The 118,372-nt window shown below is 33.0% G+C and overlaps 2 protein-coding genes across 3 annotated transcripts; one reads left to right on the top strand and one right to left on the bottom strand.

Moving 5' to 3' along the window:
* Positions 1-3,154: 3,154 nt before the first annotated feature.
* On the bottom strand, positions 3,155-16,673 carry LOC126884769 (ATP synthase lipid-binding protein, mitochondrial). 2 transcript variants are annotated; one of them, XM_050650987.1, is made up of 4 exons: positions 16,492-16,673; positions 15,994-16,073; positions 12,718-12,925; positions 3,155-3,711 (listed from the first exon to the last, which is right to left on the bottom strand). In XM_050650987.1, the coding sequence occupies exons 2-4, from the start codon at positions 16,036-16,038 to the stop codon at positions 3,548-3,550; spliced, it is 417 nt and encodes a 138-aa protein (XP_050506944.1). In that variant the 5' UTR covers positions 16,039-16,073; positions 16,492-16,673; the 3' UTR covers positions 3,155-3,547. The 2 variants fall into 2 exon arrangements, with proteins under 2 accessions (XP_050506944.1, XP_050506946.1); XM_050650989.1 differs by having other exon boundaries at positions 16,435-16,532.
* Positions 16,674-21,641: 4,968 nt separating this feature from the next.
* LOC126884766 (RNA polymerase II elongation factor ELL2) lies at positions 21,642-90,701 on the top strand. Its single transcript, XM_050650984.1, has 9 exons — positions 21,642-21,842; positions 65,915-65,968; positions 73,101-73,348; positions 73,455-73,766; positions 73,982-74,228; positions 74,562-74,779; positions 76,494-77,171; positions 80,413-80,584; positions 90,137-90,701. The coding sequence occupies exons 1-9, from the start codon at positions 21,711-21,713 to the stop codon at positions 90,290-90,292; spliced, it is 2,217 nt and encodes a 738-aa protein (XP_050506941.1). The 5' UTR covers positions 21,642-21,710; the 3' UTR covers positions 90,293-90,701.
* Positions 90,702-118,372: the final 27,671 nt, after the last annotated feature.

The raw sequence follows: 118,372 nt of genomic DNA on the forward strand, positions 1-118,372 counted from the left end.
ATCTCAAAGGCCTTCCATTCTTTCATTAGTGTCTCTGTAAGAGTCCAGCTCTCCACGCCATACAGCAATGTAAAGAATATGTAGTAGCATATTATTCTGATTTTAAGGTTAACGTAATATCTCTATTACTAAGAATTTTCTTTAATTTGTAGAAGGCGGCAAGTGCATCCCTTGAAGACTCGTTATCGCCGGCCCTGGTAATCAATAGTAATCGGCATTTTATGAGTTTCATCTTTCAAAAATAAATGCAAAAGGTTTTACGGTACTTCTAAATAAGTATTCCCGCTGATGGAGGGTTAAACAACGATGGAGCATGTACTCTGACTCAGAGAAAAATATTTCTTCTCGAGAAAAAATACTGTGATCTAAAGATTCTCATCCTTGAAGACAAATTCACCCCATTGGTTATCTTTCCAATTTTAATGTTGGTAGCGACCAAATTCTAGTCGCTCGACGATCTCCTGGGAGTATTAGAGCTTTTTTGGCACATATTTGCAACGTTGTAAAACGATCCTCTACAGCCGTGGTTAAAAGTCTTCTGTCTTGTTCTCTTCTCACACACTCCCCCGTTTGTCTCCAGCGAGCGACTTGGCACTACAATGGATGGTGACTTACAAAATATTTGATTAATTTCCCCATACATATATTAACACGTTGAACGCCGCAATGTGTATAATGTTACGGCTCTCTGGGCCGACTGACTTAGCCGTGGTCCATACTTGCGTCTAGAGAAAACCAAATACTTTGCTTCGGAGCTTCTAGACAATTGACAGTTCTCTGGATTTGGCGGGCAATTTGAAAAGTATATATATTGTACCTATACTACTTATACATCATATACAACTTATACATCATTGAGTTTAAGACAGTAAATGAAAAACCTCACTGCGCTTGGTAGATATATATATATATATATATATATATATATATATATATATATATATATATATATATATATATATATATATAATGTAAATGAAATTCAAAATATACTTATTAACCTAATTATATAGTACATATTAGCAATATTTTAAATAAAAAACTTTGTCATGTAGGTACCTTATAATAATATGTACCTATATGTATAGGATATGTTACTTATAGTTCGGTACCTCTTGGGGACTTATCAATTTTACCAGTATTTTGAATTTCTCTATAAAATAATTAACCATAGGAAAGTTATAAATTACAGTCAAATAATTAACCATATTATAAAAGTTATATTATTGCCACATCAAAAACAGTAGGTACCTACTACCAAAGAAAATCATAAATATTTCACATAATAAAAATATTCTTAAACAAAAATGATTGTTTTCAATTAATAAGAAAAAACATTAAAGGAAAATTTAGGGTTTAAACAAACCATCTATTAGAGAAATTCAAAATACGGGTGTAAAATTTCTAAGTCCCCAATAATTGTAACTGTCAATTGTCTAGAAGCTCCGAAGCCAAAGTATTTGGTTTTCGCTAACCGCAAGTGTGGTCCATACAGTATAGCAGTCACTGCAAAGCAAGTGTGATTCGCGCGGCCCTGTAAGTAAAATAAGCGTGAATCGTATATGATTCGCGCGGCGTTCAACGTAACGTAATGTTAGCCCATAGCTAGGTCCCTAGTAATATCCATCGGTATTAAGTGACCCATTATTAGTTGCTCTTTGTAATAAGAAAATAACTGACGTGGTAGCATCTGATCTGTGTGATCTATTCCTCCCATGTTTTATTGAACTACAGGCAAAAGCTTTTCTACTTAAATTCCTCTTCCATTCTTTGTAATTTTCATTACACTCTCGAATTCGCCATTTACTTATCAAAAACTTTTTCCAATTATATATCTTTGGATTCATCTTTTGTTTGTTTTTATAAATCCAGGTGGATTAAAGATACTGTTCATGTACAGAAAGTATTTATTAATATTCTTAAAATATTAAAAATACTTTTTTATCTCTAACAGCCAGTTCATGCAGTAGAAGGTTAATAGAAGAATGTCACCTCATATTATTTACTTATTTTTTAAATGTCAGTCGTTAGTGACTCTTTTTGAAGGGGTAAGTACTATATTAGTTCGTCCGCTAAACTTTTCCAATGTGTCACGATTAATTTACAAACAAATGAAGTCAAAACATAAAGTGAAAGCTTACTAATGAAGTAAAAACCTCACATGTAGGTAGGTGGTATATAATTTATTAAAAAATTTTTTTCTAAAAATGATCCAAGATGGATAAAATCACAAACGTTTTCGGACCAATCAGTCCATCATCAGGTGGTAGAAACTTCAGATCCAAAGTAGTTGGAACTAGCTACATATTTAGGTCAAAAGACCTTAATGTAATAATAATTATGCCATTTAGGCTACAAAAATGTCGACAATAAGTTGATGTCACAAGAAATTAAATTGCAACGGTATTACATAGTGGTCTTCATCTTGGCCTCAAACTGACAGACTAAAGTCATACTTTAGTCTGTCAGTTTGAGGCCAAGATGAAGACCACTTTGTAATACCGTTGCAATTTAATTTTTTGTGACATCGACTTATTGTCGACATTTTTGTAGCCTAAATGGCATAATTATTATTACATTAAGGTCTTTTGACCTAAATATGTAGCTAGTTCCAACTACTTTGGATCTGAAGTTTCTACCACCTGATGATGGACTGATTGGTCCGAAAACGTTTGTGATTTTATCCATCTTGGATCATTTTTAGAAAAAAATTTTTTAATAAATTATATACCACCTACCTACATGTGAGGTTTTTACTTCATTAGTAAGTTTTTATTATGGTATACAGCCAATGAGAGGAATCTTTTCCTTTATATTTTATAAAGTGAAAGGTACGCCAATGTGCGTAGTATATAGTATACAAAATGTATATACACATCGGCGTATGTTTCACTTTATGTTTTGACTTAATTTGTTTGAAAATGAATCGTGACGCATGGGAAAAGTTATAGTGGATAATAGATGTTTTTATGGACTTCATTGTTTAATAAAATTTCATTTTTAGCAAAATGTTTTTTAGTTCTCTTTCTATCGTACTAACCCCAAAAAAATATATTTTAAGCAAATAGTAAAACTGGTCAAAAATATTAAATTTTAAGTATCTTTCTTTATTGCTATTTTAATTGAATCCAGTATAGTAAAAAGTAGGTATAAATAAAATGAAAACAATTTATTATCCTTAAAAATAATTGATAACAGCTCTGATCGTATATATAACGGAGTTTTATAAAAAAAGAATAATGCTTATAGAGGACTAAGGATTGTATAATAAAATTTCTAACAATGTACAATAGGTTTACTGCTTCCATTTTCCTAGAAAACACACATGACAGACTCTAATAAATACATGCCAATCTTCGTTGAAAGTAAGCCCAAATTCTCTCGATGTTAGTAGAAATGAAAAGAATTGGACACATATTCATCCAGAGCGCGCACATTAAATTAATAAAAGTCCTATTGAATTTTATTTAAGTTAAAAATATGAGTTACATGGTGTTGACGTAACGAACGGTGGAATAAGATGATGTTGCCCGTAAAGGCCGATTATTTAGAAGGCGAACAATAACAAGAACGCCATCATAAGACAGAAGAGACCCATAGCTTCGGACAAGGCGAACCCTAAGATGGCGTATGAGAAGAGTTGTTGTTTTAGGCTAGGGTTTCTGGCGTAACCGATGATGAGTGAACCGAACACTGTTCCAATACCAGCTCCTGAAACAATAAAAAATAATTTAGATATTTTACAACTTTTAATTACAAGAACAATACATTTTACAATAAATAGAAGCTCCATATTATAAAAATAAATATTTAAAAAAATAACATTGAAAATAAAACAATTAAATTGCGATGAGAATGGAATTGAATAAGAATTCATAAAGAATTTACTAACATACTTCAAACATATCTGGTCTCATAAATAACCTCCTTTGCCTATTGAGGCGCTACAATCTAAAAAAAAAACATTGGTTCTAGAAAGTCTAATTTTTTTTTAGACTCAATTGTCCAATTTTAGCGCGATGTGGCCATTACTATATTTTTTACAGCTGCATAATGTTGGATTGTTTGAAAAACTGACATATATAATGGATATCAAGTTTTTTAAAGGATCGAAAACAAAGGGTGCAACTATTTAATTTCCTATCTGAATCATTTGAGGTTTTATCAGGTGTCCCCCAAGTAGGCCACTGTTCACCATTACTATTTAATCTCTTTATAAATGATATTTCTGTTAATCTTGAATCATCAGTTTTACTTTTTGCAGATGACTTAAAGTTATATAGATGTATAAAATTTGTAGCTGACATACATATATTGCAAAAGGATATTGACAGGTTATGGGACTGGAGTATACAGAATAATCTTACATTAAATATCGATAAATGCTATTATATCAGTTTTTTTAGGGGGAATAAACAATATGACTATCTTATGAATAATGTTAACTTAAGATATAAAAATCAAGTTAGAGACCTGGGCATCACTTTTAATGAAAGCAATAATTTCAATGACCATATTTCATAGATTATATTGAAAGGTCTTAAACTTCTTGGATTTACATTAAGAAACTGTAGCGAGTTCCCAATTGATGTAACGAAAGTTGTGTATTGTTCTCTTGTACGCTCTCAGAATATGGCACGCTAGTCTGGTATCATATGTATGACCAGTATATCAATTCCATTGAGAAAGTTCAGAATAAGTTTCTTAGGTATTGCAGTTACAAAATGGGAATTCCAGTTGCAAATACAGACGAAAAAGTAATTTTAGATAGATTACATCTAACAACACTTTTATAACAGACGAATTCAGTTTGATTCTGTATTTATTTATAAATTATTAAATAATTTAATTCAATGTCCGGAACTTTTAAGTAAAATAAGCTTCAATAATCCACAGCATAGACTAAGATCTTTTGAACTTTTTCATATAAACTTCCATGCTACCAATTATGCGCCTGCAATAATCCATTTGATAGGGCCTTAAGATTTTTAAATAGTCACTGTGATATAGATCCTTTTAATTTAAGTTTAAATCAATTTAAAACCATGATTTATAGTAAACTCTAGAATTATTTCTAAGTATTGTATTTTAAAGTGTAGTTGTAAGATAAATTAGATTAAAAATATAATGTTATTATAATGCTGTAATGGGGTGATCCCGTCTATTTAATAAATAAAATAAAAAATAAAATATATGGACAAAAACGATTTTTGATGTGCCATTAACCATTATCTGACATGTAAAACGGCAAATATGAGACTAATGCTCTTTCTCTGTCAAATTTTGGTTCTGTGAATTTTTTAATGACTATATAGTTACATTTGATGAACCACTTACTGGACGGCCCACTGATGAAGATACAGCAAAAAATGTGAGGGAGTCCACGAAGAGGCTCTAGCCGGTCGTAAAGTAAAGGTATGCAAATTGGTAGAAGCCACAAGAATTAGTAAAGAGCGCACTGGTCATATTTTTAACTAAGCTTTGGATATGAAAAAATTATTCTGCCGATAGGTGCCGCTTTTACTGACCGTAAACATAATCGTGTGACCACTTCTCAGCAGTGTTTGGACTTTTATGAAGTGCAATCCTTCAGCCTTTTGGCATTGATTGGTAACTGTTAAAAAAACCTAGATCTACTAGTATGCACCAGAGAACTGAATGAATGCAGGGCAGTGGAATGAAGCTGGCAAATGTACTCTGAAGCAGCCAAGAGTTTATCAATGGGCCAGAAGGGTCATGGACACTGTATTTTGCGATTTCAAAGGCATAATTTTAATAAGCTACCTTGAAAAGGTAACTAACAGTAGTTTATTATTGTACTTTATTGGACAAACTTAAGGAACAAAATAGAGTGTTGTTTCTCAGAGACAATGACACGACAATGTACAGACTCAATGGCAACATTCATGAGTTGGAATTGCCTTCTTATGTGGTTTATTCTCCTGACTTGGCCCTTGGCCCCCTCCGTTTATTATGTGTTACCAAATCTGAAAAGATTGCTTGTAAATAAAAAATTGAAAAAGCTTGAATGAAGAGATAATCGTTTTGATAAAGGCAAGCGACAGAGAAGTGGTGACAGAACATGTTCAGAGGGGTAAAGCATTTCTAGGCTCTATGATCAAAAAGAATTGTGCGAAGGAGTGGAAAGTAAATGACTCCATGTTTGAGCATGTGGTGATTGGTTTGTTTATCACGATAATATTATGCTGGTACATTCACTGATCATTGTGCAACTGTTTTTGGCAAAATGGTAGCTAAAATAGGGATTACTTTATCTTTGAGTCAAATAAGAATAAATATTACTATAAATTAAAATCAGATACTTTTGGGGCCTACCTCATAGATACCTGCAAAGTTTAACCCATTTGCTGCCGATCGAAGAGGATAGAACTCAGCTAGGAGCCATTCTGTTGAACGGTACCTGACTGAAGTAACCATGTCACTTGCTGGCATATGAACGGCCCCGGACTGAAGTAACCATATCACATGCTGGCACGTGATCGGCAGCGAATTGGTTAAATGAAGTGTGTTCATGGTTTCAACTATTTTCTGCATGATTTCTCATAAATAACTTTTCTTTTCATATATTTGTTCTTTGATTGTCACTTCTTCCATGATTTTGGTTTGATATTGATTTTTTTGGTGGTCTTAACCATTCCATTAGCATTCTTATGAGTATGCCTGCTCTCTAACAAATTTTTTTATAGGCTTACAGAATTTTTCTATAGACCCACATTTCGAAGACTTTGATCATCTATTGTTGCTTTTGAGACTCCACGTTTCAGCTGTGTATGTAGCAGTAGGAAAAATAAAGCCATTGATCAACCTGAGCATAGTATTTGTTGTTATCGTTTGGTCGTTCTATAATTTAATTAATTTAGCTGTCACTGTTCGGGCCATTTTTCCAAACATTATTTTTTTTAATTTGTATATATTTATTAGACTTATTTATCATCTATATTAATTAAAAAATTTACTGTAATGTGTACAAACGTACCATTTTTTTTAAACAACTCATAACATTCTAGTAATACTTTATTAATTAAACATCGATTCAATAAAAAAAATAGTAAATTTATTTCTTAAAACTAGTAAATCTAAAGGGCGAACAACATTAAGAAAGCTATCATTAGGCAAAATAAGCCCATGGCTTCGGAAAGGGCAAATCCAAGGATGGCATAGGAAAATAATTGTTGTTTCAGGGAGGGGTTTCTAGCATATCCAATAATTAAACAACCAAACACAGCTCCAATACCAATACCTAAAATCATTCCATTCTTTTAAAACAATGATTATCATCAAAAAATTACAACACCTCTATGAGTAATTAAAAAATATAAGAATGTACGAAATCTCTTAACTTAAGAAGTATTGTTCTGTAAAAAGCAAAAGTAGTCTTTACTAAAGTAAAGTACTAATAAAGTAAAGGAGAAGCATAGACAAGAGGAGAAAGGGAAAAAGAAAAAGTGTAGACAAAAAAATAAAGACGCAAAGGAGAAGTGTGAACAAGAGAAAGGAAAAAATGAAGAAGCATAGGCAAGAAAATAAAGAGACAAAGAAGTGTAGACAAGAAGAGACAGAGACTTAGAAAAGTAGATGTAGAAATCATAAATAGTTTATGTCACATTCATGAAAATTTTAAGTTAGTGCAAGTCAAATTACTAGTAGAACAGAAAAATTAGTTACAGTGGAACCTCGATTATCCGTCAGGGCACCGGACCAAGGATATGACAGATAATCAAAAGGACGGTTAACAGAACATTAAAAAAAAAATAAAAATTTATAGTACAACTCTAAAATTTTATTTGTATGCTTTGTTTGACAATATAAGAGGGGTTTGTGTTTATACAGTCAAATCAATTTGGATAAAATCCAATGGAAATTTTTCAATTGTTGTACTGTTGCTTCACATTTTGCAACGGCTGAATTTCTTAATCGGCGTAAGATCATACAATCTATTTTATTGGCTTCTTTATCTCGAGTAGTCGAGAATGCCACTCGATGAATTGTTGCATGTGTGACGCAGCTTTTCTAGCTTATTTACGCAAATTTGACAATGGCATCGTCGACATCGCCACCATCAAATTCCAAGTCTGTGTCAGCTTCTCAATCTGTTTCATCCACCTCTGTTGCCATTTCATTGATCATCTGTCATAAATCGATAGCTGTTTGCCTCCTCATCAAAAATAAACAATTCGTTTGACTTATGCAATGCTCAAACAAAATGAATTGACTCAATTTTTGCTTATGTAGTCAATACAACTTATGTACGGACCCTGGCGGTTAACAGAGGTGACGGTTAATGGAGAGACAGATAATCGAGGTTCCACTGTATTTAACTCAAAAAGATCATAACTTTGTATTAGAGTAAAGTGGTAAATGACGTATGTTGCATTCATTTGGCATAAACCATGCAAATCAGTAAATTTATTTGTAGATTAATTGCTGATTTCTTCATCGACCTTTTTCATTTTTTATATATATATACAGGGTGTCCCAGACTAATTTACCCACGCTATATCTCTTAAACGAATAGAGATTTTTGAATGGGACAAAAAGTGGTATATTCTACTTGTAATACACTTTAATATGGCATAGAAAAAAATCATCCCCTAAATATTCATCCCTTAGTTACAACCCCTAACTTAAATTTTTTTAATAGCACCCTGTATATATTTTTTATAGTTTTGGATGTGGTCTTCTATCGTCTATTCAACACATTTTTTGAAAATAAAATTGGTTCGTAAATAACCAAGAAAATATCAGTTTAGTTTTGTTAATTATGTGTTCCAGACTAATTTATCCAGGCTATATTTCTTAAATGAATAGAGATTTTCGAATGGGACAAAAACTGATCTATTACATTTGTAATACACTTTAAAATGGCGTAGAAAAAAATTATCAGCTAAATATTCATCCCTTAGTGACAACCCTAACTTTATTTTTTTTAATAGCACCCTGTAAGTTAGGGATGAATATTTAGGGGATGATTTTTTTCTACACCATATGAAAGTGTATTACAAATGTAATAGATCAGTTTTTTCCCATTCGAAAATCTCTATTCGTTTAAGAAATATAGCCTGGATAAATTAGTCTGGGACGCATAATTAACAAAACTAAACTGATATTTTCTTGGTTATTTACAAACCGATTTTATTTTTAAAAAATGTGTTGAATAGACGATAGAAGACCACATCCAAAACTATATAAAAATATACAGGGTGCTATTAAAAAAATTACAAGTTAGGGGTTGTAACTAAGGGATGAATATTTAGGGGATGATTTTTTTCTACGCCATATTAAAGTGTATTACAAGTAGAATATACCACTTTTGGCCCATTCGAAAATCTCTATTCGTTTAAGAGATATAGCGTGGGTGAATTAGTCTAGGACACCCTGTATAATCAAATTCCCTTCTACCATATTGGTGTCGGTATTTCAATAATAACTTAGATATTGTGTATAAATTTACGCCACTGACTTCTATTTTGTGCCAAGACTTTTGCTTCTTTCCAGGATTTGCCTCGCTTTTGTAGAACTTTTCCAATAGTTTGGTCCCATGTTTCTCTTGGTCTTCCTCTCTTCCTCTTGATATTTACTCTCGCTTCCCTAGTCTTTGTAAATGTCCCCACCAGCTGATTTGTCTTTTTTCTATGAATTCTAAGATTGATTCCACCTCCAGATCCTCTCTTATCTGCTCATTTCTTACCCTGTCAAGTCTTGTGACTCCTCTCGCTCTTCTTAGGTACTTCATTTCCGTCGCTTGTATTCTGCTTTTCTGCCTCTCTGTTAATGTCCACGATTCGCAACAGAAGGTGAGTATGGGTCTATATATTGCCTTAAATACTTTCATTTTTGTACTTTGCGCTATTTCCTTTTCTCCTATAAAAGTGGTGTTCATTGCATAATATGAATTTATTGCTTTCTCTAGACGTTTATCGATTTCTAAACCTTGTTGACCTGAATCTTCAATTTTTACACCCAGGTATTCGAAGCATTTAACTTGTTGTATATGTATACCATTGATCTGAATACTCACGTTTTCTTTAGTTTCTGCTACTACCATTACTTTTGTTTTTGTTAGGTTTAGTTTCATGCGATCTTCTAATATTTCATTCCACGTTTGTAAGTTTTCTTGTAGGTCCTTTTCTTTTGCTGCCATTATAACGATGTCATCTGCAAAAGCACATTCTGATATTTCAATTGGTTGCAAATTTTTGTATACAAATAGGTGTTTTGTTTTCTGACTACATTTTTTAATTATTTCGTCCATAAAAAAGTAAACAATGTTGGACTTAGTCCTCCTTCCTGTCTTAGACCATCTTTTGTTATAAAATTTTCTGACTTGAGGTTTCTAGTTATAACACAATTCGTCGTATTTAATTTTTTATAAATTGTTAATTTGTAATTATTAAGGACCTGGCAGGTCCTTATTGAAAATGTGTTCTAGGCTGGACTGTTGCAAGACTAGTCGTGAAATTGGTACATAGGTCCTTTTTGACATAAACCCATAGAAAACCATATTGAGTTTCTGAGTAATAGTGGTTTTTTACCCAATAATTATGGCATTTCTTTTTCTTGAAGGAAAAATCCTAGGTTTTAAAAGTGTGCATATGACTCTTGTGTGATACAACAAAGATTATTCTTGAATTTGAGATCAATAGAGCTTACTCTTGGTAACTATTTTCTCTTGAATAAAAACTTTAAACTTGATGAATTGTTTTGCATTGATCTAAAGATGAACTTGAGTGAATTTGTCACAAAATTTTGTCTCCCATCTTGTTTTTAATGTTTTTAAAGGATCATCATGTCATTTCTGATGGAATGTTTGCTGCTCTTACTTAGAGCTCTCTGATTTGGTTATTGTGGTGAATCACTCCACATTCTTGTACATTGTCAAAGTTTGTTGTATGACTTAGCTTTTGTTATCATTTTCTTCCATTCATTTTGATCTGTGTACAGTTCCCTTCAGTTTCTCACTTCCAGGATTATATTTCTTATGACCTGGTCCTCCCTTCTCTCTCTGCTTCTTACCCTTGGTCTTTTAGTTTCTGGCTTTCATCTATGACCTTCTTTATCAGTAGGTCATTTTTCCTTCTCTCTATGTGTACCAGCAATCTGTCTCTACGCTTTAACTACATCTTCTCCCTTCATCATGTCTTTTGGTTCCTGCTTCATTTTTCTTCTCATTTATCTGTTTTCCATTCTTTTCGGGCCCATAATTCTTCTATTTTAATTTTTTGAATGATAATTACCTGTTATTAAAAATAGAAAGTTAAGTCAATCTCTTTTTTTCTTATTATTTTTGCCCAGGAGAGGTCTCATGAGTTTTGAAACTTAATAAATGGTTTCCTCTTAGCGTATAGAAGAATCCTATTGAATTTAAAGCAGTAGATCTTATGAGTAGGATTCAATTATCACTAGAATCAAAATAAAGCACAAAAAATGCCCAGTATATTCTGAAATTCAGTGAAATTAAATATTTTTGTGAATACAGAAATTTTTACCAGGTCTGTCTAAATAAATTGTAACTTTTATGAACATTTGTCAAAGTGCAACATTAATTTTTATCTCATAATTATCTTTGGCTAGACAATCCTTTGTGGAATCCTGCTCTAGATTAATCACCATTCTGTTCAGTATCTGGCAGGGTTGGTAGTTTTAAACCAACATGCTTAAAACCTTGGTTTAAATCTGGTTTTTTTATTTTTATTGAGCCTCCAAACTGGTGGTTTTATTTAAAGTTTTTACTACAGCTGCCGCAAATCAAGAAAATTAAGATAAATAAATTCTATTTTTTACTTTCGAACTTAGTTATCTTGAATATTATTACGTTTGAAGATGTTTTTTTTGTTATATTAATTTTGTGTGTGTGTAAATAAAAATAAAAGTTGTCTTAATAATTTTTTTCATTGATTACTACTATTATTTTTTAACATAATTTATTCATTTTTAAAGTATTTAGGCTTATTATACTTTGTATCAAATAAACCTGGTTTAAACCAAATAAACCTGGTTTAAACCAAAAAACCTGGTTTTTTTGGTTTTTTCAAAAAACCTTGGTTTTTGTCAACCTTGGTATCTGGAGATCTGTTACCATCTTCTGATTATCTGAACTTATCTCACAACCTAATTCATGATCAGCATCTACTTGTTTTTCTTACAAGTGTTTCTGTAGTCTTTTTTTTCAACTTATTTCTGCAAACTATTGCTTTTTTATTTACATTATTTGTATAATCACAGATGAGAATTTCTGTCTTTCGAAGGTTTCATCTTGCTATGTATATTTTTACTAGAAACTGATTTAATTCACGTATTTTTAAAACTCCTGATATGTATTAATTACAAATATTAACTGTTGCATCATGGGGAATTCCTGAGAGTTGAATTTGACCATATAATTTAATATTTATTATCAAAATTTCTTATTTTTTCTCTTCTATTGTTTGACAATAATTTACTATAAGTTTCAAGCTTTTCAGCAATGACAAATCTTTTTTTTGCACTTTTTGCCATGTTATTATGTCCATATGAGCCAAATCTTTAACATGTCTCTTACAGTCTCCTTGTGAATTTCGTCTACTTTTGAATTCCCATTTTATGAGCCCAACTAGACAAAAACCTTGCATTTTATTGCATATTAATGATATAAAATAATCACAAAGATGACAAACTGACAAAACATTATATTTGGACCCTCTTTTCCCTTTTACATACCTGATCCAGCTACTCCAACTGTGGCAGCACCAGCACCAATGAATTTAGCTGCAGAGTCAATGTCTCTGCTGACTGGTGTAGTTTGGAAACTGCGGATAGCGGGGAGGAGGGTAGGTTGCTTGTGTTGTTGCACATTCTGTACCTGTATTTGACTTTGGTTTACTACACTGCTCAGTGGCCTCAAGTATTGTTTTGTGTTGGCAACGAGCTGAAACAAAAAAAATTAGGTTAGAATATTACTATAATTTGATGCTTTGTACAATGTAGTGATGTAACGAATGTCATTTGTTGAACATTCGCGAATATCTGCTACCGACATTTGCAAATGCGGATGCGAATACTCAGTTTTTTTTTTTAAATTTGTTTCTATTTTTGTAATGTTTCCTAAATTTATAATGAAAAGTTAATTGATATTTAGTGTAGATCAATCTGAATCTTAAGCTTTATTACATATTACACCAAATAATGAAAGAAAGTGAAGGCTGATAATGTGATTTTATTTTATTTTTAAGGTTATTTTTCCACTCTTCTCGGTTTAGTGCTAATGCTGTCGATCTGTTCCCGGCGCATCTTTTAGGTCATTCGACCATCTCCTTGAATCTGTGGTCTGCCCCATCCTCTTTTGTAGTCCCAAGGTCTCCAGTGAGTTATCGTTTCATTCCATCTTCCGTCTCTTTGTCTGCTGTTGTGTCCTGCAATTTCCATTTGAGTAGCTGCATGTTTGAGGTTAAGTTACCATTTCTTAATAAAAAAAGATGAGAAGTGAATAGATTTTGATTTTATTAACCTAATATTATCTTAAAATTATTTTTTTTCTGGTTTTCATATTCGCAAAACATTCGCACAAATTTCGTGAGTGCGAATATGCAAAAACATGCAAATATTCACAAAGGCGAATAAAATATTTGTTACATCACTAGTACAATGATAAAAATAAGATAATCGGAACAAATAAGACATTTACTATGAAAGGAGATTCTTGAAGTAAATAGCTGATGCTCACTGACACTCAAAAATAAAAATCTTAAATAGTCTTTCTCAAAAATAAAAAAAAAACTAATATTTCATATAGACATTAAGCTTTTTACTTATTATGATAAAAACTGTCCATAAAAGTAGTAGAGATGAAACAAGCATAATGATTTAGACATATGTTCGAAATCAGTTATGAATATGATCAAAAGGGTATAGAGACCTAAGAATAGAAAAGAAAAAATATTCTTGATCTATGACGAATGTTGGCAATTATTCTAGTAATCCTTTTATTATCTGGGGCAGCTCATATATGAGACACATCGATTTTTCGCATAGACCAATATGTCACCCTTGAGACAGGGATAGCACAGTACATAATGACAATTTAAATAGCCGGTCTGAGGATGTAACTTAAATACCTCCTCGGTAGCAAATGTATCAGCCAGGATGTGCTTCCTCTTCCTGGGCCTAGCTGTTCAAATATTTTTCCTTGTAGCAGGACATGTCTAGATTCATTTTGCATGTGTCTGAAGTATTCTGAAGTTTCGAAATTTAATGGGGATCAGTACCTCTTGGTTCTTTTTATTCTTCTGAGGACCTCGTTAATTATGACTAGGTCAGTCCATAGGATTTTAGGTATTCTCCGATATAGCTAGATCTCAAATGCTTCCAGTCTTCTAAACATATCTTCGTTCAAGGTCCATGATTCAACACCATACAAAGAACAGAGAAGATGTAGCATTGCAGCATTCCTACTTTCATACCAAGAGAGAGGTTGTGTCTCTTGAAGAAGGCCTGCATCGAGTTGAAACTGAATCTAGCTTTTTGTGATGCACTCTTATCCCTGGGTTTTAATTCATTCTTCATTAGTTATGGTGCTGAGGTAGTTGTAGTGTGTCACTTTCTACAGGAGTGCAGTTGACGTGATGTAGAGTAAAGTCTACATAAAAAATATAAGGAGAAAAATGGTGACAGATATGTTGAAAATAAGTAAGAAAAAGGCGTAAGACAGAATAACAGTGAATACAGTAGAACCCCGCAAATTCGAACCCCGCGAATCCGAACTTTCGGCAAATCCGAACCAACGGAAAGTGAAAAAAATTTTAAAATTCAAGAGAAAAACTTAAAAACTTGTTTATTATACAGAGTAAAGCCAGAAAATTGGACAATGTAGGATTACCTACTAGGACTTTGACATTTAAAATTTGTTAAAAATAAATATTATACTTTAATATATAGGTTTATAAAGTGTTTATAAAGGTTAAACACAAACTTACTTTGGTTCTCTCGTAGTCAACTTGAGTCCAAAAATATTGTCCACACTCTTGCGAGAACGTTTGGCTACTCAAAATCACAATGAAAGCTTTGAACTACTAGTTAAGGCTAACTTTCGGATAATCCGAACTTTTCGAAATCCGAACAGGCTGTCCCCCCAATTAATTCGAATTTGCGGGGTTCTACTGTACTTCGTCCATATGACAATGGTATCAGATATACAAAAATACAAACCATCATCTAGCCAAAGGTCTAGCTAGATCAATGCTAATTACACTGATTTGAAAATCGTTCAAAAAAGGAAAAGGTTTTAAACATTATCATGTTAAAGCTGTATGGAAAGATAAAACAGATACAAGAAGAAATGAAAAGAAACATTAACATTTAAAATTATATAACATCTCATAGATAAAGTGATTATAGTATTGGACATTGAGAACAATAAAAAATGAGCAAAAATTATCAGTTAAGGCTTATCAAGATTTGGTCATTTTTCATTATATAAGGTTACTGTTTTTATCTCTGGAGGTCTGGAGCTGATTATTAAACTACTCTTACATAACCCTAGTTTTTTACAGCCTTTTTTTTGTTAGCACCAAAAACTATAATAAAAGAACTGGAATTGAATACTGTAAGAATGAATTACATTCATTGTAACATTGTCCTTCGACTGGAGTACTTAGGTCATATTATATTCACAAAAAAATTATACAAATGTGAATAAAAAGATAAGAAACAACTTGCTTCAATGAGAACTCAAGGGAATAGGTACTTCATTGTGTAATAAGTTAACTCAAGATCACAGGATTACAGAAAATGTGTAAAACTCAAAACTTTTACAGAAAAACAATGCAAAGATTGTTCCAAAGGCACCCAGGAACAGTTCTAGTTGTAAATTAAGCACCTAATATGAGTAGTACTTAAGAAAATCGACTAAAACTTAATCCAATATCCAGCCTATGGAGTTACATAATAGTTGATGTTTAAAGGTCTTAAGTTTTTATAATTAATATATTTTATACTTACTGCGCTTCTGGTGGCAGGGGCAATCAGTCTAGCACAGGCAAACATTTTTGTATTTTATATCACGTCCGCTATCTACAAGCCTAAAAAGAAGTATAATATAAGAAAATGGCAGCCGAGTACATCTGTCAAAGTCATAGGAGATACGTAAAGTTCAGCATTACGTAACTCAAATTAAGGATTAAGCAGAAAGTGTACTTAAAAACTAAGTGAAATAAACATTAACAGTACATTAATTGGTTATTAAATGCTTTCTAATTGTCTTTAATAACTTATTTGTTATGGAAAAGTAGGTATCCTAAGAACTGGAAATGGCCGGGTTGTACAAAGTCGACTTGGATTTACGTAAGAGGTATATCCAAGAAAATAACGAAATTAGACAAATTACTATAAAAATTTGAACAAGAAGATATAAACATTTCACATATTGTTAAAAATACCTACTTTTTCGGCACCGATGACACTTAAATTAAGGAAAAACTTTGGAATTAGAAAACTTACCAAAGAACAGTGTAGTGAATTACGCGAACTTATCGGAACTGCAATAGCCGCCCAATCGAATGAAAGAGAACGACTATTAAACCCTTGGAGTATGCGCATTAGAGAAAGAGCATGCGCACTTAACATTTGTACAGTGTTGCCAAATAATATAACCTTTTTTCTAAAGTATTTTACGCTAAAGGTGGCTTCAGATGTACTATTTAAGATTTTTAATAGTTTAAAATATTATATGTTTTTGATTATGACATATTTAAATAATAATACAACAAAAAGTTAACATTAGAATTTATTTGTAAAGTGTTATTGTCAGTTAGATTTTAAAAACTGCATTAAAAAACTTAATTTACAGGTAAATGTTTTGACAGGTTGTAACAGTGTTGTTGCCTAGAGAGAGAGGAGGAAAATATAACAATCATAAAAAGTAAAAAAAGATACATATACGAAAATTCCAATCGATTAAATCTGACTTAAACAAACACAATGTCGTCGGGAAAGAGATAGACTTATAGGAAGTTAGTAAGTAAATAGAAGATATTATAGGAATAGTAAAAATTACAATCATTTCGTCTGTTCTCCGTAACCGGGTTTCATTAAATTATTATCCCTTCCCAAGCCGTCTCCGTTTAGCAGAAAGGTGCTTACAGTATGATCGTGTTCAAAAGGATATTGAAATAATAATTTTAATATGATCTTCATTTTAATATATCTCTTTTGGTTTTTCTTTTCGTTTAGCTTATCTGTTTCTTTGACTATATTATACAGGGTGTCCCGAAAAGAATGGTCATAAATTATACCACACATTCTGGGGTCAAAAATAGTTCGATTGAACCTAACTTACCTTAGTACAAATGTGCTCACAAAAAAAGTTACAGCCCTTTGAAGTTACAAAATGAAAATCGATTTTTTTCAATATATCGAAAACTATTAGAGATTTTTTATTGAAAATGGACATGTATAATTCTTATGTCAGGAACATCTTAAAACAAAATTATAGTGAAATTTGTCCACCCCATAAAAAATTTATGGGGATTTTGTTCCCTTAAACCCCCCCAAACTTTTGTGTACGTTCCAATTAATTCATTATTGTGGTACCATTAGTTAAACACAACGTTTTTAAAACTTTTTTTGCCTCTTAGTATTTTTTCGATAAGCCAGTTTTTATTGAGATGCGGCTTCTTTTTCAATATATTTACATAAAAATTTTATGGGGGTTTTGTTCCTTTAAACCCCCCTAATGTTTGTGTACGTTCCAATTAAACTATTATTGTGGTACCATTAGTTAAACACAGTGTTTTTAAAACTTTTGTCTCTTAGTCTTTTGTTCATAAGTCACCTTTTATCGAGATGTAGCTTCTTTTTCAAAATATACCTAAAAATGTAAATTATAAATAAATTTTCAGATTATTAACAGGTCTCTATAACCGTACTTAACCATATACAAATATGTGGTGGATTCGACAAATATTCAAAATATCTCGATAAACACTGGCTTATCGAAAAAGTACTAAGAGGCAAAAAAGTTTTAAAAATAATGTGTTTAACTAATAGTGCCACAATAATAATTTAATTGGAACGTACACAAAAGTTTGGGGGGGTTTAAGGGAACAAAACCCCCATAAAATTTGTATGGGGTGCACAAATTTTACTTAATTTTTTTGAAGTTATACTTCTTTACGGGCGTAATGACGGTGAAATTTTATATGGGAAAACCTAGCGACCGGGCGCATGCGCATTATAACTTTGTTCTGATTGGATGTTCAAATGACATGACAAAAATTATCCAATATGGCAGCTGTGGCACAGCTGTGGGACTGTGCATGGTTTGGTTATAATGTATGCTTGTTGCGTTTTAAAATTTGTAGGAAGAGAAACAACAAACAAAAAGTTAGTTAATGGTTATACTGCCTTTTTAAATAGTTTTCATATTATATTTTTGGACTTATTTACATAGAAGAGATGATTGTTGCATGCCAATGTGAAAGCTCATCAAACTCTGTGCCTAGTATGAGTGCCGCAGATCTCGCTTATTCAAAGCTAAAGAATCTTTCACTGGTATGTGTTTTATAAATAGTTGATCAAATTTTGTTATGATATTTGAACATAGCCACTTTGCACGACGCAAGTGATTGCGAAATTTATTAGTCGTTATACGGGCTCCGATACCTACCTTGAACCTACCAAAATACATAAGTAGTATGTAATACTTTTATTTACATAATTTGATTACCATCAAAATTTCTATCAATATTCACCTAATATATTGTCTTCTTACTCTATGTTTTGTTGTATTTTTTCAATTCTAAATCATTTCAATTCAAAATCAAAATAATTTGATTTACATAAGTTAAAAATGTCAAAAGGTTAATCTGTTTAGTTAGACGATCTTCGCACATAATGACAAGCTGTCTCTGTGGCGAAGTTTTAATGCGGGTGTATCCCAATACAACGCAAATACCAGCCGCGTGGTAAGTTGGTTCGAATCCCAATAGAAACTTTTATTTTTTTATTTTTTTTTATACATTTTATGATTGTAAGTATATTTATTATATAATTTTATTTTCAGAAAATACGTATTTAGTTAAAAAAATTTTCCGACAATTAATGTTCAGAAATCATTTGTGGCATTTTTAATGTGTTTTTTGGCACTGTTTTAATAAAAATGTTTGAGAAGTAGTAAGTATCAATTAATTTAATATTTAAATAAAATATAAATAAAAAGTATATTAATTTCGTTTATAATCATATAATCATATAATAGAAGTATAACTTCTTACGTGCGTACAAAGTACACACATTCTTTTTTTTAAGATATTGCTGTCGTAAAAATGCCACATGTCAATTTTCAATAAAAAACCTCTGAGAGTTTTCGATATATGAAAAAAAATCGATTTTCATTTTGCAGCTTCAAAGGGCTGTAACTTTTTTTGTGTGCACTATTGTATATAGGTAAGTGAGGTTCAATCAACCTATTTTTGACCCCAGAATCTGTGGTATAATTTATGACCAATCTTTTCGGGACACCCTGTATTGTACAGCTGCGATCACTGAATAGTTCACACCTTTATTTTTATACTTTAATACTGTTGAATTTCGAGCGTACTGAAAAATAGAATATAATAAAAAGCTATCAAACGAGTCCAAAAATTGATATTTTTAATCCTAACTTCCTTATTTTTGTTATTAATAACATAATCCATTATATTAAAAAGCTTCTGTCTTTAATTTCGATTTTGTTACATTTTAATTCGTCCGTTTAACTTTAACTTTCCAAAAACAAAAAACACAATAAAAATATAATCGACTAATAAATTTTATTCGACGAATAAACTATTCACTGATTTATTTGTTGTTGGTAAAACCGACCCTTTGTAAAATATATTTATTTTATTTTGATTTTTTAATTTTTATCAACCTGTTCTGGATCCGCCACTGGTAAACGTCCCTTTGACGTAAAAAGTGCGTTTAAACGAGGTAAAAATTCAAAGATCGGTTGTACAGTTGCGGTCACTGAATAGTTTACACCTTCATTTTTATACTGTAAATTCGCAGGGTCCTACGGATTTTACTAAATGTCAAAATTACTTGTCAAAAATCGTATTGAAAAATAAAATACAAAGCTATTAAACTCGTCCAAAATGCTTATAGGCATTTGAATGACGCGCAAAACCAAGAGCAGTTGCCAAATTAAATAATTTTAACTCAATTTAATTCCAAAAAAAACTTTTTCTATAATTTCCATTTTGTTACATTTTCCCTCGTGATTTACTATGGAATCTTTAGCGCGAGAATAGGGCTTTTCATTCACAGTCATTTGTTTCGATCTTCTGTCATAATATGTCGTATAATTCGTGTATATTAATATTATACACAGATTATACAACATATGACAGAAGCTCGAAACAAATGACAATCGATGAAAAGCTCTATTTTACTGTTACCGTTGCATGTGGTGTCTTTTTAAAGACAAATCACATGCTATGATTTTTTCAGGAGCGCAACTCATAAATATTGGCAATATCATTTTAAAGTCTTCTACTTTAAAATGTATAATATATGCCTGAGTTGCCGATATAAATGAGTCAGATTAAATAAATTATTAGAAGAATTTTTTACTAAGCAACAACATTTTTGTTTAATTTGTTAATATTTTTTGTATTTTGACAACGGCATCCGATTTGGACGTCGAAACGTTAATAAAATTATTATTTAGTAAAATTGTGACTTATTTTCCATTTAAAATAGTTAATTACAAAAATACCCCAAGAAAATAACTTCAGAACAACAGATGTATTATTATTTTGATTTTTTAATTTCTATCAACCTATTCTGGTTGATAGAATAGGTTCTGGGTCCGCCACTGATAATTAACGTCACTTTGACATAAAAAGTGCGTTTACACGAGGTAAAAATTCAAAAAATCAACTATTATATAGTAGATTGGGTTGCCTACTATTAAGGAAATTTTATTATTTGGCAAAATAAATACAGATATAAAGATATGGATATAAAACAGAATGATTTCTTATTAAACACTTAAAAGTACTGTTTGAAAGTTTGAATTTAACAACATATTAGATAGTTGATGAATAGAATGTCAAATTAGGATATAATTAAAATTATTTCTCTGACTTGAAAAATATAAACACACAACCATATAGAATGGCGTAGAAAAGAAATTAAAATGATCAGATACAGGAACGAAAATTGTTATAAAGTAGGAAATTGTGGATTAGAATGGTTGAATACTAAAGAGACACTTATAATAAAAGTAAGAAATAGATAAGACATAAAAATATATAACTTATAAAGCTTGATGAATAAAAGCATTGCGAAGAACATGCAATAATCCTTTTTTGCAAATTTTCATAAATGGAAGGCATTAATCAATCAAATTTAAAATTTGGCCGTTATGCTTCGAATGTTCGACATTATCTTAACGCTTGAAACGAATTTAAATATTGAACACATGTAATAAGCAACATGTAATTTTCAAAGATCAGAAAATTAAACTTCAAAACTTTTTACATTATAATAAATATTTAATAATGATTATTATCTTTTATCTTAATGTTTACGTGACACTGGTACATGATCCACTTGCATTTATGGAAATTCAAAACGGTTGCAGAGATCACCCTATACATTTCTAATAACCTTGGGCAGGGGACCGATTGACAACAGCGTTAAGGAGAGAAAGAGATGGAAACCAATGGACAGAAATGGCGGCGCTCTGTCCAGGTGTTCAGTATGGTTTATCTTCACAACAAAATTATGGTGAAAATAGGGACTTGATTTTTGTGAAATTGACTGATTCTGCTTTACGTGCGATAGAGGACTACCTAAAAAATCAGGTAAGTTTTAAAAATTATCTTCCGTTGTTTCGACAAGTAATACAATCTGTTGACTTCACTTTTGATCAGTCGCCATATTCAGTGACTTATTAACCTATTATTTTGTTTCCAAAATAGTGATTGTATTGTCTGATTATTCTGCTGACTCAGACAAATCAGGAAAAATACTATATGCTGATTTTGTAAAATAAATATTTTTTTCTCCTCCGATAATGCCCCAGCCACGTCAACATATTGAAAAATATTTTTCAAAAAAATTATCTAATACAATTTTGCACCTTAAAAAGCCCCTAAATTCGAAATTTCCCAGAAGAAATAATTTCCCTATGTAAATTATACCCAGATAAATTTTTTCCTTCAAATGTCACAAATTTATTTGTAATATTCTCATCATATCTTCAATAATTTTGCCTTTTTAGTCTACCGTTAGATATAAGTCTTATTTTTATCTAAAATTGTTCAATTTTGCACCAATCAGATACCAAGACAACTTGTTTAAAATCTTCAGACATACTGTTGCTCAACATTTCTTTTATGTTTTTTGTGTCTTCAGAAGCAGCCTTTTTGTATAGTGGCCACCAAACTCATTTTTCACGCAATTGGTCCACTTTTTTTTTAAATTTGCTAGATACCATATCAAAATCTCTTATTCCAGTTTTTTCTTTTATTTTTATATATTATACAGTAATTTTTCTATTCTCTTCTGTAGTTCTCTAATCTTAATTATTAATACTTTACATTACTTATTTTCTTCTATATATTTGACCATAAAGTTACCATATTTGGTCATTCAAAATCCCATGATTTTGTTACCAAAATAGTGATAACCCTATCTGATTATTCAGAAAAAATCAGTATTTGTTTTGCAAAAAATGATTTTTTGCTACCCATCAAGTTAAAAAATTGTAGCATTCAAAACAGTTATCTACCACATTTTTTATGACAAGTCCCTACACTTTATATCTATACTAAAATAAATATTTTTCTTCTTATTTAAATCATATCTGATAAAGTTTCCTTAAAGTGTCACAGTTGTATTTGTTGTTTTATTTTATTATCAATTTAATGAGTCATCTGGCAAACTGTAAAAAAATTGTTCACCTTAGAAAAAGATTGAGGGCATATACAGTTTCTTAACAAATGCTCAAAGATTATGACATATTTTGTTAAACATATCTTTTAACAAATTTTGTGATAGTTTTGAAGCCACAGCATAGGTAACATACTAGTAGAACTTCCTGAAAGATATTCTTCGTCTTCATGTACTAATGTCCTTTCAGAACATTGGTTACCATCATAGCTATCTTGTTTTATTTACTGTCACCCTAAATAACATGCTTGTATCAATATTATAGCAATCTTTCAAGTACTTCAACCATGAAGTCTTTCTTCACCCTCAAATAGAATAAAAACATAAAGGAATCACAAAGAAATTTTGGAATTAGATAAATGAATTAGATAAAACCAGGATTCTGCTTTATTGCACAGAATCCTGACGTTTGCAAACTTTTTCTGACTTTGGTTGGAACAAATCTATTAAAATCTTATTTTTGACAATTTGTGGGTTGGATGTTTTTTGCTTAACTACGTCCAATTATGAAAAAGAGGAAGTTTATTTATTTATTTATTTATTTATTTATTTACGGCATCCATTTACAAGTTTTACACACAACAAGACTTTTACAAGTTACATCTCAACAATAATAAATTATTAAAATAATAAACACATCAGAATAATACAAACAAACATATTGTAAGAACAATACAGAACTACAACAAACTTATTGTAAGATACCCCTTAGTTGTTTTTTGAACAAACCAATTTTTGAGTCAAAAATATCCATTTGTCTTGGCAGGCTATTCTCACTCCGAACCAATCGTGTAGTCGGTTCATTTATACCAAAATTAGTGTGGTGAAATGGCACTGAAAAGATTTTGATTGTCTGTTGCTTCTACTAGGAACTTTAAGACTAAAAAGTGATATCAATTGAGGACAATCTATGAAAGCATTAATAACTTTGTGTAGGAAGCATAAATCTAACAATGTCCTCCTTGACTCAAGTGTTGGTAAATTTAGACTATCTCTTACCCACTGATAGTCATATTCCTCTCTCCTGTATCCACTCTTATAAGCTGCTACCCTCAAAAATTTATTTTGGACTCTTTCAATATGTTCAATGTAACAGTTGTATGATGGGGACCATACAACTGATCCAAACTCTAGAATGGGCCTAACGATACCACAATAAAGTTTTCTAAATGTGAACAAAGACAGGTCTGCAGATGTGCGTTGGATAAATCCCAGTACTTTCATCGCCCTGTTTGTTACTTGATTGATGTGGCATGAGAATGACAGTTTAGTGTCTAACCAGATTCCCAAATCTGATACTTCATTTTTAGAGGCTAATGGCAAGTTATTAATATAATAAACGAATGTAATTGGATTTCTTTTCCTTGAGAACATCATTTTATGACATTTGTTTATATTAAGTGACATTCTGTTTAAACTGCACCAATCATAAAAAGATTTAAGATCTTCCTGTAGTATAACAGCATCATCCCAGGATTGAATTTTTCTAAACAGTTTTACATAGTCAGCAAACATAAGAACACTACAATTTTTAATTTTTTCTACTAAATCAACCAGAAACAAGCAAAACAAAACAGGGCCACAATGAGAGCCTTGCGGCACGCCCGATGGAACTGTTATTTCAATCGAAGTAACACTTCCTAAGTTAACTGCCTGCGTACGGCCGCTAATAAATTCTGAAATCCACTGAAGAAGGGGATCTACAATACCCAAAGCTCTTAGTTTTTGTAATAGGACCCCATTGTTAACCCGATCAAATGCTTTAGAAAAGTCAGTATAGATCGAGTTAACCTGGAATCCCTCTTCAAAGCTGTTATATATATGATTGACATACAAAACTAGGCTGGCATCTGTTGACCTCCCTTTCATAAAGCCAAATTGTTCAGGATTAAAAAAGTTGCTGAGCTAAATAAGGAAGCTACAGTGTAATATAATCCAAAGATCTTGTCATGATATAGGAATAAAAAGAGGAAGAAGGTAATTACATACCAGAAAGTTTTAACAGAAATGTTTCAGTCAAAAACTATAGTACAATAAAACCTCGATATATAACAAACTAATTGCGGGGACGGGATGTCCGTTAAAGCCGAAAGTCCGTTGTATAAAAATATGTAGGTTTAAAATCAATCAAAAATTTTTTTGAAATTATGTAGGTACTGTATTTAGATACAGTGTACAAATCTGTAAGTTAAAAAAGGAATAAAGTTTTGTTCTCTACTTTTTTGCTTTTCTACTTCATCTAAAAACTTTCTGCAATATACTCATTTGGTTGACAAAATTATTCACTGATTCATGGGTTGAATAAGCGATGTATTTTTTGACAAAACATACAATTAAAGTTGCCATCTTCTGAATTTAGAATACTTTCAGGGGGATTAGTAGGAGCATTGTCTAAAATCAATATACATTTCACCTCTTTAGGCAGTATTACCAGTTTCTTCTCTTGAAATTTTCTCACTGCAGGTATAAATTTTTTAAAAACGAATTTTTGAAAATATCTCTGGTGAACCATCCCCTATTAGAGCTATAATATGAAACGGGCAGATGATGCCTTTTGATGATTATATTTTTGACAACACTATGGTTTGTTTTTAAACCAAGAGGAGTAAACTAAAAAGAGAGATTCACAACCAAGAAAGTCACTAGAAAAATCACCAAATACATCTTCTTTTTTGGTTGATCATATCAGCCTTCGATGGTATTCCTTAAATATTATATTATACTAATACTTCGCTAAAGAGTTCTAAAAACAACTGATTTTTATAGAAAAGCAGACTAAAATTCTAAAAATTAAAGGAATAACACACAAAACTCAAAAAGTCTGATATAGCTTAATTAACCTATAAAATGCCAATGGTGTCAAAATTTCATCAATGTCATTAGTGTCAAAATTTCATAACAGTGGAGTAAACTTGCCTGAGGTTGGACCAATTACCAACAAGCATTACACCGCAGTAAATTTAAATTACTCCTCCTGGCTTAAAAACAGACCATAGGTTTACGAAACTTACCAACAATTATAGTCAATCCATGCAATCCATCGGCGTTAGCACAAAGCAGTGCCGAGATCCTGTCCTTGTTGTTTTTCCTTGTAGAATTCGATTTTTCATATTTTTTTGCATTAAAATTTTTTTTACATTTCATCTGATTTTTTGTCTGTTATCCGAATTCCGTTAAATAGAGGTCTGTTTTATCGAGGTTTAACTGTATTCTAATAATATTTTACAAACATTTATACTGCTTTAAAAAATATAATTACTGTCTCAATACAGTTACTATTATAGAAAAATTGCTGTCTGTGATGAAAACAATTATTACACAAAGAAGAAATTCAACAGCTTAAAAAAATTACTGATTTTTGTTTAGTGATTGGAACTACTACAGAAAAATTGCAGTTTTACTTATCTTTACGATTCTCCTTATTCTCAAATTGAAAGGACTTCTATCTTCCAATACAAACTTCTATAATATTTCATTTTATAGGAGGTGATATATTTATGATGCAACAAACATCAAGAATGCTTGTCCTTGCTCTCTTCACTATGTTCACTTCAAACTTCACCATATTATGACTTGCTTCTGTTTACATTTGGGCTTCATCAGGTAGTAGCACATTGAAGACAGATTCAGAGAGTAAAAAGCAAAATTATTAACCAAACTTACCACTTCTGGACACAATATGTAATGCCTTTTCTGCAGGATAAGTGCATACTGTTGTATGTCTTAGCAGATGCACAAGTATGTGGCAACGATTTTATCACATTCTACATACAATGGAAAAATTGCAGGTCCATCTCTACAATTATCCCTAATTTTCATTAGCTTTAAACTTGTATTACAACCTAAAAGTTTTCCAAATATGGAAAATTTGATTTCATAAAATAATAAGTATCTTTTTGCCAGAATGGCAAATTTATCTGTATCAAAGCTATCCGTACCTTATTGGTGGCTGATCTACTGAGCTGCAAAAAGGATTTCCCAGCCAGGAAATTCTTTGTCTTCCTATGGATCTTTTACAGTTAATTTTACCTTGCATTATAAGCCTTAATATCTCATATTTCGCACCTCTGGAATGTGGCCTAAATATTTGAGCTTTCTTGTTTTGATGTTCTTTATGACCCTTCTATTCTTTTGTAGACTACATAACACTTCTGCATTTGTAACTCTTTGGATCAATGGTATTTTCAAAGTCCTTCTATAGCACCACATCTCAAATGCTTCTAACTTCTTTATATTACCTACTTTTAGTGTCCAGCCTTCCATTCCATACAACAAAGTGAAGAACATGTAGCATCCTAACCTTTTGCCTGCCAGCAAAGTGCCTATCGCATTTTGACAAACTTTGTTTATGTGTCGGCAACACACCTCTCACATTCTTTATATCGATACATTTTTGGCATTTGGCATAGTAATGTAAGTCACCAAAAACGATTTTGTAAAAAAAGCATGTTTTTTCTTTTCATGCATTTCTTTTGCGGGTATGATTAAAACAATTCTGGACATCTGTTTTTAAAATAGTTTAAAAAATGTTTAAAGGAACTAGGCTTACTACACTTTAGCAGTACCTTCTAAACAATATTAGCGTTAGTTTAATGGAAAAACATGATTTTCGTCAAAAATGTCACTTAGGTTACTTTGCCAAAAATGTATCGATATGATTCATCTTATGGATCTTGGCTGGCATATGGAGAATAACTTCTTATTGTGGGTGGCAGTCAAAAGGTTAAGGCTCTTATCCTCAGCTCCAGAGAAAGGTCTCGATTAACAAACTTTTTTTTCATTTTTATAAAAAATGCTTCTCTTGCAATTTTACAAAGCATGTCCTGATTTCTCTACGATCATTGTTTTCATTTAACTTTTCCCAGATATTTGTAGTTATTCACTCTTTCTCTTGCTTTCCCTCGATATCTAGCCTTCCTACTGTATGTTGCTTAGAAGTAATCATAAACTTGGTTTTCTTAATGTTCATTTGTAGTCCATATTTTATACCAACTTGATGTAATCTATTTACTAATCATTGCAGTGCTTCTATAGGGCTTTTCATTCATGTGTATATACATTCCGTGTATATTCATATTATACACAGATTATACAACATATGACAGAAGCTCGAAACAAATGACAATCGATGAAAAACCCCGTTCTCTGTTTCAAATGTTAGAATCAGTACGGTTGTATATTGAAAGCGGGTTTGCCATTCTGTGAATTATGTATCATAAATAAATCCTTCTTCAGTATTCCACAGCAGTTAACAGCGATAATCCTCTACAAGTACCTGCCTAATACTACCTTTCAAGGTCGATACCATAGAGAGCGGCCACATTGTCAATAACATTCTCATTTAGTTTGTATTGTGTCATCTGCAAATCTTATGTTGTTCAAGATTTTTCCCTTTATTGAAATACCCTGTTCCTCCTCTGATATTGCTTCCTTAAAAATACCTTCACTGTACAGATTGAATAACATTGGGGACAACACGCAACCCTGTCTAACACCTCAAATACTTTACATAAATTTATTTGGCAAAAAATTTATTTATTTATTCGTTCATTCAACCCACGGGTCCAATAGACCCGAATGGTAAGTAATGCACGTATTTTTTTCGGTAGACGAAAGGTTCAAATTTGAAATAACAACTACTTCTAAAACTGAAAAATCATTACATTTTTGTCACAATTACAACCGCGTGAATCATCCTACAACTGTTACCAAAAACCGTCCGAACAAAGCTAAATTTAAATTTTCAAAAGCGATTCAAAAATTTAATGTGTGTACTGAATTTACCTATGAAAAAAATCGCAGGTATTTTGTCACTTTAACAGGTGATTTTCCTTGTAACAGCTCCACAAAAATCGTAATTTCACCCACCTCTACAATTCTCCCTATTTTCGAAATGCGGTATAACTTAACGACTCATGACGTTGCCAAATCTGGTCTAAGCACGGCTAAAATTAGATATCGTAAAGCGATTCAAGAATTCAATGTGGGTGCAAAGAATTTTCAATTTACATACAAAAAACCTGGAAGTAACTTGCAATAAATCGATAATATCGACAAAAAGATGGTCGCGGAATTTATAAATATGCAAAATCTATAAAAGTCCGTGTCGGTTACGTGAGTGAATTTAAAATAGACGAATGCGAAAAATTAATTGTTTATCCAATTTTTGCTCTTATCGCTTATGTCTATGCACGACCCGCACATTAGAAAGGGGATCCGAATCGACTCGGCAACGTGGTGAAATCAGCTGATTGTCAAAAGTGGAATTCCTTAGAACGGTGTTGCCAGTTGGTCTCAAAAGCAGGAATGTTGCCACTTTTTACTTTTATTTTATTGGAAAATTGTTTCTACGGAATAAACCACCAGATACACGTATTTGACTTAATTATAAACATAAATAGATAATATTGTTTTTCAACTTGGAAAACACTTAATTTTATCATTCGAATTTCATGTAAGACCATCTATTAACACTTCCACAACAACAAAAACAATGTAGTGCAACATCTAGCTGTTACTTTTATCTATTAAGGCCCGGTACTTTATGTCTCGATTAACAGCCTTTTAGTTAACGGAGGTTTAATCGGGACCTCTTTAGGGTCTCTTGCGTTGTAATAAATGCAATTATAATTATTATTATACTTATTTATAATTATCATAATACTTGTAATTTGTAATTGCATTTATTACAACGCAAGAGATCCTAAAGAGGTCCCGATTAAACCTCCGTTAACTAACGGGCTGTTAATCGAGACATAAAGTACCGGCCCTAAGACATTTTAATTGAAGACTATAAATTAATTTTGAATTTTATATCTACGTGTTTCAAATTATTCTAAAAAAAATCCAGTGTTCTGGTTCCTCTTCATTTTCTTTTTATTTCTGTTATAGTTACTACTTCAATCTTCTTATGTTCTATTTCTTTCTCGTTAATACTTATTTCATTCCATGTTGCCATTTTTAAAATGTGCTCCTTCTTGTTTGTTCTTTGTGTTGCCTTTTAAATAATAGTTTCTGTCTGTCTGTGTTATCCTTATGTCCTTATTCATTACTTTTCCATTTCCTGTTCTGTCCACGTATTTTCTTCCATTAGTTTTTCTTAACTAGCTAACACTCTTCATTCTTTGTAACTTTTTCTATCATATTTGTTATTGGTTCCATTTCCATCTTGTGTCTTCTATAATTTTGAATCCGTAACCAATATTTGTCCTTTTTTCCATTTACTCTTTCGTTTGCTGCTGTGTTCGAAAGTTTTCTTTGTATTCTTCTATTTCTTTTAGTGTCAGGTCATATTCTATGTTTACTCAGTGCTGTTTATATCTTGGTAATTTACCTTTGACTTTCAATACTTTTAGTTTTCCTCCATTTTTTCAATTGCGCACATATTATTTATTTATTTGCTGTTTATTTCTCTTATTATCCTCAATTTTCTGTTTAAAAAGTCTTCTATTTCGTTTTTAGTTGTTCTTTATCTGATGTACCTATGTATTGTAAGCCTCTCATTATTAAGTTGTTTTTCCTATTTTCTTTCTGGCATACTTATACAGATATTTCTATTGTATCCTTGTTTCGTGATCGCTATTTCCTTTTTCAGGTTTTCATTTTCTTTTATTAACTCGTTTATTTCTAGCTTATATTCACTATTCACGTTTCCTGATATCATTAATTTCCTCTACTGCATATTAGTTCTGTTACATAATACCTTGGACATCCTTATAAAAGTGGTTCTGGTCTGCTATACTATAAAATATTAGTATTACCATTCACCTAAGGTTTTTCGAAAGAATTAAATTTCAATAGTGTCCACTCGTTTATACCTTGTACATTTAGTTCAGAGAAATAAGGAAAAAAAATATCCTGTTGGTGACACGACCCCCTCCAGGCCGAAACCAAATTTTTTGAGTAATATGGACATCTATAATAATCATCATCATCATCATCATCATCATCCAGCCTCAAAAGTCCACTGCTGAACATAGGCCTCCTCCCCTCGTTTACAACCCCATCTATCCTGTGCCGCTTTCATCAAGTTTCTATTTACCTTTCTCAAGTCGTCAGTCCATCTTGTAGGCGGTCGACCGACGCTTCTCTTGTCTTCTCTTGGCCTCCATTCCAATAACCTCTTCGTGCATCGCCCATCGGTCATTCTGTCTATGTGTCCTGCCCATCTCCACTTCAACCTGGATATCCTCTCGATGACGTCAGTCACCTTTGTTCTTCTCCTGATTTCTTCGTTTCTGATTTTGTCTCGCAGAGTTATTCCTAACATTGACCGCTCCATTCTTCTCTGCGTGACTCTTAGTTTGGTAGCCGAGGCTTTAGTTAAGGTAAGTGTTTATGATCCGTACGTCAAGACTGGAAGGACGCACTGATCAAATACCTTTCTCTTTAGGCATGTGGGCAACTCACTTTTAAAAGTTTCTCTCAGTTTTCCAAATGCTGCCCACCCAAGACCTATTCTTCTCTTCAGTTCATGAGTCTGGTTATCCCTGCCAATCATAATTTCATGTTTCAGGTATTTATATCTATCTACGAGTTCTATTTCCTTCCCAACAATACTGATGTTCTGGTTGGGTACCAAATTTGTCATTATTTTTGTTTTCGAGATGTTTATATTTAAACCTACATTTTCTGTAGCCACAACGAGTTCTTGTACCATCTCTCTTGCCATACCTAGATCCTCAGCTACTATGACTATATCATCGGCGAAGCGTAAGTTGTTTAGGTATTCTCCATCTATTTTTATTCCCTTTGTCTATAATAATATTATCTCCATCTATTTTTATTCCCTTTGTCTATAATAATAACCTACCGTCCCTGGCCATATTATTATGAATACCTATGAATTTTTACAACCAACTATTCCACTAGGTACGTTTTGTTTAAAATATGATTTTTAAATTTAATTTTGTTATGAAATGTTAATGTTATGCATTAACTATGATATATTTAATAATAAACAGCAATAAAATATTTGAAAATATTACATATTTATATTTTTTTAATATTTAGTTCAACTTCTGACCTTAATCAGATGGAAAATATTTGGGAGCTTTTAAAACGAGAAATTTCCGATGAAAAGGTCACTAACGAAATTGTTTTGATTAAAGGACTAATATATCGTTGAAACCACAATGACAAATTGAAGCAAAAAATTTTAACTGCATTCAAATTATGCCAAGACGGGTACTAGCGGTAATCAAAGTTAGAGGGGGCTCAGCAAAATATTGAAAAAATAAAAATATGTGATATTTTTAAATGTTTTATTGGTGTTTATTATTAAATATAGTACATTTAATAATAAACAGCAATAAACCATTTGAAAACATTCCATTTTGTATTTTTTTTAACATTTTGCTGAGCCCCCTCTAACTTTGATTATCACTAGTACCCGGCTTGGCATATTTTGAATGCAGTTAATTTTTTTTTGCTTCAATTTGTCATTGTGGTTTCAACGACATATTAGTCCTTTAATCAAAACAATTTCGCTAGTGACCTTTTCATCGAAAATTTCTCGTTTTAAAAGCTCCCAAATATTTTCCATCTGATTAAGGTCATAAGTTGAACAAAATATTAAAAAAATATAAACATGTAATATTTTCAAATATTTTATTGCTGTTTATTATTAAATATATTATAGTTAATGAATAACATTTACATTGCATAACAAAATTAAATTTAAAAATCATATTTTAAACAAAACGTACTTAGTGGAATAGTTGATTTTTGTAAAAATTCATAGGTGGTCATAATAATATTGCCAGGGACTGTATATGTTTCCTGCAACCGATTTTGATGATATACATAGTTATAAACAAATGAAGATCAACAAACGGTAAATTTTCGCTTTTTTCGTCTATTACCAAAAAGTTAAAACATTTTAAACAAATTTGAGAGTAAGAAACTCATAAATCGTATAAAAAACTTCAATATGGCATTCGCTGAATATGTCTATCCTTATTGGTTGTTTAAAAAATTGCAAAATAAATCATAAATTTTGAGTTTTATAAATATCCATAACTTATATAAAGCTTAACTTAGAACCTTCTTATTACAAGGAATGCTGAAACTTCTGGTGCTTAAATCATACCCTAAATTTCAAAGCAATTGGTCAAATAGTTTAAAAGTTATTTAATTTGTTTATCCCAAATTAATTTTTTTTGCAACGCTATAAGTCGGAAAATGATGAAGTTACAGTAATACTTTGGATAGTTTATGAAAGGAGAAGATTTACACTATTAATTTAATTAAAAAAAAAATGACAAAAAATAATTCTAAATGTTGCAAAATTATTTTGCAAGAGCATGTGAATTAAAAAAAGGGGAGATTTACACTATTAATTTAATTAAAAAAAAAATGACAAAAAATAATTCTAAATGTTGCAAAATTATTTTGCAAGAGCATGTGAATTAAAAAAAGGGGGGAGGCTAACTTCGTCCCTAATTGTCCTAGGACAATTGTTTTTCTTTCTAAATGTGTATAAAAATTCAGTCTTTCTAAATATGAAAAAATAATTTTTCTACGGGTAACGATTAAAAAGTTATTCTAATTGTTTATAAATAAGCAAAAAATCGACATGTGTTTGCAAAATAATTTTACACTGTTTAAAATTACTTTTTGTCATTTTTTTTTAAATTAAGTTAATATTATAAATGTTCTTCTTTCATAAACTGTCCGAAGTGTTACTGTAACCTCATAATTTTCTGACTTAGTGTTGCAAAAAAAATTAATTTGGGATAAACAAATTAAATAACTTTTAAACTATTTGACCAATTGCTTTGAAATTTAAAATATAATTTAAGCATAAGAAGTCTCAGCATTCCGTGTAATAAGAAGGTTCTAAAATTTTTACATAAGTTATGAACATTTATAAAATCTCAAAATTTATGACTTATTGTGCAATTTTCTAAGCAACAAAAATAAGGATAGACATATTCAACGAACGCCATATTGAAGCTTGTTATATGATTTATGAGTTTCTTATTCTCAAATTTGTTTAGAATGCTTTACTTTTTAATAATAGACGAAAAAAGCGAAAATTTACTGTTTTTGATCTTCATTTGTTTATAACTATGTATATCATCAAAATCGGTTGCAGGAAACATATAGGTTATTAATATAGATGTCCATACTACTCAAGAAATTTGGTTTTTAGCCTGGAGGGGGATGTGTCACGAGAAAAATCTTATTTCTCTGGACTAATTACATTTTATTCTGATTTCATTATTCCTTATTCAGTCTCTCAGCGTGTTTTCTGTGATTCTTCTCTTTTCTGTTGATTCCACCATTCTATGTTTTAGCTGTGTCGGATCATATTTCTGATGCATATGCCATTATTGGTCTTAGATTTTTGATTTCATCTCACAGTTAATGTCTCGGTTACGCCATATAGAGTTATTAGCATCCTGCTAATCTAATTGCTCTTTGTACTGTACTTGATCTCTTATTTCTTTTGCAACGCCTCCATATCAAGTGGACAGTAATCCCAAGGTACTCTATTTCCATTACTTGTTCAATGATAAGCCCATTATAATTTTTAGTTTACATCTTTTTGGTTCTTTACTGACTACTACTCTTTTGCTCTTGTATTAAAGCTGCCAACTATTCTTTGGATGCTTTCTTCATTTTGGACCATCAATATTGTATCTATCGTCTACTTATACGCCAGTCAATGGGAGCAAGAATGGATATTACCTCCGAATTCTATCCTACTGCATGGATTTTAATGAAATTTTGGAAATAGCCTCTACTTATCTCCTAATTCAAAGTCTACCCAATGCCGATGTGTGCTTTTATCTTGGGGGTGGTTCCCACCCCTTCTCAAGGGTGAAATTTTTTTTGGTTAAAATAACTACGGAATTCGATAGAGAACCTAATTCTAAGCAAAAACTGTTCTATAATTTTTTTTTAATACTTTTTGAGATATTCGTCGTTGAAAATTGGCCCATTTTCATTGAAGCATAACACCTTTTCGAACGGTTTTTCGCAAATACTTTAAAAACTATGCATCTAACTAAAAAACTATATAAAACATTTTTGTAGGTTATAAAAATACAAAGAGATGCTTGCCTTCACAAATCTTCTACTTATAATACAAAAAGAGATATGGTAGGTGAAAAGAGTTTGTTTTTTTGGTACATGCCCAAATTGGTGTATTGAACTTGAAATAACAGAGAAACGGTCGATTTTAGGTGTAAAGTTGATAACTAATGTATTTTAAGAAAAAATGAGAAGTGATTTTAACCCCCATCCACCAGAATGTAAATGCATCGTTTTCCTTCTACAATACCTTTTATTATGGTGTTATTTATATGTTCAAAAAGTTGGACGGGTTTAAAATGAATGGTTTAAAAAAAAATAAGATCAAATTAAAGAGCGCATTTTTAAAATTTCTTAAAAATCTTACTTTTTCTCCATGTAACTTGAAAATGATAAGAGATACAGTAATGAAAAATAAAAAGAAATCTTTATCTAAAAGAACCACACATTTTTGTGTGGTAATTTTTTTTTCGCATCTCTTATCATTTTCGAGTTACATGGAGAAAAAGGATGATTTTCAAGAAAATTTAAAAATGAGCTGTATAATTTGATCTTATTTTTTTTTCAAAAACGGTTCATTTTAAACCAGTCCAAATTTTTGGACATAGAAATAACATTATACTTAATAAAAAGTATTGTAAAAGCAAAACGATGTATTTTAATTCTGATGGATGAGGGATTAAATATACTTCTCATTTCTTCTTAAAATACATTAGTCATCAGTTTTTGTGTAGCATATCTCGCTTAGTTTGAATGTAATCGACATTTAATATTGCTCATTTTAAATGCCTTTTCAAGCACTACAAAAGTTATTAGTATTATTATACACCTAAAATCGACCGTTTCTCTGTTATTTCAAGTTGAATACACCGGTTTGAACATGCACCAAAAAAACAAACTCTTCTCACCTACCATATCTCTTTTTGTATTATAACTAGAAGATTTATGAAGGAACGAATCTCTTTGTTATTTTATAAGGTACAAAAATATTTTGTATAGTTTTTTTGTTAGATGCATAGTTTTTAAGGTATTCGCAAAAATCCGTCCGAAAAGGTGTCATTTTTCAATGAAAATGGCCAATTTTCAACCACGAATAACTCTTAAAAGTATTGAGTTTCCAAAAAATAATTATAGAACAGTTTTTGCTTAGAACACAAGTAAAAAATATCATTTTGGTAATCATCAAGTACATAAATTCAAGTTCAAACCTTTTTCTATCAGGTCTTGATAAAAATTTTAGCCATGTTTTATTCTAAAACATGTTTTTAATTGTTAATGAGGAAGGTTTCTTATGGGGAGACGGGCATTAACAACTAAAAACAATGTTTCAGAATGAAATAAGTGCAAAAGACCTAAAAGAATTGGTAGAATAAGGTCTGAACTTGAATTTAGGTACTTTGTAATTTTAAAAATTATATTTTATACTTATGTTTTTGGCCTTCTTTTTTCGTCATTTTTCTTCATCGTCACCTTTTTTCTTTTTTCAGTTTTAGATTGTTTATAACTAGAAAACGATCAACTTTGGAGAAAAATTACAAAAGACATTTTTTGTTTAGAATGACCTAAAAAATCTGAAATAATATCTGTCCGGGTCGAATTTTTTTTTTAATTTTAAAAAGAATGTCATTTTTTAGACTATAACTTCAGCAATAATCACTTTTGGTTTGTAATCACTCAGATAAGACGTCGTATAATTTAGATACTTTTAAATATGATAGGACGACCGCTTTCAATTTTATTTTTGTTGTCGAGTACTTGTTTTTTTTTGTATCGCGTATTTTTAATCGAAATATTTGCGTACGAATTAGCATTTCGACAGTAAATATTTTTATTATTATTTAATGTTACATATTTACGTATTTTTTTTATTATTTGTATTGTTTTACCGTTAACGCCGGTAAAATATGTGCATACACGGATCATCAATGGAAAAAAAAGAAAAGAGTGATACGGTCTTGAAAGATATTATTTCAGATTTTTTGGATCATTCTAAACAAAAAAGGTCTTTTGTAATTTTTCTCTACAGTTGATCATTTTCGAGTTATAAACAATTTAAAACTGAAAAAAGAACGAAAGATGACAATTTTTAAGGCTCAAAAACACAAGTAAAAAATATCATTTTTGTAATCATCAAGTACATAAATTCAAGTTCAAACCTTTTTCTATCCAGTCCCGATAAAAATTTTAGCCATGTTTTATTCTAAAACATATTTTTTTAATTGTTAATTCGGAAGGTTTCTTATGGGGAGACGGGCATTAACAACTAAAAAACAATGTTTCAGAATGAAATAAGTGCAAAAGACTTATCAATAATTTATAGAATAAGGTCTGAACTTGAATTTAGGTACTTTGTAATTTTAAAAATTATATTTTATACTTATGTTTTTGGCCATCTTTTTTCGTCATCTTTCTTCATCGTCATCTTTTTTCTTTTTTCAGTTTTAAATTGTTTATAACTAGAAAACGATCAACTTTGGAGAAAAATTACAAAAGACATTTTTTGTTTAGAATGACCTAAAAAATCTGAAATAATATCTGTCCGGGTCGAATTTTTTTTTTAATTAAAAAAAATGTCATTTTTTAGACTATAACTTCAGCAATAATCACTTTTGGTTTGTAATCACTCAGATAAGACGTCGTATAATTTAGATACTTTTAAATATGATAGGACGACCGCTTTCAATTTTATTTTTGTTGTCGAGTACTTGTTTTTTTTTGTATCGCTTATTTTTAATCGAAATATTTGAGTACGAATTAGCATTTCGACAGTAAATATTTTTATTATTATTTAATGTTACATATTTACGTATTTTTTTTATTATTTGTATTGTTTTACCGTTAACACCGGTAAAATATGTGCATACACGGATCATCAATGGAAAAAAAAAGAAAAGAGTGATAAGGTCTTGAAAGATATTATTTCAGATTTTTTGGATCATTCTAAACAAAAAAGGTCTTTTGTAATTTTTCTCTACAGTTGATCATTTTCGAGTTATAAACAATTTAAAACTGAAAAAAGAACGAAAGATGACAATTTTTAAGGCTCAAAAATACAAGTAAAAAATATCCTTTTTGAAATTACGAAGTACCTAAATTCAAGTTCAAACCTTTTTCTATCAGGTCTCGATAAGAATTTTAGCCATGTTTTATTCTAAAACATATTTTTTAATTGTTAATGAGGAAGGTATGGGGAGACGGGCATTAACAACTAAAAAACAATGTTTCAGAATTAAATAAGTCTGAACTTGAATTTAGGTACTTTATAATTTCAAAAATCATATTTATTTTATACTTATGTTTTTGAGCCTTGAAAATCGTCATATTTTTTCTTTTTTCAGTTTTAAATTGTTTATAACTAGAAAACGATCAACTTTGGAGAAAAATTACAAAAGACATTTTTTGTTTAGAATACCTAAAAAATCTGAAATAATATCTGTCCCGGTCGAATTTTTTTTTAATTTATAAAAAAATGTCATTTTTAATTATTAATTAATTATAGTTAGAACAAGATTAGATCGGGCAACCCTTGTTGTTTGTAATTGTTAACATGCTAAATTACATATCCAATAATTTTGATCCATTAAACAGATCAGTGCAAATCGACCTTATATCGTATCTTAGACTATAACTTCAGCAATAATCACTTTTGGTTTGTAATCACTCAGATAAGACGTCGTATAATTTAGATACTTTTAAATATGATAGGACGACCGCTTTCAATTTTATTTTTGTTGTCGAGTACTTGTTTTTTTATATCGCGTATTTTTAATCGAAGTATTTGCGTACGAATTAGCATTTCGACAGTAAATATTTTTATTATTATTTAATGTTACATATTTACGTATTTTTTTTATTATTTGTATTGTTTTACCGTTAACACCGGTAAAATATGTGCATACACGGATCATCAATGAAAAAAAAAAGAAAAGAGTGATAAGGTCTTGAAATACTTTGCTATCTTATTGATTGTGATTGTGGAATTGTGGCAAGATTTACGCAGAAGAAAAAATATACTTAAACTACATACATTTTTTTATCAATACAACACTACATTTTATATCAATATAAACGTAAAGAAGATAAAGCTCATGATAATTAGCAATAAAAAGATAACAGAAGGTCAACTATACGTCAACGAAACCCCAGTAGAAAGCGTGACGCACACCTACCTCAGCACCATAATAAATGAAGAATGGATCAACAACCAGGAGATAAAAGCGCGCATTGGAAAAGCTAGATCCACCTTCAACCAAATGGTGGCTTTCTTCAAGAGCCACAACCTCTCTCTTGGTACAAAAAATAAGAATGCAGCGATGTTACGTCTTCTCTGCATTTTTTATGGTATTTAATCGTGGACCTTGAACGAAGATATAATGCAGATCCGCCTACTTCGCTGCTACGTGTTCTAAGGTCTTACTTTATGGTGTCGAGTCTTGGACTGTGAATAAAAGTGATCTAAATCGCCTAGACGCTTTCGAAATGTGGTGCTATAGAAGAATTTTTTAAAGTTTCTTACGTTAAAGAAGATTCGAAACTCCACAATACTAGAACATTTCATCAAGACTACTGAGATTATAAAAAGCATCTAGAAGAGAAAACTGGAGTATTTCGGACATTGCTACAAAATGCAAGGAAAAATAGCAAGCAATCGCAGTCCACGACGAACAAAGACTTAATGGTTGAAGAATTTGCGGAATTAGTATGGTATTGGTGCAAGCATGGTATTTAAGGAGGCAGTGAATAAAATTAAGATAGCTACGGTGGTACCAACGTTCTGAAAGGACATGGTACGTGAGGAAAAAGAATATCCCATAACTAAGCAGCAAATTACGGTGATATACTGAATTCGCTCTATCGAGATTCACTTTGACACTGACGTTAGTAATTTCTTTTTTGGGAAGTTCAGTTGTCAGAAGTGACTGGAAATTACTACACAACCAACGCACCTGCTCGTAGCCAATATTATTAATAGTAAACAGACATAAAAATAACATAAACCTTACGCCAATCAATAATCATTTATTTACACCATTATAATGTATTGATAACAAATGAGAAAATTATTTATTGCACAAAATAAAAATATTTTGTAGCAATAAACTCCACAAAATTTTATGAGATTAGTAGACACACACTATTTCTAATAATTCTTCTTTTTTTAATGAAAGATTAAGTTGATTTTAGCAGTTAATAGTGTGGGGTAGGCATTTTTGTGTTGTCTGTTTCCTATTCCGAATGTGTCAAAGTGAATCTCGGTAGAGCGAATTCAGTATACCAATATTACGGTGGTTTATTCGCCGTGTGCAAGTACTTGTAAGGGATAATCCATAAATCTTGCAACTTTCTTAAATAATTCATTGGCAATTGAAATTGTCAAATTGACGTATATTTCATATCTACTGTCAATGAAGAAGAAAAATTATATGTTGCTCCACAATATTGATATGATATGCAATTATTATATAAAAGTAAATTTAATTAATTGTATTTTGCTTGTAGTAGTGCATTTTAATAATTAATATGTATTTTATTTACTACATACAATTGTTTACCTTTTAATAACATAACCTCAGTCTTACTTTTTCTTCTTATTCTTTTTTTGGACTATGGCCTTGACAATTGTCCAGTAACCAGGCCCAATATGATTGGCCAATATAATTAAAAGTGCGAAAAATGTTGCCGAGCTATGAAACCAGGTGTCGCTTTTCCGAACTTGCACGGTCCTAATAAAAATTACAGCAACATTTAAAACAAGAAAATTTTAAATAATTTTGATATTCTTCGTCACTCGTCTATTACATAACTTTGGAGATTATGAGCAGTGTCATAAAAACGGTGCTATTAATAATTTTCAAACAGTAAAATCAAAAATTTAATAAAAATTGTTCATTTGTTTGAATGAGATATTTATACTTTTCAATTATATCCACCACCTCTCGATTAAATGTCGTTTGTATCGGATTTTTATTGCTAAACTAATTGTTATACATTTAGCTATAAAATCGTTGAAATGGTTCCCATTTTTTATCAATAAAATATTTAAATACAACTAAATATTATAATAGGGAGAGGCATTTTTGAAGTTATACTTCTTTACGATCGAGAGTGAAATTTTATAATTCCCTGGCGCATGCGCAGACAGACAGTATGTAGTTCGATGCTAATATTTCAAATTGTGTATGTATCAGCGCAAAAAGTCATTAAAAGAATATAATAAGTCATTAAAAGAATATATTAAACGTATTATTAATTTAAAGACTGAAATAGTTTTGTACACACTTATGACAACAGGTGAACAGGGAAAGTGTACTTTTGAAGTGTGTAAAACAAATAATTCCTAGCTGAGCGCTTTCGGCTTATAAAGCCATCTTCGGAGCTATGGTCAAAAGGTTCAAAATACCACTATGAAGAGAAGTATATAGAAGTATACTTTAATAGAAGTATTTTTTGTATATCGTACATGGGATCCATCTCTCTCAGTGGTATTTTGAACATTTTGACCATAGCTCCGAAGATGGCTTTATAAGCCGAAAGCGCTCAGCTAGGAATTATTTGTTTTACACACTTCAAAAGTACACTTTCCCTGTTCACCTGTTGCCAAATGTATTATTTATTATAATTTTTGTGCCTTTGGATTTGTCTTCTTCGGGAATAAAATATTTTATAATAATAGTAAGTATATTTACTTTAAATTTTAAAGTATTTTTATACTTCACTGGGTCTATTAAATTTGTCAGTATGTATGAGAAATATTGTAACCTGTCAAAGCGATGGGAGTATAGCTCAGTGGCAGAGCGTTCGTCCGGAGATCGAGAGGTCCCCGGTTCAAATCCTTGTGTTATCTAACTTTTTTTTAATTTTTGGTAGATATTGTTTTAATAAAAATTTTTGGAAAGTAGTAAGTAAAAATATTATTTTAATCTTTAAATAAAATACAAATAACCTGTTGAAAGTATATTTAACTATTTTCAATGGGAAATAAGCCACAATTTTACCAAAAAAATGATTTTATTAACGTTTCGAAGCCCAAATCGAGTTTCGTTGTCAAAATACAAAATACTACTAAAATAAACAAAAATGTTGTTGCTAAGTAAAAAAATTCTTCTAATAATTTATTTAATCTGACTCATTTATATTGGCAATTCAGACGTATATTATACATTTTAAAGTAGAAGACTTTAAAATGATATCGCCAATATTTATGAATTGCGTTCCTGGGACGACTTTACTAAAAGATAGTTCATTCGATTACATGAAATCAATCCCAACTCAAGAATATCCGTCACAAAAAATCATAGCATGTGATCTGTCTTTAAAAAGACAACCAAATGCAACGATGACAGTAAAATTCTCGCGTTAGAGATTCCATAGTAAATCACGAGGGAAACCCAGGAAAGACCTCGTGGTACTATCCTAAATATCGTCGGCTTACTGCCAAAACCAACTAACTCCACTTTTTAAAGTTTTGAGGAATCGACGTTTTAAACTTTAATTTGAAATGAAAAATCGTTTGAATTTAAAAATGATTTAATGACTGAAAAATATTAAAGTAAATAACATTATAAACGAAACATTTTGTTAAAAACTTATTAAAATGAAGTGAAAGTTAAAAAAAAGTACAAAAAACATTTTTTTTCGTCACTTGTCGGGTTTTGGCTGTACAAAGTTAGTCAACTTCTAGGTAACTTTGAACATCACTGTCCTCCATATCAGGCACTTGTCTTGTTTTGGCAGAACTAGAATATTATAAATGATAAAATACTACTTTATTTAAACAGAGATGTGCAGACAACCTCACATATCTGTTTTTGGCTGAACAAAAGTGTCATCATTGGAATTAGTTTTTTTTGAGACCCTTCTGTTTCCCACATTTAAAATCTGCTTTGAAGTGTCTGGTTTCATCAGTACATTCTTTGATAATTATGAAGTACAAAGGCGTACTTAACTCAGAATCGACAAAAAGTGGAGTTAGTTGGTTTTGGCAATAAGCCGACGACTAAATATTTTAGTAGTATTTTGTATTTTGACAACGAAACCCGATTTGGGCTTCGAAACGGTAATAAAATCATTTTTTTTTGCTAAAATTGTGGCTTATTTCCCATTCAAAATAGTTGATTATAAAAATTGCCACAAGGAAATAGCTTCGAAAGTATATTTATTTCGTTGAAATCAATATGGACAACTAATGGCCATTGCCATGGTAGGTACGGTAAATTTTTGCAGTTAGATACCTAAGTAGTATCATGTGTAGCGTGTGTGTTGAGTAAGTGTCTTGTTACTTTGCAAAGTCGACGTCATTGTCTTTGCAAAGAGACGCTAATTGTATCCCAACGTCTGCGGTCCCTGCGGTGAGTACCGATCCCACAAGGACAGAAACCATTTTCATTCATTAATTTATAATAAACAAAAAATCTCTGACCCTGGTGAGATTCGAGCTCACGACCATTCGGATCTTTCGATCCAAAGGTAGGCGCTCTTACCACTGAGCCACAGAGGGGTGAGAGGCATTTTATTGACGGTTCCAAACAATGATTTTATGTTTGAATATTTTGATTACTCGACTTCATAAATACATTAATATATTCATCAGCTCAAACAGGCCCTAGAGGCCCAAGGATTCAGTGGTTTTCTTCCATTTCTTCCTATCGTGTGCTGTGTGCTAAATGTTTCCAGTTTTGTACTCCTAACAATCCCAAGTCTTCTTTTACCGATTCCATCCATTTTCTTCGTGGTCGCCCTCTTCCTTTTTGTGCCAGCTTCGTTATATATTAATTCTTTGGGGACTCTTCCTTCCTGCATTTTAGCGTTGAACTTTGGCAATGTTTGAAATTTTTAGGTGTCCATACATTTGCATTATTTCATTATTTGTCTTCTTCTCCGGATATGCCCATCAGTTATACCTCCATATATTCTTCTGAGTATCTGCCGCTCCCGTCTATCTAGTTTCATTTCTATGGTTTTGCTTAACAAAGCTTCATTTAAAAGTTTCATTTCTATGTCAAACAAAGCTATAAACAAATGGTGTTTCCCGTGCCCAATGAAATATCCTACAAACGGCTTGGCTACTCGTTTGATTTTAAATGAGAAATGCCTTGAAAATATCACTCAAACACTATGTTTATGGCTTTGTTTAACAATAAAAGAATTAATTTTTAGCAATGCAAATAATCAAAACCGATAGAATTTGACTTGAACTTTCAAATGCGGTAAGCAGAATTGCTATTTTATGTTTTAATGAAAAGTTTTTCGGGTTCAAAAATTGCAATTTTTCGATTTTTTGAAAATTCAACCACGTTTATCTCGAAAACTATGCATCCTATGAAAAAACTTGTAAGAACATTTTTTGCTTAGAATGACCCAAAAAATACAAAGAACATGTTTTGTTTTGCGAAAAATCGCTTTTGTTATTCCTCAAGTTCTTTGTTTATAACAATCTTATCTACATCCGGATCAACCGTTACCCAAAAAATTCGTGTTCTACGGGTCAAAATGCATAAAAAAAATTTGGGTAAGTCCATCTGAATAAAGGAGGCCGTCGTACCCCCCCCCCCCTGACAACAGGACTACTATCATAACTTTACGTTTGGTTCCATTCAAAAGGAATTTAGTTAATCCCGAAAAGTCAAAATATTTTAATGCGTAGATCAATTTATGTCAGTTTATTATGCTATATATGCTTGTCGAAAATCAGTTAACAATATGTTTAGTGACATATTGAATTCATATGAGCTATGTAGCCAGGATCTGCTTAATTGTAAAAATTTGGTCTATTACTGATCTGTTTGCTCTAAAACCAGCTTCAGCTTGGTATTCACCCAGGTTATCTTCAATTTTGGCATTAATTCTATTTCTGATCGATATAGCTAGAACTTTATACGTTGTGTCTTGTAATACTATACCGTGTAGTTTTTACATTTCGTAACATTTTCTTTTTTGTGTATTGGACACAGCCGGGGCTTCCTCCACTGCTTTGGAATTTACTCTTTGGTCTATACTTCACGTATCAACTCTGTGATTTCTTCCTGTAGGTTTTACCACTTTCCGTTAGGAACTCTGCAATGATGCCATTTCACTGAGTACTTTGACTTTATTAGATTTTTATTGTTAAACTAATTATCACATTCAACAATAAAATCGTTATATAATGTTTCTTATATTTTATGAATAAATTATTTAAAATCTAATCGTAGGGTGAGGCAGTTTATTGCCGGTTCCAAACAATGATTTTATGTTTGAATATTACTGATTTCTCGACTACAAATTTCAAATTATATATCGTGATTTTTATCATAAGTGGGGTTTTCCCGTGTATTTTGTCGATTCACGTCTAAATATATGGAGAATCCCGTATTTATAAGAAACGAGTATTTTGATAGTATTATTCATATCCTTTGTCTTAGTCTGTTGTGGTTTACAAAATATTCCATTAAAGAAAAGTAATTTCCTATGGAAATTAAATTTTAAATATTACTATTAGTTCGTTAAACTTGTTTTGTATACAGTGCGTCCATAAAGTAACGCATAAATTCATTATTAACTAAATAAACAACATTATTAGAAATTCTCGAAACAGGTTGATTTTTATTTTTAAATTACGATTTTTTGGCATATTTATCATACTAATGACGTCATACATCTGGGAGGAATGACGAAATCGATGATTTTTTTAAAATGAGAATAGGGGTCATGTTATAGTTCATTTGAAAGGTTATTTAATTCTCTTTTCAATAATATGAACATTAATATAATTAATATTTATACAGGGTGTCCAAAAAAATTATTTAAACTAATTGAGACAAAAAGAAGAATGTATGTAATCTATTTAATTTAAAATACGTTTTACTGTTGTCAGAAAACAGGAAAAAAATGTTTATTTGATAAATAAATATTGTTTTCCGCCTAAATTCAATGTTTAAAATCAATGAAAGTTTCGCTGAAAGCGAAAATCAATGTTTATTTTTCAAATAAAATTTGTTTCTATTTTCTGAAAGCAGTACTTAACATGTATTTAGAATTAAATAAATTACATACATTCTTCTTTTGTGTCAATTAGTTTAATTTAAAAAATTTTTTAGACACCCTGTATAAATATTTACGTTAATGCTTATATGTATTACTGAATAGGGAATTGAATAACCTTTCAAATGAGCTATCATATGATCCCTATTCTCATTTAAAAAAAATCATCGATTACGTCATCACGCCCAGGTAGATGACGGCACTAGTATGGTATGATATATATCTTGTTGGACACCAAACAAGTCCAACAGATCTTGTCGTCAGGAAGCGCGGAAGGTAGGCTCACTCTTTGTTAATATACAGTAAGTATATAAGTTTGCATATACAGTAATATATACACCTTACTAGACACATGGGTATTTACCTTATTCCTATGCTTATGGGCTAATCCGGTCCGTTCTCAGATGTGACTTTAGTAGTAGAGATATGGGAATCTGAGATCCAAGATCCAAGATGGCGGCCAGCTTGATGGCTAGGATGGCGTTGAGGCCGTAGCCTCTGGTGCAAGAAGTACACCCTGTCGTTATACACCCTGTCGTTAAGAAGTACACCCTGTCGTCATAGGGGGTGAGACGTGTTGGCGGCCAGCGGCGTTGAGGCCTCTGAAGAAGAACCCTGTCGTTATAAAAGAACCCTAAGAAGTACACCCTGTCGTCATAGGGGGTGAGACGTGTTGGCGGCCAGCGGCGTTGAGGCCTCTGAAGAAGAACCCTGTCGTTATAAAAGAACCCTAAGAAGTACACCCTGTCGCACCCTGTAGGGGGTGAGAAGTAGACGTGTTGGCGGCCAGCGGCGTTGGGGTCTCTGAAGAAGAACCCTATCGTTATAAAAGAACCCTAAGAAGTACACCCTGTCGCACCCTGTAGGGGGGTGAGAATTCGTGTTGGCGGCCAGCGGCGTTGAGGCCTCTGAAGAAGAATCCCATAGGGTGGGGCCTCCGGGGGCGGTAAAAATGGCGTTATGTAACAAAATTAGGCAATGTAGATACGGTGTCGGCAAAAAGCAACGATTTTTTAGTATTATAATTTCATACAAACGAATGCACCCCGCCTGCATTCTACAATGTGCTTTTAGAATTCAAAGAAAAATACGTGAGTACCTCCAAGTAATAAAAATATATTGCAATGTGGACGCTGACGCAACGGCAACTATATATGTCGTTCCCACGAGTGAACCGGATACATCCACATTCCAATGATGTCATACGTTAATGCACGTGTGGCGAAATGAGTGAACCGCGGGAAATACGCTGACAGTAACTATAAATATTATATGTCGTTCCCACGAGTGAACCGGATACATCCACATTCCAATGATGTCATACGTTAATGCACGTGTGGCGAAATGAGTGAACCGCGGGAAATACGCTGACAGTAACTATAAATATTATATGTCGTTCCCACGAGTGAACCGGATACATCCACATTCCAATGATGTCATACGTTAATGCACCAACTATAAATATTATATGTCGTTCCCACGAGTGAACCGGATACATCCACATTCCAATGGTTTTCAAATTACTAGTTAAAGGATGTACAAATTCTATAAATATTATGCACATGTCGTTCCCACGAATTAAGTGCAAATGTTTTTTAATCGTTTGCAAATTACTAGTTAAAAGATGCAATTAAAACGTGAATGTGTTCACGAGGCATTTCCGGAGTAGCTACTATTTAAACTGAAATCGGGGGATAGCCATTTTATAGAGTTTCTGTCAGTCACAAACTACACCAAGTAATCGTTTTGTGAGTGTGATCAATACAACTAAAAAAGTAAGTAAATATTTTTGGTATTTAATTATTTGCTACTTCAGAAGTCTTCTTTTATGTTTTACTGTTGCAATTTTACCTTAAAGACCTGGAGCCTATTTACCTGTAAATGCTTTTTGTTTCAAGTCCTCTTGTGTGTATTCTTATGTAATTTTTGTAAGTTATGAGTGTGGTTTGCGTCCTGGTCCACGTTTATCTTCTATTACGAGCTGTAGAAACTAGTAATGAGTTCCGTGTGCGTCCTGGTCCACGTTTACTTTCTATTACGAGCTGTAGAAACTCATACGTAATGCATCCTATTATATTACTATGATGTTGTAGTTTCTACTGTTTCATCATTTTAATGTTTTTTCATATTTTATGTTTTACTGTTGCGATTTTACCTTAAAGTTCTGAAATCTACATAATAGCGTATTTGTCGATAAATGCTTGTTTGCTTCAAGCCTGTGCATATTCTTAAGTTATGAGTGTGGTTTGCGTCCTGGTCCACGTTTATCTTCTATTACGAGCTGTAGAAACTAGTAATGAGTTCCGTTTGCGTCCTGGTCCACGTTTACCTTCTATTATGAGTTGTAGAAACATCCTATTGTATAACTATGATTTTGTAGTTTCCGCTTTTCTACCGGTAAATGCTGTTTGTGTTTCAAGCCCTCATGTGTGTATATTTAGTTATGAGTTGCGTGTGCCTCCTGGTCCACGTTTATTACGAGTTGTAGAAAGGCGTACGTAATGCATCCTATTATTATAGAATAATGATCTTGTAGTTTCTGCTTTTTCATCATTTTAATGTTTTACTGCTGCGATTTTACCTTAAAGACCTGAAATCTACATAATAGCCGGTAAATCATTTTTTTCAAACCTTCATGTGTGTATATTCTTAAGTTATGAGCGTCGTTTGCATCCTGGTCCACGTTTACCTTCTATTACGAGCTGTAGAAACTCGTACGTAATGCATCCTTAAAATCTTTTTAAAATTTCCCCAGAATCTGGGGAAAATTGATTTTCTATCTTACGCTAATACACAGGCTCTTATGGGAGGCGCTGTTGCCAGATGTTGTGAAAGGCTCAGTTTTGCAGTAGATCTGGGGAAATTTTATTTTTGTGTGCTCGTTCCTGTATAGCCCTTATACTGTGATTATGTAGTTTCTGTATGTTTACCAGTTTAATGTTTTGTAATATTTTATATTTTACTGTTACAATTTTACCTCAGCGTAATGCATCCTATTATATTACTATGATGTTGTAGTTTCTACTGTTTCATCATTTTAATGTTTTTTCATATTTTATGTTTTACTGTTGCGATTTTACCTTAAAGTTCTGAAATCTACATAATAGCGTATTTGTCGATAAATGCTTGTTTGCTTCAAGCCTGTGCATATTCTTAAGTTATGAGGTGTGCGTCCTGGTCCACGTTTATCTTCTATTACGAGCTGTAGAAACTAGTAATGAGTTCCGTTTGCGTCCTGGTCCACGTTTACCTTCTATTATGAGTTGTAGAAACATCCTATTGTTAGGATGTTTCTACATATTTTATATTTTACTGTTACAATTTTACCTCAGTTTTAGTTTTTTATCATTTCAATGTCATCTTTTATGATTTACTGTTGCAATTTTCCTCAGACCTGCAAGAGACAGCGTAGCGTGGTATTCGTGTGTACATTCTTAAGTTATGACTTTCGTGTGTATCCTAGTCCACGTTTACCGGCTATTATGAGTTGTTACAACTCGTATGTAATGTATCCTATTATATAGACATGATTTTGTAGCCGTAGCTTTTTATTACGTCAATGTCTTTTTTCATATTTTCACTGTTGCAATTTTATTATAATTTACTTCAAAATCATGTAATTTTTAATAATAGAATCTGCAATGTAGCAAATGAACTTACATTCGCAATTATTTCAGATGGATCTAAACAAACTAAACAAAGTTTCTGTTGTTAAGAAAGAAGACAAACCGATTACAAAACTACAGCAACTGGAAGTTGACAAACCATATAAAATAATAAACAGTAAAATCGTCAACACTGCATTTGGTCAATCGGTGCTTCTAGAATTAGAGGAAAGTGTGGTGTTCCTACCGAAGCGGGTTACCGAGGACTACGCCCCCTATATAGATCAGTTGAGGACAGAAAAGTACGCTGTCGTATTCAGAGGCCTGGTGAGCACGTCGAGCAAGCTAAATCCTGCAGCGTCATTCGAAATAATTGAAATTTAAAAAACTGTAAGTAGATTTTTCATATCCAAAATTTTGAAAAATGAATTCTGAGGAAATCGCTATTCTTAGTAGTGAGATAATTAAAAAATTTGATAAAACTGAAAAATTACTTTTTTTAAAAAAGCGTTGTTCGGATAGAGAAACAAAAAATTTAATAAAACAAGTTAAAAAACATATATGTTTATGCAATTTAGCTATTAAGGATGGCGATTTAAGTATAGGGACGCTACGAAAACTTCAAACCAATGCAGGGATCCTTAAAAGATTTTTAATTATACTTCAAAATTTAAATTCCGTTGCAGGCGGGGGGTTAAATAATATACGTAGAAGTAAAGCAAAGGTTGTATGGAGAAATATAGCATCAATTTTTCAAAGTAGAGTACAAACAGGAATAATTATTAACAAAGAGCATAAAGATATTTCACAGTTTTTTGCCGATGCTTTTAAAATGTTTCAAAAGAAAATTGAATACAACTTAAAAAGAATGGGCATGTTAAAAGTAAACACTACATTTTGTGGGGAATTTATCAAAAAAGCTGAAGAGGTGGAAATTTTAGAAAGAAAATATTTTAATACTAAAAATGAAGTTATTGATGTGACTACCGATTTAAATTATTGGTTTGAAGTTTACGTTAAAAATATTGTTTTGACCGATTTATCTGAATTCGAGGAATCTCAGAGTGGTTGGGCACTGAATCAAATTATATCTTTAGAAATAAACATTAATAAATTTGAAATGGCTAAAGGAGCCTCATAGTATATTCAATTGCATCCTAAAGTTACCAAAAAACGAGCTTGTATCAATGTTAAGAATAACGACCAGGCTTGTTTTGCTTGGGCCATTGTATCAGCACTATATTCAGTTAACATAAACGCTAACAAAACTACTTCATATCCTCATTACTTCACTGTCCTTAATTTAAAAGGTCTTACATTTCCAGTAACTCTAATAATAAATTACTAAGCGAGTTACAGGTAAATCGACAAACCATAAATGATAATAGGATTCATGATCTTGAGCAATGGCAGAAAAGCATTCGATATGAATCAGATATGAGATCTTTACTAGATAGTAGAGTATCAGAGCTCTCAAAGACTTTGTATGAGTTGGATGAACGTTTATCTTCAGCAGTAAAAGAAATCCAAGATACACTTGCTATATTTAACACATATTTACACCCTTTACTTCAAAGAGTTAAAGCTTTAGAAAGTAGAAATGACGTCGTCCATGGAAAAGGTCCAACTAGTTAACGAGCTACACACAAACCTACTCGAAAAAATTATCCAAGACGATGTACAATAGTCAATAAATTGCTTTATATTGATACTGATGGATTGATTTATGAAACTGAATGTAATGATATATACGAGGAAATGATTAAGCCTGACATTCATAGATTTGATACAAGCGATTATCCCCCAAATAATCCTTGGAATATTCCTTTAGTAAACAAAAAAGTGCCAGGTCTAATGAAAGATGAGAATAACTCGAAAATCATGACTCACTTCGTTGGTCTTCGTTCAAAGCAATATACATATAAAGTGGCTGGGGAGAGAGATGTTAAAAAGTCGAAAGGGGTTAAGATGAATGTTGTAAAGATGAAAATTAACTTTGATGATTATTTGAATTGTTTGAAAAGTTTTCGTGAAACTGCCGAAACAAAATCACTTTTTTATGCAACACAGCGTTGTATACAATCTAAATTACATGAAGTTTACAGTATTGAGCAGACTAAAATAGCCTTAAACCCTTTTGATGACAAACGGCACTTACTCTCCAACACTTTTGATACGTTGCCCTGGGGCCACTACAGTATAACACATAGGTGAATTCATTTTTCAGATGTGGAAGATGGAAAGTCTACAGAATTTATGCATAAGCACTATTATCGAAAACATACATGAAATTTCAAAATTTATTAGTAAATCGCCTTTACCATGGGTATTAACGGAGGAAATAGTTCAAAAATTTAGTAAAATTAAATGGATGTAAATTAAAACTAATCCCGTTCCTTATGAACATTTTAAAGTTTGTGACTTTGAGAATCATGATCTAGAATTGAATATTTCACCTGAACTTCGTCAGGCAATTATAGAGTGTCAGGATTTTGAAACTTTTGCACTTAATGACTACTATTGCTTATGGTTTAGGTATTATCAAATACCAAAATATAATTTGCTACTCTGTCGACCATGTTACAGGGTATTTAAAATAATTTTCTCTGAAAAACAAAAATGTCTAAAAGCTAAATCTGATAATTTTCATGTTAGTTGTTTAGCTTCAGACTTACATTTGATATTTAGAAAAAAATCATCCTGGTGTCAAAATGGTTTTTTGTGAGGTACTCTTTGAACTAAAGGATAGATATGATTGTGAGGAGGACTTACACAGGAATCGTAATAAAAAAGTAAGATTCTCAGATATTTAAGATGCTAATAAAATTTAAACCTTTTGGTAAAGACGATCTGTATATTTGTATCATTTTCGGTAAACATATTTTGTACGTTTATACCTGTAAAATGTAAATAAACTTTCTTGTAAAGTAATTACTTACCTTTTAGTTGTATTGATCACAAAACGTTACTTCGATTAAACGAATACGATTTGCGATTACGATTATCGATTACTAATAACGAATAAAAGACTTTCTTGTAAAATATGCTTTATTTTTATTTACCTTTTCCCCATACAAAATCCCCAGATCCCCAGATCCCATTGATGATGGACCCCCAGACATTAATTATTCATAAAATAAATTTACTTTAGATAATAAGGATTTCAGTTGTTTTATTAATCCATTATCAGGACAAGGGATCCCCAACATATTCCAATTAAAAGTACCTTTTTCAATGACACTTCTTGTAAATTCATTAAACTTGTAATAGACGTTGTGCTTTAAGAAATATATATGTCCATCGATGTAATTAAATGCTGATGTAATATCATTTGGTATTCCTGGAAAAACGTCACTTATGCGTCCTCTTGAGATAATGTCTTTATCATTAAATTCAATAAATGAACCATCAAAACAAACAAATTTTTTTCCTGAATTTGTTTGGAATAAACCGTTAATACTTCTTGCGTTATTGATTTCAGGTACCATGTTATCTGTATGAATTCTTAAGCTAGGAAATGCTGCTGCATATATACGATTTCTGCTTACACCAATCATATCTCCATTGGAACTTTGAAAAACATGTGTCACGTTCGTAATTCCCCTTGGAAAGTATCTTATAAATTGTTCAGCATTGGTGGGTATCTTTTCATTATTTAAGTCATATTTCCATACCAGATCCTTACTTACTATATACATTCGGTATGTTGGAAATGATGGAGCATACGCTAAAAATATTAAATCTGGATATTCCAATTCACATACATTCGTTATTATATTTTGCTTTGATTTATTAGTCCTAGCTGCTGTGGTTGTCCTAGATCTTTCTGTTGTAGTTGGTGAACTACTCCTAGGTTGAGTTGGAATAGATGCAGATTTACTTTTATGTCCATATAACTTTTCTAAGCCTCTTTTATCATCATCAGTTATGTGAGAAGGAAAGGTTTCATAAAAGGGATACATTACAGCCTTCTTATCGCTACTGTGTGCTAAACCTAAAGCGTGACCAACTTCATGGAGAAGGACTGCAAAGAAATTTGTTCGACCTTCTGCTGTAGAATTTAAACTGAAATCCCATGTTAGATTGCTATTCATATGAATTTCTATGCACCCAGATGTAGGTGGAAAATAAGAATGTGCTAATATACCACTTGTAAATTTAAAAGGACATTCGTCGTTACCCTGACAATTGTATCGAAAATAGTGCTGTTTTGGAACTACTGTTATAGTTATATCCGGATTTGGATCTGGGATTCTCAGATAAGTAAACTTAAATTTTGATGCTTCTTCCCATATTTCAAATACTCTTTTAGTGACTGTCAAAGCTTGAGGGGTTGCTTGTGGAAAATACCATTTTATATCAAATTTTTTCCATGCTGATTTTACAGCGTAAGCATTGTCTCCTTGTGTACATCGTGGTTTCTGCATTAACTCCATCGTTTCTTTATTTAATTTCCCATCTACCGGTAAATTATATCTTTCTTGAAACTGTTCTAGTGTTTCAGTAATATCAGTACTGGCAGTTTCACTTGTGGTGATGTAACCATATTGTTCTAGCCATGACACTGCATTTGTCTCAGTAAAATTTCCACCTAAGCAAAAACTTATGCTGGTTGCGATGAGCAGAACAACTTTATTGATATGCATCTCGAATGATACTAGTTCAAATAAGAAAACATCACTGTGATATAAATAAACCCCACCAGCCAATACTCCTCTTGTAATTTATTTTCATGAAATAAAACAACAGAGATATATTTTACAAGCTTTATTAAATTCTTTCAAGATCATTAGCGATCCTATTTTTACAGAAAAATATAAGTTGCCCTAACGCTATATGTTGTAAAGTATTTCCTTCCTGTGTAAATGTATACAATTTTTGAATTGCGTCTGAAAACGTATAATTATGACTACTAAAACTATTTCGAACAATATTAAGCGTATTATAATAATAATGTGGAAATTCAATAGTCTCTAGCATGGACATATACGGTGTTAAAAGTTCACTATTTGCTTCCACAAGGGTGTTCACTTGCACTTCTGAGAGACAAAAGTTAATGCCGTGCTTGATTATTTCGAGGAATTTCATGCTGTTGTAGGTTATTTGTCGAATTATGCAATATTCACCACACTGAATTTCAACAGGATCATCAGAGACGGTCACGTTTTCGTGGAAAAAACTTTGCTCATTGAGTTGGGTAATTAATTGTTCCCATTCATAGGCACTGAAAGATATTTTCTGCCATGGCGATTTCCACATAATTACAGCTGGAGTATATGTTCTGGCTGGACTTAGACCACAACCAAGTTGGTATGATCCATTTAACAACTGTGTGTACAGCAGATAATGGGACTCGTTCTTAGCTGCTTCTTCATACTTCTCTAGAAGAGCATCCAGCTCATAATCGTAGTCTTCACATACAGTTGATGTTTCAGATGATGGTGAAAGGGTGACATCATACTCGCTGCCGCTTGAGTATTCAGTATCTTGGGAATACATTTTTACTAGCTAACTGACTGCAACACACTGAGAACGAAAAACGTGTTTCTGCTAATTTTTCAGAATTCCCCCAACCTTTTTAGATGACAGCATCATTATCGATCCAACTATTATGTTTTACATCAAGGCCAAGCCATTTGACGTACATTTTTTTACCTTTACGACGTAAAACTTTTTCAACTAAGTAAATATCAGGATTGGCTGTTTTCTGTAACTCTTCATCGTAAAAGGCTCCTTTGATCGGTGCACCTTGCATGTCTTCGAGCATGTACGTTGCAGGGTTGGTAATATTGATTTTGGTAACTTTGAATAATTCTGTTGTCCAACTTGGAACATATCCCTTGTCGAATAACATTTTGGTTTTGCTGATGCGTACAATATCGCCGACTTTAAATTTTCGGGGACCTGCGATTTTTAAATGCGTAAATTTGTTTTTTAAAATCTCCTTTTCATTGGTTTTGTTCACTTGTGATGGTTTGTACCCCGTTTTTGAATGCTTTGTATTGTTGTATTCAGCCGTAACTGTGGGCAATATGTCAATCCACTTGTAAGTACCGTGTAAGCTGAAATACTTGTAAAGTTTGGATTTCAACGTTCTAATGACGCGTTCAGCCATGGCTGCTTTCATGGTAGTGAAAACAGAATAGTGATTTATTTTATGTTTTTTCATTAAATTTTGAAACTTGTTATTGTAAAATTCAGTTCCCTGATCCGACTGCAGATTTTTCGGTGTTCGTTTGCTGTGTGCGAGGATATCCGAAAATGCTCGAGTCAGCTCCTCACCCGTCTTTGTCTTTAATGGACGAGTCCACAGATATTTCGAAAAACAATCAATAACAACTAAAATTAATTTAAAATTTCTATTGTTATGAGAATGAGGTCGCATTTCAGCCAAGTCCATCTGCCATAAATCGTCTAAGCCTTTGACTATTGTACGTCGTCTTGGATAATTTTTTCGAGCAGGTTTGTGTAGCTCGTTAACTAGTTGGACCTTTTCCATGGACGACGCCATTTCTACTTTCTAAAGCTTTAACTCTTTGGAGTAAAGGGTGTAAATATGTGTTAAATATAGCAAGTGTATCTTGGATTTCTTTTACTGCTGAAGATAAACGTTCATCCAACTCATACAAAGTCTTTGACAGCTCTGATACTCTACTATCTAGTAAATATCTCATATCTGATTCATATCGAATGCTTTTCTGCCATTGCTCAAGATCATGAATCCTATTATCATTTATGGTTTGTAGATTTACCTGTAACTCGCTTAGTAATTTATTATGTTTTCTGCCTTTCACCTTTTTTTGCATCAGACATCTTCACTCTACCTAAACTGTTTACGTTCTAACGCAATATTCTTTGTACAATAGGTTTTATGCAACTCGTCCATCAATTGACTCTTTAGACAATTTTATTATTTTCGACGTATTCTTCTACTACCTTAAGACGATTTTCTAAATCATGTGAATTAAGATCCGTTGTTTTAATCTTTTTTTCCATTTCCAACGATTTCAACATATTTTGTGCGCTTTGGTGAGCAGCATCTGTAACGTTCTTATTCATTTCACGTTTAAATAAATCTAGGTCATTTCTAAACTCGTGTACTTGTTTCGACAAATCGGATATTTTTGCAGCATTCACTTTGTTCTCATCAAGCAACAAATTAATTTTTTTATTAGAATCACTTTCTACTTTACTTATGGTGTCTGAGATTTTTTGTTCAAGTTGAACATGTTTTGCATTATATTCTTTGCGCAACAAATTAAACTCTTTTCTTACAAAAGACTTGACATGAACAATGCGACTATCTACGAATTTCTTGTTGGAAAGATCTGTATCAGCTACAGGAGGATTCCGTTGCATATCCTTCTTTACTGCATGTATTTGGTTTTGTACATCCAAAATAGATTGTTTTAAGCCTTCACGTAGCTTTTTAACAGCTTGTTCATTAGAACGATAATGATGGCGACCAAACTTGTCAACATTCATATTGGAAATGATGCTACAATAATCTGATCTAACGTTAATATATAATATCTGCTTCACGTAATTCGTTGATAATGGCAACAATTTCGTTATTGAGGGATGCGGTGTTTCCTGCTTTTTGCTCAGCCATCAACAATTTGAGGCGCTCACAAAGTTCGTTTGGGTCATCCCAATACACATATTGCACATGATCATCGCTGTCTTCCCAATGTGTCGGTATTCCTGAGCCAACCTCCTCCCTACCAGATACTGTATTACGACGAAATGATTTATTCAGGTCAGGTTTAAGAAGTGATTTATTAAGATTAGGTTTAATAATTTCATTCCACTTATAGGTTTTGGTTCCCTTTAGTGTACCATTCAGTTTTTTATGAGCATTGGTTAATTCCAGCAATGTAATATATCGTTTCACATCGTCCTCAGTGTAATAATCAGGTTCTTTGTAAAATATTAATTCATATAGCCCGCGAGTTCCAACAACATAGTCTCCTTTCGCCACAATCCAACCATTATGGGCGAAATCAATAACAGTTTTTCCAAGTTTCCATTTAGAGGTTACGGGATCATGAGTAGGACCGTATACTCTATCTATTTTATCTGAATACTGCCAATGGTCTTTCACATAAGGATGAATTAGATGATGGTATTTTTCTAGGTAATCTTGAAATTCTTGTTCGGATACCTTATCTTGCGATTGGTTTGTTTCTATGCTATCTTCGTATTCTTCATCGGATTTATCGCTGTTTTCAAATACCTCTTCATCGCTGATAAATGATGTATTTTTTATGGTGCTAATATCTTCTTTTTTAATTTCTTCTTCTTTTTCCATTGGTTCTTCTTTTTTAATCGACTCCGTTTTAACGTTAGCATTGTATTGCGATGTTTTTAGAACACTGGTTATGGGTTTAAACATTTTTTTCAAAGTTTCATCCTCCTCCGATTTACCTAGTTTTAACGCTAAATACTTTTTGCGAATAGCTCTAGCTAATTCCGCAACTTTGCGCTTGCGTAGAAGCACTTGTTTGTCCAACATGCTTTTATATAATGCAGGTGTCTCAGCCACGTCTAAACTTTTATAAACTTGTCGAAACCTTTACGATAGCGTCCGTTAGAAATATCAAAATCCTTAACAATAACAAATGTACCATACTTGTCCTTCCAACATTCAGAACAAAATTGTTTAAATTGCTCAAATGTCATGTCAGGAGAGACGTGATCGTCAAAGACGTGTTTTAAATTGAGCTCATCCTGTTTAAACAATACAATAAGGTTAGCATTATCACGTAGGAGTTGTTTGCCTGCTCGACTGTAGGATTGACATAGGTATGCACAATCGATATTTTTATGTCTCCCCATACAGTAATATTCACGTATTGTTTGTTGCGGATCCGTTGATACATCATCAAATATGAATACAGAATTTGGTTTGGCTTTACCAGGACTTATTACGGCATCATTATCTTTATATGGGAAATAGCCCACCTCCTTCACAGATGCTAACACTTCCTTCAAAAATTGATACTTGGGTTGAAACAACGATTTTGAATAAACGTAAACATTTTGAAATTTAGCGCCATTCGGGTCAAACAATAATGCCAACATAGCATTAGTCTTTCCACATCCGCTTGGGCCGCATATGATAGCACGAAAAGAATGTGGTAGCAATGCACCATGTTTACTGGTTCTTGTCACGTTATCGACAAAATCTAAGTTTTCCACTGCTAGTGTCTTGTCTTGTTGAACAACCTTCATCTTGTGATCGAGATGAATTTTATGCACTTGGTTATATAAAAAGCAATTTTGTGTGAAACGATTCATTTCAATGTTGGTTGTTCAAGGTGAAGGAGTTTTAAATTCTATAATCAATAGTCTACCATTTGAATTGCACGCTCCTGACTACCACTATCTAGGACCTGGAACTAAATTACAGAAACGTCTAGCACGAGGAGATCCTGGGATAAATCCATTAGATCAGGCTGCGAGAGATCACGATATAGCATACTCTCAAAGTAATTCCTTAAAAGATCGACATAAAGCAGATTGGGTGTTGGAAAATAAAGCGTGGGAACGAGTTAAAGCAAAAGACGCATCTTTGGGTGAAAAAACCACTGCCTGGTTAACTACTACAGCGATGAAAGCCAAACGAAAACTAGGTATGGGTGTGAAACGTGGTAAAGGCGTTAGATCATTTAAGCGACACGTGCTGCAACCAATTATCAGAAGATTGAAACGTACTCCTCCAGCACCAAATCTGCGTAAATCAGCCCTACTTGCACTTGCAGCAGCTAGAACGGCCGTTAAAAACGTAGGTGGGAAAAAAAATGTGCGGGTTCCAAGAATTATTCCATTTGAACCAAAATCAGGTGGTATTTTACCTTTAATCCCTATCTTTGCAGGCTTATCAGCTCTCGGCTCTTTAGCGGGGGGTGCGAGTGCCATTGCCAAGACAGTAATCGACTCAAAGAATGCTCAAAAGAAACTGGAAGAAGATAAACGTCATAATAAAGCAATGGAACATCTAGGCAAAGGTTTATACCTACGAAAAAACGCTAAAGGTGGCTTTGGATTATACTTGAAGAAGTCAAAAAACTCCCGCTGAAGCTACCTAATAGACCTCTAACCAATGTGGACTTGAATAAATTTGCTAAACAATTAAAAATTTCAAATTTTCGTGGAGTTTTTATGCGGGACAATTTACCTCAAGCCCCCCGTAAACACGAATGTGCTATTATTAATCTTGATATTTCCAAGAACCCTGGTACACATTGGGTAGCTTACCGAAAGATAAATAACAACATAGAATACTTTGATTCATATGGTTGCTTGAAGCCACCGCGGGAACTAGCATCATATTTGAGTGGTGGACGAATTTTCTATAATAACGACGCATACCAAACTTATAACCAAATTAACTGTGGACATTTATGCTTAAAGTTTCTCTACAATGGAACCATCTAACGACATCTTGAGGCGTGCCACATGCATTTTTATGGAAAATATAACGAGCGGTGTTTGGTATAAACTACCCCACGATATTCGTCTCGCACTAGGAGATCATTTACCTTGCAAGAAAGATCATAATAAACATGAATGGGGTGATGTTTGCGGCAATATGAAATCTACATGTGTATTGTGCGGTGTCTATGAGAGCGGTATCTATAAGCAAAATGTAAATAAGACAAAACCATGTAACAGTATAATAAGAAAAATAAAGAAATTTTTACCATAATATATTGATATTTAACTTACTACACCCTATATTAAGTATCAGTCATGTCTCGATTGTTAACCTTGACAAGTACTACAAACGAATTTTCGTTTACTCCTCAAGTGCCTCTTGTACTTGATCCACTTCAGCAGTATTATGTAGCAGTGTTGGGATTTCATACATTTAATTCCATCCCAAACATCGATGGTGAAAAATTTTATTTCTATGAGCAAAATGACCGTAAAAAGTTGCGTCATATCGACATTCCATCCGGATGTTATGAAATTACCGATATCGAAGCGTACATTCGAAGTGCATTACACACTAAATACAATTCAGTTCAGCAGTTCACTTTAAGACCGAACAACAATACGCTTAAATGTGAAATTTTCTGTCAAGAGCATACCATTACTTTCGAGAAAAATGATAGTCTTGGTAAATTATTGGGTTTCTCCTCAAATAGAATATTGGCGCCAGGTACACTGCATTCTTCAGATCAACCTGTAAACATTATAAAAGTATCGAGTCTACTTTTTGAATGCAACATTACCGAAGGAGCCTTCTACGAGGACAGACCTGCGCACACTATTCTACATTTTCCACTTAGTGTTGATCCAGGGTTTGCTATTGATGAACGTCCTCATAACCCTATATACATACCAGTAAGCAGCAGCATACGTGAAATTACCAAAATTACCGTTAGTGTAGTCGATCAAGAATTAAGACCAGTCAACTTTAGAGGAGAGAAAAGTACTCTGCATTTGGATTTTAAGGAACGATAGATGGGTTTAGATATAAAACACAACTCTACACATCCATATTCATTAGTCTCACACGGATCCTACATGGGACGTGACGTGTCTGCTGACAATAAAGTTTTTCTTGTTTCCATTGGATTACGGCTGAAGAATGCCAAAACGCCACTATATTCGACGCCAGGTTCATCAGCAGGAACCACATATTTTCGATCTTTACCAAAAACCTCGGTTCGACGATACTATTAGAAAAGAAGAATTTCGTACATATACACCTTACATCAAGTCATTTAATAATAGTGATGTTGTCGAGTTTATCATAAATCAATCAGATGCATTTTTTGCGATACACGACACACTTTTAGAAATTAAAGGAAGTATCAAGAAAGCTGGTAATGGAACTGTTTCTCTTGCGCCGAATGCTGGATCCTTCTTGTTTGATACCTGTACATACATCCAAAGTTCACATGACATGGAAATAGTTCGAGATCCAGGTGTAGTCAGCACTATTCGCAGTTTGTTGTGTTATACACCTGAAGATTCCAAATTTCTCAGTACTGCAGGATGGAACTATCCGAATTATCCACATTTAACAGGGGACGCCTTTAGTTTACTGATTCCAATCAAACATATTTTCAACATTTTCAACGATTACACTAAATTAACCTATGGTCGTCAAGTGTTTCGCTTTGTTCGAGCGCGTAATGATAAAGATTGCATTGTTGTCCAAGAACCTACTGGTTCCACGACGGTAACAACAGTATCATTAACCATCGCCAGCATGGAACTCAAGGTCAAACATGTCTTTCCCAATGATGATGTGAAAATCGAATTAATGACTCCGATTAAGAATAATACACCGATAACCATACCTTTCCGTAAATGGGAGCTCAATGAACTACCTTCACTTACGGCAGGATCTCGACGAGAGATATGGAGTGTAAAGACAACTTCAGCTGTTGAACGTCCACGCTACGTTATTGTAGCTTTTCAAACTTCTAAACGAGATGATATTCACGCTGATCCGACGCTATTCGATCACATTAGAATGTCCAGCGTACGAGTGGTTATTAATGGTGACTATTGGCCTAACGAGAGAATGCAATTGGATTTCACAAAAAATGATTACGCTATAGCTCACTACAATTATACTGAATTCTTTCCCAGTTATGCTCGTTCGCTAACAAAACATCCCATCTTAGATTACTCTGCATTTAAAAGATATGCTTTGTTTGTTTTTGACTGTTCCAAGCAGGATGATACATCGTTTAGATCCGGAACTGTCGATGTTAAGTTGGAAATCGAAGCAGATGAAGGTTTTCCAGCAGGTACTCGAGCTTACTGTTTAATTGTTCACGACAGCCTACTCGAATACTTTCCACTAACTGAAGTTGTCAAAAATATAATTTAAATAGGACAATCTACAACTATGTCTTTCAGTATTGATCGCAACATCATGAGGATCGCATTAGTTGACATACAAGGATTCACCGTAGATGGGTGGTTTGTACCCAAAGAGCTTACCATTGAAATTGGCCATAAACGATGCCATTACATATTTACGTCTCCACAACCGTTTGCTACATTGAGTAATAAAGATAAGAAGACTGTATCTTACTTGGAGAGACACCTGCACGGTCTTCGGTATTCCAATGGGGATGTTGAATATTCAAAAATAAATGAAATACTAGAATCTAAGTTGTTGTATGCAGCTGATTACATCTACGTTCGCGGCGAACAAAAAGTGGAATTTTTACAAAAGAAATGTCATATTTTTGGAGTTTTTCCCACCATTATTGATGTTTGTAAATTTGATGATACACCCCTTGATACTGGAAACTTTATTCAGAATGCCAATCCTTGTCACACAACTGGACTATTTTCCTGCACCGAGAGAAATGTGGATCACCTCCGCCAATGGTTTTGTGAAAAAATATTACCTATGTAAATTAGGTTTTTGAATAAAAGATTAAAAGTATTGTTTTAGTTTTATTTAAAAAAACACTGCCTTCCTTTTTTACATATTTATTTTAATGCAAGATGATTCACATTTGCGACTTACAAAAAATTTTATAATGATATTAACAGCTAGAAATACATTTATTACTAATATTATTGTTAACAGTATAATCGATGAACCATATTGGACGATGTCATCATCATTATTAGTTTTGCTCCATTTTGAATCACTTTCAGTGTTATTTGGGGATATTAACTTGATCTTGTAGAATGCTCCTCCCGACTTTGGTATCGTTTTGAAAAATACTGGAAGCTGGCCATAATTCACCACTTCATGATCCATTAGAGTCCATTCAGTTCGATTACAATCAGTTTTTACATCGTTAAAACATATCGCTATGTTCTTAACATTGTTTGGAACGTTTGTATAAAGGACATTGTTAACAATAGCTGTGAGAATGATAAACGATGCCGTTAATTGAGACATCTTGCTGGTTGAATTCTTTTTAATGGGTATTGTGTTTTTGGTAGTTTTCTTGTAGACAAATGAAACTCTGCAAATCGTTTTTCAATTGCGGTTCTATCTTCGTACCACTGTATATCCGCTTTCAACTTTTGTATTTTTTCGCAAAACTCTACCAATCTACACTGTACGGAAGACATTGATGAAATGAAGCATCTTTTACTTAAACTAATATATAAATATACATATATATTAATTTTATATTTGTTTGAAATTTTCCTTAGTCCTGACCTGTTCCTAATAAAATATTTATGTGTTAAATAGTATGTGCATCTTAATTGGAATTTCCTATTAGCAAGCGTCATTATATTTTCTGCATCTGTTTATTACTAATTATACAATAAACGCAATCGTGGGAACGACATATAATATTTATAGTTGGTGCATTAACGTATGACATCATTGGAATGTGGATGTATCCGGTTCACTCGTGGGAACGACATATAATATTTATAGTTGGTGCATTAACGTATGACATCATTGGAATGTGGATGTATCCGGTTCACTCGTGGGAACGACATATAATATTTATAGTTGGTGCATTAACGTATGACATCATTGGAATGTGGATGTATCCGGTTCACTCGTGGGAACGACATATATAGTTGCCGTTGCGTCAGCGTCCACATTGCAATATATTTTTATTACTTGGAGGTACTCACGTATTTTTCTTTGAATTCTAAAAGCACATTGTAGAATGCAGGCGGGGTGCATTCGTTTGTATGAAATTATAATACTAAAAAATCGTTGCTTTTTGCCGACACCGTATCTACATTGCCTAATTTTGTTACATAACGCCATTTTTACCGCCCCCGGAGGCCCCACCCTATGGGATTCTTCTTCAGAGGTCTCAACGCCGCTGGCCGCCAACACGAATTCTCATCCCCCTACAGGGTGCGACAGGGTGTACTTCTTAGGGTTCTTTTATAACGATAGGGTTCTTCTTCAGAGACCCCAACGCCGCTGGCCGCCAACACGTCTACTTCTCACCCCCTACAGGGTGCGACAGGGTGTACTTCTTAGGGTTCTTTTATAACGACAGGGTTCTTCTTCAGAGGCCTCAACGCCGCTGGCCGCCAACACGTCTACTTCTCACCCCCTACAGGGTGCGACAGGGTGTACTTCTTAGGGTTCTTTTATAACGACAGGGTTCTTCTTCAGAGGCCTCAACGCCGCTGGCCGCCAACACGTCTACTTCTCACCCCCTATGACGACAGGGTGTACTTCTTAACGACAGGGTTCTTTTATAACGACAGGGTGTACTTCTTGCACCAGAGGCTACGGCCTCAACGCCATCCTAGCCATCAAGCTGGCCGCCATCTTGGATCTTGGATCTCAGATTCCCATATCTCTACTACTGACTTTCATCCCTGTCATGTTATTACTGTCAAGAAACTATTCAAAATAATTGTTTTTCGATACAAAATAGTTATTTTCCTAACAAGTGCAGAAAGTCATACTTTTCCGCACGCGACTGCAGTTTGCCGAACGACGCGAAGCGGGAGTTCGGCAAGCAGTCGAGTGCGGAAAGGAGACTTTCTGCAAGAGTTAGGAACAATATTTTTTCTATAAGTCTTTAAAAAATGACAAAATATTAATCAATTAATTTAATTAATATGAAAATACATACACAAATTAATTCTTTGACAAGGTTGTCAAAACCAAACTTTCAATATAATTAGTTAGCATGACGACGATCTTGGTTTCCATGACGATGATTCAAAACGACTGTTATTGTCTACCGATTTGACTTTCGAATATTATGTCAAAATAATTTTATTTCATCGAATTGTCGCGTTAATTTCATTAAAACAGGAACACAAGAAGATACATTTGAAATAAAATAGTAAATAATATCTAAATATTAGTTTATTGTATGTATTATAATTATTTTAAGGCCATATTAAAATATCTACACGCGTGCGGAAAAGTAAAACGCGTGCAGAAAAGTGAAACTTTATAAACTAAAACGCGTGCGCGAAAGTAAACATTTTTGCACGCTCGTAGAAAAAATACATTAGTTAATAGTATTACTACTCTGTTTTAAAATAATTGTATTCAAACACCAAGCATACTATAATACTTTAATTAATGCTTTTACAACTTTAACAAAATGACAACTATAAACGATAAAATTATTACTGTATACCTCTATGATTGCAACCCACCCAAAAAAAAAAAAATAAAAAGGAAAAATTACGTTTTTGGGGATAGAGGAGTGGGTGGTGGACTAAAATTGCACTGGGTCTTATTTTTTAATCACATAGAACATAAAAGATAAAACAATTGAATTCTTTGAGTGAGGACATTTTGCCTATCTATACTGGAGGCACCCTTTGTTGGAGTATTTAGTAAGTACAGTAATTATTAATGTTATTTTTATTTATTTCAGAACAAATTTTACCACCATAAACCGACAATCAAGTTCTTAGGCAATGAAAATGGGGTAAGTGTTAATAACATTTTAATTTTTTTGATGGTGATAAAGCTAAAAACAACTGACATACTTTTTTCCGTAGTCTTTACTTTAGTGCATTGTTGTCTTTTCCGTTTTTGAATTTCCGGTCGTGCCAAACAGGAATTTGTGCCATTAAAAAACAATGATATATTTTTATCATTTCCATTCAAAATCAGTATTTTTCTCGTCAGCTGATAGCGATAAGGTACCTAAGATGATCGACAACAATGAGTGGAATTAACAGATCTTACAAGATAAATATCACAAATGACGCAGGTGTAGGTAAACGTCGTATGCAAACATTGGACACTCATGTTTTGAAGCAGCCACTGTTTTAGTATTCAATGAACAACAAAAAAAACATTTAAAAAGTTTTTTGTATATAAAAATATCACAAGGAAAAAATTCCTGTACTGGCTGTATACCATAAATCACAAAAAATAAAAACCTTATCTTGTAAAAGGTATATTTAAAATCCCTAAAAAGGGCTGTATCACAACAAAACGTTTTCGGAATCAATATTCCATCGTCAGTGTTGTCACCTAAAATAAGTGTAACTCTATAAGTAAATCTCCAAATACTTTGATGTCGGGTCTCTGGATTCTTCGGTCTCCTCGTTACTTCTTTTCTTATTTACATTCACATCTAGTAATACATGTTTCTTCAGCCAAAATAAATATATATCTTCTTTTATCTATTTTGTTGGATCCTTCTATTAATAAATTATACCAAATATTAAGCTTATAACATCAGCTTAACTAACACCTTAGAAAAGTACAACTCTGTATTTACAATCTATAATTTTCAAACTATGTAATGATAATTGCCTACCCTAAAGAAAGTATTAATTCACTTCTGTTTGATTCATAGAGTGAGCCTACATTCCGCGCTTCCTGACGACAAGATCTCTTCGACTGGTTTGCGGTATCTCTTTCTAGCACATTGTATCGAGAATCTATAATGACATTCAGTGTGAGTATAGGCACGGAAGGGGCGGACTCCTATCGCAGCTTTACTATGCGTAAGAGTGAAACAGCACTGATCCAAAGAAAAAAGATGCTGTCGTCACTGCGCTCTGAATGACACTCCGTCTATCATTATTTAAGTCTATGGTTTGATTCTATAATTTTTAACTTTTATGCATCTTACTTGTTCAGGGTAGATTAATTTTAATCCCAACAAATTTTTTCACTACTGTTATTATTTTAAATATTAACATAAAATTTAAATTCTTTTGGCTGAATTAACTACACATATTATTACATTCTGTCAAGGTACGGTATCAGTCTAGTGCTGACATACTTCAGAGGGCCATTCCGGTCAGTTGTCACCTAAACTCTGCCATGTAAGGTTCTACCTATAATTTCCCAACCAATATGGTTGATGTCATGTGATACCAGGGGTTAATCTGGAAATCTTTTTAACATCCTTTAAAATCAGATAATATAATAGTTTTGTTCTAGCAATCAGTCAAACTAGTCAGAAACCGTCAGCAAACAGTTGGTCAGTGAGAGAACATAATACAGTCACCAGTACTATCCCCTCTACTCGCGCTGGTCGACTATTCGCTGATGGTTTCAAACCGTTTGAAACTGATGCTAGAACAAACCTATTGTAACCCCAACTGTTTAATATCAATTTAAGGGTTTTTGCCCGTACATTTTGGTGGCTTAAAGCATGTAAACCTGTAAGTATAACTATCTATTCACTTTTTTACCTTTGTCAAAATTCAACCTCACGTTTGTTTTACTTATAGAGTCATACTTATTTTAGGTGATAACACTGATGATGGAATATTGATTCCGAAAACGTTTTGTTGTGATACAGCCCTTTTTAGGGATTTTAAATATACCTTTTACAAGATAAGGTTTTTATTTTTTTGTATATAGTCAGAAAATATAGTCTTCTTCCTTCTTCTTATGCAATCCACTAATGAATGTTCGCGATCACGTTTGACCATTTTTCTCTATCCCTTGCAGTATGTATTAGGTCTCTTATGTTTTTTAGTCCTGTCCATTGTTTGACATTACGGAGCCATGACATTTTCTTCCTGCCCACTCCCCTTCTTCCTCCCTTCGATTTTTCGTTCAATTAAGGTTTGCAGAAACTGGTATCTTTCATTTCTAATTAGGTGCCCCAGGTATGCCGTTTTTCTCTGTTTAATTGTGCATAGCAGTTGTCGTTCTGTACCAATTCTTCTCAGGATTTCTTCATTTGTTATTCTTGCGGTACAGGGAGCTTTAAGGATTCGTCGATAGATCCACATTTCAAATGCCATCATTCTCTTTGCCTTATCCCTCTGCGGGGTCGGCTTCCCTAATTGCATTTCTCCACACAATTCTATCTTGGGTCATATCAATGTTAATCCCCTTTACCAACATGTCCTGCCTTATCGTCTCCCCCAGGTCTTCTTTGGTCTTCCTCTCCTACTCCTTCCAAGAATCTGCACTTCAGCTATTCTTCGAATTGGGTGATTAACGTCTCGACGTTGAACATGACCAAACCATCTTAACCTATGCTCTCTCATTTTGGCATCAATTGGTGCCACACCTAGACTTCCACTAATGTACTCATTTATAATTTTATCCTTCTTTGTCACTCCACTCATCCATCTAAGCATTCTCATTTCCGCCACATGCATTCGTTGTTCCTCTTTCTTTTTCACTGCACAACATTCAGTTCCGTACATCATAGCCGGTCTTATGGCTATTTTATAGAATTTTCCCTTCAGCTTCATTGGAATTTTTCTGTCACACTACACACCACTCGCTTCCTTCCACTTCATCCATCCAGCCCTAATTCTACTGCATGCATCTCCATCTATTTCTCCATTACTCTGCAATACCGATCCTAGGTACTTAAAACTATTGCTTTTCACAATCATTTCACCATCCAAAGATATCATTTTATTTGTAGTAACTCCATCTTTAAATGAACATTCCAAATATGTACTCTGTTTTTGTCCTACTAAGTTTTAAACCTTTTTTCTCCAGAGCTTGTCTCTACACTGTTCCAGTTTTTGTTCTAAGTCTCTTTCACTATTTCCTATTAACACTACATCATGAGCATACATTAGGCACCATGGAATGCTACCCTGTAGTTTCGCTGTTATCTGGTCCAAAACTAATGAGCATAAATAAGGACTAAGCACCGAGCCTTGGTGCAATCCTACTTTCACCTGAAATTTATCAGTCTCTCCCACACCTGTCCTAACACTAGTCGTTATGAGAATGATGATGATTGTTGTACAGTCCATACAGCTTCGATGAGGACCAAAGTCAGCTTGTTCATTGAGGACATTTTGAAGTATCCTGTGACTAATTCTGATGAGGAGGAGCTTTTCTAATAGTTTAATATACCATGCTGAGTAGGGCTATGGGGCGTTAGTTTTCTGACTTATCATTTGGTTTGCCCTGTTTTCGAATTGCAATGATCTTTGTTCGTGTAAGTGAGGAAGGAATGTTGCCTGTAAAATATTCTCTTTATCTGGCTCTTAAAATGTTATGTTTCATAACCATCTTAATATAAGATATCTGAATAAATATTTTTATAATCAGGCATCAAACCTATCTAATGAGATATAGATTGTTTTTTAAAAGAATACACCTCTTAGTTTTATACATAAGAAGTCAATTGAGGCCCTTAGAGCTACCAGTGGCGGCTGGTCAGAGGAGGTAAGGGAAGCTTAGCCTCCCCATAAATTTTTTACACATGCTACACTGTTTTGTTTATTTTGCTATTTTGCTTTGCGTTAGAGATATCGGAAAAAGTTATTTGAACAAGTTGTTCCAAATAATGTTCTAACCCCACATACCAAATTTCATCATAAAATTCGCACTTTTAGTTTTTTCATTATTTGTAGTCAGGATCCTAAAACTGGAGCGCTGCTGGCCGGAAAATCTCACTTGCTAATGCTCCGCGCAGCCCAGCAGCGTTTACGGAGACCCGGTCTCCTTAGAGCTGCATTATAGTTTAACGCACACACTGCCCGGAGATTGGGCAAGGACGGCTGATCGGCCAGCAACCTCCTCTGCAATTTTAGGATCCTGACTACAAATAATGAAAAAACTAAAAGGGCGAATTTTATGATGAAATTTGGTATGTGGGGTTAGAATAATATTTGGAACAACTTGTTCAAATAACTTTTTCCTATATCTGTAATGCAAAGTAAAATATCGGTAATTTACCGTGTTTTTGGATTCGCAGTAGGCCGCTTTTAGAATTAAAAAAATTCAGTTTATTATCTTAAAAAATGTGAACCTTCAACCTGTATGGACTGCAAAAGTTCAAATCTGTATTTATTTTGATATGCATATCTACTTATAGAGATAGAATTGTTAACAAATAAACGACACAAACTTTCCTAATACACTTTTACAATTTGACTAACTATTTTTAAAATGATATGATATTATGAAATTATGAATTATGATGATATTATAAAATGTAAATAAAAAATGGTCAAAAAAATGGGGCCTTAAATTAGATTTTTTTTGCTAGTGCAAAGGGTACCCCCCGTTAAGATAGGCAAAATGCCCTCACTCCCAGAATTCAATATATTTATTTTTTTTACGTTCTATGCAATTAAAAAATGAGATAACGCGGATTTTTAGGTCGCCACCCCCCTTACCCCTCCCCCCACAGCCAAAAAGGTAGATTTTTAGATTTTATTTTTTTTTAGTTGGGTTGCAATTGATTTAAAAATTTCAAAAAATTCACACATGTATCTGATACTTTTACAAAACATGTCCATTTTTTATGGACCCGTAGGTCGAGTGTACATAACCTCAAAATTTTTTTTAACTTTTTTAAAGCTTATAACTTTTTCTTGGAGGGGGCTGCAGGTCCAATTTTTTTGCATTTTGTGTATTTTATCAAAAGCTATCTCTCTGACTTTTTTTCAGATTTTTCCGTTACCTGCGCCATCTTGAAAAATCCGGAAAACTGTTTTTTTAGGGGGTTTTTGGGATTTTATCCATTTTATAGACTGCAACATAGATCAACTCAAGGTTTTGTTAATAGATTATGTAGAATTTGAAATAACTGAGTATTTTAGGACTATCAAAAATTGGGCAAAACACCCCAAGCCCCCCAAAAACCATGTTTTTTTTAAGTTATATAAGGGTTTTTGTTGGCTTAATGATATTTTTTGAGGTCGATACAGCCTAAAAATTTTGAATTTTTTTCATTTTTTTACTTTATATGTGATTAAAAAATAAGACTCATCGTATTTTTAGCCCACCACCCCCTCCCCCTGCCCCCACAAAAACGACAATTCTTCTATTTTTTTATTTAGTTAAGTTGCAATTAATTTAAACATTTTATGAGGCTTCTAAAAAACAAATCTATTTTTTATAGACCCGTAGGTCAAGTGTACACATAACCTCAAAATTCCTTTTTTATTTTTTTAAAACGTATTTTTGACTTCGATCGATACTTGTTTTATCGATATTTTTTAGAACGTCCAATGAATTGTACATCTCTCTCGCGGACGACCGCCTCAATACGTGCTTAGCGCTCATTTTTAATTATTAAAATTAATAGTTAATAATAAAATAATGACAAAACTTTCTTCAGGCTCTTGTAGGGGGGGCTTTAAACTTTGATTTGGTCACTTTCTGACTTTCCTAATAATAATTTTTAATCGAGTTATTAAGCCTTGAAAATGGCCATTTTCGCGTTTTTCAAATTTTAAATCGCGTGTAACTCGACAACAGTCAATTTTAGAGCAAGATCATAAGAGACCTTTTTTGTTCAGGTTGATCCAGATAATCTAAAACAGATTTGTCCGAAGTGAAAAAATTGATTTTTTGAATTACAGCTTGATAGCTTGCAAAATTGATAGCTTTAGAACAACATTTTCGATTTAATTGCAAGCCAACTTAAAAAAATAAAATCGAAAAATTTACGTTTTTGGCTGTGGGGAGGGGTAATAGGGGAAGTGGGCTAAAATTGCGGTGTCATAATTTTTTAATCACATAGAACGTAAAAAAATAAAAAAATATTCTGGCTGTATCGACCTCAAAAAATATGATTAGACCCGCAAAACCCTTACAAAACTTTAAATAAAAAAATAGAAGAAATGACGTTTTTGTGGGGGCAGGGGGAGGGGTTGGTGGGCTAAAAATGCGATGAGTCTTATTTTTTAATCACATAAAGTAAAAAAATGAAAAAAATTCAAAATTTTTAGGCTGTATCGATCTCAAAAAATATCATTAAGCCAACAAAAACCCTTATATAACTTTAAAAAAAAACAATGTTTTTGGGGGGCTTGGGGTATTTTGCCCAATTTTTGATAGTCGTAAAATACTCAGTTATTTCAAATTCTACATAATCTATTAACAAAACCTTGAGTTGATCTATGTTGCAGTCTATAAAATGGAGAAAATCTCCAAAAACCCCCTAAAAAAACAGTTTTCCGGATTTTTCAAGATGGCGCAGGTAACGGAAAAATCTGAAAAAAATCAGAGAGATAGCTTTTGATAAAATTTACAAAATGCAAAAAAAATTGGACCCCTCCAAGAAAAAGTTATAAGCTTTAAAAAAGTTAAAAAAAATTTTGAGGTTATGTACACTCGACCTACGGGTCCATAAAAATGAACATGTTTTGTAAAAGTATCAGATACATGTGTGAATTTTTTGAAATTTTTAAATCAATTACAACCCAACTAAAAAAAATTAAATCTAAAAATCTACCTTTTTGGCTGTGGGGGGAGGGGTAAGGGGGTGGCGATCTAAAAATCCGCGTTATCTCATTTTTTAATTGCATAGAACGTAAAAAAAATAAATATATTGAATTCTGGGAGTGAGGGCATTTTGCCTATCTTAACGGGGGTATAGCCCTTTGTCTAGATATTTTACAGTTAGGTATAGCCTCCCCTATGGTAAAAATCACGAGCCGCCACTGAGAGCAACAGTGGCCTAAGCAACAAATTGAGCATTTTTATATAAATATATCAAAAAAGCAACATTATTAGATCTTCGGATTAACTGGGGCCTACACAAACTACCTCTATATTTCACTAGATGGCGCTACATAATATCTTATTACCTTAACAAATATTACCATTTCCAGGTCTAGATTTAAATTTTCTTCCATAATTGTTGTATTTCCTTCCAGGAACTATCATTTCCGTCTTTGCACCACAACATGGGCAGCACTTCCTTCAGCTTCTCCATGTCGAGCACGGCCGACATGGAAGGACCTGGAGGAAGCTTCGAGTGCATCAAACAGGTAGGGACTCCGCGAGGCCCCCTGGAAGGCCTCGGATCTATCCCACACAAAATACGTATTCATGCCAATGACGACGTCTACGAAGTTACCCGAAACAGAATGACTGAAGCCGAAGATAAATATAAAAACAAATGGTGAGTTTTTTTTTAAATCTACTTCAATCATTTTAGAAAACTATACTTTCTAAAGTTTCACAAGTCTTGTGAGGTTTTGTTAGTATATTTAATTATGTAATTTCAGCACAAGAGAAATCAAACCGAACCAGACAGATATAGGCCGCAAAGTGAAGGTAAAGCAGAGCAGAATGTCGATACATCCGGTGCGCAGAGAGATGCCATCGATGCGCGACAGCCTTCTGAAGCAGCCGTCGTCACAGCCGTATCAGCCGAAGCCCTCCATTGCGCCCCCTCCGCCTGCCTCTGCAGTCGTCCACTCTTCGACCAATGGTCATCTGTCCAACGGCCTAGGAAGCAACCATGTCAGTAGCTCTAGGCCGCAAATGAACGTCGCTAAAAAGCTCTCTGTCCCGGAGATTCCTAGGCGTCCTCCTAAGTAAGTACTCATACTGTATCTACTCAATAACTACTGTTTTTAGACTAAGCACCGTTTTGAAATAAAAAAAGACCCACGTTGGGCGCCAATGTGTAACCACGTAGCAACCAATGGATAACGGTGAAGCTCTCACCTAGATCATTGGATGCCAATTGTTTCACAATAATTACCTCTAAATTATTAGGTTTTTGATAAATGAATAAATTTTTCAATAGTTCCCCAATCTCCAATCGAAAGCCGCAGACCCTGACTCCTCCCGGTGGCGGTAGCGATGGAGGCAGCTCGGGAAGTGGTCAATCGCCTACTAGTACCCTACCGGGATCGCCGCCCCTCATTTCCACGACGTCAGCAGCCAACAAACGACCAGGGTATCACGAGGGCTCTGATGGCTTTTCCTACAAACGGCAGCGAATCGCCCACAATGCACCCAAACATCACCCCGACCCGTTGTACCACCAGCCGGTAAGATAAGCCTTTTTCACTTTTATCTTTACTCATATTTTGAGTACTAGGAAATTTCTTTCGGACCATTTTTCCTAGACGAATGTAAGCGGAATGTGACTGCATATTGTAGAGTCCTTTTCGCTTTCTTTATTCGTCGTCTCTTGTCCTATAAATTTTAAAAGTCAGAGATTAAAGATGTTACCAGAAAGAAGTTCCAACAAGAAAAGTTTTCAGATTTAAATAATTATTTATTATTTAAATAAATTTTGTATCTGGGACTTTTCTCTTTTCTTTTTTACTTGACTTCGTTCTGTGAATGAGATGTAAGAACTGGCTATTCTGGTTGTTTAGGTGGAAAATAACAGTCAACGGCGACCAGTGACAGACTCCAGAGATGCCAGCAACATGAACCCTAGAAGTAGGGAGTCGCCGTCCAACGGTAATGGTATAGGTGGTGGGGGTAGCTATGGACTCAATGGACATAATGTTAATAGTTTAATGGATGTCAAAGCGAAGCGTGAATGTAGCGATGAGGAAGACGATGTTGGGAAGAGGACGTGTGATAGTCAGTAAGTCTATTAATAATTGAATCCATCCAATAATTAAATACAGTGCACGCGTAAAGTATGGAAACAAAATTAGTTTCCTATACCCCATAAAAAATAATCTAGAGGTGTCAAATCCGGTGATCTTGCTGGCAATTCGATAGCTTCTCTTCCTCCAATCCAATGATTTGGAAATGTATTGTCGAGAAACTCTCGAACGCCTAGAAGATAATGAGGATATACATAACCAACATTTTGTTACTATATCATACAGGGTGTCACAGATATCTTACCTCACAATAAAACACTGAAAAACGTTTGTTTTCTATACTTCCACAAAATTTATTACAACTATGTTATTACTACAGCTGTTTCGGCAAAGTGCCTTTCTCAAGTGATATATTTTACAATGTGTTTGCCTTATTAAGTCTTTAACTGAAGAGGTTGAGGAGTGGGGAGCTGTTTGTCTCGAGTTGGTCATTCAGAATTATATCTGTATTTTTCAATTTATTAATTTCCATTGATTCTAAAAGTGAAAGCTTAAGGCCTTTATTTTGAATATGTAGAATTTGAAACTCTTCATTGAAAGAATGATTATGATCTAGAAGGTGAAGTGCGTATGTAGAAGTGTCTGTTTTTCTATTGTTGAAAGCCCTTTTGTGTTCTGCTATCCGTTTGTCAAAAGTTCTGCCAGTTTGACCGATGTAAGTTTTCGGACAGTCACCACAAGTTAGTTTGTACACACCACTCTGTAGTTGCTTTCTCTTTCGGCTTTTATTGTTTTTAATATGTTTGCTTAAGTTGTTGTTAGTTCTGAAAGCTGGTGTTATTCCTTTCTTTTTTATGTATCTGGATATTTTTGTTGTTATTTTGCCAGTATATGTGAGAGAGCAGAAGGTACTGGGTTCTTTCTGTGGTGGTGGATACACTAATTTCAAGGCTTTCTTATGGAGTTTTTGGTTTAAAATATCCACCACCACAGAAAGAACCCAGTACCTTCTGCTCTCTCACATATACTGGCAAAATAACAACAAAAATAGCCAGATACATAAAAAAGAAAGGAATAACACCAGCTTTCAGAACTAACAATAACTTAAGCAAACATATTAAAAACAATAAAAGCCGAAAGAGAAAGCAACTACAGAGTGGTGTGTACAAACTAACTTGTGGTGACTGTCCGAAAACTTACATCGGTCAAACTGGCAGAACTTTTGACAAACGGATAGCAGAACACAAAAGGGCTTTCAACAATAGAAAAACAGACACTTCTACATACGCACTTCACCTTCTAGATCATAATCATTCTTTCAATGAAGAGTTTCAAATTCTACATATTCAAAATAAAGGCCTTAAGCTATCACTTTTAGAATAAGTGGAAATTAATAAATTAAAAAATACAGATATAATTCTGAATGACCAACTCGAGACAAACAGCTCCCCACTCCTCAACCTCTTCAGTTAAAGACTTAAAAAGGCAAACACATTGTAAAATATATCACTTGAGAAAGGCACTTTGCCGAAACAGCTGTAGTAATAACATAGTTGTAATAAATTTTGTGAAAATATAGAAAACAAACGTTTTTCAGTGTTTATTGTGAGATAAAATGAACTTCCATAAGTAACGGTCGAATCCATCAATCAGATATCTTTATGTTTCCATACTGTATGCGCGCACTGTATATGCCAATTGCGAGTTGATTGTATCTTTTGGTGGTAAATTTACTTATTTTCCTTGCAGTTTTGATGTAATTCAAGAAAAGACATTCGTGGATAGTCGTAGTATATCTCCGGCCGTGAAGATGCTGCAGGCCGACAAGTGGGATCGTGACAAGCCGCCTAGTGATCGACCAAACGGCATCGTAAATCGAATACCGAACGGTGTCAACCGATCGCAACACCAAAATCGGCCACAAGACGTGGCTAACGATAGAATCATTGATAGAGTCAGTGATAGAGTCAACGATAGGATCAATGACAGAGCCAACGATCGAGTCATTGATCGAATCAATGATAGAGTCAATGATAGAGTCAATGATCGACTCAATGATCGAATCAATGATAGAGCCAATGATCGAGTCAATGATAGAGTCAATGATCGAATCAATGATAGAGTTGATAGAGTCAATGATCGAGTCGAGAGAGTCAATGATCGAATCAATGATAGGGTCAATGATAGAGTCAATGAGCGGGTCAATGATCGCATCAATGATAGAGTCCACGATCGCATCAATGATCGAGTGAATGATAGGATCAGTGATAGAGTTGTTAATAACAAATACACGAATGTCACATCTTCGACAGAAAATAGGATAGCTAGAGTGAGTCCCGACAGCCAAACTGAAGGATTGCCCAATAGCGATGTGGATGGAAACTTCAATAACGAAAGCGAAAACGAAGAATTTCCTGATTATAAAAAGTAAGTTCACAAAAAATATAACTCTTCTTCGTATTCTTGACTGGTTTTACAACTCGGGATGGGTCTTCGCCACATCCCCTGTAGCCTATAGCCCTCTATCTTCTACGATTTTGCACATCCATTTCCCATCGTACTACGCCAGTCAATGGGAGCAAGAATAGGATATTATCTCCGAATTCTATCCTACTGCATGGATTTTAATAACATTTTGGAAATAGCCTCTACTTATCTCCTAATTTAAAGTACCCTATGCCTATGTGTGCTTTTATCTTGGGGGTGGTTACCACCCCTTCTCAGGGGTGAAATTTTTTTTTTGTTAAAATAACTACGGAACTCGCTAGAGAACCTAACTCTAAGCAAAAACTGTTCTATAATTTTTTTTTGAAACCTCAATACTTTTTGAGTTATTCGTGATTGAAAATTGACAATTTTCATTGAAACATAACACCTTTTCGAACAGTTTTTCGCAAATACCTTAAAAACTATGCATCTAACTAAAATAACTATATAAAACATTTTTGTAGGTTATAAAAAAACAAAGAGACGCTTGCCTTCACAAATCTTCCACTTATAATACAAAAAGTGATATGGTAGGTGAAAAGAGTTTGTTTTTTTTTTTGGTACATGCCCAAATTGGTGTATTCAACTTGAAATAACAGAGAAACGGTCGATTTTAGGTGCATAATGCTATCAATACCTTTTGTAGTGCTTGAAAAGACCTTTAAAATGAGCAATATTAAAGATCCATTTCATTCAAACTAAGCGAGGTATTATGCTGCAAACAAAATTGATACAGTTGAGTCCGCGAGTCTTTACCCGTGCGTCATCATTTAAAGCATATGCAATTTAAATTTACTAAACGCGACAGCAAGTGACTTATTGTCACTTGCTGTTGCGTTTAGTAAATTTCAATTTACGACTTATCATCGACTTAGTTCGTATGCTTTAAATGATGACGCACGGGTAAAGACTCGCAGACTCAACTGTAACTAATGTATTTTAAGAAAAAATGAGAAGTAATTTTAACCCCCATCCACCAGAATGTAAATGCATCGTTTTCCTTCTGCAATACCTTTTATTATAGTGTTATTTCTATGTTCAAAAAGTTGGACGGGTTTAAAATGAATGATTTAAAAAAAAATAAGATCAAATTATAGAGCGCATTTTTAAATTTTCTTAAAAATCTTCCTTTTTCTCCATGTAACTTGAAAATGATAAGAGATACAGTAATGAAAAATAAAAACGAAATTTTTATCTAAAAGAATCTCACATTTTTGTGTGGTATCTTTTTTCGTATCTCTTATCATTTTCGAGTTACATGGAGAAAAAGGAAGATTTTCAAGAAAATTTAAAAATGCGCTGTATAATTTGATCTTATTTTGTTCAAAAACCGTTCATGGACACTATATTAAAAAGTATAGTAAAACCAAAACGATGTATTATAATTCTGATGGATGAGGGGTTAAACATACTTATCATTTCTTCTTAAAATACATTAGTCATCAATTTTTTTGTAGCATATCTCGCTTAGTTTGAATGTAATCGACATTTAATATTGCTCATTTTAAATGCCTTTTCAAGCACTACAAAAGTTACTGGTATTATTAATTATTATACACCTAAAATCGACCATTTCTCTGTTATTTCAAGTTGAATACACCGATTTGAGCATGCACCAAAAAACAAACTCTTCTCACCTACCATATCTCTTTTTGTATTATAACTAGAAGATTTATGAAGGAACTAATCTCTTTGTTTTTTTTATAAGGTAGAAAAATATTTAGTATAGTTTTTTTGTTAAATGTATAGTTTTTAAGGTATTCATTTCATTTTTCAATGAAAATGGCCAATTTTCAACCACGAATAACTCAAAAAGTATTGAGGTTTCAAAAAAAAATTATAGAACAGTTTTTGCTTAGAATCAGGTTCTCTAGCCTCTTCCGTCTCTATTTTAACCAAAAAAATTTTCAACCTCGAAAAGGGGTGGAAACCACCCCCAAGATAAAAGCGCACATCGTCATAGGGTAAACTTTGTTTCTTAAACTAAACCCTACTTACTGTGAAAATATCAAGTAAATCGATATAGTAGGATGGAATTCGGAGCCAAATACCCTCAATGACTGCCCTATACCTAGAGATGTGTAATACTGTGTTGAATGGCACTCTCGTATTAACACTTTAGAGTGTGTCGATCGTATTCATACAATTGAACTGACACAGTGACACCAATGACAGAGTTCAACACACCAACACAGCGTATTAAAATCTTATATGTATGATTAAAATACTTTGTGGTAGTGTCATATGCAGTGTTGCCTGTCGACTTCAGTAGACACAGTGTCTATTGTCCTATTCTATCTCGTCTCTTTTGTCTGTTGATGCACATGTATTTGGTTTTCTCTTCATTTATCCTTAAACCAGTTTTCTTTGCCTCTACCTGCAATTTATTGAAAGTTTCCTTCACATTGGTGACTGTGCTTCCCACAATGTCAATCTCAGCCGCGTATGCTAGTAGTAATTTTGGTCCATTTACTGTCAGTAATTCTGTTCTAATTTGTGCTGTTCTTACTACTTTCTCCAGGATTATATTAAAAAGGAGAGGTGACAGCGCATCTCCTTGTTTCAGGTCACTGCTTATTTCGAACGATTCTGAGAGTTTGTTACCTATCCGTACTCTGGATCTACAGCCGTTTACGCATATCTTAACAAGCTGGATAAGTTTTTTTGGAAATGAAAGTTCTGCCATTGCATTCCACATCTGATCCCTTTTAATGCTATCGTACGCTTGTCGGAAATCTATGAAGAGATTATGGATAGTTCTATTGAATTCCCATCCTTTTTCAAGCAGCTGTCTTAGAGTAAAAATCTGGTCTATGGTCGATCTATTTTTTCTGAAGCCGGCTTGGTATTCCCCAATGAAATCTTCAACAAACGGTGTTAGCCTACTTAATAGGATGTTCGATAAGATTTTATACGCCATATTAAGTAAGGAGATGCCTCTATAATTGGAGCACTTGGTTTTGTCTCCTTTTTTATGGATGGGGATTATTACACTTTCGTGCCATTTTGTTGGTATTTTCTCTTCTTTCCATATAAGTGTTATTAGTTTGTGTATTTGTATATGTAAAGTTTCTCCTCCGTACTTAATGAGCGACTGCATTATCAATGATATGATGAGTCTTTAACATAGATATATTAATAGATTATTTCTTTTTTGTTTACATTTTGATTATTTTCTCAGGCAATACGTTACCATACAAGATGCTGATCAGAGGAGACGGTATAAGGCGGACTTCAATGCCGATTATACCGAGTATCGTGATTTGCACAGTATTGTAGAGAAGGTTTCCAGGAGGTTCGCTCTGTTAGAAGAACGCCTGAAGAAAGAAAACGAAAATAGTCCTAAATATAAAGTAAGTCGATTATAATATTACATACCTCATTCTGTAACTTTTAACAAATCGAATAAAAATACCAAGTCGAATCGTAGTTACCCGAAACCGGAATGTTTGATATCTATCGCGTCATTTTTCGTGTTTGGATTGGCATTCTGTAACTCACATCGTAAGCAGGTTAAATCGAAATTGGCAATTTCTATTTCACGCGGTCAAGAGGGGGTGGCAACCCCGCATTTTCAAGCGAAATTAGTGTTCTGACCTGTTTGTTGCTGGTTCCATTGACCGTTGCCATATCTTCAATTTTTCATACTATCACATTACATACAGTTACATTTTTAAAAATAGTTTTGAAATAACAAAGAAGAAACGTTTTGAAAAGTAAACAATAAAATATTAGTGTAAATATTGGACACAAAAACCTCAAAAGATGATAAATGGTTTTAAATCAAAGTTAATTAAAATTGTTGTAAAAAAGAAGATAAACTGATAAATAAAAAAGATAAATGAGGATAAGATGTATGATGTAAGATATTACTAATAATTATACAATCTTAAGATTTGATTCCAGCTAAAATAACTTATAAACAACTTTTCCCAAAAACAGCGTCTTTTCTATAATTATTTTCTTTTCTATAAGCGTTGATTAATACAAATACAAGTAAACTGGAATACTATATTTATCAATCAACACTGTAAGTCTCTCTTTATATCTTAAACGTTCTTGTACAATCTATTTTTGTACATTATGCCATTGATTGAAATTGTACAAGAAATAAACAAAAAAGTTTGGCAACACTGTGACTGGCAAACATTCAGCATTCAGAATCTGAATTTCGGATGCCAAATCAATTTTAAGGGTAGGTTTGATGCATACTTAGTGTGACCAACTAGCCCGAAAAATCCGGGACATGGCCCGAATTACAAAGTCGTGTCCCGGCGTCCCGGATAAGGCTTCCGGGCCATCCGAATTTTCAACGTTTTGGTAAAATTGTATTTTCAAATTTTGAATATGTTATTCTTCTAAGACTTCGCATCAAATTGAATTGGTGGGACGAAAAAAGTCGACAATTTCTAGAGTGTAATACTAACACCACATTCAAAACACATGCATTTTATGTCGTGGTATTATAGTTCTACGAAAACTCAAACTCTGGACTTTTTCCCGTTTCTGTATTTTAATTATCGTCTTCTGAAAAGATGATGTAAAAACATGAATATGTACTAATGATAACTATATTCTTATAAGTTTCTATTTACATGGAAGTCCAACATCAGTTGATTTTATAATTTTTCCTTTTTTGAGAACGATTTCCGGATTGGAAGTCGAAACGTCAAAAACTAACAAAAATGTGATTATTATTACAACTCATCCCATCAAGAAAATTTTTATCAACATAAAAATGTTAAGTAATCAATAAAATGATGATATAGTTCTATATTAAAAAAAAAATAGCCCGATTTTCATTAAAAAGTCCCGGATTTCAGGTATTTTTTTCAGCCTTGTCCCGAATTCGACTGAATTGGAGTGGTCACACTATGCATACTCGTACATGTCTAAATTAAATATACAATTCCCTAAGTAAATACCACCACAGACTAAAAATTAAGCAGATACAAAAGGTAAAAGTACTATAAACAATGATAAATAAGTAGTAATAAATTATTTTTAGTAGATATAAAATATAAACGTCAAAACAAAATACAATGCGCTTGCGTCAAGCACAGTTCCGACTATTGAAATCTAATTTCGACAGGGTAAATGGTGTCGAAGTAATTTCTATTCACTATTCCGATTGTGGAGATACCGAGGGAGTTATGGAATACCGATTTTAACTATTTATATTCGACTTGGCCACTTCTATTCAATTTTCCTGACTTGTATCATCGAAATGAGTTACAGAAAATAGGCATGATTATATACTTTATTTTTGAATGTCGAGAAGAGATTTCGGAGATGTCGATAGTAGGGGAGCAGGGGGCTAGTTGTAACAATTTTCATAAAATCAAATATATCTTGACAGCTATTTTCTCAATTATCAGGAATTAAACACTAAACGCTAGTTTAACTCTTTCTGAACAAAATTGAACTGAAGAAAAGTTAAGAAGACTGTTATTTTTTAATCAACTAGCATTTTACCAAAAAAGTGCATTGTTACAACTTACCACGCGCTTGGGGTTAGTTGTAACATCTCTTGGGGCAGGTTGTAACATTACGAAAATTCGAATTTTTTGGAATATTTTGAAGAAAATACCAACGTTGGTCTTGTTGAAAGATGTTGCTCGACTTAATAAGGTGGCTTCTGGTGTTCTTAAATATAAATGTAGATTTCTACGCATAAAATTTTGGACCCAATCTAGACCAACTGTATAATTTTGGTACCAAGAAGAAGGAAGTTGCTTAGCACTGAGTTTCACAGCATATTGGTAAAGCAGTTTTCGCATCTTCATGGGAATTAGTCCAAAATATACTTCGGTGCACTTCAGAATATACGAAGCCATTTTACTTTCTTCTTCGGCTGTAAAAACTATCCCTGGTTTAGTACAGCCCACTTGTAGACTCTTAAAATGTTTTTCTTTTTTTCTATATCGTTATAAAGATACATGACACAGTCCGTGCTGTTTTACTTGCTTGCTTTATGCTACATTGATTATCTAAAATTTCCGCTGAACCTAACTCGTAGACTTCACTTCCTGACTTTGAGTTGCCCTTTCTCATTTTCTTTTATGTTGTCTCGTTCTGGACTATTACTAAACTAAATAATACGTTTTTATATTGTAGATCATACATTTAGTAAGATTCAGCGCAATTTGTAACATGCTACAACAAGCCCCAACGTTTTGTTACAACATACCCCGTAGCACACTTTTGTATATTTATTAAAATAACTGTAAAAATATCTTGCTAATCGTAAAATCGTTAAGCAACATCAAAGTGTAACTAAATTTAGAAAAGAAATGAACACCGAAAGATTCATTTCCGTTTAAAACAATAGCGATAACCAAAATTTTATGAGAGTCAAATTTTAAATTACCTCATCCAAATGAAGCACGTGCACAAAACTACTATTTGCAACTATCGGAGGATGGCTGGCTAGACGGTGTCATTTACAGGGCGATAAGAGAATAAGATTGAGTCAGCTAAATTAGTTAAAAACGGTCAAATAACCTATGAAAAAGCTGTGTTACTACTTACCCCTGTTGCAACAAGCCCCTTGTTCCCCTATGGTGATTTTTAAATTTATTGCAATAGGTCAAATTTTTATTGAAAGCATAGCCTTCTTGTCGTGGACTACGGATAAAAACGACTGAAACGCAATGAAATGATAGATCGCGCTACCACACACTACGTGAAGTACTAAACGCACTCCCATGAGTGTTTCTTAATAAAATAAATTAAAAGAAATAAATATTTTATATAATATGTAGCTGATATCTTTCGCTAGAGGGTCTTTAACTAAGTGTTTGGTGATCAGGACAAACCTTGGGCTCCACACAAAGTGTGTGTACAGCGTGTCAAGCTACTGAGAACATTGACAAAAGGTATACGTAGCTCTTTATCCTTCGGCATTCCTATGGTATGGAGGGAACCAAAAAACCATGGAGACGACTTTCACTCCCGCGATGTCAAAGGTTTTAATTCGAAAAATAAACATACAATTCAATTTCCTGATGTACCGTCTGATAAACGACATGTACCTCATGGACCACCTTTTTTTACACCATTCATCAGCAATCATCAAACGAAGTTTTCATCGTCAGTCATCAGTTTTCACGGAAAAAGAGAACGATTTTCTTTTAAAAAACCAACAATAATTGTCTAACTGTCTAACGGATTATACTGTATTGTTTTTTTTAAATAACTCAATTTTGCAGGATAGTCGTCGCTGGGCCATCGAGGTGTAAACATCGTTAAAGCGCTTCGAAAAACCGGTGATTAAGAATTCTAATTATCTTATCAACAACAATAAAAAAAACAATTAGCAATAAGTGAGAAAAACAAAACAATATGTTCCCTTCGGGGAATCTTAATGGGTTCAGAAATGGACAACCAGTTTATCAACAACAAAACATACAGAGTGATCCAATAAATCTACAAATGACACACGCAACCAATAACCAACTACAGTGGCAGCCAACAATGATGAACCAACCAGAAAATTCAATGAACATGAATATGCCAACTATGCAACAACAGTATCATACAACTCCTATCCAGACACTAAATACAAACTATTACTCTCAACCAGTTCAGCAGCAAATACCGACATCAAGTAAAAATAGTGCAAATATCGAAGACAGAGAAACTCACTATATGACATCAACCAGCGAAGATGAAGAAGAAAATCAGACAAACAGTAAAAACGCATGGCAAGTCATGGGAAGCAATAAAGGAAGAAAATACATAACAACAAACAAAATCCAAGCGAAATTGAAACAGGTAACCGATTTCAATCGCTGTCGAAAGAAACAGAAGAAAATACTGGAAACGCAGAAACCAACAAAATACCAAAACCTCCACCAATATTTGTACACGGGGTACAGGATTTCAACGAGATGACAAAGCAATTAGAGGAAATAGCGAAAAAAGAAGAATACCAGACAAAAAGTTTAATAAACAACGTTGTCAAAATAAATTTTGAAACGCCAGAAATATACCGAAAATTGGTTAAGGAGTCCAAGGGAAAAAATATATACCATCACACGTACCAACTAAAAGAAGAACGAGCCTACAGAATCGTGATCAGATACTTACATCACTCAACCAATACTGATGACATAAAAAGTGAACTATCTCAGTTAGGGCACAAAGTGAGAAACATAGTCAATGTAAAACAACAAAAAACCAAAGAACCACTTAATCTCTTCTTTGTAGATTTAGAACCCGCGCAAGACAATAAAGATGTCTATAATATAACAGGCCTACAGAACAGAGTAGTACTCATAGAACCTCCACGAACTCAAAAAAACAGTATAATACAGTGCACGAGATGCCAACAATATGGACATGCCAAATCATATTGTAATAAACCATTCGTCTGTGTAAAATGCGGAGACTCACACAATACCACCACGTGCAAAAAGTCCAAGGAGACGCCAGCCATATGTGCGTTATGCAATGGAGGCCATCCAGCCAATTATAAGGGATGTGATCACTATAAGAAACTTACCAAAGGAAGCAACAAAAACAATGGAGCGCATCAAAACCCATCAGCAATCTACACAAATGATATATACACAAGAAACACACAACAACGATCCGATCCACTGCCCCAGGGCTTGAGCTACGCTGAAGTAACTAACACAACCAAACAGAAGATACAACCACTGTGTTAAACAAGTTTTTGGAAGAATTCAAGAATCTATTCAACCAACTAATCCAACAAAATAGCATGGTCCTCAACATGCTTACCATGCTTATCAACAAAATGAAATAAATGGCTAAGTTTCTTCGAATAGCCCAATGGAATGCCAACGGCCTTCCAAGCCATACAGAAGAAATGAAAATATTTCTAGACATAAATAAAATTGACATATTTTTAATTAGTGAAACGCACTTTACAAACAGAACTTATTTTAACATACCTAAATATAAACTATATCATACTGAGCATCCTGACGGCACAGCCCACGGAGGTACAGCAATACTCATCAAAGAAAATATTAAACATCATGAACTACTGAAGTACGAAGAAGAACACATCCAAGCAACAACAGTAAGCGTTGAAGCACTTCCATATAATGTCAACGTAACAGCTGTGTACTGCCCTCCTCGCCATAATCTAAAACGAGAACACTATGAAGAATTTTTCCAAACCCTAGGACCAAAATTCATTGCTGGGGGAGATTACAACAGCAAGCATACCTTGTGGGGGTCACGACTTATAACAACAAAAGGCAGAGAACTGGCACATGTTATACAAAATAAGAATTACTCATTTATCTCAACGGGAACACCAACATACTGGCCGACCGATCCCAACAAAAAACCAGATTTATTGGACTTCTTCAGAACAAACGGTATCGGTATACAGACATAACACCAAGCTATGACCTAACTACTGACCATAGCCCAATAATAGCAACGGTAAGTACAACAGTTATCACTAAAAAACCAAAACTCCATCTGCATAACAATAAAACAAACTGGGACACTTAACGACAAATAATTCACGATACTATCGAAATAACAACGAGGCTGAAAAAACCGGAAGAAATAGAAGAGGACTATAACAAATTTATAAACATTCTACAGTATGCAGCTAAATCAGCTACCCCACAAAGTAGTCCCAACAGAAACATAAGTAATATACCTTTAGAAATAAAAAAACTGGTAGCTGAAAAAAGAAAGGCCAGATCTGCATGGCAACGAACACACACCAGACAGCAGAACAAGATACAATCGCATCAGCAACAAATTAAAATCAAAGCTGCAAGAAGTCAAAAATGAGTCATTCACGAATTACATCACCAATCTATCAAGACAAGACAACTCTATATGGAAGCCCATAAAAAGTTAAAGAAAGCCAATAACAGCATTACCTCCAATACGTAAAAATTCAACACCACCAGGACCATGGGCAAAAAGTGATAAAGAAAAGGCTGACCTCTTTGCCGAGTATTTATTTAGCAGAAGTTTTTACTCCACTAAATGACGACCAAGTACCAGAAGCGAACCAAATATTATTAGAAGAACCACTACAGATACAGGACCGAATAAAACCATTTACTCCAAAAGAAATTAGAGACGTAATTGCAACCCTAAACCCAAAGAAGGCACCAGGTGAATATCTGATAACCGCAAAAATGTTAAAAAGAAATACCCAAAAAGGGCATAGTTAAACTACTGCACATATTCAATGCAATGCTCAGATGTGACTACTGGCCCAAAGCACTCAAAATTGGACAAATAATTATGATACCAAAGCCTGGTAAAAACCCTCTAGATGTCTCATCATATAGGCCTATCAGCTTATTACCAACAATCTCCAAGTTGCTTGAAAGACTTATCCTAAACAGAATAAATGCAGAAATAAATAAGTCCACAAAATTGGATCCCAGATCATCAGTTCGGATTTCGACAAAGCCATTCAACAATACAACAGTGCCATCGCATAGTCAACGCCATCAACCAGTCACTTGAAAACCAGCAGTACTGCACAGCAGCCTTTATATACATCAGTCAGGCTTTTGACAAAGTCTGGCATCCAGGCTTGTTATGCAAAATAAAAAGAATTCTTCCAGCAAGTTACTACAACCTACTGAAAGCTTACCTACACGAACGGCAGTTTAAAGTAAAAGTTAATGAAGAGGTCTCGGAATACAAGCCTATTCACTCTGGCGTACCACAAGGGAGCATACTAGGGCCATTATTGTACATACTATATACATATGACTTGCCTACAAATGATAAAACAACCATCGGGACATTTGCAGACGACACTGCTATTTTTGCCAAGCACGACGATCCTATTGCAGCAACACAAAATCTCCAAGAGCATCTAAAATCACTTGAAATGTGGCTGAAGAAGTGGAAGTTTAAGGTAAACGAAACAAAATCATCCCATATAACATTCACTATCCGGATTGGAACCTGCCCACCGGTAACCATCAATCAAATAAAAATACCACAAAGTAATCAAGTCAAATATCTAGGGCTACACTTTGACAGTAAACTCAACTGGAATCACCATATAACAAAGAAAAGATTGCATCTTGACCTAAATACCAAAGAACTTTACTGGCTCATCGGAAGAAAATCCCACCTTTCAATAGAAAACAAATTGCTAATATATAAAGCAGTGATAAAGCCAATCTGGACTTATGGCATTGAACTGTGGGGCTGTGCTAGCAAATCCAATACCGTGATTATCCAGAGAGCGAATCCAAGATACTTCGAGCAATAGTTAATGCACCATGGTATGTATCAAACCAAACTCTAAACACTGATCTAAAAATTTCATATGTATCCGAGAAAACAACAGAAAACACCACAACAAACTAGAAGACCATCCTAATCCATTACTTCATCCACTACTGCAACCTGTCCACAATAGAAGACTCAGAAGAAGCTGGCCATCCGACCTAAGAGGTAACTGAAACATCGCTGGATGTTTATCTCCACGTCACCACATTTACAATAATTAATTTAATGTAAGACCAACAAATTGACTTTTAGATGTTTGTTTTATATCTGATTGTCAATAAAGGGAGATAATAAAAAAAAATTGCAGTGCAATTTTCTATTAAATAATATACTCGTAGTTTGAATAAAAATTTTTGGAAGTTTCTATGAAAATTTCACAGTTTCCCTGAAATCCTGACGTGCTGGAAAATACTAACCACAGATTCGTGATCAGCACACCCCATTTACTATCGGACCCCGTTTACTATCGGACACTTGAAATATTTTTCATGAAAAAAAATGTATGTCGGTGTTACTTGATTAAACTATCCGTACATACGTATAATAGATGACAACAAGAATTTAATAAAATTAAATATGAATAAATAAAATAAAACAAGCTAATCTCTAGAATCATACGAAGTGCAATTAAAATAAATATTTATATACATTGTATTAATATACAGTATCTAATTATGGTTGAAATTAAGGGGGGGGGTATGGTTTGAAATCAACAAAGTATATTTTTGCGAATTTTTTTTAAACTATGCTAGAATTAATTTATTTTTAAATAAAATAAACATATTCAGTACAATTCAAAGAATATTCAAAAATAATTTCAAGGCAAAATATTGAAAAATAAGCCAAATGTCGGTGGCAAATTTTTAGACAGCTCAAAAAAGGTGTGTGTTTGTGTTTTATTGGCACTGGTTTTAGCAACCAACTGGCCAGTCAATAGCTCAAAAAATGGATTTTGCGTTGGACATCAGAACACTCATCATTGGATCATGTGCAACAAAAAATTCAAAAAGATTTTATTGGCTTATGATTTTCTCGCGGTAACGCTACCGATTTTTTTAGTTTTAACGATTTTTAAGTTTTTGGTATCACACATAAGTCAAAATAACGATTTTTTATTTTTTTATAAAAAAGGTGCAAATCAACATATTTATTATTGTTAAAAAGAAATATCTCGACAGCGTTACCTCACGAAATGTCTTAAAAAAATCTATGCAAAATTTCAGGTGGATCGATCAAGTAGTTTTTTAGTTATAATGTCGACCGCCTTTGAAAAAAGCAGTTTTGAGAAAAACGCGTTTAAAGTTTGGACGACTTCATTTTCATTTTATTTTCTGTCTGTAAAATCGTAAAGTGTGCTCACCGGAATATGCTTTTGAATCACGAAGTAATTTACAAAAGAGAAGGGGAACATCTGTTGAACGTTTCTCACTACGCTCAAGCGCGCTGGCGCGAACCTGCTGCAAAGCGATTCGAAGGAGGAATATTCAACGTGCTGTATATCCGGTAATTTTGATCGGATCAATCTGAAATTTTCAGAGAGTATTCTTCGGGATATGTACTTTCATCTAAAATAATAAAGAAATAAAAAATTTCAAAATTTTATACCCCCTTAACCGATGAGTTTATTATTGTCGTGTTTGTAGGACATCAAAAAGCAGATAGTTCGTGAATACCAAGAAAACAAGAACCTGGACCACCAGCGGACGATGCGGCGGTTCCAATATCTGCACGACAAGTTGTCGCACATCAAAAGACTAGTTATGGAGTACGATCAAGAGATGACGGACTCCCGGTACTGACGCTGGGCGCTGGCGGCCCCCGGCCCCCTCCCGCCCTACTGCCTTTCTACGGACATTCGCCAAGAGGACATCACGAAATGTATCAAACAAATTTTATTCCTATTCATTTAATTTTTCTTTTTTTTTTTCTTGTTCTTAGTGCAATTTTGGAGTTGCGTGCCACGTTGCGATCTGACAATTTTTTGACTGGTGGTTGAGCGGTTTAGGAAACGAGGTTGAATCGCAAAGACATACGAGATGTTCGAATACACACATACATCAATTTACCATTTTTCTGATATAGCACAATCAAGTAATTGTTTCTACTATCAGACTGTAAGTCCCACCTAAATTTTGTACAGCTACAGTTAGGGTAACATATTATGTTTATATTATTGTTGAGGCATTAATAAAAGGTGATAAAAATTGAGTTTTATATGTTTTTATTTTTGTTGTCATACTGTCCAGTACACTATGGTGTCTGTCATTTAGGCCGTTTATGTCAATTGTCATTTATCATCTGTCACTAAGTTAAACGTCAAATAAAACGTAGGTTTTGGTATTAAAATTCAAGACTGCTGTTCCTCAACTTTGTACAATTTTTTGAATTTATTATCTCAGTATGGTTCATTTTAGCCCATAGACAATAACAGATGGAAGAAATGGTGACTACTATCCAGGTCTTATTCCTTTGGATCTTTTAACTCAAGCCCAAACACTTAACAGAAAGATTTAACATTATGTGGTAGATAGAAGATATGACCAAAACTTTAACTGGATATCATTCCGTTAGATTTTTTTTTACTGAAATTGAAGCAAATTTAAACAAAAATATGGAGTTTTACGACTTCAATACTAGATATGACCACCACACTACCTAGACCTCATTCTTATAAAAAAATTTGGCGAAATTTTTTTAGTAAATTTTTTTTAGGGAAATATGGCAACAAGGTGTAATTTTGGACTACTAGCTTATGCTGCTAGAATAAGTGTCATGCCACCACATGAACTGGATCTCATTCCTTTGGAATTTTTGACCGGAACTGAAACAATGTTGGTCAACAAGATACAACTCCACATCACTACGTCAATATTGTTCACGAGTTCGATACTTGACGCTGGAAAACAGTGGTGGAAGAAGGATATGGCCAACTATTGATCTGGATCTCATTCTTATATTTTTTTTGTTAAACTGAAACAAACATTGAATTTCTCACTACTAGTCAAGATTGTCCATGAGATCGATATACTAACAATAGATACAACAGTCTTGAAATGCTAGATGTGACCACCACGCTAACTGGATCTTATCATTTTGAATTTTTACTGAAACTAAAGCGATTTTGGACAAAAGATGAAGCTTGGACTCATTACGTCAACATTACCCAGATCTCATTCCTATTTTTTTTTAGCAAAATACGACAAAAAGATGGAATTTCGTAGTATTATGTCAGTATTGTCAATCGATAATTTGACGCAGCTTAAACAGTGATGTACTGAAGATGTGACAACCGCGCAAACTAGATGTCATTCCTTTTCATTTTTTTAAATTAATTTTAGACGAAATGGAGCCTCACACTCCTATTTCAATATTGTTCACGAATTTAGTAACCGACATAGGCAAAAGAGTAATGGATGAAAGATACAGCCACCATATTACCCAGGTCTAAGTCCTGTGGATTTTTGAGTGAAACTAAAACGATTTTAGATGCTGTTATGAATAAATTTACGTTATATCATGCTGCAATCTGAGCATCGGAGCACTTTTTACGTATCTACTGTTCAAATGCTTCTAAAATATAATATTAACACAGAAACCATATATACATGTAAATTTGTATTTGTTGTTGATGTTCTTTAAATAAATATATGATTTACAGTTTGCCATAAAGTTCCATTATTAAAATTAATTATGCACTAAGAAACCAGATCTATTGTAATAATTATCATATGTAAAAATTAGTACTGGCTGTGTATTCGATGTATTTGGCTCTTCCTTACTTGCGATTCAACAGTTTCCTAATTCTGTTGAAAAAACGAGCCATACTTTCTGTTTTTCCCAGATATTCTCACTGTTTGTCCAATGTGTACTATAAAAAAGTTTGTTGGAATGTTTTTCTGGCGCCCACATTGGCTTAGGATATTAACGAAAACTAAAATAATATTTTTTTATGTAGGTAATGTAAGGATTGTAGGATCTGATTGGCTTATCTAGTATTTCTTATTAAGTCTAGTTAATAGACGAAGGAAAACGCTAAGTAAGGTTCGTTTTAGTTGTTGGTACTCTTTGCTGCGTATTTGGCAGCAGATTTTGAGGGCGAATATGCGATATTAATGAAAAAATGATACTAATTGACGAAATAAAGAATGAAATTCTTCAGATTTTGGTATATTTTCAGAGAACGCAAATACTGATCGCAGAAATATTTCCCCAGATTTGCTGAAAGATGTGTGAAGTTTTGATGATTTCAACCAATAACGGCGTCGTATTCAGATCATGTGACCTAAAATTTCCGAAGATCTGGGGAATTAATTTCAAGATCTTAACACATAGCCTGGTAGTCCCCTATGAGACATAAATGTACGAAAGTATGTGATATGGGGTATTTAGAAGGAGTTTCGTCTTAATGATATTTTTTGTTACCTATATTGTCAAATATGATACTCTTTATGCTGGCTTTCAGCAGCTGAAGATTGTAAGTGCTATTTAGAAGCCTGTAGATACTGGATCTTTATAGTTTCTAATTTTTAAGTGTTCCTGTGACCTCGAATTATATCGTAACAGCTAATCACTACACTCAAATCGATAATCAATATTTTTTCATTGGTATGTCATTTTACATTCCTCTAAGTTGGTGTGGAATGTGTTTTACCTCTGAGATAACAAAAATAACCATTTATTTGGCATATGTGTTGTTGAAGATGCTATTTTCGGTAAGAAAAACCTCTTTGACAAACTTTTTTTGTTCCAGAAACGTAACATTTTCACATTTTATTGTTTTTAGAATCCTTTTTCTCATAATTTAATTCTGAGTTTTATTGTCTGCTTCAAGGTCATTGTATAAAACTACCCAATACTTTGTACTTTCTATTTTTTTGGTTAAAAAATCGCAATGTTTACTTTCAAAATCTGCGCTGACGACGAAAAGTAAACAAATTTTGATAGATTCAAATTTTGTTAAGGATATTTTTATTTTGTGAATGCTTTAATGGTACATTCCATTTTTTTTGTGCCAGATAGGACAGATATACATATACAAAGTGTTAGATTTTTCAAAATCTGTCCGCAAAAATTTATTTTTAACATAGTATTTTAGGCATTAGGAAGTATTCCTTAATTGTCTACAAAATTATCCAAAAATGTCTTATTTAATAGTTAAATTGGAAAAGCTATACACTAATAAAATATATTAAATTATTTATATTATTCAGGGTTAGTAAAGATGTGTAAAGAAATCTGGATTTTGGAATGGTGCAAAAGTAGTTCAAATGTATTTTTTAAAAATTTACAGTTCGACAAGCAAAAGTTGACATGTCTTGTGTACACAAATGGAAGAAAAATATTTTCAGAGATATCTGTAAAAAAACTAGCGAATTTTTCTGGTAACTTCTGGGTTTTTTGCATATCTATGTATAATATTAGTTCAAATGCATCTTTAACAAAACTATTCTTCTTCGGAATTATTGTAAGGAGTAGAAGAAAATACATCTGAAAAAATATTGACAATTTTACAAGCAAAAACTGTCATGTACTCTTAAATAGTACATTACTTTGATTGGTGCAAAAATAGTTCAAATGCATCTTCAAAAAATTTCTGTTCTTTCACAGGAAAAGTAATATATCTTCTAGGTGTTTGTAAGTCTTTTAAATGCATCTGAAGAATTAAAGTTTAACAATCGAAAACTGGCACATTGACAGAAGAAAAACTGATAAGAAAGATCTTTCAATAACACAGAAAAGTCTTCTAAGTTTTGAGCTTTTGAGATAACTATGTGTAAAGTAGTTCAAATGCACATTTAAAAAATTCTGTTCTTCTCCAGGAAACCATTAAGGGGTAGAAATTATACCTTTAAGAAATCTTAGAAGTTTCTGACTGGTGCAAAAGTCGTTCAAATGCATCTTAAGAATTACAGTTTGACAATCGAAAACTGGCATATCACATGCGCATTAGCAGAAGATAAACTGATCAGACAGATCTTTCAATAACACAGAAAAGTCCTCTCAAAGATTTGAGTTTTGGAATAAGTATTTATCAAACCAATTCCTATTGTGTCGGTGAATTTGAAGGTCGCATTTCTTTCAACAAAATGTTTAAGTGTAGTCCAAGCCAAAGCAATTACATTAAAATCTGGTAAGGAGAAACCGTAATGACTAGGTCGCTTTTTTGTTTTTTTTTTCAAGGAAATTCTAAGAAATTGAACCATATCAACAAAAGGTCCTACTTTTTTTTAACTGTTTGCGATATGGGCATCACGGAAAGCAATGTAGGAGTAAAGATCAATTGCCAGAAAGATCACAATACAAACGAGTGTCAGGAAACAACATTAACTCCAAAATGTTTTAGTTGTATGGGAGACCACTTCACAACAAATCTTAAGTCATGTCCAGAATTTAAAAGAAAGAAATTAATTAAAGAATGAATGACTAATAGTAATATCAATTACCATGATGCCGACAAACCAATTCCCCGCAAATCTTACGCAGACGTAACATCAAATAACATTATTATTCAACAAAATTCATCAACAAAATTTGCCTTCTTTATGAATTTCTTTTCACAAAATCTTCTTTTTGCCGTGTAATTCATTTCTTTCACCAACTTTTCTATATAATAGTTTAACGAAGGAATAATACCACTGACGTCATCGAAAGTTGATACTGCGCTAAATGAGACATGCAGGATAGTAACGGGGTGCATGAAACCAACGCCACTCTCAAGTCTATATAAAGCAGCGGGTTTTGCAGAGCCCTCAACGCGCAGAGGCGTTGCAGAGCACATAGAGAAAATGAATCAGGTTGAGGACGAGCTGTATGCCCTATACAAAGTTCAAACACCACGAAAGCGACTAAAATCCAGGAAAATCTTCCTTGAAACAGTGCAGGATGAACCGCCTCTTACTCGGAATAAGAGTATTTTCCTCTTCCTCAGGTTCAATAGACCGGCCAGTCTCTAGACTCTAGACAATAAAACGTGGAAAACTATGGTAAATGGGGGAAAATAGACCAAGATGATGTGAACTGTGACTGTGGAGAAACACAGAATATGGAACATCTTCTTACGTGCTGAAACTGTCATCATCGGTGTACCCTCGAAGATTTGTGGCTCGCCAACAAAGATGGAACCGACGTAGCCAGATACTGGGCCGAAATTGTATGAATAACATGTCGGGACACGATAAAGTAAAGACAGATGGGCGATGGACACAGAGGATATTGGAATGGTGACCAAGGGAAGACAAGAGAAGCGTCGGTTGACCACCTACGAAGTGGACTGACGATTTAAGAAATAAGAACTGGATGAAGGCGACGCAAGATATATAGTGTTGGAAATACGAGGAAGTAGGAATGTTCAGTAGTGGACTTTTGAAGCTGCATGATGATGATAATACCACTATTGTCTGTCCCACCTTGACTTTACAGTACACGAACATGTGGCAATGCAATCCTTATGGGAGTTTTTAGCGCGGCGATGCCGATTTTCTTCAAAAGAATTTTCAATCGAACATTACCGGAGTCTTAAAAATGTAGGTTCCTAAAAATATTATTAAAACTAACCCGTTACAGTCAATAGCATTGTAGTAAAACAATATTTTTCATTGTTTTGTAGTCATTTTGTTGAAAAGTAATCAGCAATTTTATAATCGATATGCGTAATAACTTTTTTTGGTTAAGAATGTTAGAATATCCAACATTAAAAGTGGATGTTGTTCTATGGTTGTTAATTTATGTATTGACAGTATAGACAGTTCTGAAGTAATGTCAAGAAAAATATAAAATAGATTGTCAGTCAAGTTTAAGTAAAGTTTTATATTGTCCTACAGTTGAGAATAAATAAATTATAATTGTTGATGGTCAGTTCACCTAAATTAAATTATAACAAAGAATATCAAATAAACTTATAATTATTACTGATAACATTGTATTGAGTAACTGATTGCTTATTTGGAAAATTTGGATCCTAATTGCAGTTTATTGTTATTCTGACTGATTTCCAACCTGAAATTAATGTCATTTTAATGTGTTTACACCCTCATTAAAATTTAGTATAAATTTTAAACTTAAAATTAATTTTAGTTAGTTCATTTCATTCGTTGAAGTTCATTAATTGTTAGTTAGTTCAGTTATTTTTCGAAAAAAAAATGTTTTAGAACCCTTGACAGCCACAAAATGTCAATAATATTAATTCCTAAGTTATCCTATAGAAAAAAGTATATTTGCTTAAAACATGTTTCTGATAAAATTTGGCATCACTGTTGGTCATAGGAACATGTACTGTAGAGTCAAGGTGGGACACACTATAGAAGCAAGGATATTTATGACATTTTCTGATTTTTATATTCCTCAAATTGCAAGTTTTTCCTAAATATTAGCACTTGCTTGTCAGATGTTACTTTTATTACATTTTTGCTACATTGCATGCTATTTCCAGATTCTAAATTGCACATATTTACTTCCCTCCTTAAATTATATTCCTTTAAATTTTAAATTTTATTCCTTTAAATATTTAAATTATTTTTATATTATATTTAGAGAAAGAAATCATTGGAACTTATCTATTTTCGGAAAACCTAACACCCTGTATATTTAATTATTTGCCAGGTTGGATCTGGTGGAGGTTAAACTCATCAAAAAAATTAGTACTCCAAACCTCGGTTCGGAGTACTATAAAAAAAAGATATGAAATTATTTTAACTTATATAGAAAAAGGTGTTTTTGATATTTATTGAAAAGAGCAATTGTCGTCCAAAACGAAGCCTCTATTTCGCCTATTTTTGAGTACAGGGTGATTATTTGTTTAGAAAAAAAATCTCGTATTATTTTCTAAGACAACTTATATTCTAAAGATGTAATCAGTTAGTTGTACCGATGAGATTGTAATTATGAAAGCAGCTAACGATAATTGCTGTATTTTTGTTGTTATTTGTTTTAGCCATGACTTTTTTATGTACAGCGTTTCAAAAGAATCCAAAGGAAAATTAGAAAACCATGGTAAATTTTGACGAACCGACTTTTTTTATGATGAAAATTTTCCTAGATCTAGGGAAAAATCTATAAATTTTTGTAATTTCAACCAATTAAGGCGTCGTATTTAGATCACGTGACCCAAAAATTCCCCAGTTCTAATGAATTTATTTCAGGATATTACATCCACCTGATATGTTTTGTATGGTACTTTTAATTCTTAAATGTACGAAAGTGTACACTATAAGCTTCTTAGGGTTTCTTGGCGACTTTTTATTGCACAACGATCCTAAAGAAAAATGGGAAAACTGTAGTCAATTTCTTCTTCTTAGCTCAGGCGAGACTCATTAATCTCTGGCACTTGGTCATACGGCCTTTGTACCATACCTTGTTTTTTCCTTAAACTAATAAGTTCTGTGGCCTCAACGAAGGCCAACAGTTTTCTTATCGGTAGTTTTAGGATCTCTTCTGGTTCAAACCTCAGTTGACCAGTGAATTCCTGCCTACATCACTTAGCACACTGCAATGGCATAGTATGTGTATAGCAGTCTCTTCTTCCATTTCGCACTTTCTGCACCATGGTTCATTCACCTGATCTACATAGTTTGTATATAGGTGGCTTCTTAACCTTCGGATGACCAAGGGGGTAAATTTGGACCCCAGCGTATGTTTTTCTTTAATAAATTCAAAAGTATTTTCAATTTTTAACTCATTATTATTTTATTTGACTTTAATATCATTCTAAATATCCTCATATTTTGAAATAAAAAAAATCCCTATATTTTACGAATAAAAAATATATTCTGAAGTTGATGTTTAGTAAAATACCGTCTATTATGTGGAATTCCAAGTAGTTTTACACTGCGCGTTATCAAAATCTATTTTTAGACTGTGGTGCCTGTTATGTACGAATCATGACATTCCTGTCTGCTGCAGTTAGTCATTATTATTATTTCCTGGCGTATATTATTATAGTTTCTTAGTATTTTGTGTACATATAAGATATGGCACGCAAATATCTTACTGAGGCCGAGTTACAGGAAATTGTTACTGCTAGCGATTTTTATGATGATATAGAAGATGAAATAGTATCAGAAAACGAGGATGTATTGTTAGATGAAGATTTAAATGCTGAAAACATTCATTCCAGGTCATTTTTGACCTGGGGCCATTTTTTACCCCCGTTGGTCATCCGTCTAACAAAAAACGGTTGGTCATCGGAAGGTTAAACAGCAATGTCCAGTCACCATTTCAGTGACCGTTGTCATCTCTCATTTATTGAGGTTCATCAAACTGTAGAGTTTTCTTAACAATATTCTTGATTATTTTTTTAGTCTGGATTTTCCCTTGAGTGGTTTCCCACTTTTTTTAATGATTTCGTATCGGCCATTTCTAAACCTCGTTTTTCGTTGCTTCTTTAGTGATGCCACAGAAAGGTTCTGAGCCTTCAAAGGTTCCTCTCGAGCCTTGTTTCGCCAACATATCTGCTCGTTCGTTCCCATGCAGCCCTTCATGACCTGGCACCCATATTAAAGACACTTTATTGTCTTTTGCTAGGTTGTTGAGGAGATCTTTGCAGTTTCTCACCAGTTTTGATTTCGTGAGAGGGTTCTTTACTGTCAGAATAGCCGCTCGGCTATCTGTGTAAATATATAGTCAAGTTTAATGTGACAGTTCATAGTTTTCTTTACATGTTTCTCGTCAAATCCTTGCTATTAGACTCATGGCATTTTTCCATATTTATGAAGCTGGAAAAAAGGCGAAATGGTGCAAAATGCAATAACCTGATACGAAAACCACGTTAGAGTGCTATGGAAAACATAGTTTTTCCACTTCTTATGGAGCAAGTGGAAGCAAAATATAATTACAATGTTTCAAACTCTTCTTGGTATTGCCACCGTGAGTTGTTTAGATATATGAAGCAGGATGGAATACGAGCTGCTTCTTCTTCTTCTTTCGATGCCATTAGGCCCTCTAACGTTGGCAATTACAATGGCGAGTTGTTTCCATTGGCAGTATCGGTTTTCTCTTAGAACATGCCCATCGTCATCATATCAATGGCGTTACAACTCTTCGTGAGTCTTTGCCACATTTACTATTGTCTTCGATGTTTGTCGGTCCTGTGCCACTATTTCCCGTTGTCTCACTCACATTTTCTCCTGATCTTTTCTGACTGCATCTTTCCACCTTTTTCTAGGCCGTCCTACAGACCTTCTCCCTTCTGGCCATTCCCAAAACACATTGTTTATAAAGAACATGCCCTAGGTATGAAAGTTTTCTTACTTTAATTAGTTTTCAGTAACTTACGAACTGCATTTAAAGCTTTGTTGGTCTGCCTCGCTATCCAGGGTAATCGAAGCATTTTTCTTTGCAACCACATCTCAAGTGCCTCTAGGCGATTGATCGTGTCATGCAATATGAGCTAATTTGCATGTGTCGAGCTTTCGATGCCACCTTTGGAATCATCTTCAGGACCTGTTCTTGTTACAAACAGCTTCGAAGTTGCCTAATTTTTTTTCACCTTTATACTGTGTTATTTTACTCGTATTTGTTATTATCGTTAAGATTTCGTTTTTATTGTGTTTTTACTTAAGCACAGTATAAAAATGCATAAACTTTCAACTCTCTTTGCGTATAGAATATTTGTACGCGATAATTGGAATAACTTTTAAGTTCTGGCTCCGTTTCCTTGTTCTCTTTTTCTCTCTTATCTGTTTTTCTCTCCGCCATCTCTCCTTCTCTAATTTCTCTTCCTCTCGTCTCTTCATCTCATCTCTATTTCTCTCTCATGTCTCTATTTATCTGGGAATGAACAGTCGCATGAAAGTTCAAACCAAAGTTCCACAAATTTTTGAGGTTAGTGACGTAAATGGATTTTTTCGTCTATATTGGAAATTTGCCGCTAACAAATATTGGAGGAAATGCCTAAATTCATCGGATAATTGATGGCTTTAGTTTGACACATCTTGAAAGACAGTTATGTTCATTTTACTATAGCTGTAGTATAATTTGGATATATTTATATCAACTTTAGTAAACTCAAAATTAAAACAAAAATTTTAAATCAATTAAAACGGAAACATCCTCAAAATTTACCCGTGGTTTCCTTATTAAATTTGGGATAAACTGTACAAAATCTGAGCTTATATTGTAGTAAAATAAACCAGCTACTTTTCGCCGAAGTAGCAGGACGCTCAATAAGAGAAATATATACGTAATCCATTGTTTGTTATCATATTTGACCACGCAAAATCAAATTTAGAGACAATCAGTTGAAAGTTACCTATATTATCTAATGTTTTAATGTATATTTGAATTTTTGATAACGTAAACCTTGCATATTTTAAGGTTAAAGTTCTGATAATCATAAAAACGAACACAAATATTATTCCATAATAATTTGTTCAGTGAAATTGTTTATTGTTTCGTATCTTAGGTAAATATTTTCCGACTCTCGCAGGCTGGAAAGTTAATGAAAACAGAGATAAACGATGTAGCACAAAAATAGATAATTGTTATGAAGTATTTCTATACTGTTCCTAAAAAACAAACTTTGTACACACAGTATGCGGCAAAATAAACTACTGAACTGAATATTGAAATGTTTATGATTATTTATATATTTAGTATACATGATATAGCCTTGCAAACATCATTCACGACGACGTTCCCGATAAAACAGATGTTAAATGATGGTTAGCAATGGTTTTCCACGTGTGTTCGGATATATCTTGGTCAAACTGCTCTGCCTCAAGTACAATATTTGACAACTCATCTCCCCGGATATCAATGTTATGTCTGGGAATGTTATCTGCTTTATGGTTGGCCTCTGCATAAGCTCTTCAATGGGACTGACAGGAGTCTTTAAATAACTTCCAATTGCTGTCTCCAATCCATTACTGTGGATGTGAGCAATGTTATGTTTCGGGTCTGAGCCACGCATTTTGGCGACAGCTTTATAAAACTCGTTTGATTGATTATATGTTATTATATGATTATATTGATTACTGGTCTGATGTATTATAGCTAAATTTATAGCGTATGGTGGAATGACTAGCCAGAGGTTCGGTGTGCTCATTTTCAACCAACTTGCTTCCTTGTACTCTATTATATTGCAGGTGGTGTTGGTAGTTCTATCATATAATTCATTCAAGATACAGTTTGGCTGGGTATCCATATTATTGATTCCCATTGGTGAACATGCCAACTCTCCTTTGTTTAATTCTATACACCTTCCTTTATCTTCATATGTCACCTCAAAATAGTGTTTATTGTAATCTACTGCAATCCGGCTCGAAGGACCAATGGACAATTCGATGTAAATATCAGGATCGAATTGTTTTGTAATGCCCCTTTGTCCGCTTCTTCTCGATCGACGATGCTAAATAAATGTTTGAGTGTGGAGTAAAAATATGGTTTTATTGACAGCTACTGAGTATTACACTATAGATGTTGTTCAGGTAACTTTCTATGATAGACTGCGGCCCAAAATAGTCCCTTTGTCTAATTTATAATCTCGTCACGTCAAAATATACAATTCATCAATAAGTTGCATGACAACAGCAACGAACTTTGTAATCTTTCGAAAGCTTACAACTACAGTTTATTGAGGAAACTATTGCAACATGTACTAGGAAGAACAATTGGAAATACCACGATTTGGCAATTTATTTAGGTTGCAAAAGGTTCACCGTTATAAGATGTTTGAAAACTACTCAGTACCTTTCTGCGCATGGCACGTACAAATTTGAGGCATACACATTTCAGTACTGTTTATTTTGCCGCATACCGTATAACAAACGATATTAGTGACAGTTGGTTACTTTTGGGAGGTCATCGGTATCTGGAAGGACAGTAACGAGTTCTAATGACCTTCACAAAATCTGTCAAATGTTCCCATGTACATATAGCAGAATTTTTAGAAAATCTGGTGTCCTAACAGTATTTTATTGACCGAAACACGACAGAGGAGGGTAAGAAGAACGTGATTCATAGTGTACACTGTTAAAGGGAGCAAAATAATACTTTTGTAAACATCTTCCATGTTTTAAATGTCTTGACTACATTCTCTAGCACTAATATAGGCGCACTATATAAGTATACTTTATGCTGATAAATTTCCCCAAATCTGCGGAACAATCTGCATATTTTGATGATTTCGTCCAATCGGGATGTCGTATTCACGTCACTTGATCTAAAATTTCCTTAAAACCGGGGAAATAATTTCGGGATTTTTTATCGCTACCCCGATAATTAATGATTCAACGAAAATATACTCTATAGGTTTCTTAGAAGGAGAAAAATGTTTGCTAACCATGTAACCAAGTGTGATATTTTTCCTTTTATGTTCTTTTTTCTTCTTCTTGTGCCACTCCTATCGGAGATTGGAAATCATCAATGTTCTTTATGTTCTTTACTTCGCTCTTACTGGAAGTCCTGTAAAAGTTGGAAACACTTCATGTTCAGATGCTATACCAGCAAGTTATAGTAAAATTTTTAGTTGTCATTTAACGTCAAGGTGTGTTTCAATGAAAACTCTTAATTAGCGGATCTCTTTCGGCGTGTATGCCTATTTTACTTAACTCGGAAACCGCTCATAAAATTGGATGATAAGCCGAAATTCATCGGCTATTTGGGGGGTTTCATTTGACACATAACTGGACGTTGAGTAAAGGCTATGACCTGAATTTGATTTTATCCTCTACAATGTCAGTGGAATTCAAAATTGATTAAAAACGGGGAAAATGTTACTTTCTTGTCTAATATCTCTTTCTGCCGGAATTTCGTTGTATTATTGTGTGTACTATGTGTGAATATTTGTAACAAAAAGTATTGGTTTTGTGCCAATTTACCTTTTATTTAATTTTCAACATAAAACTTTAAATTGAATATCGTTTTGATGGATAATAATTAGTTTATGGTCACTCAGTGGCCTATACAGGGTGTTAGTATATAAGTATGAACAACTTTAAGGGGTAATTTTACATAAAAAAACAATTCCGGTTTGTTCTATAAACATAATAATATGTCCGCAAATGCTTCGTTTCCGAGATACGGGGTGTTGAAATTTTTATTTCAAACTGTCAATTTATTTATTGCTCTAAGACTAGTTGAGCTATGAAAATGAAATTTGGTGAGTTTTAGGAGGTAGTTATTGCGGATTTTTTGACATACAATTAAGAATTTTGTATTCATCATGGAGCGCACACGGGTAATAGTCTGAATTTTTTTAAAGAAAAAAATAGTACGCCACGGAGATGTTTCAAATTAAAAATAATTTTTAAATTCCACGTTTAATTGTTGATAAAATACTTTTCTTGTCTTTTTTCATATGGTGCACCGTTTTTATGCAGAAAAATAAAACATCTTGACGCGTATTTTTCATTTGTTAATACATTATCAAGAACTATCCAATATAATAATACTAAACTAGAGCAATAACAGAAAATATTACTAATAAGATTTTAACTAGGTACAAACCTGCAAGAAGTGTTTAAAATGATCTCCATTACAGGTAACGGAAGAATTTTATATTCATCATTGGCGCGCGTACTGGTAATGGTCTGAATTTTTTTAAGAAAACAATAGTACGCCACTGAGATATGTCAAACTAAAAATCGTTTTTAAATTCCTCGTTCAATTTACAACAAAAAATTTTTCTTGCCTTTTTTCATACGGGGCGCCGTTTTAATACAAAAAAATAAAACATCTTAACGCTTTCAAAGTTTTTGAGGTAGTCTCCATATGCATAGAAACTTAGTTCAAATACTTTGTAAACGTTAAGATGTTTTATTTTTTTGCATAAAAACTGCGCCGTATATGAAAAAAGGCAAGAAAGATTTTTTTCGTAAATTGAACCAGCAATTCAAAAATAATTTTTAATTTGACATATCTCAGAGGCGTACTAATTTTTTCCTAAAAAAAAATTCAGACCATTACTCGTACGCACGCCAATGATGAATATAAAATTCTTCTGTAACCTCTAAAGGAGGTCATTTTAAACATTTGTTGCAGATCTGCACTTAGCTAAAATCTTATTAGTAATATTTTCTGTTATTGTTCTAGTTTAGTATTATTATATTGGATATTTCTTGATAATGTATTAAAAAATGAAAAATACGCGTCAAGATGTTTTATTTTTCTACATAAAAACGGTGCATCATATGAAAGAAAGGCAAGAAAGGTTTTTAATCATAAATTAGACGTGGAATTTAAAAATAATTTTTAATTTAAAATATCGCAGTGGCGTACTATTTTTTTCTTTAAAAAAATTCAGACCATTACCCGTAGGCGCTAATGATGAATGCAAAATTCTTAATTGTATGTCAAAAAATTCGCAATAACTACCTCCTAAAACTCACCAAATTTCATTTTCATAGCTCAACTAGTCTTGGAGAAATAAATAAATTGGCAGTTTGAAATAAAAATTTCAACACCCCGTATCTCGGAAACGAAGCATTTGCTGACATATGTTTATAGAACAAACCGGCATTATTTTTGCATGTAGAATTAGCCCTTAAAGTTTTTTATACTTATTTACTAACACCCTGTATATCAACAAAATGATAATAACGATCTTTTGAAAAATCTGTAGAATGTTCTGATTGTTATAGAATAAAATTGATATAGAATAGATTGTTATGTACCAGAGAGGTTAAGACTTAGACAATAGACCCTCCGTATAATTTCCTACCACAGTCCACATCACGTCCTTATCATTTTTAAATACTTTTAAAGAACAATAATGAATATCTGGGCACCTATATCAAAAAAGAAACAAGTTCTAGCGACCTTTTCCAAAACTTCTTCCAAAATTTGAATTCGTAATAACATTTGACTACTTGTGGCCTTGCACAGGTCACAAATGAGACCAAAAATCCGTATTATAGGTTTCGAATTCAAATCAAATATACTTTTATGGATTTCTATTAAATTTTGACTACGTCTCTGGTTGATAAACAATATAAAACAAACAGAAATAAAAACATTCTACATGGATTTTCGACATGAACAAATTATTATGCGCACTATAACTTCTGAATATATCAGTAGTAGGAGTATGAGGAAACAATATGGGCTCAGATAAAGAATAGGTTATTTATAATAAAGAAAAACTACACGCAAAATACTATAATTTATAAGTAAATTATAGTTTGAAATTATCTGAATTCGATAAAATTGCAAAATTTGTCCAAGTATTCTTACGGAACTCTGTAATATTCTGCAGTTTTATCAAATTCAGCTGAGCGATGTAAGTGACTTAAAAGAAGAAGAAATTATTATTAATACCCTATGCTAGCTCCAAATTAGTGTCAATTCGTTAATAGTGCCAATTTCGTAACGTAATCATCCAAAGGGGAGTTTGTTGATAAAGTAATGGTCGGGGTGTGGACACACTGATGTTTTTGACTGATTATGTTAAAAATGACGTCATCAAATGTTTAGGTTATTGATGAATTCAAACGTTTACTTGACTTTGTATTGTATGTAGCTAAGGAGCCCAAAAAATCATGTAGGTGTGTATCTGGGAGTTAATAAGTGGATCAAAACAGCCAAAATCTTTGTTTTAGTTGAATATAGAGGCTGCAATTAAGGAAACTGGGAGCAAAAATACAATAATTAAAAAAGCAGATAATAGTGACAGGACTCTGATATTTTGTATATTTTATGGAAGTGAAGTAGGAAATGTAATCTCAGATAAGCAAGAGACATAGTTATTAGTGAATAATCTAACAAAAACCAAATGTCAAAGAAAGAAACCTAAATGATCTGCAAGTATCAAGCATAAACATTTAAAAAAAAATAAGAAAAAATTAAAAATTATTATCACAAAGAAAGAGGAGCATGTTCTATCGTTTATCATTTGTCTCGTCTAATAGGACTTCTCATCGATTGTCATTTATTTCGAGCTTCTGTCATAGGTTGTATAATCTGTATATAATATTAATATACACTGATTACACGACATGTGACAGAAGCTCGAAACAAATGACTGTGAATGAAAAGCCCTATAGACAGAACCGAACTTATGACACAGATACTGCAGGCATAAGGACATATTTGAAACGTTCGATCATTTTGAACCGCTTTACAGCTGATAGACAAGTTATGACAAGTATATTGCAGATCGATGACGTATTTGTAAAGGTCGGTTATTTTTTTAAATGACACAAAAATAGACAGAACACTGTGTTGGAGAGACAATATTCAATCCAGTTGCAGAAAAGCGTATCAATCCTGTCAAAAATGTCATTTGTCTTATCTGTTTGATGATTATGCAAACTATTTCCACAAAACTAGAAAAAACAATAGACTTAGTTGCACTCATTATACTATATATAACATCATGTTATTTATAGTATCATGGTTGCACTAAAGGTGGTGGAAAGTTCTCTGTTATATGCCATACATTATTTGTGTCGTCTGACAGCTGACAGACAACTTAAATAGGGATACTGCAAACATTATTTACAAACTGCACGGTTTGGAAAATACTATGACATATGTATTAAAGAGAGTGAAGTTATACTAAATTTACAATCAAGATGCAGTAGAAATAAACAAACCAAGACACGTTAAATGCTACTAGGAGCACTCCCAAATCATAATTTACAATGTATAAACTTTGGAAATCATGACTTGGGATTTCCAAAGTACATAATATTATTATGTACTTTGCAGATCCCAAGTCATGATTTCCAAAATTATCCTGAATCATAATTTACAATGTATATATTATATACATTGTAAATTATGACGAATCATAATTTGCAATGTATAAAATATATACATTGTAAATTATGATTCGAGGGTGCTCTTAGTAGCATTTAACGTGTCTTGGTTTGTTTATTTCTACTGCAACTTGATTGTAAATTTAGTATAGTGTGGGAGAAGTTTTGACTTCTCCCTAAGAGCTGACAACTAAGATTTTGACAGAGATAATCTGCAGATACTTGAAAATTTGATTTTATTTGAAAAAAATTTGTCTAGAACATAAAAAAACAATATGACAGGGATGGTGTGTAGTAATGACTTTCTTACATAAGAATGTAAAAGTTTTCTGTCATATGTCACTTGTCATACATAGTTTGTGACAGTTATTGCAAATACATAGGCATTATTTGGAAATATCCATAATTTTTCGAAAATATTGTCACGGAAATATGTTAGAGAGAGATATAGAGACCTTTTTGACTTCTCTCCTGACAGCAACAGACAAGACCTCTGACAGATATTTCGGAAACAAGAATATAATACAAAATTTAAACTATTTTGGAAAATATTGTCACACATATAAAGAAATAATATGTTAGAGAGAAAATGTTGACTTTTTGTACCAGAAAGATTGGCAAACTCTATATCATGTGTCATATGTTACTTCTGTCGTTTGACAGTTAACACACCACTGACAATACAAACATGAGGACATATTTGAAATATGTCACCACAGATATATAGAAAAATAATTTGTTTTCTGAGATAATTGCTTCCAGTAGATCTACTAAGACAAAGAATCAAGGTTTCTAGCGTATTATGTATTCCCTGTATCAACATTTTTAACTCCCAGATATGTTGCTACAGCTGTCCAAAAAATATATCTCACTGCAAAGACTTCGAGCGACACATTTACTTCTTAAAAAAAGACAAAACTAAAAAAATATATCTCTTTTGTATAGCCACTATATTTATCTCCAAATCGTCGTCTTTGCAGTACAGTTCTTAACATATTCATATAGAAAATCTTAATCTGCTTTTCAGACCCATTGCAATGAATTAGGTGCCCCACTGTTTTTGATTAGTGAAAAAAAAATCAAGCGGGAGGTATGGATTTATGGAATTATCAGTAGTTGGGTCTCTTTTTCTCTTGGAGGTATCAAAAATCGACGTACTCGAAGAATAAGATGCTTCGGGGAATAACAAACGGGTAGACAGTATTGTTTATGTTCGGGTTATGCTGTATTATAGAATTATTGTAATTTTTTGTTGAAAGAGAAGAGATTTTCAACTTACTGGTGGTTTTAAACAAGTATGTTTGTTTTTTTGTGACTCTTTTTATATAAATTAGAAGTCAATCTTGAAATTAACGAGAATTGCCAATCATTGTCTTAAATTCTCATACTAGAAGTTTACATAGATATAATTTTGTGCGTTCGATTCAAAAATATACTCTTTCAGTCATTAAATACAAATTACAATGCCAAAATGGCACAATTGTAATTTTTAATTTTGGTAAAGTGATTAAAACTTCATGAAAATTAACAAAAAAAAACTCATTTAACACAAACAATATAAAAAAAACTTTAAGAAATGCTTCTTTTGCTCATGGATTGCACCCATAAGCAACAAAATACAAGGTTTTTCTTGCAATTGCTTAAATTATTATCATTTGCCAGGCATTTCAAAATGTATTTGGGGCTAGAACATGTTAGGTAACCTCAAAATATATTTTAGGTTACAAAAAGACATCTTAAACAAAAACAATCTAAAACATCCAAAAATACTTATTTGTTCATGAATTACAGACAAGAGAGACAATACGAAATGTTTTTCTTGTAAGTACAACATTTTTGTTTTAAACATCGAGATAATAACATATCTTCCGAAAGTGATTCCTTTATTAGATTTAAATTATTTCAAATTATTGGAATTTCGAAATTATGGGAACACGTGGCAACATTGCACAAAGGTGCAAAAGCGCTTGAAAACGGAACTGCGCATGCGATTTAGTCGTTAACATTTCATATGTATCTGTAGATGTAATATGACATTTTTTGACACCGATTTTTTGCCACGACTCGATATTTCAACGTGTTAAATAACTGTACTTTGCAGCTGCGCAAACGAAGCCTGAAAGTCTGCACAGACGCAGACCGTCTAAGGCCCAGAAAAATCCTACATTTCTCGATAAATTACTTATTTTCTATACAGTGATGAGCGCGCTAATAACCGGCAAAATAACTCAAAAGATGGAAGACATTAAATTGTGAGATAAAAAGAGATGAAACTAATAGAGGTGGGAAATTTAGCGATATAAACCTATAAATTTACATTATGTTGATTCTTTCCCACCTCTAGACATATAAGAGGAGTTCGTCAACTAAAACTGTCATTGTCACAGTGGTAGTTACCAAACTCGTCCGATGCCTCTAAAGGTGGGAAACAATCAATATAATGTAAATTTGTAGGTTTCTATCGCTAAATTTCCCACCTCTACTAGTTTTGTCTGTTTTTATTTCACAACGTATTATGTTTTCCGTCTTATACGCTATTTTGCCGGTTATTAGCGCACTCATTATCAATGTATATTCGTTGTACCTAAGTACTTAAATAATAGTTTCGTTGTACAGTAGAGCGTCGATAATCCGAAGTAATTGGTACAGGGGTAGTTCGGATTATCAAATTGTTCGGATCATCGAGCATATGCTCAAAATACATACAAAGCTCATAAGCATAGTACATATGTACATACGTTTTAGTTACAAGGAATAAAATACCTGCATAATAAACAAATATATTGTATGTATTTCTGCATAAACAAAACAAAAATCTGCGGTCATATTTTGCCCATATTTTCATATTAAATCCATAAATTAATTCCGCGATCATATTTTTTAATTTTATATTTTTTGCGTTCGCATTACCAGGGTTCGGATTATCGACGCTCTACTGTAAATTGTCTCGAAAAAGATTAAAGAACAGTAATAAAACCGTTGGCAAATGTACATTATTTAAATGATGAAAAAGCCGAAGAAAATCCATACTTCCCGCATTTCGACGTTCAAATGAACCGAAAAATGTTTTCTTTTTGTTATGTTTGTTGGTTATGAGTTTCGCAAGGTGTAATACCGAGGCAATTGGACCCGTTTCTATGTTTTACGATTATTATGACTATTATTGAGTTTTAGTTTGTACATACTGTATATTTTCAGTTGACATTTTGTGAACTTCTCAGCAGATTCGTGAATCTGGTTGTAATTTGTTTATTTTAATTGATGAGATGGATGTTTTTTTTTGAGATACGTGCATATATTTTTTTTTGCTTAATTTTTAAATTAATAGCAATACACTTCATAGTAGTGATGTAAATTTTTTGGAATTGAATATTAATATATATTATACGCGAACATTCAAAACCTGTGTTTTATTTCCATCCTTTTTTATTAGGTAGGTGTCGGATGCAAGTTATCAGGTAAAGGGATAAGCACAGTGCCGGATTAACCATTAGGCGGACTAGGCGGCCGCCTAGGGCCCGTGCACTTGATGGGGCCCGCATCCCACACAAATGCAATAATTAATATTGAATTATTTAAGCAGTAATTTAAAAAAAAATTAACCAATAATTAATAAATTTAATTAAATTATGTTAAAAAACCAAATAGGGCCAACTGAGACAAAAAAAGAGAATGCAAATTGAAAAGACAAATGCAGTTATCTTCAAAGACATTTTTATATTCCATGTTCTAATCATTCCCTCAATTTGGTAATTAATTTTGCAAGCAAATTTTGCTTAGAAGCTGGTAATTATGGTATGGTACGTTTTTTTTTTCAATTTCTACCCACCGATGGGCCTTATAGTCCATTCAGTCACGGTAAAATATTGCAAAACCTCCGGATTTTAAAGAACCTTGGATTTGAAACAAGAGCTTGGATTGACATGAAATTTGGTATAAGCATAGCTAACATGTTAAAGAAAAAAGTGATATTGTGCCAATGTGTGTTTTTGTTCTACGGTTGAGTCCACCCCTTCTCGGGGGTGAAAAAATATACCGTCAAAATACGTCCGGACTGACTAATTCTAAGCAACTTTTGTTCAATAGAGTTTTTTCATCAAGTCAATACATTTCGAGTTATTTGCAAGTGAATATCTTCATTTTTCAACAAAAATTAACACGTTTTTAGACGGTTTTTCGCAAATAACTCAAAAAGTATTTTATCGAAAAAATATTCTTAGCAAAAGTACATACCTATAGCTTTTAAAAAGTTGAAAAAATGGTGTATGTGTGCAGTATGTAGACCCAGTAGAAGCAGAGTTGTAGCTAATGAACAGTGGGTTCTTATTCGTCAAATTCCAAATCGAATATTTCAACGTGAAATAATCAAAAAATGAAGCACTTTTCATGGAAAACTCATCACAACTTGTTTAAATGTTTAAAAAAAGCATTATTCTTGTTTTTTTTTTAATTTCTAACATAACTTGAGCCCATTTTTTGGGTAAAAAAACTGGTGAAAATAACCCCCTAATTGTAATTAGCATCCCAAATGAAAATAATCCTTATCGCTTCACAAGCTACTTACTTATGTATTGTTTATATGATCTGTGAGTTTTATCGGTATAAAGTGCTTAATTATAAAAGGGCTGTAGTAAAAAGGGCTTGAACAAGTTACTAATCACATGTATGCAATTTTTTTTTATTTGGCTTAATGCCTCGACAACTAATGGCCATTGGCATGGTACAGTGGATTTTTTATTCAGGTACGTAGTGTGTGTATTGAGTAAATGTCTTGTTACTTACGAAGTCGTCATTGTTTTTGCAAAGAGACGCTAATTGTATCCGAATGTCTGCGGTCCTTCCGGTGAGTACCGATCCCACAAGGATATAAACTATTTTCACTTATTAATTTTTAATAAATGAAAAGTTCTCTACCCAGGGTATGCAAATTTTGAACAGTCATATCTTAACCAATCTTCCCAAAAAGCAAAAATCTCAAATTTTCAGAAAAACAAAACCTGCATTTTTTACTCTGTGAATTTTGGTACCACTAATAATTTTTAAGTTATTTTGAAAAAAAATGTATTTTTTTTTTCAAAATTTCAAAAAAATTGTTTTACTTTAAATCCCAATGTTTTGAAATATAAGCACTGTGAACCGGTGAAACTTACAGATCATATAAATACTATACTTATAAGTTTTTTCAAGATTTTCATAAATTTACAAGATTTTTTTGCCAAAAAAGGAATCAACATTATTTTAAGCTTTACTTGCTTAATTTTGATACTTGAAACTTCCATCCACCATTTTTTAAAATTTTGTGTACGCTATATTTTTTGTAAGAATATTTTTTCGATAAAATACTTAATTTTGGAGTTATTTCCGAAAAACCGTCTAAAAACGTGTTTGTTGAAAAAATGAACATATTCACTCGCAGATAACTCAAAAAGTATTGATTTAGTGAAAAAACTCGATAGAACAAAAATTACTTAGAATTAATCAGTTTATCCATTTCCACACTTATTTTGAATGTATGTTTTTTCACCTCCGAAGGGGTGGCACTCATACCCAGGGCAAAATCACATATCGATACAATATCCCTTTTTTCTTTGGCATATTAGCTATGGACTATTAATGAGAAGTTGTTGCAAAATGTAAAAAAAAGAAGAATGATATTTTTTACATTGTAATTTATTTTTGGAGTACCTAACTACTTCCCAAAACAACATAAATATCTGTAAATTTGTTTTAAGTAAATGGTCGCTATAAAGGGGGCTACTTCTTAATTATGGCCGCCTAGGGCCCCATGATGCCTTAAACCGTCACTGGATAAGCACAAAGAACTGTCTTGGTACCTACATGGAACAACTTTAGGACTATGAAATGGTAAACTAACAAATATAAATAGAAGGCACATAGGTATCTACAATCCACAAATCATAATATACAGGGCGTTTCAAAACAAGCTTACACTATGTATTGGTTTAAAATAGGGATAAGTTATGCTGAACTTTAAGAAAATATTTTGACACACATGCCACTTCCGGTTATACCGGAAATAAACAACAATTTTGGTATTTTAAATGGAACATCCTATATTTTATTACTATTTAGATTCTTTCATATTTTTTGAGTTATTCATCTTTTTCAAAAATTTTGACAGATAGAGACAAACAAAAAAAGTTAATAGCTCATCCATTTACAAAAATAATCTCGTGAAAATCTTTGCACACAAAAAGTAGGTAGCATTCTTTAAGGAATTTATATCGAAGTCGAATTTCTAAATAAAAGGTGTTCACAAATGATATACGCCATTTCTTTAAACTTCAAATTACAGTAAGTCAATAGAAGGGAGAGAATTGAATGCATTGCGATCTCTAAGTTCACAATCTTCCTTTGTAATCTTTGTCAATCTTTCCTTTGCAAGGAGATGGGAATATACTTAATTTTTTATGTAACCCCGTATAAAAACACATCTAAAGGTGTTATGTCTGGTGATCGAGGGGCTCACCGGAAAGGATCATTGTTGGCTGCTATCCACCTGTCTTCAAAAGTGTCATCTAAATATTGAAGAGGAGCTCAATCGTGAAGAAAAAAGTTTTCTAAATTCTTGTGGTCTTCACTTTTTGTTAACCAAAATGTGTAAATTTTTTAAGTAATCTCTTCACAGTAATATGAAGTTTTGACCTATGTTACCTTAAACAAATTTTATCTAGAATTGTACATACATAGAACCTAAAAATGTAATACTGTATAGTGTGTTCCATTTAAAATAGGTAAAGTTGTTGTTAATTTCCAATATAACCGGAAGTGGCATGTATGTCAAAATATTTTTTTAAGTTCGTCATAACTTTGGGGAATCCCCAAATAAAAAACAATTTTTATAAATATCGTTCAAGTAGTTTCCGATATACAATGATGAGCGCGCAAATAGCCGGCAAAATAACGCAAAAGATGGACAACATAATGCATTGTGAAATAAAAGGAGATGAAAATAGTAGAGGTGGGAAATTATCGGTATTAACCTACAAAACACTACCAGTTACGATAGTTTCCTACCTTTAGACGTTAGCTAAGAGCTAGTTGACCTCAGTCATACGTATGACGTTAACGTGACATTTAGACCGGGCAGTATCGTCGCCCCCGCTAGCGAAATTATTCCGATTCGATTTTTTTGCACAAACTTACTCAAAAAGAGGTCCTTATAACATATCCACAGAGTGCCGGGCGGTGCCGTGGTCGAAAAATTTTTCAAACAATTTTTTTTTAAACAAATTCACAAAAATAATTTTTTTATTTCCCACAATTTTTTTTAGATAATTTGGATCATTGTGAGTAAAAAAGGTCTTTGGTCATTTTTCTCTGAACTTAACTGTTGTCGAGTTATACGCGATTAAAAATTTGAAAAATGCGAAAATGGCCATTTTCAAGGCTTCATAACTCGATTAAAAATGCTTATTATGAAATTCAAAAAGTGACAAAATCAAGATTCAAATACCTTCTTCAACGTCCTGAAGAGATTTTTGTCACTATTTTATTACAAAGCTGTTATTTTTAGTTATTAACAATTAGCGGTATAGTCCAACTGTATCGTCGCCCTCGTTAGCGGAACTATTTCGATTCGATTTTTTTGCACAAACTTACTCAAAAAGAGGTCCTTATAACATATCCACAGGGTGCCGTGGTCGAAAAATTTTTTAAACAATTTTTTTTAAACAAATTCACAAAAATAATTTTTTCATTTCCGACAATTTTTTTTTAGATAATTTGGGTCATTCTGAGCAAAAAAGGTCTCTGGTCATTTTTCTCTAAACTTGAGTGTTGTCAAGTTATACGCGATTAAAAATTTGAAAAATGCGAAAATGGCCATTTTCAAGGCTTCATAACTCGATTAAAAATTATTATTTAGACAAGGCGAAAACGGCGGGTTCGAAGGGAAAAATATTCCCATGAGATTTTTTTGCATAATCACATTCGTCAGACATCCCAGAACAAGGTTCAAGAAGTCGCCCACGTGAAAAGTGGGCCAATTTTTTTTAACAACTTTTTTTTTAATCAAATTGCAAAAATCAATATTTTTGGCCCGAACAATTTTTTCTTTAATTTTTTGGACCATTCTGGACGAAAAAGATCTCTTATAATTTTTCTCTAAAGTTGATCGTTTTCGACTTATAAGCAATTTAAAATTGAAAAAAACGAAAAATGGCTATTTTCAAGGCTTAATAACTAAGTTAAAAGTTATTATTATGAAAGTCAATATATGACTAAATCAAAGTTTAAAGTCCCCCCTACAAGATCCTGAAGAAATTTTTGTCATTATTTTATTACTAAGCTGTTATTTTTAAGTAATAATAATAAGAGCCATGCACGTGTGCGGCCGCTGTAAATTCTGAGTGCGAGAGAGAAGCCATTCCAGCAGTCCAATTGTGCATCTTACTCGCACTCACATTTACAACCGCGTCAATACGATCTAATCGCTCATTGATATTAATTAAAAATAACAGCTTAGTAGTAAATTAATGACACAGATTTCTTCAGGATCATGTAGCGGAGACTTTAAACTTTGATTTAGTTACTTTCATAATAATAATTTTTAACCGAGTTATTAAGTCTTAAAAATGGCCATTTTCGCGTTTTTCAAATTTTAGATTGCTTATAACTCGAAAAAGATCAACTTTGGAGAAAAATTATAAGAGACCTTTTTTGTCCAAAATGATCCAAAAAACCTAAAAAAAATTAGTCCGGGCCAAAAGTATTGATTTTTTGCAATTTGATTAAAAAAAATTGTTAAAAAAAATTGGCCCACTTTTCACGTGGGCGACTTCTTGAACCTTATTCTGGGATGTCTCACGAATGTGATTATGCAAAAATATCTCATGGGAATATTTTTCCGAACGAACCCGCCGTTTCCGCCTTGTCTAATTATGAAATTCAAAAAGTGATAAAAACAAAATTCAAATATCTTCTTCAACGTCTTGAAGAGATTTTTGGCATTATTTTATTACAAAGCTGTTATTTTTAGTTATTAACAATTAGCGGTATAGTCCAACTGTATCGTCGCCCCCGTTAGCGGAACTATTTCGATTCGATTTTTTTGCACAAACTTACTCAAAAAGAGGTCCTTATAACATATCCAAAGGGTGCCGAGCGGTGCCGTGGTCGAAAAATTTTTTAAACAATTTTTTTAAACAAATTCACAAAAATAATTTTTTCATTTCCGACAATTTTTTTTTAGATAATTTGGGTCATTGTGAGTAAAAAAGGTATCTGGTCATTTTTCTCTAAACTTGACTGTTGTCGAGTTATACGCGATTAAAAATTTGAAAAATGCGAAAATGGCCATTTTCAAGGCTTCATAACTCGATTAAAAATTATTATTATGAAATTCAAAAAGTGATAAAAACAAAATTCAAATATCTTCTTCAACGTCTTGAAGAGATTTTTGGCATTATTTTATTACAAAGCTGTTATTTTTAGTTATTAACAATTAGCGGTATAGTCCAACTGTATCGTCGCCCCCGTTAGCGGAACTATTTCGATTAGATTTTTTTGCACAAACTTACTCAAAAATAGGTCCTTATACCATATCCACAGAGTGCCGGCCGGTGGTCGAAAAATTGTTTAAACAATTTTTTTAAACAAATTCACAAAAATAATTTCTGAGCAAAAAATGTCTCTTGTAGTTTTCGTCTCAAATTGATTGTTGTCGAGTTATACGCGATTTAAAATTTGAAAAATGAGAAAATGGCCATTTTCAAGGGTTAGTAACTCGATTAAAAATTATTATTAAGTAAGTCAGAAAGTGACCACATCAAAGTTTAAAACTTTGTTTTGTTTATTTAATTTTTTTTGCGAATGTTATTCAATTTTTCATCAACTATCGCCAAGTTAAATGCATAATATTTTATAATAGAATCAATCACGGCAATTATTCTAATTCATCCGCTTCAACAATTAAACATAACGTAATTTTAATAACGAATAGGTAAATGAAACATTTTTTAACAAATAAAATAGTCATATTAATCAAGTTATTAAGCCTTAAAAATGGCCAGTTTCGCATTTTTCAAATTTTTAATCGCGTGTAACTCGACAACAGTCAATTTTAGAGAAAAATGACAGGAGATCCTTTTTGCTCAGAATGACCCAAATTATCTATTTTTGTTGGATATAAAAAAATTATTTTTGTGAATTTGTTTAAAAAATTTTTCGACCACGGCACCGCCCGGCACCCTATGGATATGTTATGAGGACCTCTTTTTGAGTAAGTTTGTGCAAAAAAATCTAATCGAAATAGTTCCGTTAACGGGGGCGACGATACAGTTGGACTATAGCGCTAATTGTTAATAACTAAAAATTACAGCTTTGTAATAAATTAATGACAAAAATCTCTTCAGAACGCTGAAGAAGGTATTTTAATCTTGATTTTTTCACTTTTTTAATTTCATAATAATCATTTTTGATCGAGTTATGAAGCCTTGAAAATGGCCATTTTCGCATTTTTCAAATTTTTAATCGCGTATAACTCGATAACAGTCAATTTTAGAGAAAAATGGCAAGAGACCTTTTTTGCTCAGGATGACCCAAATTATCTAAAAAAAAATTTTGGAAATAAAAAAAATTATTTTTGTGAATTTGTTAAAAAAAAATTGTTAAAAAAATTTTTCGACCACGGCACCGCCCGGCACCCTGTGGATATGTTATAAGGACCTCTTTTTGAGTAAGTTTGTGCAAAAAAATCGAATCGGAATAATTGCGCTAGCGGGGGCGACGATACTGCCCGGTCTAATTAACATTTTTTTAATTTCAAATAATTTTGACGAGCTCTTAGAATGAATAAAATGAGTTTGGAAGCAGGGCTGTCCATAAATAAATCAAAAACAAAGATTATGATCAGGGCCGCTGAGAGGGATGAGCGAGCCCCGCTCATCCCCCATAAAAAGTGAAGAGGGGGCCCCGGCAAAAAGTGAAGAGCGAAAAAAAATGTTTAATTTTTATAAAAATAAAATTATCAATAATAAGTAATGAGAAACATTTCATTTTAATAAATTTTGCTTATATTTATAATAGTGGAAAAATACCTAACCCTTAAATGCATCATGTTGCCGTTCGGCAACATAGGTAAACGATTGAATGAAATGTCTATTCTGATTCGAATTTGAAGTAACTGCATAGCGTTGCCTTTAGTCTACATAGTGTTAATATTAA

Source organism: Diabrotica virgifera, chromosome 5 (genome assembly GCF_917563875.1).
Source record: "Diabrotica virgifera virgifera chromosome 5, PGI_DIABVI_V3a".
Classification (NCBI taxonomy): Eukaryota; Metazoa; Arthropoda; class Insecta; order Coleoptera; family Chrysomelidae; genus Diabrotica; species Diabrotica virgifera.

Excerpts from the sequence above, each read along its gene's own strand:
- LOC126884769 (XM_050650987.1), bottom strand. The coding sequence starts at position 16,038 with ATGTTTGCCTGTGCTAGACTGATTGCCCCTGCCACCAGAAGCGCA. Across the intron at positions 12,926-15,993 it reads CCCCTGCCACCAGAAGCGCA|CTCGTTGCCAACACAAAACA; the intron begins GTAAGTATAAAA and ends TTTTTGTTTCAG. Across the intron at positions 3,712-12,717 it reads AGTTGGAGTAGCTGGATCAG|GAGCTGGTATTGGAACAGTG; the intron begins GTATGTAAAAGG and ends TTATTGTTTCAG.
- LOC126884766 (XM_050650984.1), top strand. The coding sequence starts at position 21,711 with ATGGCGGCGCTCTGTCCAGGTGTTCAGTATGGTTTATCTTCACAACAA. Across the intron at positions 21,843-65,914 it reads AGGACTACCTAAAAAATCAG|AACAAATTTTACCACCATAA; the intron begins GTAAGTTTTAAA and ends TATTTATTTCAG. Across the intron at positions 74,229-74,561 it reads ACCCGTTGTACCACCAGCCG|GTGGAAAATAACAGTCAACG; the intron begins GTAAGATAAGCC and ends CTGGTTGTTTAG.